The sequence below is a fragment of the Hypanus sabinus genome, unplaced genomic scaffold, assembly GCF_030144855.1.
Source record: "Hypanus sabinus isolate sHypSab1 unplaced genomic scaffold, sHypSab1.hap1 scaffold_99, whole genome shotgun sequence".
Taxonomy (NCBI): Eukaryota; Metazoa; Chordata; class Chondrichthyes; order Myliobatiformes; family Dasyatidae; genus Hypanus; species Hypanus sabinus.
Window position 1 is genome coordinate 1,038,165 of NW_026781846.1, and position 144,179 is coordinate 1,182,343.

Below are 144,179 nucleotides of genomic sequence, written 5' to 3' on the forward strand. Positions count from 1 at the left end.
TGAATCTAGTGCTGCCGCCCAGGTACGAAGAGTCTTGAAGGGGACGACAGGGTTGAGAGGAGATTAAAACAACGGAGAGCAGATTGGAGATTCTGCAGGCGCGATAGAGACTCCCGGATGGTCTGATGCCTCTCAGGTGCCCGGGTCAGAGATGTCTCAGATCTGGTCCATGGCGTTCTGAAGTGGAAACTTCGGCAGCCAGATGTCTCCGTACCTCTCAGTACGAATGACATCGATTTAAAAGATAAAGAGGTACTGAAGTGAGACTTTAGGTTGCTGGAAGAATTTGGGTTGCTAGAGATAGTCTGGATAGTCAGTCAGAGGTTTGTTTTTTGTTTTTTTTTTTTGTTCCCAGGGCTGAAGGTTGCCAGAAGAGGACAAAGATTTAAAGTCCTGGGGAGTAGGTACAGAGAAGATGTCAGGGGTAACTTTTTTACTCAGAGATTGGACAGTGCGTGGAATGGGCTGCTGGCGACGGTGGTGGAGGCAGATTCGATGTGGTCTTTTAAGAGACTTTTGGATAGGTAGATAGAGCTTAGGAATAATAGAGGGCTATGTTTAAACCTAGTAATTTCTAAGTTAGGAGCATGTTCGGCAGCACTTTGTGGGTCGAAGGGTCTGTATTGTGCTGTAGGTCTATGGTTCTATGTTTTATATATGTGTTTGTATGAAAGCGCTAGTCATCTTTGGAGCCCTTCCCGTGCCACACGGCAGACAGCAGAAGATAAGGATAATTTGGCAGATGAATGTGTGGCTGAGGAACCGCTGCAGGAGACAGGGTTTCAGATTTACAGGGCAGTGAGATCTCTTCCTGGGAAAATACAGCCGCAGAATAGAGTGATGGGCAGGAGAAGAATTTCATTTTAGCCAGAACTTGGTGAAATTGTGGAATTCATTATCATAATCAACGATGGGGGCCAGTTAATTGAGTATATTTAAGTCTGACTTTGATAGATTGTAGAACGTGAAGTGAAACGGGGGAAGGCATGAGACTGCGGCTGAGAGGGAAAATGAATTAGCCATGATGAAAAGGCGAAACAGACACGCTGGGTCAATTGGTTTAGTTATCCTTCTCTATCTTATGGACTTATCTGCGGAATCTTCTAAACCCTGAGCTACTGGAGGTGGTGGTAATCGGAGCGGTCTATGGGGAAGAGTTCAAGTGGAGACAGCTGAATATTTAAATGGTGGGGAAATGATGCCAGTGGGGTCCCGGAATACACAAGGAGCGTTGATCAGGTTTGATTATCCAGGGCAGCGTTCAGGGTTCGAGCGGTATCCTCTGCTGTGATCTACTGCAAGCCTTGGGAGAACCGTGCAGGGACTCAGTACCAGGGTACTGGCAATCACAAGATGCCGGTCTCCTCCACGTCCCTCGCTGCATTAATGGGCAGGATGAGCAATGAATCTCCCAAAACCGCAAACCCTCCCTGCACTTTGAATGATCACACCGCCGAATTTCCATCACTCCCTCGGGGAAGAAATAACAACTGCAGAAATCTCAGCCAACTCCATAACGGGAACCAGCATCTCCAGCAGAGAAGGCATCTGCCAACCGCGATGATCAGAAAGGCGGCATCCATCATGAAGGATTTCCTACTTTGGAAGCTGCAGTCCAAGAGGAGTAAACGGAGCCTGGAGTCCCACATTCGGGCTCAGATTATTTCCCGCCAACGTGAATCTTCTGCGTGGACAATGAACCCATATACATTACCTCACTATTTATCATCTTTATAAGTAAATATTTAATTGAAATTCTTATTTTATATTCAGACCTAACTATGTATTTTACTAAGTTGCTGTCGTAAAACAACAGATTGTCCAACATGAGCCGGTTATAGTAAACCTGGTTCTGATTCTGATCTTCCCACCGTCATCCACACTTCACTCCCTCCCTTGAACATCTCTGACCGATCTCTACGAACCACACCAAACCGCATAATCACCTTCATAATCCCCATCACACCCCCTACCCAACGTCAGCCACACCCACACCCCCCACCACCAGCAACCACCACCACCGTCAGCTCCAAGGTCTCCTTCCACCGGGAACCACATGCCGTCTCTTCCCTGGATCCCCGCAGATCGGACTTCTCAAACGCCGGTGACCCCAATCACCACCATAGTCACCTCCAAGCAGCCACCTCTCCTGTTACTGAACAAGCTTCCGAGCTTTCACCCTTAATTGACCCGTTCTCTCCCTGAACACTCATTTACCTCATTTATTTTTCGGAAGAGTGGTGAAGAGGACGGCAGTGTTGAAAGGGGATTAAAACGCCAGAGCAGCAGAGTCGAGATTCCGTGCGTGCTTAGAAACACCCGAATGGTGTGTTCCCTCCCTCGCAGGTTCAAGGGTCAAGTTTACTCAGGTAGGGTCTAGGCATTGACGTGGAAGTGTAGGCAGTCAGATATCTTGATACATGTCAACACCAATAATCAAAGTAAGGAGGTCAGAAGAGAGACTGAAGGATGCTAAGTGATAAAAAGGTAGAACAGGACATCAACGATTGTTACCTCCGGATACCTCCCTGATCCGTACGGAGGATGAGAAGAGAATAATTTGGCATGTTAATACGTGGCTGAGGAACTTCTGCGGGGCACACGGATTCAGATTACTGGTCAGTGGGACCACTTCTTGGGAGAACACAGCCTCAAATTAGAAGGAAGGAGACGAAAAGGAATTTATTCTGCCAGAGTATGATGAGACTGTGGAAGTTATTGCCAAAGTCAGCTGTGCAGACGAGGAGCTTTGCTCAGGTTTGAATACACATCTTCACAGAGAATGGTGGGGCTGCTTGGTGGGTTCGAGTGACATCCTCTGCTGAGACCTACTGTGAGTCTAGGAGCCCAGGCCGGACCGGGATATCGGTGGACTGAGGGTCACAGTCTATGTCTTACGTCCGCGCCCCTCACTGTGCTAAAGGGCGGTGAAACTCCCAAAACAAAAACTCCGCCGTGAACCTTCAATGATCACCCGGCCGAACTTCCATCACTTCCAAGAAAATAATAAAAACAGCTGCAGACTTCTCAGCCGAGTGCATCACGGGAAACAGCCTCTCTGGCATCGAACGCATCTTCGAAAATTGATGATTAGAAACGGGACATCTATCATTAAGGGTGTTCAATCCTGAACATACCCTCTTCTCATTGCCACCGTCAATGAGGAGTTGACAGAGTCTGAAGGACCACATCCCCAGATTCAGGGACAGTTTATTTCTCTCCAGCACCAGATTTCCTACTGGAGAATGAACCACTCTGCACTACTTCACTATTTACCCTCTGTTTAAGAACTACATATTTACCTTAAAACACTTATTTTAGGAAAACATTTCAGGAATTATTTTACTGAACTGCTGCCGGAAAACAATAAATTCCAGACATAGGACTGCGATACTAAGGCTAGTTCGGAATCTGATCTCCGCACATACAGCCACATGCCACTCTCCGCAATATCCACCTCTAACTCCCCTCCATTACCCATCGTCAACTCCATGCCGCTCTCCTCCTGACCCTTGGCTGATCGGTCTCTCCGAACGCCATCACCGCCATTCCCACCTCCATCCATCCCACCGACAACCTCACGCCTCTTCCTCCCTGGACGCTCGCCAAACTTCTCTCAAAAGCCCCCCATGGCTTCCAATCACTCCATAGTCACCACTATCACCCCCTCATCACACAACCTTTACTAATTACATTTCCGAGCATTCACCCTTAATTTTGACCCAACCATTTTCTCTTCCCGAGCAGTCATTTATTTCCACCTCCCGCCCTTACTCTCAGCCTTCTTCTCCTTGTCCCGCAGTGAATGTTCGTCTCTCCACAATTAACATTAATGTCCCTGAGTCCCACGCACCCACCGGCCCCGTCCTCCATCCCTGGTGTTACTGTCTCCAAGTGAGACTGGTTCGGTGAGTGACCCCGTGGTGATTTGCATCCGTGGGACTGGAAGGGAAGAATTGTGAGAAAGCCTTCTGCCCCGGAATGAGGGAGACCCTGTCTGTCAACCGAATAATATTCAGCGAAACTCTGCCCACCTCAGCCGTCGCTTCAGACCAGAATAATTCCACGGTAGGTGACATCATCATAGCAGGAATTTGTTTAGCCCATCGGCCCTTGAGAGAAATCCCGCTGGTGACATTCTCTGCGTCGGTGTGTCTATGCATTCCCACTCTCCCACACCCCAAACGGCTTCCCCAACAGCGGGCAGCTGCCTCAGAGTGACTAGGCATTGGGAGGGAAGCGGGATGGGCTGTTTCAGGCCACTGCATTGTCTGCTCTGGGAGCAGGCTACCCTATGCGCTCGGTAGAGCTTCACAGACCTTCCCAAATGCTCTCCGGTACCGAATACAGCGAGTTTCTGTCAAGAGACTGAGACCAGTTTAATGCAAACAGCGTCAGCTTTATTGAGTCATGCAGCTGGATGGAGTAACGGTTGTACTACGGCGGGGCAGCGATCAGCGGCATAGTGTATAGTCAGTACCGATATCAGAGAAAGTGAAAACCGGAAAACTTTAACCCTTTCCCGTAATCAGAGCACAGGAGAATCAGTGTAGTTACATAGAGACAGAGGCAGATCACATCGAACACCCGCTGCCCGTTCTGCCCAGTGTGTGCACCGCTCCAGCGCCGACACGCGGGCGGTGAGACAGAAGTGACCTGTGGCCCCCATCTTCCCCAGTGCGTTCCCCGAAGAAACCCAAACATCCCTTAAAACCCCAAGCGTAAACCTGCGTGACTCGATGTTTTTAATGTCTTCCGGATCTCACTCTTGCACCACGAATGCAAAAGACCCCAGGGCAGGACACATATGTCTGTTCCCGACATGGGCACAGTTTTCTCAGGACTGCTTCCCTTATCAACGCTGTGCGATGTTCCTGGGTCAGTGGAGGACCATGGTGGCCGGAAGTCCTCGAAATGGTCTCCTAATCCAGCCACATTGCGGTTATTGTGAGAGTGGGTTATGATCCGTCACGTGTTGTTTACAGGGTGCCGAGGCCAGGCTGGGTGAACAGGCCAGTGCTGTGATTACTGAACAGCGGTATGGGAACACGTTGTTAGCGGAGAGCGTGCCGAAAGCGGTGATTGATACGAAGCAAGGCGGGCGATCCAGGGCTCGTCCTCACATGAGTGGGCAATCCATTTCGCCAGTGGCAACGAACCAGACCTCGTTACTGAAAGGTGAAACAGAGAGAGGTGAGGGGAAAGTTCCTCAGTGCAACCGCTGTCCCTGATCAATTTATCTCATTATCCTGTACACACCTAACTCGCCATTTCTCATCTTCTTTCGCTGCAAGGAGAAAACGCCGAGTTCACTCAGTCGACCCTCATAAGCCATACCCCCAATGAAGGGAATATCCTCGTAAATCTCCTCAGTGCCCTTTCTATGGTTTCCACGTCCTTCCTGTAGTGAGGCGACTGGAATTGAGCACTATACTCCAAGTGGGGTCTGAACATGCTCCTACATAGTTGCAACATTACCTCTCAGCTCTTAAACTCAACGCTGCGGTTGATGACGGCCAATGCACTGCATGTCTTCTTAATCACAGTCAACCTGCGGAGCAGCGTTGAGTGACATATGGACTTGGACCCTAAGATCCTTCTAATCCTTCATCCTGACACGAGTCTTACCGTTAATGTTATATTCTGCCACTATATTTGACCTACCAACATTAAATTATCTGCGAAACCTCACACTTATCTGGGTTGAACTCCATCTCCCAATTCTCAGCCCAGAATTGCATCCTATCAATATACCGCTGTAAACTCTGAAAGCCCTGCACACTATCCACAACGCCCCAAACCTTCGTATCAACAGCAAATTTACTAACCCATTCCTCCACTTCCCCATCCACGTCATTTATACAAATCAGGAAGAGTAGGGGTCCCAGTACAGATCCCTCAAGCACACCACTGTTCACCGACCTCCATGCAGGATATGACCCCACTAAAACCACACTACGTCTTCTGTGGGAAGCCGGTCCTGGATCCCATGCCTGCTTATTTTCTCACTACATCCACTGCTCCAATGTGTTTAGTCACATCCTCAAAAAATTCAATCAGGCTCGTGAGACACAACCTCCCCTTGACAAAGCTATTCGGACTATTCCTAATGATATTACACCTCTCAAAATATTCATACATCCTGCCTGTCAGGATCTTCTCCATCAACCTACCAACCACTTAGGTAAGACTCACTTGTCTATAATTTCCTGGGCTTTCTCTACTCCCTTTCTTGAATAAAGGAACAACATCCGCAAACCTCCAATCGTCCGGAACGTCTCCCGTCTCCATTGATAATGCGAAGTTCATCCCAAGAGGCGCATCAATCTCTACTTTCGCTTATCACAGTAGCCTGGGGTTCAGAATTCTTCCGTACATTTCCCTGAGAACATGTGTCTCCAATTATGCTTCCATTTCCCTGCCTGATAGCCTCGTATTTCCCCTTAGTTCAATTAGTCGTTTTCCTAACTTGTCTGTTCCTGTTCTTCTACAATGCTATGGTAAAGGAGATAGAATTGTGAACACTATCTCCAAAAGTTATGAGGCATGGGATAAGTGGAACCTTGGCTGCTTGGATTAAAAAAATGGCTTAAAGGATGAAAGCAGAAGGTAGTTGTGGAAGGGAAGTATTCTGCCTGGAGGTCGGTGACTAGTGGAGTGCCTGAGCGATCAGCCCTGGGATCCCTACTATTTGTGATTTTTATAAATGAACTGGAAATAGAGGCGGAAGGATGGGTGAGTAAGTTTACGGATGACAAGAAGATTGGAAGGGTTGTGTTTGGAACGGTAGGTTGTAGAAGTTTACAAGAGGATATAGACAGGCTGCAGAGTTGGGCAGAAAAATGGCAGGTAGATGGTGATGAGCTAACGGACAAATCAGCCATTATCTTATTAAATGGTGGGGCAGCCTTGATGTGTCGGATGGCGTACACCTGTTCCTATTTCTTATGTTCTTAAGTTTAGTTCAAGAGGACTCGAATTAAACGTCACATAATGCATGCAGGCTGTTGGGAAGTTTCTTGATTGGTGAGGGAGCTAACGGTTTTTGTGCGAAGGAAAGAGATTAGGGTTCAGGAACGAAACACCTGAGAAAGAAAGCAGGAAGAGCTCGATGGAACGAATAGTCCAATTCCGCTCCTCTATCCTGTGGCTCAGTAGTCTTATTCCATGCATTTTGACCATCGGTCCTTCACCCAAAGCCTTACAAAAGTGCCTATCGAAGCTAACGACCGTGTTATGTTCATTTAAAATCTTTGGTACCTCGTTAAAAAATGAAAACCATCTAATGAAATGAGAATGAAAGGCCTCTTCCTCACAGATTCACCCAAGGCACCTTTCGAAATAAACTGCCTGCAGGCAAGATGGGCGTTGTAGAGAATTTCGCTATGCAGGTGAACACATCACAAAGTTGACACCAACTAACTGGACATAGATACACTGTATAGATACACAGATACGCAGTAGGCGCTGCCTACTCACTCCGAGAATGGACGAGGTCCGATCTGCTCTCCGGGCGCTCAGTGAGTATTCCACCCCGACCCCCGTGACTCTATGTGCTCCTTTCCGCTCTGTCACCGTGAAACAACGGCTTCGTAGGTCACGACCGAAGTGTGATTTCATTACCGAAAGGGGCGTGGTGATGACCAGAGCGGGAATATGGTGAAAAAATACAAAACTAGATTGGACGGGAGGTAGAGAAGGGGGGAGTGTCATTTCTGGTCAGGGATAGTATCACGGCTACAGAAAGGGAGGACACTGCAGAAGGATTGTCCCAGAGTCCGACTAGGTGGAAGTCAGAAATAGGAAGGGTGCTCTCTCGGCCTCTAAATAGCCCTCGGGACACCGAGGAGCAGATTAGCAGGCAGATTTTAGAATGGTGCAGGAAATGCAGGGTAGTAGTTATGATTTCAACTTCCCTCATATTGACTGGCACCTCCTGAATGCAAGGGAGATAAATGGGAATGAATTTGTCAGGTGTGTTCAAGAAGGATTCCTGACACAGTATGTGGACTGGCCGACGAGAGGCGAGGCTATACTGGATCTAGCTCTGGGTAATGAACCTTGTCAGGTGACAAGACTCTTGGTGTGGGAGCATTTTGGCGAGGGTGACCACAACTCCCTTAGCTTCAGCATAGCTACGAAAAGGAATAAAATCAAACGAAATGTAAAAGTGCTTAACGGGGGAAGGGCTAACTTTGAAGGGATGAGGCAGGAACTAGCGAGAGTAAGTTGGAAGTAGATTTTCGAATTGGAAAGCGCAGAAGTAATGTGGGAGAAGTATAGGGACAACATGAGCTGGGGTTAGGATAGATTTTTCCCACTGAGGCAAGGAAAAAATAATAGGAAAAGGGAGCCGTTGCTGACGAACCATGTGAGGCAACTCGTCAAGTGGGAAAAGGAAGCATATGTTAGATATAAGAATCCGGAAGTAGCAGGGGCTCATGGGAAACATAGGGTAGCCAGGATGGAGCTAAAGAAACGACTTAGGGGAGCTCGAAGGTGGCATGAGAAGGCCTAGGCATGTCGGATTAAGGAGAACCCAAGGCGCTCTATGCGTATCTGAAGGATAGAAGGATGACGAGAACGAAGGTGGGACCGCTAAAGAATAAAGAGGGCAACATGTGCCTTGAGGCGGAGGATGTTGGGGAGGTCCTAAATGAATACTTTGTTTCAGTATTCGCAAGTGAAAAGGATCTTGATAAGGATGAGGTCGAAGTAGAGCGGGCTTGTGTGTTCGACAGTGTGGAGATTAAGAAAGAGGTGCTGGATCTTCTTAAAAATCATTAATATTGATAAATCGCCAGGGCCGGATATGATTCACCCCAGCTTGTTGTGGGAATTGAGAGGAGAGATCGCAGGAACACTAGAGAAGATCTTTGAATCCTCTATGGCAGCAGGGGAAGTGCCGGAGGACTGGAGAATGGCAATTGTAGCTAACTTGTTTAAAAAAGGTAATAGGGAGAATCCTGGGAACTATTGACCTTTGATTCTTACGTCGGTTGTATGCAAACAACTGGAAAGGATTCGTAAGGTTAGGATCTACGAGCATTTGGAGAAGCACAGTCTACTCACATGGCTTTGTGAAGGGAAGATCGTACCGTACGAGCCTGATTGAGTTTTTTGAAGAGGTGACAAAATAAATTGGTAAGTGCAGGCAGTGGATGTGGTCTACATGGACTTTAGCAAAACATTTGACAAGGTCACTCATGAGAGACTATTCCAAAACGTCATGAGGCATGGGATACGTGGAACCTTGGCTGTTTGGATTAAGAAAGGCTTTAAGGAGGAAAACAGAAGATAGTTGTGGAAGGAAAGTATTCTGCCTGGAGGTCGGTGACTAGTGGAGTGCCGCAGGGATCTGTCCTGGGACTTCTGCTATTTGTGATTATTATAAACGACCTGGATGCAGAGACGGATGGATGGGTGAGTAAGTTTCGGATGACAGGAAGATTGGAGGAGTTGTGGACGGAGCTGTAGGTTGTCGAAGGTTACAAGAGGATATAAACAGGCTGCAGAGTTGGGCAGAAAAATGGCATATGGAGTTCAATCCGGATAACTGTGAGATGATGCATTTTGGAAGGACAAACCAGAAGACTGAGTACAGGATTAATGGTCAGTTACCCAAGAGCGTGGATCTACAAAGCGACTTTGGGATTCAAATCCATACATCCCTCAAGTTCGCTGCACAGGTTGATAGGGTAGTTTTGAAGGCCTATGGGATGCTAGGCTTCATTAACAAGGGGATTGTTCAAAAGTAGAGAAGTCATGTTGCAACTCTCAAATTTCTGTTGAGACCGCACTTAGAGTATTGTGTTCAATTCTTATCACCTCATTATAGGAAGGATGTGGAAGCTACGGAGAGAGTGCAGAGGAGATTTGTCAGGATTTTACCTGGTTTGGAGAACAAGTCATATGAAGCAACGTTATAAGAGATGGGACTTTTCACTTTGGAGCATAGAAGAATGACCGGGGACTTGATAGAAGTCTACAAGCTTTAGAGAGGCATAGATAGGGTGGATAGTCAGTACCTGTTTCCCAGGGGACCAATAGCAAACACTAGAGGGCATAGGTACAAAATTAAGGGAGGGTTGTTTCGGGGAGACATCGGGAGTAAGTTTTCTACACAGAGCGTTGTGAGTTCCTGCAATGACTCGCCAGGGATGGTGGTGGAGTCTAAAACATTAGAGGTATTTAAAGCCTTTTGGGCAGGCACATGGAATAAAGAAAAATAAAGAGTTATGGGGAAGTGTGTGGGGTTTAGTACTTTTTTAAAGGAATATTTCGTTCGGCACCATGAAGGGCTGAAGGGTCTGTACTGTGCTATAGTTTTCTATGGTTCTAAAGGTTATGTCATTGTGTCCAATCTGCTGCAGTAGATATGTACGCATTTGAAGTAATATAGTCTGAATAAAGATAGTCAGCATGGTCTTGCCAATTGCAGGTCCTGTCTCAAGAATGTGATTAAATTCGTTCGGGTGCTGCGAACCAGGTTGCAGGTTTATACGATGATGGTGTATGTTATCAAGAGGTTTGATAAGATTCCTCATTGTTGGCCCATTCAGAAAGTCATGTGACAGGGAATCCAGAGAATCTTGTCTGTGTAGGTAGGGAACTGCCTTGCCCGAGAAAGAGTGTGCTAGCAGTTGGAGATTATGCCACCTGGAGTTCAGTGAGATACTGTGTTCCGTAGAGATCTGATCAGAGACTCTTGGACTTTCTGAATTTTACAAAAGATTTTGATGAGGAAATGAATAGACATAGATATCAGGCAAAATATGGATGCTAATGGATAATGTGGTGGGTTGTCGCAGGTTACAATTGGGCATTGATGGGTGCAGAGCTGGGTTGAGAAATGGCAAGTCAAGTTGAGCATGGGGAAGAGAGAAGAATTGCACTTTGAAAGGTCGGATTAGAATGCAGAATGCATGGATTATGACAGGCTAGTTGAAAATATTGAGGAGAAGAAGATATTTTAGCCTTCATATAATCTTTAATGTTTTGCGCCATTTAATAGGGTAGTTAAGGATGTGTATGAGGTACACGAGGTACACGAGGTACTGTTGCAGCACTATAAAACACTGGTTAAACCATATTTTAAATTTTGTACTACACTGTAGAGTGGAAAAAAATGCCAAGGGGAGGAAATTTTAAAGCGATTTAGGGCTATGTATAGGGGCAGCCAGCGGTGCGTTATTACCCATAGTGGTGAGTGTGTGAAACGGAATAGCAATGGTGGTGGTCTAAACACACACATTTGGGTCATTTCAGAGACTGTCTTAGCACACGGATTACGGAGAAATAGACGGCTCTGTAGGAGAGCAAGTTTAGAGTCGGTAAAACATCAAGGACCAAAGAGCCATCAAAAAGCTGTCCTGTTGAATGTTTTCTTATCTATGTACGTGATAAACTAGGATGGTCAGCACAGTTTATAATAGGGAAGATCATGCCTGGGTAACGTATCAGGAGCTCAAGGTAGGGACAGGGGTCACTGACCACACCAGGTTCGTGGACTCATTAAAGATCGAAAGGAAGCTGTTCCCTTGAAGGAGCAGAATGAGGAGAAATTTGTTTCTCTTTCCCGCCGCCGTAGAGCTCCCCACCCCCCTCCCCCCGCCCCGACCGTGCATGAGCCCAAGCCTGGTACTTTAACGTCTCTGTTTCATCAACTAGCGCAATCACAGACACAACATTCCAATGCCCCTTACCCTGCCGGCATCGAGCTGAAGTCATACGATACCCTGATGGAGATGGTGAAAAAATAACAAAAAATCATTAATCGCCCGACATCGTGAAGTTAACAATCCACAATCCACATCTCACTCACACTCAACACTGATCCCTTCCTGATGTGCTCAGAGGCAGCACCGGGACACGTTGGATCTCCGGATTTAACATCAAGTTCAACCCTTCAACGGAACTCCTTTCCTTAATTTACCAGAGAACCCTGCTGCAGTTCACTCTGGGCGCTCGCCCAGCTTACCGCTTTTCTCACATACACACACGATGCAGCAGTTACATCGTTTCACGTTTCGCAGGAGCAACTTGAAGACAGATGCGTCTGGAATAAGTAGCGTGCGATCACACTGATTGGTTTGAACTACAGGGTCTCCAATAGCTGCTAGAACATTAATGAACAGACAGGTAATGAACGCAACAACCTGTGTGAAATTAAATTTTGATCTCATTGGAAATTTCAACTTCCCCAATACAAAAATGTACATTCTCAATGCAAGGCGATTAGATGGGGAGAATGTATTAATTGGATGATTTATTAAATGAATATGTGCACCGTCCAACGAGAGGAGGTGCCCGACTGAAAAGGCAAACATGAGTAAAGTTCCTTAAATTCGGATCAAACGGAGCAAATCAGGAGTATAACGAAGCCAGTAATGTACGGAAAAAAAGAATGAGGATAACCAAGAGGGGACGTGAGAGGTCCTTGGCAGGCAGGATCAGGATGAATTTAATTAAGCAACGTTCTATGCCAATGTCAGTATCAAATGAATAACTAGGGGCCGTGATTTTTTGGCAGTGCGCGAGGCTAGTTTTGCTTTAATGCGGAACATGTGAGTGACGTATTCGCTGAGTATTTTGTTTCCGTTTTTATCTAGGTAAAAGACATGGAGGAGCAGCAGATCGGTTGTCAGTGCATAAATATGCTAGGTGTTTAGAGCAAAATTAGGAAAAAGACCTCGGGACTCGGAATGAATTTTCAGGTGAATAAGTCCCCAGGTCATGATGGGAGTTCCATAGGTTTGTGACGGAAGCAAGAGACAGGTTTGCACGATCCTTGGAAAAATATCTTCTCTAGCCACATGCGAGATGCCAGAGGACAGGTGAATGGCTAAAGTTTTACATCTTCATGAAAAGCGAAAATAGGGAAATCCTGGAAACTATTTACCAGTGAGTCTCAGGTTAGTTCCATTCCAGTGAGATATTAATTATTTAATGGCCTTATTGAACCTGGAGTTTTAATTAGTGAAACACAGCAAGGATCTATACTGGGACCTCTTCTGTTTGTGGTGTGAATAAATAACCGGGATGTAGATGTAGACAGGTTGTTGATGATATCCAGAATTGATGGAGTTGTGGATCGTGTAGAAGGACTTGCAGAGCATCCAGCGCAACGTAGATCAGTTGCAGATATAGTCAGAAAAATGGTAGAAGCAGTTCAACCCAGATAAATGTGGGATGTTGCACCTTGGTAGGGAAAATGCAAGGAGAAAGTACACTCCAAGAGCAAAGACCCTTAACTGTGTTGAGTTCAGAGAGACATTGGTGTCCAAGTTTAGAGCTCGTTGGTAACAGGTACACAGGTCGATAAAGCGATTAAGGATGTTTAATCAATGTTCGCTTTTATTAGTTGAGGAATTAGTATAGTTGCGAGTAGGTTATATCGCAAGTTTATAAATATCCGGTTCGTCTGCATCTAGAGTATTGCATACAGTTTTAGTCTTACTACCATGGGAAGGATGTTGAGGCTTTGGGCAGGGTGCAGAAGAGGATTACCAGGATGCTGCCTGGTTCAGAGGCCATGTGCTAACTTGAGAGATACAACAACTTGTGTCGCTTTCTTTGGAGCGGAGGGGGCTGAGTAGAAATTATGAGAGGCATAGATGGAATTCACAGTATCTTTTTCCCAGGGCAGAAATATCTAATATCAGAGGTTGTAGGTTGAGAGGGGTTAGGTTCGAGGGTGATGTGAGGGGTAACTTTTTTAAACCAGAGATTGGTGAATCCTTGGACTGTACGGTCTGGTGAGGTGGTAGAGGCAAATAAATCAGAGGTTATAAGTGACGCTTAGATATGAAGCTCCATGATTGTGAGTAACGTGGAAGATTATGGACATTGTATAAGTTGGAGGGATTTGGTTTAGGAGAGGTTTTATTTACTCTTCAGTTCGGCACCATATTGTTGGCCGAGGGGCCTGTTGCAATACTGTACTCTTCTGTGTTCTATGTTCTATCTCTGCCACCCTTCCAGCAGCATGAAAGCACACCCGATGTTGCGACGCCTTTGGTTCATTTAACTCCTCCTTACAGACGCAGCTTTCGCATTCCACTTACCCGCCAATGGAGACTTCTGCTCCCCAGAAGGATCTCCTATTTGAAAGACGTGAAGAAGTTAACAAAAATGGTTCAGTGAAAAACGCTCAGAGATAAGGTGCAGTGTTCACTCAGCCTTCTCTCAGTGCACGGTGCGGGTTGAGGTGCTGCCTTTAAATGGGACGGTACAGAAGGTCCATATTTTATGGAGACTCAGCAATAAATAGAGGCTTAGGGAATGCGGGAATTGTCCGGCCGAGCGCATTGTAAATATTTTCGTACAACTGTACGTATATTACTATTACGCATTCTTTATTTACATAATTCATTAGGGGTCATATATAGGAGGTGCATAAATGGCATACGTGATATGTAAGTGCCTCACTAATAGAAAACTAAGTAGACAAGTTACCCGTACACCTCCGCATTTCATTTGATTATTTTCTAGAGTTAGTAAACATAACAGCACTGGATAGGAAGGCATCAATGTTGTGGGCAGAGAAGGGTAGTGTTACCCTGGGTAGATCTTCTGATTCTCATAAAAAAGGACAAAAGTGTGAGCTCAATTCCGTGTTGCATCTGCAGGGAGTGGAAGTGTTGGCTTGAATGATTAGGGGACACCACAGCTGCGCAATATGTGCAGTCCAGAGGGGCCACAACATATCCAAAAAGACCACAGTATTACGTAAGAAAACAATCGTTAGGCCCCAGGAATATTGGGTAAATTGAAAATTATGATGAAGAGGTTGGAATGGAGAACAGGGAAAATTATTATGGAGTGAAATGTGTACTCAGCAGCTGCTTTCATTCAACAAGACGCCAGTAATATGCTCGAAATGCACGGGATATCGGAATCAAAGCGAGTATTACGGCCATCACAAAAGAACAGTTGGTGGGAAGATTGAACAGTCTGGAAGTGAGGAAATTACCTGGGTCAGGCTTCAGGAAGGCACAGCGGAATACATCGTCGAGGCATTGTTAGGAAAAGTATCAGAAGATTATAAATGATGAATGTGACTCTGCGCTTTTGACCAGGGGAGCAGGGAAGACGGCAGCCGCTTCGTGGGCAGTTATCCGACCTTGGCTACGCTGAGCTGTTTGAGAGTACTTCAAGTCTCACTTGAGGAAGTGAGAGCGCTGCGCTGGTTCCGCCGGGATCTACTCCATGTGATATTTATAAAAGATTTAGATGAGTAGGTGGAACGGTGAGTTGGGACACTTGATAATGGTACAACGGTTGGTTCGTGGATAGTGCCCACGAAGACCCGGCAGGACATCTGAAAATTTTGACAAACTTCTATAGGTGTGTATTTAGAGTATCTCAACTGGCTGCATTACACCTTGCTGTGTATAGACTGATGCCCTTGAACGGAATATCATTGAAAACGTAGTGGACACCAGCCAGTTCATCACGAATATTACCCCACCTTCAACCGCGGAAAACTTCTGGATGGAGGCTGACGCAGAAATTCAGCATCCATCATCGAGGATCCCTGCAAGTCTGCTCATGCTGTATTCCCGCTGCTGTTCTCAGAATCTATGGACACTCCCAAAGACTCTGTATCCGATAATCTCCATATCCATATTTATTGCTTACTCAGCTGTTATTATACCGATTTCTTATTTTCCATTTTGGCTTTCCTCGTGTTGGTCATTCCGTTCAGTGGTCGCTTATCTGTCTGTTGGCTGTAACATTACGAGAAGATTAGAAGAGCACAGGTCCGTAAGGTACAGGCGTAGAATGCGCCCATTTGGTCCATTGAGTCTGTTGCATCATTTTATCACAGCTGATCCATTTTGTGTTCCCTTTCGGCCACTATCTCCTGTCTTCTCACGTATCCCTTCAGGTCCTGACTAATCAGCATTCAGTGTAGCTGTTTCTGAAATATACTAAATAACTCGGCACAACAGCTGCCTGTGGCAACTAAGTCCACAGATTTACTCTTTCTAAAGGACACCCCTCTATACTACTGTTTCTTCTTGTCTTAGATTCCGGCACAATTGGACGTAAACCTTCAAATGATCTCTATCGAAAAGCTTTCAACCTTCCATGGGTTTGAATTCGGACACCCTTCCTCTTCTGACCTCCAGTGAGTAGAGGACGAGAGCAATCAGATGTTTCCCAGTGGCCACAAATTTTAATTCCACGTCCCATTCTCATTCTGATATGTCTATCCATGGGCTCCTCTACTGTCAAGATGAAGCCACACTCAGGTTGGAGGAACAACTCCTTATATACCGGCTGAGTAACCTCCAACATGATGGCATGAACATTGACTACTCCAACTTCCGTTAATGCCCTCCTCCCCTTCTTACCCCATCCCTGGCATATTTAGTTGTTTCTTTTTCTCTCTCTTTCTGTCTCTGTCTGTCCATCAATTTGCTTGTTCTCCATCTCCCTCTGGTGCACCACTCCTCCTTTCTTTCTTTCTTCCGAGGCCTCCGTTCCATGATCGTTTTCCTTCTCCAGCTCTGTACCACTTTCGCCAATCACCTTTCCATCTCTCAGCTTTTCCCCACCCCCTCCGGTCTTTTCCTTTCATTTCGCATTTTCCCTTCCTCCCACCGCTTTCAAATCTCTTTGTAACTTTCCTTTCAGTTAGTCCTGACGAAGGGTCTCGGGCCGAAACGTCGACAGTGCTTCTCCTTTTAGATGCTGCCTGGCCTGCTGTGTTCCACCGGCATTTTGTGTGTGTCGTTTGAATTTCTAGCATCTGCAGATTTCCTCCTGTTTGCTTTTTACATGACAGTCCTTCCAATCCAGGACATATTTTCCTCAACCTCCTTTGAATTCTCGAAATTGTCAGCACATACATCCTTAGAAGAAAGGCCCGAAACTGAGTACAAACTCCAAGTGAGTCCTCTTCAATGTTTTATAAATCCTCAATATTACGTCCTTGCTTTCTTCTATGCTATTTCTCTTGAAATAGTTACTGACATTGTACTTTCCTTCCGCACCTGCGATTCGGCAAGGAAACTTGACTTTATATTATTGCTCAAGGACACCCGAAATCCTTTACACCTCAGATCTTTGATTTTGTTTCTGCTGTTGGAAAGTAACCTACCTATTTATTTCTTCTGCCAAGTTACATCACCATCAACTTCCTGACAAGTATTCTATCTGTCACTTGTTTATGCATTCGTTTCATCTGTCTAAGTCTTTACTTAGTCCATAAATCTCCTCTAAACTGTCTGAAAGTCTACATATTTCGTATCATCTGCAAACTTGGCCACAAAGGTATCAGTTTATTATCCAATTCATGACACGAAACTTTAAAAGAAGCTCTCCAAGCATTGATCCCTGAGGACCAACCATAGTCATCGGCAGACAAACAAAAAAGGATCCCTTTATTCGCACAATTTGCCTTCTGCCTATCCATGCTAGTATATTTTCTGTAATACCATCGGCACTTCAGTTGTTAAGCAGTCTCACGAGCGGTACCTGTTTTGAAGGCATTCTAAAAGTCCATGTATTTATCATCCCCCTCTGGCTATGTTGCTTCTTATTTTCTCAAAAAAAAACAAACACAATAAAACAACAGATTTTCAAACAGGAGGTTCCCTTGAGGATATCTTGCTGATCAGGGGCTATTTTATCATGGGCCTGCAAGTTCGCCGAACTACATCCTTACCAACCGCTGATGTCGGGTTAACCTGTCTATAATTTATTTAAATGTACGCCTCTCTCTTCTTGAGGAGTTACGTGTCATTTGCAATTTGCCATTCCACCGCAAGCATGTCTGAGGATTTATTTCGGAACCAGGACAATTAGTGCCTCCACAATCTCTTCAGTTCCTCTTCAGAAACCTAGAATGTATGCCATCCCGAACAGCTGACATCCGCATTACACCTTTCCAAGAAATTTCTTCTTTGAAATGGCAACTTCTCACACTTCTGCCCGCTGTGACTCTCTACCCCCGAAGCTTTACACAGTAACGTGTGATGCAAAATACTTGTTCAGTTAGTCCGCCTTTGCCCTGTCCCCCATTACTAAGTCTGCAGCTTTGTTTCCAAAAGTCCGATATCCACACCCGTCACTCTTGTACACAGTATGCATCTGAATAAACCTTTGACATCGTATTTAATATTATTGGGTAGTTCGTCTTCGCGTTCCAAATTTTCCTTTTCAATTAATATTTATTTCTCCTCTGCTGTTTTTTAAATGTTTCCCTGTCTTCTAATTTCCCATTAATGTTTGCTCTACGATAAGACCTCGTTTTGACTTTTGTGTTGCTTTTGACGCCTCTTGACAGACAGGGATGTGACTCATTTACTTTACAATGCTTCTCCCTCTGAAGGGTGTATATAACACGCGCTTTTTTTTTCGGAAAGTCGGAAATTCGGATTTTTTTTTTCGGAAATTCCAGCCATTGCAGCTCTGCCTTCAAAGCTGCCGGTGTAGTTTTCCATTTAATTTTAGCCAACTCCTCTCTCATGCCACTGCAATTTCATTTCCTCCATGGTAATGATGACACATATCACTCTAGCTTCCCCGTCTCAAATGTCAGTGTGAATACATCTTAACGTAACTGGGAAGAAAATAACTTTTGGTATCGTGCATTATATTCTTGGCTAGTATGCCACCCAAATTCATCTCTTCCCTTTTCATCACTTTTAGTTGCCTTTTGCTGGATATTTTAAAAACAGCGGAATCATCCAATGTACCGCTCACTTTTGCTACCTTGTATGTCCTTTCCTTTTTGTAATGCAATCCTTACCGCCATTTGTCAGCCACGGTTGATTAGCCGTGCGACTTGATAACATTTTCCTCTGCGGTCCACATCTATCCTGTGCCTTGGAAAATTAAAACCAGAAACATCATCTCTGATTTCCCGTCAAGTCAGCTAATATCTTCCTCCAATTCACCTCGGTAAGCTCCTTTCTCATGGGCCTTTATATCCCCTTAATTCATTGCGATACTGATTCATGTGAGTTACACTGGTCCCTCTCAAATTGTAGTATAAATTCAATTATATTATGAGCACTCTCTCCTGAAGTTTTTTTTTTCCCTACCTTAATCTCCCTCATAAGGCCTGGTTTATTACACAACAACTAATCTAATATTGCCTTTCCCCGAGTAACCTACAGCTGCTTAAAAAAGCCATATCTTAGGTGATCGACAAATACCCTTCGTTGCTATCCCACAACAACCTTTTCCACCAATCACCTTACATATTAAAGACCCTCATTTACACTTCTAATACTCATTTTCTAGCTCATTTTGCATTCTCAAAAACACGGCTACTATTTTGATTTCCGTAAGTGCATCCCAAACCGCTTTTGTTTATACACTTTCGGTTTCATAACTCCGCCTACAAAGATTAAACGGTCCAGGACTCTTTGCAACCTCTTTCTAAAGATGCATCACCAACCGATACAAACAGTTCCATAACACCGCCTAATACTCCCTGGTTGTCCTTTCAACACAGAGTATATCTTTTGATGTTCAGCTCCCAGCTATGGTGTGCTTTCAGCCACGACCAATCCCAAATTTCGGCACAAGTTCATCCACGTTATTCTGAATTGCACGCGCATTTAAATGCAGCACCTTCCGTCCTGCATTCTTCGCCCTTTGGAACTTTGCCTCAGTGCCTGAATTTAACTCTTTGTTCTGTCTGCATTTGTACGCAACCATTGACATATCCTTCCTCACGTTAATGCTACAAACAGCATCAACATATAAACCCGTGTGCGCATCCTCAGCAAGACATCCTGTTTCCCGTTCCACTGCCATCTTAGTTTACACAACTTCCAACGGCTCTGGTAAATGTGAGAAAGTCAATTGTTTTCTCTAGATTCTCAGAAATGCTTCAACAAGTTGCCGCCCATGAAGAAGCGCAGGGAGCAAAGTGCGCTTGGTGTTACTGAAGCGCACCCGACCTTATCCGTCAGTTTCTGCAGCCACCCGATACAGCGGAACTGTAGCTTGATTGATCGCCCCGCCCAGAGTCACAGAGTCCGATTTCAACTTACTCGCCACTGGTAAGGGCTCCCGCAGACGTGCGTATGCTACGTTTTCTGAGCCTGTGGGGAAACATAGAAATGATTATATCTCCGTGATCTGGAATCCGTAATCCGCTTCCCCTGTCATTAAACCATCCCCTTTTGGCCATTTCCCGGTCCTGCTATCCACGGCGGCCTGCATTTCTGATTCGCTGCCAAAATTTTCAAGCATGTCAGCCTGAAAAGGGATCCGTTTGAAGCATGCGAAGTAAACAGAGGACGAGAGGACCTGACAACCGGACGGGATGCTCAGCGAGGCACAACTGCGACGGACAGTGAGCAGAGGGGGGAGCCCAGAGTGGGGCCAGAGCTCGGGTAAGTTATTAAGCAGGGCGGCAGGCTGAGTACATGAGCTGGGTTGAAGGGCTGTCTGTGGATGACCATGCAAAACCTCAGGAGCGTTCTTTGTTCGCAGGAGATAGTAGCTGGGTGATTGTCAAGTAACGTAACGGGAATGCACAGCAAGGACAGAGTTCACCTGTGACAGTTTCCCCACAGTATCACCATATAACAATTACAGCACGAAAACAGGCCATCTCGGCCTTTCTCGTCCATGCCGACGCTTACACTCACCTAGACCTACTGGCCCGCACTCAGCCCTTAACCCTCCATTCCTTTCTTATCCATAAACCGATCCAATTTTACTTTAAATGACAATACCGAACCTGCCTCTACCACTTCTACTGGAAGCTCATCCCACACAGCTACCACTCTCTGAGTAAAGAAATTCCCCCTCGTGTTACCCGTAAACCTTTGCCCCCTAACTCTCACCTTATGTCCTCTTGTTTGTATCTCCCCTACTCTCAATGGAAAACGCCTATCTACGTCAACTCGATCTATCCCCCTCATTATTGTAAATACCTCTATCAAGCCCCTCTCAACATTCTACGCTCAGAAGAATAAATACGTAACTTTTTCAACCTTTCCCTGTAACTTAGGTGCTGAAACCCAGTAACATTCTAGAAAATCTTCTCTGTACTCTCTCTATTTTGTTGATATATTTCCTGTAATTCGGTGACCAGAACTGTAACACAATAATATGAAGAGGACAGCCAAACACGACAGACACACGGTCACCGTGTCTCTGGCACTGAGGGTTTTGCAGTGGCTCAGAAGAGCAGATTGGTGAAGCTGACTGCAGTGTGATAGAAGTCTCCACAGTCAGAGGAACAGAGACGAGATTCTGTGGGCACTATTGCGATATCCGGATGATAAGTTATCTGTCCATTCGAGGGTAAGTGATGTCTCAGTTGGGGTCCAAGAGAGAAACGATGTATTAAGAGTAGATAAGCACAAATGGCTTATTAAGACGAATAGACAGAGTGGAGAGGCAGCGCCTCTTCCCCAGGGCACCATTGCTCAATACAATAGGACATGGCTTCAAGGTAAGGGGAGGGAAGTTCAAGGGGGATATTAGAGGAAGTTATATTACTCAGAGAGTGGTTGGTGCGTGGAGTGAACAGCCTGAGTGAGTTGTGGAGGCAGATACACTAGTCAAATTTAAGAGACTACCAGACAGGTATATTGAGGAGTTTAAGATGGAGGGTTATAGAGGAGGCATGGTTTAAATTTCGGCACAACATTGTGGTCCGAAGAACCTGAACAGTGCTGTATCGTTCTATGTTTCTATGGCATAAAGAGACACAATAACGAAGTCCTGCAGAGAGAGTTTAGGGGGGCTCGATAGAAAGTTGACAAACTGGACCTACAGGACAGTATCCTCTCGATTGCTGTACCACATGGACAAGCCGAACCAGGGGTGCGTGAAAAGTGCTGGCTGATGAGCAGGATTTTCGAGATCTTGAATATAGAGATTCGCGGTAGATTTTCTGAATTTATGGAGCGATCGATCAATAAGCAAGTATACATAAACAGAAATAACTTTCAGACAGGAACGCAAGTAAGTTTAAAACAATATGCAGTCTTTTGAGCAAGTTTTCTTCGAATTGGCCATTCGATGTCGTAGTGCATTAAAAGAGCTGCTTTTTTATGCAACCCTCGCTTCGCCTAGCGGCGTAATATAATGGGTGATAAACCCCGGCCCGGGAAAACGTAAGGAATCACGTTTGGGTGGATGCTGTGCGATGGGTGCCCTGTTACAGAACAGTGCCCGAAATAACAAACAGTGCACAATATGCGATTAAACGATTGAGCTTTATAACTGTTAGTTTGACTATCTGGTTAGTAGAGAAACGAAATAAAGGGAAAATAAACAATCTTATTAGACTGTCAGTGCGCAAAGTTGGAGCTCAGTCACAGGCCGATCGTTTAACATTAACTCCTTCCGATCGTCGCTACCATTTGGACCCTTGCTCCCAGTCCACCCCGTCCGGCGGTCTACCAAATATCTCCATTCGTGCCTTCTCTCCTCATGTCCCTGCATCGCTGGCAAAAGCAGGGCGAAATAAACTCCTACCTGATTCACAACACAGGGCAACAAAATCCCGATTGGTTAACCAGCATACAAACGTCATAGAACCATAGAACATTACAGAACAGAAACAGATCACTTGCCAATTCTTGGCTGTGCCGAACCATTTTTCTCCCTAGTCCCAACTACCTGCACCTGGACCATTTCCCTCCCTGCACCTCTTATCCATGTACCTGTCCAAGTTTTTCTTCAATGTTAAAAGTGAGCCTGCATTCACCACTTCAACTGGCAGCTCATTCCACACTCCCACCACTCTCAGTTTGAAGAAGCCACCCCATGTTACCTTTAAACTTTTTCTCCCTTCACCCGTAACCCATTTCCTCTGTTTTCTTTCTCCCCTAGCCTGTGAAAAAAGCTTGTTTGCATTCACTCTATCTATACCCATTATAACTTCATATACCTCTATCAAATCTGCCCTCATTCTTCTGCGTTCCAGGGAATAAAGCCTTAACCCAGTCAAACTTTATCTGTAACTCAGTTTCGCAAGTCCTGGCAGCATCCCTGTAATCCTTCACCGCACTGCTTTATCCATATGGATATCCTTCCTGTAATTTGGTGACCAGAATTGCAAACTATACTCCCAATTCGGCCTCACCAATGCCTTAAGCAACCTCACCATAACATTCCAACTCCTATACTCAATACTTTGTTTTATAAAGGACAACGTACCAAAAACTCTTTTTACGACCCTATCTACCTGTGACGCCAATTTTAGGGATTTTTTACCTGTATTCCCTGATCGCTCTATCCTGCTTGTCCTCCTCACTGCCCTACCATTGTATGTTCTGCCTTGTTTGTCATTCCAAAGTGCAATACCTCAAACTTGTCTGTATTAAACTCAATCTGCTATTTTTTCAGCCCATTTTTACAGCTGGTTCAAATTCCTCTGCAAGCTTTGAAAACCTTCCTTACTGTCCACCGCATCTCAGAACTATGTATGCTCAGCAAATTGGAGGATCCAATTTGCCACATTATCATCCAGATCATTGATATAGATGACTAATAATAATGGACCCAGCACTGATCCCTGTGGCATATCACTAGTCACAGGCCTCCACTCATAGAAACAATCCTCCACTACCACTCTCTTGCTTCTCCCAATGAGCCAATATCTAATCCAATTCATTATCTCACCATGTGTACCTAGCGACAAGAAATATTGAAAACTAACCTCCTATGCGGGACCTAGTCAAAGGCCTTAATGAACATCTACTGCCTTCCCTTCATCCACTTTCCTGGTAACCTCCTCGAAAAATTCTAATAGATTTGTGAAACATGTCCCACCACGCACAAAGCCAATTAACCCCTCAATCACACTTAGAACCATAGAACATTACAAAACGGAAACAGGCCTTTAGGCCCTTCGTGGCTGTGCTGAACCATTTTCTGCCTAGTCACAATAACCTGCAGCGAGACCATATCCCTCCATACCCCTCTCATCCATGTACCTATCCAAGTTTTTCTTAAATGTTAAAAGTGAGCCTGCATTCACCACTTCAACTGGCAGCTCATTCCACCCCACTAATGTGTGTGAAGAAGCTTCCCATAATGTTCCCTTTAAACTTTTCCCTTTTCACCCTTAACTCATGTCCTCTGTTATTTTCTTCCTAGCCTCAGTGGGAAAAAGTCTGCTTGCATTCACTCTATCTGTACCCATCATATATTTAGTCTCCCCTCATTCTTCTACACTCCAGGGAATATAGACCTAACCTATTCAACCTTTCTCTTTAACTCATTTTCTCAAGTCCTGGCAACATCCGTGTAAACCTTCTCTGCACTCTTGCAACCTTATTAATATCCTTCCTCTAATTAGGTGACCAAAACAGCACAGAATACTCCAAATTCGACCTCACCAATGACTTATGCAACCTCACCATAACATTCCAAATATTATACTCAATTCTTTGATTTATTAAGGCTAATGTGCAGAAAGATCCCTTTATGACCCTGTCAACCTGCCAGGGAATTATGTATCTGTATTCCCAGATCCCTCTGTTCTACTGCACTCCTCAGTTACCTTGTATGTCCTATCTTGGTTTGTCCTTCCAAAGTGCAATACCTCACACTTAGTCTGCATTAACCTCCATCTGACATTTGTCAGCCCATTCCTCCAACTGGTCCAAATCCCCCTGCATGCTTTGAAAACCTTCCTCACTTTCCACTACACCTCCAATCGTTGTATGATCAGCAAATACACCTCCAATCCTTGTAATATCAGGAAATCTGCGGATCCAATTTGATCTGGATGACAAATAACAATGGACCCAGTACTGATCCCTGTGGCACACCAATAGTCACAGGCCTCCACTCAGAGAAGCAATCCTCCAATACCACTCTCTGGCTTCTCCCATTGAGTCAAAGTGTAATCCAATTTACTACCTCACCATGTATACCTATCGACTGAATCTTCCTAACTAACCAATACAACATCTTTTGCTTTCCCTTCATCCGCTTTCCTAGTAACCCCCTTGAAAAATTCTAATAGATTGGTTAAGCATGACCTACCACACACAAAGCCGTGTTGACTCTCCCTATTAAGTTCCTGTCTATCCAAATACTTGTACATCTATCTCTTTGTAACCCTTCCAATAATTTACCTACTACCAACAACAAACTTACTGGCCTAACATTTCCGGGAATAACTTTAGAGAATTTGGTAAACAGCAGAACAACATGAGCTATCCTCCAATCCACCGACAACTCACCCGTAGTACCGACATTTTAAATTTCTCTGCCAGGGCCCCTGCAATTCTAACACGAGTCACCTTTAGGGTCCGAGGGAAAACCCTGTCAGGTCCTGGGGATTTATGAACTCTGATTTCCCTCAGGACAGCAAGCACCTCCTCCTCTTCAATCTGTATAGGTTCCATGACCTCCCTACTTTTTTGCCTGGTTTACGTTGACTTCATGTCAGTTTGCTTAAGAAATACAGACGCGCAAATAAAAGAACATTTAAGATCTTCCCCATTTCTTTTGGTTCCACATATAGCAAACCACTCCCATCTTCAAGAGGACTAATTTTATCCCTTACTATCCTTTTGTTCTTCATAATACTGGTGAAGCTCTTTGGATTATCCTTCACTTTGACAACCAAAGCTACCTCATGTCTTCTTTTAACTCTCCTGATTTCTTTCTGAAGTGTTCTTTTTTCTGCACTATTTATATTCCTCAAGCGCCTGATTTGCTCTCTGTTTCCCATACATGTCATACCCTTCTCTTCTTCTTTATCTGAGATTCAATATCCCTAGAGAACAAAGGTTCTTGTTCCTTATTCAGTTTGCCTTTATCCCTCTCAGGAACATACAAGCTCTGCACTCTCAAAATTTCTCCTTTGAAGGCCTCCTTTTTACCAACGACATCTTTGCTATAAAATAACCTGTCACAATCCACGCTTGTTAGATCCTTTCCAATTTCTTCAAATTTGTTCTTTTTCCAGTTTAGGACATCAACCCGAGGACCAGATCTATCTTTACCAATGATCAAGTTAAACTAACGGTGTTATGATCACAAGTGTTATGCACTTATCCAGGTAATTTTGTATCCATTCAGCTTTCAGGCGGCCGAGAAACTTCAGTAGCCTCGCTTCATGTTCTGCCAATCTGAATCCAAATACTATGAGGTCATCGATATACAACAACACCTCAAACAAGTTCATATCCCCCGCAGTCTTCTCCATGAACCGCTGGAAGTTTGCAAAGGCTCCCAATATGCCCTGGGGCATCATTTCGAACTGGAATAATCCCAGGGGACATATAAATGACGGCATCAGTCATCGGGATCTGGTAATAACCACTACTCAAATCCAGCACACTAAACCACTTCGCACCTCTCAGACAGGCCGGCGCGTCTTCGACACTCGGGTCGGTATACTGGTCACGGATGGTGCGGTGTTCAGAGTCCTATAGTTCACACACATGCGTACCTTCCCGTTCTTCTTCTGGGCCACTGCTACTGGGGCGCCTTGGGGCTTCGGGAATCAGTGATGATCCCAGCTTCTTTCAGCTTACACAAATGCTGCCGCACGTCTTCCACGTCTGCAGGGGCCAGTCACCGCGACCTCTCTCTAAACGGCGTGTCCTCGGTCACCCGCAGAGTGTGTGCAGTGCTCTTGGAACAACCCACATCACACTCGCCACTGGAAAAGACACCTTTCATCTACAACATCTTCTCTACAAGACTCCTTTCCTTAACCCTGCGGCACCGGACATTCCCCCGAGTTGAATTTCAGCTCCGCCCACGCGTTTTCCCATAGACCCTCCCCGGCGGGCCTCACAGTGACACTCGACATTACCGTTATCGGGAATAAAATGAGCGAAGGAGATGCCCAGATTGAAGGTGACCTCCCTATTCGTGGTGTTCCTGAAAGTCACTGACATCCTGCTTGCCTGTACAAACGAGGGCTTCTGTAGTTCGGACCTCACCAATACCCCAGCAGGAAATCCGGACATTGCCTCATGATCTTCCGGAACATCCACAAAGAGGGTTCGCTCTCAGGCTTTCCGGGAAATTTGGGGGTCCCCTTCACCCTCGGTACTTCCGCGGGCGGTACCACTATTAGCTTCGACTGGCTGAACCACACAGTCCCTTGTTTAAGTTAGGTATCCAGCCCAATGCAACCACGCACTTTCTCAAAAGCAGCTCAAAACACAGGGTCCACCAGAGGACCATACAAGTATTGAAACGCCGCCCTGCTAAACAGGTTCCGGACAAAACAGCACCAATATATTAAGAACCTCAGACACTCCCACATCGGTCTCCGAGAACTCCAGTTTCACTGACAAATAACCGTCGTATCGATAATCACCGGCACTGAGACCTCAAATCTCCAGTGCATCCAATGGTGTCAAGGGTAAATGCGTCAGATACCGGTTGTAAAACGAACGGTATAGTAACGTGACCAGCGATCCGTTGTCGAGTATGGCTTTCTCGTAATTACCCTCTGTCCACAGTGACACAGTGGAACGTGGAACCACTAAGCCTTCAAGAATAGGAAATGTTGCTTTGGGGAATTCTTGCTACATTGCCGGGCAGGTGTTCCCCAGAGACACCATGCCGCACCCTTTCAGTGTCTCCTCTAAGTTTTCCCTACGAGTGTCCCTGCTGAGGTACCCGAGGGCTGACTCTCCTTCTGGCGTGACACCTGTATTGTGTACCCCTTGCGGAATCCGCCCTCGTCAGCTGCATCTAATGGGGGCGGGGTCACACCCGCTGATTACAGACCAAGTATCTCCGTTCTCAACTCTCCTACAATCTCCTCAGCGGCTCCCCGGTGTAGGGTATCTGTAGTCACGTCACCGCAGGGAACCACTACCGAGGATTGTACCCTGCTGACTGCGTCCTCCCGCGACTCCCCGCGTTCTCCTCTTCCCGTACCTCTCTGACCAGCTCAACAACAGATGCAGTGGGCGCGTATTTTGAGAATTTATGAGACCCCACGCAATCAGGTCATGGTGCTGGGTGCCCCCGGCTATCTGGACCATTCTTAACACATCCAACTCACCCTCCCGAATGACCCCTCTGCGCCGCAAGCAATTTAGCTGCCTCTCCAGAAGAAAAATAAAATCAGAACACTTCTCTCCCTTCTCCTGACGCATGTTTAGAAACCACACCATGAGCTCCAGTGGGCCTCCAGTCGGACCAAAAGCATGGTCCAGTGCTCGCGGATGATTGACAGCTGTTGTTACGGCATACCTTAAGCTGACGGCTCGCAGATCGTCAGCGTCCCTCCCATTCAATAATTCAACCATTCATCATCCTGCACCGTCACTCATCTAACAAATGAGAGTACCTTCCACCCTCATCTCATACTCCTCCTCCCCTTCAGGAGTGGGCGTTATTCCAATGCATAGGTGGAACGTGCCGTAGCTGGGTCTTTGAATTTGATTTCTTCATTTATTGTTCAGAGAATTACGGGCGGATATTATTACACTTCACGTGGGACATGGTCTATTTAAACATTCCGAATCCGACCACTCTTTCCTCGCACTCCTCAGAAAGGATAGAACCCACCCCCAGCTGCCTCAGCGCTGGTCTGCATTAAAAAGAGTCCTGCGCCCGCTTTTTCATCAAAACTCCACTCAGAATCGCAACCTTAAGGGTATTAACAGTGGATTGACAATTCATCCGGAGTATGAATATCTGCCCCACTCTTTAATTGCTCAGGGTAATCACATGCATCCAAACGGATTCAATCCAAGACGAGCCCCCACACTTGTAAATCTCACTTTGCCTAGCGGCTTAATAGAGGGGCTGATAACCCCCGGCCTGGCCAAACATAAGAACTCTCCTTTGGGTGGATGCTGCGGGATCTGTCCCCTGTTACCAATCAGTACCCCGCAATAACAAACAATACACAATATGCGTCCAAACAATTAAGCCTTATAACTCTTCCTTGGACTATCTGGTTAGTACAGAAACGAAATTTAAAATATATATATATATATATATATATATATATCGTAATAAACAGTCTGTGAGTCAAGTTGCAGCTCGCTCATAGGACAACCGTTCAAAATCGACCTCTACCAATCGTCGCTATCCTTCGGACCCTCGCTCCGAGTCGACCCCATACAGAAGCACACCGTATAATCATATAACCATATAACATTTACAGCAGGGAAACAGGCCATCTCGACCCTCCTAGTCGTTGCCGAACGCTTACTGGCACCTAGATATACTTACCTGCACTTAGCCCATAACACTCCAATCCTTTCCTGTCCAGAGACTAATCGATTTTTTTAATGACAAAATGGAACCTGCCTCTACCACTTCCACCAGGAGCTTGTTCCACACAGCTGCCACTCACTGAGTAAAGAAATTCCCCCTCGTGTTACGCCTAAACTTTTGTCCACTAACTTTCAACTCAATGCTTTCTTTGAATCTCCCCTACTCTCAATGGAAAAAAGAAACCTATACACGTCCCCCTCAACCTTCTACGCTCCAAATAATAAAGACCTAATTTGTTCAACCTTTCTCCGAAACTTCGTTGCGGAAACCCAGGTAACATTCTGGTAAATCTTCTCTGTCCTCTCTCTATTTTGTTGACATTTTTTCGATAATTTGGTGACCAGAATCGAGTACTCAATGCTCTGAAAGGCCTGTTTTATTCATAATCTCTGTTTCCAGCCTGTCACCCATTCCGTTATCATTTAATTGTAGCTTTCCTGTAACATTATAGGAGATTATTTAGTTAAGCAGCCTCATTTTTGGCACCTTAACAAATGCATTCAAAAAATCAGTGTAAAATCTCTGTCATGACTCCGGTATGTAGTACATTTGGCTAAAGTGAATTACACTACTTAAATCCCTGCAGTTTCCATGGCACCTGTTCCTTTCTGATAGCAACTCGACTCACGCATGCTCCCGATTATTCACAGATCTCTGGTACACTGCTGGTGTCTTCCACGATGCAGAAAGATGCAGTATACCTGTTGGACAACTGCTATTTCTTTGTCCCTATTACTTCCGCACCCGCATCATTTTCCAGTGTTCCAATATCAATTCTAAATTCCATTTTTTATATAACTTTTAAAAAATATATAAAAACGACTTTTACTATATCGTATTTGCTAGGTTACTCTTATATGTCAACATATCCCTTCACATAGTTTTTTTACATTTTTTAAAAAAACATATAAAAACATCCTAATCCTCCAACTGTCTTCTCACTTTTGCTACCCTAACTGCCCTTTCTTTAGCTTTCATGCAGTCCTAATCGTCCTATCCCTGCCATCCTGGCCACTTGTGCATCTCTCCTTCCGTGGTTCATATGTATCCTGCGTCTACTGAGATACTACTATATTTTTTTATTCATTTTAGGTCTGCCATTAAACGCTCCATTATTCCCCTCCAATCCACCTGGTCAAGCACCTCTCTCATGCCCCATTACAACCCTTTATTCCATTGCAATACTGCTACATGTAAGTTAAACTTCTTACTCTGAAATTGAAGTATACTACAAACATGATACAATCACTGTGTCCGCGGGGTTCAATTACCTTACGCTTCCGAGTAAAACCTGAGTTATTACAGAAAATACAGTCCAAGATAACTTTCCTTGAGTAAGCCCGAGCACAAATATATTTTTCTCTTACAGATTCATAACTCCACCTACAAAGTATCCACTTTCTCTCTCACTTCTTTCTAACGAATTAATGTCCTCAGATATCAACAGGGCCACACCACCGCATACGCCTTCCCGTCTGTCCTTTAAATACAAAGTATATCCATAGATGTTAAGCTCTCTACCGTGACCTTCTTTCAGCCGCTACTCAATGACGCCCACGACGTTATAGCGACCTGATTCTGTTTGCACGAGTTCCTCTTCTTCATTCTGAAGGCTGCCTGGATCTACATCGGGAAACTTCAATCCTGAATTCTTTGCCCATTGAACTTCGTCTGAGTGTTAGAATTTAACTCTGAGCTCTGTCGGCATTTATAATCAATCATTGATTTGTCCTCCCTTACAAGCATATTGCACACATCCTGCGGGCTCTACATCAATCGTATCATACTCAATCCCTGAGAACTGTCATATTCATTTAACCAAGCCCAACAGCTCCAGTAATTCTGACCAAAAACAAAAGTCAATTGTTCTTTTCTTCGGCTTTCGGAAACCTTTTAACAAGTTGACACTTATGAGATTGCTTAACCAGCTAAATTACATGATATTACGAGAGCGCTCCTGACACTACCGTCACTTTGAGCACCCGCGCAATACAGCAGCACTTTTAGTTCATTTTTCGTCCCGCGCATAGTCACTGTCTTCGATATCCATTTAACCGTCAAGGCGAGTAGGCACCGGAGGTGCAGTTGTGATTTGTTCGTCGGTCCTGTGGACAAAATAGAAATACTCATATCTCCGTAATCCGGAAATCACCTGATTGCCGTCTCTTTAAACCACAATTTGAACCATTTCCCGATCCGAAGAGAGCATCACATTGTTCTGACGTCAGAACGTTAGTGCCAAAGTGAATGACTTTGAACAATGTGAAAAAAAGGCAAAGAATCAGCGGACGTGCCAGCAAAGCGGGATGCTGAGCGACGCAGAACTGGGACGGGCACGGTGCAGGGAGGCGAGATCAGAGCGGGGGCCGATCTCGGGTGAGTTATGAAACAGGGCGAAAGGCTGAGCACATGAACTTGACGAAGAGCTGGATGTGGAGTTCACGTGAGATCTCAGCAGCGCACCTTGTGCGATTCAGGTGGACATCAAAAGAACAGAATTGAAAATACGGATACAAAAACCATGGGCTATTGGAAATTGTGCTGGAGAGCTTTGAATGGAATTCAGGGAAATGATGGATGGATGGATGAGCGGAATAGGTAGATTGCATCTGTCTTCACAGTAGAAGATACCAGTAATTTGACCAACATGCAGAGGCCTGCATGTCATGACGGGTCCAGTCAACGGAGAGGGATTCAAAAGAAACGGCAGAAATTTCAAGCAGCTTCGCGGTAGTGTCTTTTTGTGTGCTAAGTTTTAGAGTGCGCCTGTTTTAGATCCTCAGACTTAAGGGAGGTAACAACTTTATCATTGTGCTCGTACTTCTCCATTTCTCATCTGGCAGTGCCAATTGCTCCGGTGGCAGAGTTTTATACTGAGTTTGCGATGCGGGAGGTCTACATGGCGTCCACCTTTATGGATAATCAAATCTGCACCTGCTGCACCGTGCTACCGCCTCTGTGAGAACGTTTCAACGATCTGGAGAAGCAGTTGAATATCTTCAACTCATAAGGGTGATTAAGGAGATGATAGATAAGACCTGTAGGGAGCTAGTCATATCCTGGTTGCCTATAACTCCTGTCTGCTCCTCCTCACTTTTCTTGACAGGACGAAGGTAATCGAACTACCTGTCTAGTACCCTGATTCGGTCCCAAAGGAGCAGCAGCTCGACACACCTGATGAGCACGTAGTCGTTCGGCAGGCTGGGTGTCTCCCGGATTTCCCACAACTCACACCCAATAGAGAACACCGGCCTCGCAGACATATATCACTTTTCTATTCCTCAGATTTTACATACCTCACTTCGTCACGTTATCCACGAATCCCAAATGAACCAATGCCCTACCGTTCTGCCTAAGATCACTTCGGTCGATGAACGCTCCTTTGATGTTTGCTCCGCTTGGCAGCCTCCCTTTTCTGCCTGAATCTGTCCTCCTATTTAACTCACGATTTCCGTCCTACTTGCGCTTTCGGAACTCCCTTTGCAAAGTAATACACACATGTTTTCTATTATTCTGACTTCTATACATTATTCACATGTGTATATATTCGTATAATTTCCTAGCTCCACCTACAAAGATTCCACATTCTCTACCCTAACATCTTTTTACAGATGTTATATCATCTGTCACCAACAGGGCCATCCCAACGCATATGCCTTCCTGCATGTGCTGTTGACCAAAAAAGAAATCCTTAGATGTTAAGCTCCCACATTCGACGGTCTTTCAGCCGGTACTCAGTGACGCCCATGGCGTCAGTGTCTAATTGTTGGTCCATTACATTCTAAATGCTGCACGCATCTAAATGCGGCAGGGTCAGTCCAGCATTCCTCGCCATTTGAAATTCACCTCTGCCGTAGAACTAATCTCTTTGCTCTGTCTGTCCTTGTCCTTCGCTGCAGGCATCTTACTCACATCATCTACTTATAAACTTGCTGTCCGTTCAACATCTGTATCATACTGGATCTCTTATCTCTGACATTTTATCTTAACCACACCCAACTGCTTTAGTAAATAGGACGTAAAGAAAAATCAATTATTGTTTTATTGGATTTTCTGAAAGGTTTTCACAAAGTTCCACAGATGAGGAGGCTTAACGAGTTAAGATGACATAGTGTTAACGGAGCAAACCCGACCCTATCATTAGTTTGAACACCCACTCGATACAGCAAAACAGTTAGTCTTCAATTTCCACTTACCCCTCAAATGGTCCGAGGAAGGAAAACCTGTGAGCAAAATAGAAACAATTATATCTCTGTAATCTGGAACCTATCTGCTTCGCGGCTCGTTAACCCAACCTTTGAAATTGTTGCCGGTACACTCACTGTGCACTTTTTTTTTAATTTTAGCTAGAACGTTCCAACAGGTCATTTCGAAAAGGGATGAGTTTGAAGAATGTGATGAGAACAACGAATGACTGGGCCTGTCAGCAAAGTTGGATGTATAGCGACGCAGAACCGCGACCGCCCCGATGCAGAGAGGGACTTCAAGGCGGGACCACATCTTGGCTGAGGTACTAAAAAGGGTTAAAGTTTGAGGACATGAAGTGGGCTGAAGAGCTGGCAATAGATGATCACGTGAGATCTCAACAGCGCACTTTGTACAATTAATGTGGACAACAAAGGGGTCCTGGAAAAACACATTTGAAGATATGGAAAGAATAAGCGATGTTATAAGGCACAGTTACAAATTGAACGTGACGGTGGAGAGGTTTCAATGAGACTCAGGGAAATTATGGATAAGCGTAACAGGTTATTTGAATCTATCTTCATTGTGGAAGACACCAGTGATCTGATCAACATCTCAAGGGAAATCTGTTTGCCGACTCCCATCGGCAGAGAGGGATTCAATGGGAACGCGGAAAATTCACGCGCGTGCATCGGGGCAATGCACTTGTGTGTGTTAGGCTTTAGGCTGCGCCAGTCCAAGAACCTCAAACGTAGGCGGTGGAAAATATCGGCAAACTTATCACTTGATCTTATTTCTCCATTCCTTTTCGGTTACCGGGAATTGGTACAGCGGCGCTGTTTTTGCAATGCGGGATTGTCCACCCTCTCGGATAAACAAATCTGCACCAGGTGCACCGAGCTGCAGCTTATGAGGGAACTTATTAAGGATGACAACATGCCGCACGAAGCTGGTTAACGACCTAGTGTCGCATAGTGTTACTGAAGCTTTCCCGACCCGTCCGTCAGATGGAGAAGCCACCCGATACGTCAACATTTTATTCGCCCTGTACACAGACCTAGTTTTCGAGTTCTACTTACAAACGCCCTTTACAACGTCGCGCAGGTGGAGATGTGTTGCATCTGCGTTTGCTGTGGGGGAAAAATAGAAACATCTTTCTCAGTAACGCGTAATCACCTCCCGGCTTTTTAAACCACCCTTTAGTCCATTTCCCTGTCCTGTCAGAGCGTACCACATTTCTCATTCGCTGTCAAGTCATTCGAGCAAGTTAATTTGAAAAGTGAGTTAGTTTGAAGAATCTGAAATAAACAAGGGTTTAGAGGCCCTGCCAGCAAAGCGGAATGCTAAGCGATGCAGAACTGAGACGGTCAGTGAGCAGCGAGGGGAGCCGAGAGCTGGGCCAAAGCTCGGGTGAGTTATTAAACAGAGCAAAAGGCCGAGCACGTGAAATGTGTTGAAGATCTGGCCGTGGATAACGACGTGAAACCTCATGAGCGCACGTTGTATTATTAAGACGGACAACACAGGGATCATAGAAGAACAGATTTTTAGATAAGGAATCAAAAAGCAAGAGTCTAGAAGGAACAATTATAAATTGAACAACTATATGCAATAGTCTAGAAGGAATAAGTAGAAATTGAACCTGATGCTGAAGGCGTTTGAATAGGATTCAGGAACATGGTGGCTGAGCACCATTAGTATTTACATTGACCATCGCTGCGGAAGTCACCAGTAATCTGGCCAACATTCAAGGGCGATGAGGTGTGCGGCAACCAATCTACAGAGAGGGATTCGTCAGATAAGGCGGAAAATTCAATTGCATGTGTATAGGCCATGACATTGAGTATGCCAGGCTTGAGAGTGCGCCAGTCTAAGATCGTCCGGTTTAGGCGGGGGAGAATTGTCTGGCTATTTTAACATTGAGTTCTTATATCTCCGTTCCCTATGAGCTGGCGAGAACTGTTCCAGGGTCAATGTTCTGTAAACTGTTTGCGATGCGGGAGATCTAGAAGACTTCTCCCTCTTCGATGGACAAATCTGCAATTACTGCACCGAGTTGCATCTTCTGAAAGAAAGTCTGAAATAAATCGAAAAACAGCTGATGATCTTCCACGCATTCGGGACAATGAAGAGGAGACAGATAGGAGCAATAGGGAGCTAGTTTGCAGTAGACCGTTGCTGTGTGATTGTCAAGTAAAGCAAGGGAAATGCACAGCAAAGACGGATTACGCCTGTGGCAATTTCCCCACAATTATTAATACAACTTTAGAAGCTGTTGTGGAGGACGGTCAATTACGGGGAGACACAGACACCGAGCCTCTTGCACTGAGACTGGTGCTGTGGCTCAAAGGAGCAGAGTGGTGAAGCTGACCTCGATCTTGATAAGGGACTCCATAGACAGATGAGATTGCCTGCCTGTTGCCGGGATCAGGAGTGTCTCAGATCGGGTCCGAAAGATCACCAAGCAGCCATGCCTTGCAGTATATTTCTACCAATGGTGTCGATAGGTAAGATCAGGAAGCCCTGCGGAGTGATTTGACGAGCTCGATACAAATTGTACAAACTGGGCCTCCAGGGCAGTAATCACCGGATTGCTGTACCACGTGGGCAATCCACACCAGAGGTGCGTGAAAAGAGCCAGTCCATAAGCAGGACGATCGAGAGTACGATTTGGCTGCGGATCTTCTGAGTTCAAGGAGTAATCAATCAGCAAGCGACTATGCGTGAACAGAGATATTTTTCAGTCAGGAACGCGCAGAAGATTAAAAAAAGTGAACAGAGTTTCCAGCGAGTTATCTCTGAGTTGGCCATTCAACATCGGGGTGCAATAAAAGAGTTGTTTTTTTTCATTAGGTGGCGATCCAGATTTTGATGGAAAGTTTCTATTTTCTTTTGTCTGTTTTTTTTTTTTTTTCCTGAATTGAGGAGCGACCATTCTGAAAGTAGAATTCATTAGAAAGGGATGAACAAGACCTGTTTTGGGAGAGGGTTCGGCTCATCAGACTTACGCGAGGTCAGGCTTTGTTGAGGCATATAGTCTTATAAGTTGATCTCTCTGTACTTATTTGTCCATTCTTCATTCATTAGAGAATCGCTACAGAAACAGTGTTCTGTACACGGGTGAGAAGTGGGAGGTCGGCCAGACGTCCAGCATTGCAACTGAACACAAAGGAACAAGAGCTGCAGATCGACGACCTTCGGAGAATGAGGACAAGATCGATCGCAACTACTGGTCTGGAGCTCTAAAAGAGTCAAACGCTCCTGATATGTTAACTCCATCAGTCCCGGAATTACTCGCATGTACTTTCTCATTCCCATTAACTTTCTCCAATGACAACACGTCCTTTCTGAGAAAAGGGGCCCAAAGCTGTTGAAAAATCTGCAAGTGCGGCTTCCCAGTGCTTTAAACAGGGTCGGCCTTTTGTCTTGGCTTTTGTATTCTATTCCTATTAAAATAAATGGCATCACTTCATTTCCTTTCAATACCCCAGTCTTAAACTGTAAATTAACCTTTTGGGAATTTTTTACGAGGTCTCTTAACTCTCTCTGCATGAATGTTTATGTTCCTCATTTAGATAAGAGTCCACATTATTGATCCTTTAACCAGAATGCGTTATCGTTCATTACCCAACACTGTTTAACATCTGTCACATTTTTTCAAAGTCGTTCACTTTGTACATGTCATGCTGCAATCTCTAGACTTCGACAGAACTATTCATCCCTTTAGCCATCTTCGTATTATCCGCAAAGTATAACCACAAAGCCAACAGTTCCTATATCTATGTCATGGACAGACAACGTGAAAAGCAGATGTCCGAATACTGACCACCGAGTAACATCACTAGTTACGGGAAGACAATCAGAAAAGGCCTATTTTAATCCAATTCTCTGCGTCCAGCCTGTCAGCGATTGTATGTTTCCTGTAACGCTGTAGGATTTTATCTTGTTATGCAGCCTCGTTTGTGGCACGTTCTGCAGCGTCTTCTGAAAATCCAAGTAAATGAAATCCGTCACCTCTCCTATTCTCGTGCTGCTGTTTGCTTCCTCGAAGAAATTTACAGATTTTTCAGGCAAGTGTTCCTTTCACAGAAACCATGCTGATTTTATTTTTCCATTATTAAAGACATGTACATGTTACACATAGCATCTAATTGTAAACCAGCTGACTCGTATTCAGCTGTATCGTACTTGCTCACATTCCTCAGCCATATTACAGACAGACAGAGAGATAGACGGACAGACATACTTTATTGATCCCGACGGGAACTGGGTTTTGTTACAGCCGCACCAACCACGAATAGTGTAATATAAACCCATAAATAATTAAATAATAATGTTAATCATGCCAAGTGGAAATTAGACCAAGAGCAGCCTCTTGTCTCAGGGTGTTGGATACTCCGAGGGAGGAGTTGTTAAGTTCAGCGGCCACAGGAAGGAGTGACTTCCTATGACGCTCAGTGTTATATCTCAGTTGAATAAGTCTCTGGCTGAATGTACTCCTGTGCCTAACCAGTACATTATGGAGTGGATGGGAGACATTGCCCAACATAGCATGCGACTTGGACAATGCTTAAGCCACTGCTAACAACCCTGGTAAATCTGAGAAAGTCAATTGATAGTCATTCCTTAGTTTTTCAGAAAGACTTTAACAAGGTACTGCACATGCGGTTCTTTTTAAATTTTCAATGCTTTCTGTTAGCGACAGTCTCCCCACCGCATATGCCTTCCTATCTGTCCTTTTGATACAAAATACATCCGAAGATGCTAAGCTCTCAACTAAGACTTTCTTTCAGACACGACTGTGTGATGCCCACGACGTCATTGCGAGAAATCTCTGATTGCACGATAAATTCGTCCACTTAATTCTGAATGCTGTGCGGATCTAAATGCGAAAGCTTCAGTCCTACATTCTTCTCCCATTGAATTTTGTCTCGATGGTAGAATTTAATTCTTTGCTTTGTCTGCATTTGTGACCAATCTTGATTTCCCCTCACTTACAGCATGTGACACGCATCCTCTACTTGTAAATTTGCCGACTCATCATCAATTGTATCATACTCGTTCCATTATCTCTGCCAAACTATTCTAAACGCACCCAACAGCTCTAGGAAATCTGTACGCAAAGAAAAGCCAAATGTTGTTTTCTTAGACTGTCAGAAACGCTTTAACAAGGTGCCACGGTTGAACCAATTTAAGGAGCTAATTAGCATGTAATTACCAGAGTGATCTCGACCATACCGTCAGATTGAGCACCCACGCGATACTCCAACACTTTTGTTTCATCTCTCACCTCGGGCACAGTCACAGCCTTCCATTTCCACTCACCTGCCAGGGCGAGAAGCTCTTGGAGATGCAGTTGTCACGCGTCCGCCGGACCTGTAGGCAAAGTAGAAATGATTATATCTTCGTTATCCAGAACTCTTGAGCAGGTTAGTGCGAAAGCGAGTGAGTTTGCAGACTGTGACGAAAACAAGGCAACAGTGGACCTGCCAGCAAAGCGCGTGTCTCAGGGACGCAGAACTGCGGTGGGCACGGTGCAAAGAGACGATGTCAAAGATCTGTCCGATCTCGGGTGAGTGATTAATCAGGGCAGAAGGCTAAGTTCATAGCTGTCGAGATCACGTGAAAGTGATCAAGTGGAGAGCTTTGTGCGATTAAGTCGAACAGCAAAAGGACACAGAAACAACAGCTTTAAAGATATGGAAACAACAAACGGCAGGTGAGACGGCACAACTACATATTGTGCTGGAGACGTTTGAATGCGAATCAGGAAAATAATGGATGGATGAGCGCAATAGGTATTTTGCATCTGTCTTCACTGTGGAAGACACCAGTAACTTGACCAGCATCTGAAACTAATGGGCTATGCGGCGACCAATCAACAGAGAGCGACTCAACCGAAATAGTGGAAAATTCACGTTCCGTTTTCGCGGAAATCCCTTTGGAGTGCGCCTGTCTAAGATCTTGAAGCTTGGGCGAGCTAAAAATATTTGTCAACTTTATCATTGTAGTATGTGGGAAGTCAGGGCGAGCACAGCTGTCCCCGATGACTACACGTGCAAAAGGTGCATCCAGCTCCAGTTCCCTAACACGGTTTGTCAGGAGCTACAGGCAGAAATAGACAGGTGGTTCAGGGAGATAGTCAACCCTAGGCGTCAGGAAGCAGGTAGTTGGATGACTATCAGGAGAGGGACGGGGAATGGGCAGAATGAAGAGAGCACACCTGTGGCCGTTACCGTCAATAATAAGTATACCGCTTTGGATACTGTTGGTGGGGACGACCTATCAGGGACTAGTTGCAGAGGTTGTGTCTCTGGTACCGAGACTGGACCCTCAGCTCAGAAGGGAAGGGATGGGGTGAAGAGGACAGCAGGACTGATAGGAGATTAAATTGTTAGGGCGACAGATAGGAAGTTCTGTGGAAGAGATCGAGAATCCCGGATGGTCTGTTACATCTCTCGAGCCAGGGTCCGCGATGTCTCGGATCGAGTTCTCAGTATTCTCAAGAGGGAGGGTGAGTAGCCGGATGCTGTTGTCCATGTAGGGACCAATGCCGTGAGTTGGAAGAGTGAGGAGTTCCTGAAAGTTGAGTTTAAGGAGCTAGGTGCCAAGTTAAGGGACAGGACCTCCAGGATAGCAATCGCAGAATTGCTACCAGTGCCACGTGCAGGTGGGATTAGAGATAGTAAGATACTGCAGATCAACACGTGGCGGAAGACATGGTGCTGGAGGCGGGGCTTCAGAGTTGTTGATAATTGGGCAGTTTCCCAGTGAAGGTGGGACCCCTTTTATATCTGAACTGGAGGGGGACAAATATTCTTGCAGGCAGGTTTGCTGGATATGCTCCAGTGGATTTAAACTAGATCCCGGTGGTGGGGGGGGGGGGGGGTGAGGGGAACCAAAGATTAGGAACAGATGTATGGGTTAAGGAAGAAATAGAAGACGGTAAATTTCTTTCCACTGTTAGAGATAAACAAAGAAGAGGAGGCGGGAAATTTGTTAAATACATTTATTTTAGTGCCAGAAGTATTGTAAGAAAGGTGTATGACCTTAGAGCATGGATTAATGCCCGGAAATTTGAAGTTGTAGCTATTAGTGAAACATGGTTGCAGGCGAGGTATGATTGGTAACTAAATATTCCTGGATTTCGCTGCTTCGGGAGTGGTAGATACGGAGGGACAAGAGGGGGCGGTGTTGCGTTACGTCAGAGAAAATATTACAGGGGTGCTTTGGCAGGATAGATTAGAGGGCTCGACTAGGGAGGCTATTTGGTTGGAATTGAGGAATGGGAAAGGTGTAGTAACACTTATAGAGGTGTATTATAGAGCACCTAAAGGGAAGCGAGAATTGGATCAAATTTGCAAGGAGATAGCAGATATTTGTAATAAGCACAGGTCTGTGACTGTAGGAGATTTTAATTTTCCACACAAAGACTGCGAAGGCCATACTGTAAAAGGGCTGGATGGTTTGGAGTTTGTAAAATGTGTGCAGGATAGTTTTTTGCAGCAGTACACAGAGGTACCGAATAGAGAAGGGGCAGTGTTGGATCTTCCGTTAGGGAACAAAATAGGTCAGGTGATGGAAGTATGTATTGAGGATCACTTCGGGTCCTGTGAACTCAATGACATTTAGTTTCAATATAATTATCAGAAGGATAGGACTGGACCCAGGGCAGAGATTTTTGATTGCATAAAGGCTAATTTTGAGAAGATGAGAAAGGATTTAGATGGAATAGATTGGGACAATTCGTTTTATGGTAAGGATGTAATAGGGAAATAGAGGTCATTTAAAGGTGAAGTTATGAGGGTACAGAAGCTTTATGTTCTTGTTAGGTTGAAGGGAAAGGTTAAATGTTTGAGAAAGAAATGCTATTCAAGGGATATTGGAAACTTGGTTAGGGAAAAGAGAGATAACTACAATATATTTAGGCAGCATGGAGTAAAGGAGGAGCTTGGGGAATATAAAAAAAATTAAGAAGAAGCTTAAGAAAGAAATTAGAAATTGCTTTGGCCAGTAAGGTGAAAATAAACCCGAAGGGTTTCTACATTTATATTAGTAGCAAAAGGATAGGGAAGGATAACATTGGTGCTTCAAAGAATCAGAGTGGACAGCTATGTGTACAGGCAAAAGAGATGAGGGAGATTTTGAACAACTTATTTTCTTCAGTATTGACTAAGCAGAAGGATATTGAATTGTGTAAGGTAAGAGAAACAAGTAGGGAAGTTATGGAAAATATGACGATTAAAGAGAAGGAGGTACTTGCGCTTTTATGGAATACTAAAGATGAAAAATCTCCGGATACTGACAGGATCTTCCCTCGGAACTTGAGGGAAGTTACTGTAGAATAGCGGGGGCTCTGACAGAAATATAAAAAATATCATTCGAAAGCTGGATGGTGCCCGTGGAATGGCGTATTGCTCCTGTGGTTCCATTGTTTAAAGAAGGTTCTAAGAGTAAACATAGCAATTATGGGCCTGTCAGTTTGAAGAAAGGGTAACTTTGAGGAGATGCGAAGGGATTTAGAGAGAGTGGATTGGGTTAAGTTGTTTTATGGGAAGGATGGAATAGAGAAAATGAGGTCATTTAAGGGTGAAATTATGAGGGTACAGAATCTTTATGTTCCTGTTAGGTTGAAAGGAACTTGAGGGATTTCAAACCTGTTAAAGGTTTGAAATCACCATGGTTTTCAAGGGATATTAGAAACTTGGTTCGGAAAAAGAGGGATGTCAACAATAGATATAGGCAGCATGGAGTAAATGAGTTGCTCGAGGATTATAAAGTATGTAAACGGAATCTTAAGACAGAGATTAGAAAAGCTAAAAGTAGATACGAGGTTGGTTTGGCAAATAGGGTGAAGGTGAATCCCAAAGGTTTCTACAGTTATTCTAAAAGCAAGAGGATAGTGAGAGATAAAATTGGCCCCATAGAGAATCTCAGTGGTCAGCTAGTGGAGCCGAGGGAGGTGGGAGAGATTTTGAACGATTTCTTCTCTTCGGTATTCACTAAGGAGAAGGATATTGAACTGTGTAAGGTGTGGGAAACAAGTAAGGAGGTTATGTAACCTATGGCAATTAAAGAGATGGAAGTACTGGCGCTTTTAAGAAATTTAAAAGTAGATAAATCTTCTGGTCCTGACAGGATATTCCCTAGGACCTTGAGGGAAGTTTGTGTACAGATAGCAGGAGCTCTGACGGAGATCTTTAAGATGTCATTAGAAACGGGGCTTGTGCCGGAAGATTGGCCTATTGCTCATGTGGTTCCGTTGTTTAAAAAGGGTTCTAGAAGTAAGCCTAGCAATTATAGACCTGTCAGTTTCACATCAGTGGTGGGTAAATTAATGTAAAGTATTCTTAGAGATAGTATTAATAATTATCTGGATAGGCAAGATCTGATTAGGAGTAGCCAGCATGGATTTATGCGTGGAAGGTCATGTTTGACAAACCTTATTGAATTTTTTGAGGAAGTTACGAGGAATGTTGACGAGGGTAAGGCAGTAGACTTCAGCAAGGCCTTTGACAAAGTTCCACATGGAAGATTAGTTAAGAAGGTTCAGTCGTTAGGTATTAATGCTGGAGTAATAAAATGGATTCAACAGTGGCTAGATGGGAGATGTCAGAAAGTAGTGGTGGATAACTGCTTATCGGGGTGGAGGCCGGTGACTAGCGGGGTGCGTCAGGGATCTGTTTTGGGCCCAATGTTGTTTGTAATATACATAAATGATCTGGATGATGGGGTGGTGAATTGGATTAGTAAGTATGCCGATGATACTAAGGTAGGAGGTGTTGTGGATAATGAAGTGTGTTTTCAAAGCTTTCAGGGAGGTTTATGCCGGTTAGAAGAATGGGCTGAACGTTGGCAGATGGACTTTAATGCTGAGAAGTATGAGATTCTACATTTTGGCAGGAATAATCCAAATAGAACATACAAGGTAAATGGGAGGGCATTGAGGAATGCAGTGTAACAGAGAGATCTAGGAATAACAATGCATAGTTCCCTGACGGTGGAGCCTCATGTAGATAGGGTGATGAAGAAGGCTTTTGGAACGCTGGCCTATATATCTCAGAGCGTACATAAATGAGAAGTTGTGATGTAACGTTGTAATTGTACAAGGAATTGGTAAGGCCAAATTTAGAATATTGTGTACAGTTCTGGTCACGGAATTATAGGAAACATATCAATAAATTAAAGAGAGTGCAGAGACGATTTACTAGGAAGTTACCTGGGTTTCAGCACTTAATTTACGTAGGACGGTTGAACAAGTTGGGTCTCTTTTCATTGGAGCGTAGGTTGAGGGGGGATTTAATCGAGGTATTTAAGATTTTGAGAGGGAGAGATAGAGTTGAAGTGAATAGACAGTTTCCATTGAGAGTAGGGGAGATTCAAACGAGAGGACATGATTTCAGAGTTAGGGGGCAAAGGTTTAAGGGAAACACGAGGGGGTATTCCTTTACTCAGAGAGTGATAGCTGTGTGGAATGAGCTTCCTGTAGAAGTAGAACAGGCCAGTTCAGTTGTGTCATTTAAGGTTAAATTCGATAGGTATATGGACTGGAAAGGAGTGGAGGGTTATGGGCTGAGTGCGGGTAGGTGTGACTAGGTGTGATTAAGTGTTCGGCACGGACTAGGAGGGCCGAGATAGCCTGTTTCCGTGCTGTGATTGTGATATGGTTATATGGTTTTTATCCTTCACTTAGACAGCCAAAGATACCTCATGTCTTCTTTTAACTCTCCTGATTTCTTTCTTAAGGGTTCTTTTTACTGCACTGTTTTAATTCCTCAAGCTCCTGATTTACTCTCTGTTTCCCATACATGTCATACATCTATCTTCTTCTTTATCTGAGATTCAATATCCCTAGAGAACAAAGGTTCCTGTTCCTTATTCAGTTTGTCTTTATCCCTCTCAGGAACATACAAACTCTGCATTCTAAAATTTCTCCTTTGAAGGCCTCCTTTTTACCACCGACATCTTTGCCAGAAAACAAACTGTCACAATACAGGCTTTTTAGATCCTTTCTCATTTCTTCAAATTTGTCCTTTTTCCAGATTAGAACATCAATCCGAGGACCTGATCTATCTTTACAAACGATCAAGTTAAACTAATGTTGTTGTGATCACTGGAACAATACTGTTCCCCTACACACACTTCCGTCACCTGCCCTAACTCATTTCCTAATAGGAGATTTGATATTCTATCCACTCTAGTTGGTACCTCTATATATTATTTTAGAAAACTTCCCTGAACACATTTTACCAACACTAACCCGTCTAACCCGTTAACAGTATGGGAGTCCCAATCAATATGCGGAAAATTAAAATCCACTACTATCACAACTTTATGTTTCCTGCAGTTACCAATGTTACCAATCAGTACCCCGAAATAAGAAACATTACACAATATGCGTCCAAACAATTAAGACTTATAACTCTTCCTTTGACTATCTGGTTAGTACAGAAACGAAATTTAAATATATATATATATCGTATTAAACAGTCTGTGCGTCAAGTTGCAGCTCGCTCAAAGGACGACCGTTCAAAATCGCCCTCCACCAATCGTCGCTATCCTTCGGACCCTTGCTCCGAGTCTACCCCATCCGGAAGCCCACCAAATAACATATAACAATCACAGCACGGATACAGGCCATCTCGGTCCTCCTATTCCGTGCCGAACGCTTCCTGTCACCTATTCCCACTTACCTGCACTCAGCCCATAACCCTCCAATCCTTTCCTGTCCATATACTAATCGATTTTTAATGACAAAATGGAACCTGCCTCTGCCACTTCCACAAGGAGCTTGTTCCACACAGCTGCCACTCACTGAGTAAAGAAATTCCCCCTCGTGTTACCCCTAAACCTTTGTCCCCTAACTCTCAACTCAATGCTTTCTTTGAATCTTCTCAATGGAAAAAAGAAACCGATCCACGTCCCCCTCAAACTTCTACGCTCCAAATAATAAAGACCTAACTTGTTCAACCTTTCTCTGTCACTTAGTTGCAGAAACCCAGGTAACATTCTGGTAAATCTTCTCTGTACTCTCTCTATTTTGTTGATCTTTTCGATAATTTGGTGACCAGAATTGTACACAATACTCCAAATTCGTCCTTACCAATGCCTTGTATAGGAGTTATACATCCCAACTCGTGTACTCAATGCTCTGAAAGGCCTGCTTTATTCATAATCTCTGTTTCCAGCCTGTCAGCCATTCCGTTATTATTTAATTGTATCTTTCCTGTAACATTATAGGATATTATCTAGTTAAGCAGCCTCCTGTTTGGCACCTTAACAATCGCATTCGGAAAATCGGTGTAAAATCTCTGTCATGACTCTGGTATGTAGTACATCTGGCTAAAGTGAATTACGCTGCTTAAATCCCTGCAGTTTCGATGGCACCTGTACCTTTCTGATAGCAACTCGACGCACGTATGCTCCCGATTATTCACAGATCTCTGGTGCACTGCTGTTGTCTTCCACGATGAAGAAAGATGCAGTATACCTGAATGGAATTTAGAGTTGATATTGGAACACTGGAAAATGATGCCGGTGCAGAAGTAATAGGGGCAAAGAAATCGCCCGTGTCCAATAGGTATACTGCATCTTTCTACATCAATCGTATCATAATCAATCCCTGAGAACAGCCATATTCATTTAACGACGCCCAACAGCTCCAGTAATCCTGACCGAAAATAAAAAGTCAATTGTTGTTTTCTTCGGATTTCGGAAACCCTATAACAAGGTGACGCATATGAGATTGCTTAACGAGCTAAATTACATGGTATTACGACAGCGCTCCTGACATTACCGTCAGTTTGAGCACCCGCGCGATACAGCAGCACTTTTGGTTCATTTTTCTTCCCGCGCATAGTCACTGTCTTCGATATCCATTTACCTGTCAAGGCGAGTAGGCACCGAAGGTGCAGTTGTGGTATGTTCGTCGGCCCTGTGGACAAAATAGAAATACTTATATCTCCGTAATCCGGAAATCATCGGATTCCCGTCTCGTCAAACCACAACTTGAACCGTTTCCCGGTCCTAACAGAGTGACACATTAGGGTCACCTCAGAAGATTATTACCACCACACACAACGCTTCTATCTGTGACTTTGCATGAACTTTTAACATCATGTAATTTCACCCCGCTCCAATATCTGGTCTGGCACTCTGTTTCCCATCCCCCTGCAATTCTAGTTTAAACCCTCCCCAATAGCACTAACAAAGCTCCCTGCAAGGATATTCGTCCCCCTGTGCTTCAGGTGTAACCCGTCTCTCTTCTACAGCTCCCTCCTGCCCCAGAAGAGGTCCCAAATGATCCTGAAATCTGAAACACAGCCCCCTACACCAGTTTCTCAGCTATGTGTTCATCCACCAGATTATCCTGTTCTTACCCTCACTGGCACGAGGCACAGGTAGCAATCTTCAGGGCCCCCTCAATCTTGCTTCCGACGTGAGCGGTACCGATGTGTACCATGACATCTGGCTGATCACCCTCCCATTTCAGAACGCAGTGCACGCGATCAGTGATACCCCAGACCCTGGCACCCGCGAGGCAGCAAACCAGCCTTCTCGGGGGTGGAGGCCGTTCTTACCTCTCCCGCTGGAGGCCCTGGATTCGTCCTGCCTTTTGGCAAAGTCCTCTTACTGGGTGTAAGCTCAAAGTCGGGCTCTAGGTCAACCTGCACCTCCTGTCCCAAGGGCAATAGCCATGTCCGATGGACAATCTTGACAGGCCCATTCCCCTCCTTTGGATTCAATCGGAAAACTTGTAGGTTTGGCATCAGACTCTCCACCACATAGGGTGTGGCCGCCCAGCGGTCAGCCAACTTGTGCTTTCCAGGCAGTCCCAAATTTCTCGGCAGGAGTTTGGAGAACCTCACTTTTTGATCATGCCGCCTCTTCTTCCCTCGATTCTGCTTGGCGGCCGCGACCCCAGACAATTCATAAACCCTTTTCAGATCTCATAGCACACACATAATTCAAATAACTCTTCGGTGGTAAATCACCCTCGTCAGTCTCAAAACAAAAGTCAATGGGCTATCTCGCCTCGGGCCCAAACATCAGATACTATAGCGAGTACCCAGTAGCTTCACTTTGTGTACAATTATAACTGTGAACCAGATGCCCAGTATGTTGACTCCACCCTCTCTTCTCGCTGATCTCCAGGGTCCCGAGCATGTCTAGCAATGTCCGATTAAACCGTTCAGGCTGACGATCGCTGTGAGGGTGATACGTCGTGGTCCTAAACTTCTCGACTCCAAGCATTGCCAGTAACTCATAGATGAGTCTGCTCTCTAAGTCCCGTCCCTGGTCACTATGTATCCTCCTGGGAAAGACACAATCAAAGAAATACTTCTCCCATTTGATCCACCGCACGATCCTGCCTTTCTTTTCCCTCCGCCTTCACGGTGACGGCAAACTGACATGTGGCCTTCACCCCAGGTTCAGGAAAGTTATCCCACTCTTCGTCCCTGTCCAGTCCCTCATGCACCTTAAAAAAACTTTTGACCATCATATGTCTGCGATACATACGGCAATCGGGGGTCCGCAAAATCCAGCACCGGCGCCTGTGTCAGCAGCTCCTTCAGCGACTGAAAGGGCTCCTCGCAGTTTACATCCAACCTCTGTGCAGAGGTCCCCTTTCAATGATTCGCTCTCCCTTTCTTCCCCAAGGGAGGGTAACCACACAGAAGCTGATTCAATGAGTGACTCACTTTGGCGTCGCCCTTCACAAATCTCCGATAATAACCAGAGAACCCGAGGAACGAGCGCAGAGCGTTCACAGTCGGAGCCCTTGCCCAAATGGTCACCGGTTCCATCTTCGCCGGGTCTGTAGCTGCTCCATTCTCTGAGGTTGTGTCAGACACAGCTACTAGACGTTTATCAGAACTGCAACTTGTCCAGGCAATGTTTTAACCATTCAGATTTCAGGCGGCCAAGAACATTCAGTAGTCTCGCTTCATGTTCTTCAAATCTGAATCGAAATGCTATGAGGTCATCGATATACAACAACACCTCAAGCATGTTCATATCCCCCGCAGTCTTCTCCATGAACCGCTGGAAGTTTACAAGGGCTCCAAATATGCCCTGGCGCATCATTTCGAACTGGAATAATCCCAGGGGACATATAAATGACGGCATCAGTCATCGGGATCTGGTAATATCCACTACTCAAATCCAGCAGACTAAACCACTTCGCACCTCTCAGACAGGCCGGCGCGTCTGCGACACTCGGGACGGTATACTGGTCACGGATGGTGCGGTGTTCAGAGTCCTATAGTTCAGACACATGCGTACCTTCCCGTTCTTCTTCAGGGCCACTGCTACTGAGGCGCCTTGGGGCTTCGGGAATCAGTGATGATCCCAGCTTCTTTCAGCTTACAGAAATGCTGCCGCATGTCTTCCATGACTGCAGGGGCCAGTCGCCGCGACCTCTCTCTAAACGGCGTGTCCTCGGTCACCCGCAGATTCTGTGCAGTGCTCTTGGAACAACCGACATCACACTCGCCAATGGAAAAGACACCTTTCAGCTTCAACATCTTCTCTACCAGACTCCTTTCCTTAACACGGCGGCACCGGACATCCCCCGAGTTGAATCACTCAGCGATCAACTGCCCCAAACCATTTTCCAATAGTCCCTCCCCGGCGTGCCTCACAGTGACACTCGACATTACCGTCACCGGGAATAAAATGCACCAGGGAGATCCCCAGCTTGAAGGTTTTCCTGAAAATCACTGCTTGCCTGGACAAACGGGGGCTTCTGTAGTTCGGACCTCACCAGTCCCCAAGCAGGAAATCCGGACATTCCCTCATGATCTTCCGGAACATCCACAAAGAGGGATTCGCTCTCAGGCGCTCTGGGAAATTTGGGAGTCCCCATCACCCTCGGTACTTCCCCGGGCGGTACTACTGTTAGCTTCGACTGGATGAACCACACAGTCCCTTGTTTAAATTAGGTATCCAGCCCAATGCTACCACGCACTTTCTCAAAAGCAGCTCGGAACCCTGGGTCTACTAGAGGTGTGTTGGTCTGTACCAGTATTGAAACACCGCTCTTCTCAACAGGTTCCGGACAAAGCCGAACCACTGTATCAAGAACCTCAGACACTACCACATCAGCCTACGAGAACTCCAGTTTCACTGACAAGTAACCGTCGGATGGATGATCAACAACACTGAATCCTCAAATCTCCAGTGGGTCCAATGGTGTCAAGTGTAAGTGCGTCAGATACCGGTTGTAAAACGAACAGTACAGTAACGTGACCTGAGACCCGGTGTCGAGTATGGCTTTAGCGTAATTACCCTCAGCCAATGTGACACGCTGGAGCGTGGACCCACTAAGCCTTCAAGAATAAGATCTTTTGCTTTGGGGAATTCTTGTTACATTGCTGGGAATGTGTTCTGCAGAGACAGCAGGCCGCCCCCTCTCGGTGTCTCCTCTAGGTTTTCCGTACGGCTGTCCCTGCTGAGGTACCCGGGGGCTCACTCTCCTTCTGGCGTGACACCTGCATTGTTCGACCCCTTGTGGAATCCGCCCTCGTCAGCTGCATCTAATGGGGGCGGGGTCACCCGCTGATTACAGACGACGTATCTCCGATCTCAACTCTCCCACAATCTCCTCAACGGCTCCCCGGTGTAGGCTATCTGTGATCACTTCACCGCAGGGGACTACTACCGGGGATTGTACCCGGCTGACTGAGTCCTCCCGCGCTTCTGCCGCGTTCACCCCTTTCCGTACCTCTCTGATCAGCTCAACAACAGATGCAGGGCGCGTCTTTTGAGTCTTTCGGAGACGCCACGCAATCAGGTCATAGGACTGGGTGCCCCTGGCTATCTGGTCCGTTCTTAACTCGTCCAACTCACCCTCCCGAATGACCCTTCTGCGCCGCAAGCAATTTAGCTGCCTCTGTAGAAGTAAAATAAAATCAGAACGCTTCTATCCCTTCTCCTGACGCATGTTTTGAAACCACGCCTTGAGTTCCAGTGGGCCTCCAGTCGGACCAAAAGCATGGTACAGTGCTTGCTTGCAGATAATTGACAGCTGTCGTTACGGCATAATTTAACCTGATGGGTCTCACAACGTCAGCGTCCCTCCCATTCAATCATTCAACCATTCATCATCCTTCACTGCCACTCATTAATAACTGAGAGTCCCTTCCGCCCTCATATCAGGAGTGGGCTTTAATTTATTGCATAGGCGGAACCTGCCACAGCTGGGTCTTTGGATTTGATTTCTCCATTTATTCTTCAGAGAATTAAGGGCGGATATTCTTACACGGGACGTGGTCTATTTAAACATTCCGAATTCGACCACTCTTTCCTCGCACTCCTCAGAAAGAATAGAACCCGCCCCCAGCCACCTCAGCGCTGGTCTGCATTGAAACGCCCACTTTTTCATCAAACCTCCACTGAGAATCGCAATCCTAAGCGTATTAACAGTGGAATTAACAATTCATCCGGAGTACGAATATCTAGCCACTCGTTCATTGCTCAGGGTAATCACCCGCATCCAACGGATTCAATCCAAGACGACCCCCCACACCTGTAAATCTCGCTTCGCCTGCCGTCAGTTTGATCACCCGCGCGATACAGCAGCACTTTTGGTGCATTTTCCGTTCCGCGCATAGTCACTGCCTTCGATATCCATTTACCTGTCAAGGCGAGTAGGCACCGGAGGTGCAGTTGTGGTATGTTCGTCGGCCATGTGGGCAAAAGAGAAATACTTATATCTCCGTAATCCGGAACTCATCTGCTTCCCGTCTCGTTAAACCACAACGTGAACCATTTCCCGATCCCAAGAGAGCGCACATTGTTCTGACGTCAGAACGTTAGTGTCAAAGTGAATGACTTTTAACAATGTGAAAAAAAGCCAAAGAATCAGCGGACGTGCCTGCAAAGCGGGATGCTGAGCGATGCAGAACTGGGACGGGCACGGCGCAGGGAGGGGAGATCAGAGCGGGGGCCGATCTCGGGTGAGTTACGAAACGGGGCGAAAGGCTGAGCACATGAACTGGGTTGAAGAGCTGGATGTGGACGTCACGTGAGATATCAGCAGCGCACTTTGTGCGATTCAGGCGGACATCAAGAGAACAGAAATGAAAATACGCATACAAAAACCATGGGCTATTGCAAATTGTGCTGGAGAGCTTTGAATGGAGTTCAGGGAAATGATGGATGGATGGATGAGCGGAATAGGTAGTTTGCATCTGTCTTCACTGTGGAAGATACCAGTAATTTGACCAACATGCAGAGGCATGCGTGTTGTGACGGGTCCAGTCAACGGAGAGGGATTCAACAGAAACGGCGGAAAGTTCAAGTGCAGCTTCGCGGCAGTGGCTTTTAGTGTGCTAAGTTTTAGAGTGCGCCTGCCTGAGATCCTCAGATCCTGAGGGAGGTTAGAACTTTATCATCGTGCTCGTACTTCTCCATTTCTCATCAGTTGAGTATCTTCAACTCATAAGGGAGAATAAAGAGGTGATAGATAAGAGCTGTAGGGAGGTAGTCATATCCTGGTTGCCTATAACTACTGTCTGCTCCTCCTCACATTTATTGACAGGACGAAGGTAATCGAACTACCGGTCTGGTACCCTGATTCGGTCCCAAAGGAGCAGCAGCTCGACGCACCTGATGTGCACGTAGTCGTCCGGCAGGGTGGGTGTCTCCCGTGTTTCCCAAATGTCACACCTAGTACAGATCACCGGCCTCACAGACATATATCCTGCTTCTATTCCTCAGATTTTACATGCCTCACTTCGACCCGTTATCCCCGAATCCCGAATGAACCAATGCCCTACCGTTCTGCCTGTGATCACTTCGGTCGATGAACGCTCCTTTGATGACTGCTCCGCTTGGCAGCCTCCCTTTACTGCCTGAATCTGTCCTCCTATTTAGCTCACGATTTCCTTCCTACATGCGCTTTCCGAGCTCCCTTTACAAAGTAATACACACATGTTCTCTATTATTCTGACTTCTATATATTATTCACATGTGTATTTATTCGTAGAGTTTCCTAACTCCACCTACAAAGATTCCACATTCTCTGACCCTAACATCTTTCTACAGATGTTATATCACCTGTTACCAACAGAGCCATCCCAACGCATATGCCTTCCTGCATGTGCTGTTAACAAAAAAGGATATCCTTAGAATTTAAGCTCCCACATTCGACCGTCTTTCAGCCGGTACTCAGTGACGCCATGGCGTCAGTATCTAATCGTTGGTCCATTCCTTTCTAATTGCTGCACGCATCTAAATGCGGCAGGGTCAGTCCAGCATTCCTCGCCATTTGAAATTCACCTCTGCCGTTGAACTGATCTCTTTGCTCTGTCCGCCCTGGTCCTTCTCTACAGGCATCTTACTCACATCATCTACTTATAAACTTGCTGGCCCTTCATCAACTGTATCATACTGGATCTCTTATCTCTGCCATTTTATCTTAACCACACCCAACTGCTTTAGTAAATCGGACGTAAAGAAAAATCAATTACTGTTTTATTAGAGATTCAGAAAGGTTTTCACTAAATTCCACAGATGAGGCGGCTTAACGAGATAAGATGACATAGTGTTCACGGAACACACCCGACCCTACCATTAGTTTGAGCACCCACTCGATACAGGAAAACAGTTAGTCTTTGATTTCCACTTACCCCTCAAGTTGAAAAACAGCCGTCCCTGCAAGGGGACTGTATTGGCCAAACCTGTGAACAAAATAGAAACAATTATATCTCTGTAATCTGGAACCTATCTGCTTCGCGGCTCGTTAACCCAACCTTTGAAATTGTTGCCGGTACACTCACTGTGCACTTTTTTTTTAATTTTAACTAGAACGTTCCAACAGGTCATTTCGAAAAGGGATGAGTTTGAAGAATGTGATGAAAACAACGAATGACTGGGCCTGTCAGCAAAGTTGGATATATAGCGACGCAGAACCGCGACCGCCCCGACACAGAGAGGGAGTTCAAGGCGGGACCACATCTTTGCTGAGTTACTAAACAGGGGTAAAGGCTGAGCACATGAAGTGGGCTGAAGAGCTGGCAATAGATGATCTCGTGAGATCTCAACAGCGCACTTTGTACAATTAACGTGTTCAACAAAGGGGCCCTAGAAAAACACATTTGAAGAAATGGAAAGAATAAGCGATGTTATAAGGCACAGTTACAAATAGAACGTAACGGTGGAGAGGTTTCAATGAGACTCAGGGAAATGATGGATAAGCATAACAGGTTATTTGAGTCTATATTCACTGTGGAAGACACCAGTGAGCTGATCAACATCTCAAGGGAAATCTGTTGTGCGGACATCAGCAGAGAGGGATTCAATGGGAAAGCGGAAAATTCAAGCGCGTGAGTCGCGGCAATGCACTTGTGTGTGTTAGGTTTTAGAGTGCCACTGTCCAAGATCTTCAAGCGTAGGCGGTGGGGAATTATCGGCAAATTTATCACGTGATCTTATTTCTCCATTCCTCGTCGGTTAGCGAGAATTGGTACAGCGGCGGTGTTTTTGCAATGCGGGAGGTCTAGACGTCTCGGAAGCTGGTTAACGAGCTAGGAAAGCATAGTGTTACCGATGCGTTCCCGACCCGTCCGTCAGGAGGAGTAGCCACCCGATACGGCAACATTTTACTCGCCCCGTGCACAGACCTAGTCTTCGAGTTCCACTTACTTGTTATAACGTCGCGGACGTGGAGATGTTTTGCATCTGCTTCTCCTGTGGAGAAAAATAGAAACATCTTTCTCAGTAACGCGTAATCACGCCCCGGCTTCTTAAACCACCCTTTGGTCCATTTCCAAGTCCTGTCAAAGCGTACCACATTTCTCATTCGCTGTCAATTCATTCGAGCAGGTTAATTTGAAAAGTGAGTTAGTTTGAAGTTAGTTTGAAGAATGTGAAATAAACAAAGGTTTAGAGGACGTGCCAGCAAAGCGGAATGCTCAGCGATGTAGAACCGAGACGGGCAGTGAGCAGCGAGGGGAGTCGAGAGCTGGGCCAAAGCTCGGGTGAGTTATTAAACAGGGCAAAAGGCCGAGCACGTGAAATGAGTTGAATGTCTGGCCGTGGATAATGACGTGAAACCTCATGAACGCACTTTGTCCAATTAAGACGGACAACACAGGGATCGTAGAAGAACAAATTTTTAGATAAGGAAACAATATGCAAGAGTCCAGAAGGAACAATTATAAATTGAACAACCATTAGCAATAGTCTAGAAGGAATAATTTGAAATTGAACATGATGCTGGAGCGGTTTGAATAGGATTCAGGGATATGGTGGATGAGCGCCATTAGTATTTACATTGACCATCACTGCGGAAGACACCAGTAATTTGGCCAACATTCAAGAACGATGAGGTGTGCGGCAACCAGTCTACAGAGAGGGATTCGTTAGATAAAGCGGAAAATTCAATTGCATGTGTACAGGCAATAACTTTGAGTATGCCAGGCTAAAGTGGAGATTGAATCAGCTCATGATGAAATGGCGGAGCAGACTCGATGGGCCGAATGACCGTCTTCTGCTCCTTTGTCTTATGGTCTTATGGTAGTAGAAATGGCCAACGTGATTTATACACCTGAAGTCTTTGAAGTTTCCCTGGCACTTGTTCATTTCTGATAGCAACGGCACTCATATCTGCTTCCTGATATTCACGACCGTCTGGTGCAACGCTAGTGTGTTCAACAGTGAAGACAGATGTAACGTAACTGTTGTTCATTGGCGATTTCTTGCCCCCAGTACCACTGCACCAGCATCATTTTACAATGTTTCAATATCAACTCTAAATTCCTTATTTCGCTTTATATAACTTAAAATAAAACAACTTCTTGTGTCCTGGGTTTATCGTATTCACTAGACTGCTCTCATGTGTCATCGTTTCTACACTTATACCTTTTTGGATGCCCGTTTTTCGAATTGAAAAGCTCCCTACTCACTTTTGCTGAATTAAAATCCATTTCCGTGGTTTTTATGCAGTATTTATCGTCCATGAGCTGCCACGGTTGCCTACCCCATTCACTTGTCAAACTCTTCTGCTCTGTTACATATGTATCCTAATCCTTCTGAGTTATTCCAAGAATTTTCCGTCATCTCTGGTCTGCCATCATCCTCCCCGATATTCCTCACCGATCCACATGGGCAAGCACATCACCCAAGCCCTTGTAATTCCCTTTATTCCATTGCAATAGTATTAGATGTGAATTATACTTCTTCTTCCGATCAAAGTGCAGTATTAATTGAATCAGATTATGATCACCGACTCCTAAGAGCTCATATGCGTCACACTTCCTGAATTATTACGGAAAAAACCTAAAATGTCTAAAATGTTTTTCCACGAATGGGTTCGAGAACAAGCTGCTCTAAAAAGCCATCTTACAGCGATTCATCAAATTCCTCACTTGCAATGCGTTGGCAAACAGATTTTCCCAATGGCCTTGAGATTTAACTTCCCGTTAAGATTGTGTCATTTTCCTTCCTATATGCCTCTTCTAGCTCCCTTTGCAATCTAAGCCACACATCTTGTCTACTATTTTGAGGCCTACATATGGTTCGCACAATGTGTATTTTTCTCTTACAATTTCCTATCTACCCCAACAAAGATTCCACCTTTGTTGTCGCCTCTTTCTGAAGATCTCGTCCCATCTGTTGCCAACAGAGCCACACTACTGTTATATAAAAAAACAACTGGGTATAAAAAGTAAGTGGTACAGCGCAAAAGTATAAAAGTACTGAGATAGTACAATATGGATGCAAAACTGTTTAGCGCTGTGATGTGAGGTTCAGCAGTGTCACAGCCTCAGTGAAAAAGCTCTTCCTGAACCTGCTGGTTGGAGAGTGGAGGCTCCTGCAACGCCTACTGGATGGGAGGAAAGTAAAAATTCCATGGTTATGGTGAGATGCATCCTTAATAAATCTTTATGCGCTGACCAGGCAGCGTTGAATGTAAATGTTCTCAATGGTGGGCAATTTCGTGCCGTTAATCAAGTGGGCTGTTTTAACCACACGCTGCAGTGCTTTGTAGTCCGATACGGGACAACTGCCATACCACACTGAGATGCAGTTAGTGCTCTCAATAGTAGAGCGATAAAAGTTAGTCCGTATCCTGAGACACAGGTGAAAAAAAGGCTCCTCGGGAAAAAAAGGAGCTGTTGCGCATTTTTGATCAGGATGGAGGAGTTCAGGGACCAGGTAAGATCGTCAGAAATGTGGACAGCAAGGAATTTGAAATTTTATATACACTCCACTACAGCTCCGTTAATGTAGATGGGGACATGAGTGTGGCTCTTAGTATGCCTGAAGACCACAAGGATCTACTTGGTCTCTGTGCTAAGGGCCAGGTTGCTGTCGGCACAGCACGTATCCAGGTTTTGGACCTCGTCCGTATTGGTCTTCTCTTCATCCCCTGTGATCAGGACAACCACTGTGGTGACGTCTGCGAACTTGATTATAGATTCATAACAACGTACAGGAACGCAGTCATAGGTGAATAGGGATTACAGAAGATTGCTCAGCACACAGACTAAAGGAACGCACGTATTCAGGATGAGAATGGAGGAGGAGAGTTAGTCGAACATAGCAGATTGGGGTCTGTTGGTCAGAAAGTCCATGGTCGAAATGCAGAGGGATGAGGTGATATCAAGCTGACGAACTTTGGCGATCAGCTTGGAAGGGGTCACAGTATTGAATGCCGAACTAAAGACAATGAACAGCATTCTGTCGTAACTGCCAATGACGTCATAACAACACAGTCGTTCACCTTATTCAGAATACTGCGTGCATTAAATACAACTTCTTTACTATTGTATTCTTAGCCACTTTGAATTTTGCAGCAGAATTTACCTTTATGCTCTGTCTGTGTTTGTTCTCAATCATTGATCTATCATCCCTGAGAGGCATTTTTCACACACATCATCTACTTGTGAAAACGTTGGCTCATCCTCAGCTAAAGGAAAGTAAAGTCAATTGTTGCTGAGTTCTTTGATTTTCACAAGGCGCCTCACATGAGGCAGTTTAACGAGCTACGGTCGCAGGTGTTACCTGAGCACATCCGAACGTTTCGTCAGTTTCAGCACCCAACGCGTGCAGCAACACTTTTGGTTAACTTATCACCCCGCGCACAGACTCACTTACCCCTTTCCAAGTGCACGTATGCTGCGTCTGACCTTCATGTGGGGGAAAGTATAAATAATTATGTCTGCGTTATCTGGAACACACCTGCTGCCCGGCCCATTATTCTATCCTTTGAACCAGTTCTCAATTCTGACACAGCGTCCCTCTGTTCTGACTCGTTGTCAGAACATTAAATCAGTTCATCTCAAAAAAGGATGAGTTTGAAGAATAGGAAGGTAACAAAGAAGTAGAGGAGCTGCCAGCACAGCGGGATGCTGAGCGACGCAGAACTGCGATCGGGGGGGGGGGGGGGTCTGAGAGGGGAGTTCAGAGACGGACCAGATCTCGGGTGAGCGATGAAACATGGAAAATGCTGAGCACATGGACTGGATTAAAGACCGAGCGGTTGACGATCACGTGAGATCTCAGCAATGCACTTTGTGCGATTAAACCGGGCAAGAAATGGACATTGGAAGACAAGTTTTAAGAATCGGTGACAATAAGAGATTGTCTTCCTCTGCCACTTGAGAACATCTTCCTCTGTGGAACTTGACTATCCTGTGCTTTATACATTATTCCAAAAAACTTCAGCTATCTCTGCTCTCCCGTCATCACCTCCCGTATGCCCCTCCAATCCACCTGAGAAAGCTCGTGCATCATCCCTCCGTAACTCGCTTTATTCCATTGCGATACTGATACATGTGAGTTATGCTTCTCCCTTTCAAATTTCAGTCCCCACTCAATCATGTTCTGATCACATAAGGCTTACTATACGTTAAGCGCTCGAATAAGATGTTCGTTAAATCACAACATCCAATCTAAGATAGCCTTCGCCTAATTGGTTAGAAAACAGACTGCCATAAGAAGCCGTCTACTAGGCATTCAACAAATGTCATCACTGGCGATCCGACACCAACTAATTTCGCCAAACCCTTGCATAATAAATTCCCACATTACAATCAAGCCATTACCATTATTGTACGCCTTTTTTTCAGCTCCATTGCAACCTTATCCGCACTCCTTTGCTAGTATTACTAGCACTATTAACTAATATTTTACGCTAATATTTCGTTAACTCCACCCACAAAGATTCAAAATCTTCTGTCGTTATTCTCTTCTTAGAGATGTAATTCCATCTCTTACCAATAGAGCCACACCACCGCCGATGCCTTCCTGTTTGTCATTCTGAGGCAAAGATGCTTCGATACTGATCTGTGAACTACGGCCTTCTGCTAACCATGCCTCACCGGCGCCCCCTATATCATACTGATTAATTCTAATTGCGCCATGAGTTCGTCTACATTGTTCAAAACACTGTGCCTGTTTAATGACATCACGTCTAGTCCGGCATTATTTGCCGTTTTGAATTATCCCTGTGAGGTACAATTTAGCTGCTTACTTTGTCTCCATTTGTGCGGAACCATTGGCATGTCTTTTCTTATAGTCATGTTACACACATCATTTACTTCAAAACCTGCTGACTCGTCCTCAGCGCTATTATACTGGTTCCCATTTTCCTGTGATGTTAGCTTCAAACACTCGCAGAAGTTCCAGCAAATCCTCCGACTACAGCTCCGGAGCATTCTGAGCCGAGTGGACAGAATTGTGGGAGAGGTACTCCGCTTTCGCTTTCCCCTTGTAGCACCCCCTCACCCAAGAATTCTCCAATTGAGAATAATTTTGTTTGTTAACATGAGTACTCATCAATAATGTTTCTTGGAGTTCACATTAGCGATGGCCTCACCTGGTGACTTAATAACCCCTGAACAGGGAAGCACAGCTGCAACTTCAATCCGACATAGACTGGGGCAAGCCAAGCTCCCAAACCCATCTGAGCTGCAAATTAGAGGAAGTACGACTGCTAACATCTTGACAATTGTTTCTCCATCTGGCATAGGAACAGAGGAGAATCGGCCCTGGAGTCACTACAACTGACAGTGAGAACGGCTGAGAGGTTCATACGGAAATCCCTGACAGTAATCTGGGGAACTTATCAGGAGTGATGCATTTGCAGGGCGCTTTGTATTACTAAGGATCCCACCCATCCATCCAGCACCTTGGGATCCGAGCCCACAGGACAATCAAAGCTCAGGTTGACTCTGTGGTTAACAAGGTTCACCTTCGTAACCGGTGGGATTGATTTCAAGAGTCAAAAGGCAATGTTGCAGCTATATTGGACCCTGGTCAGACCCCACGTCGAGTACTGTGCTCAGCTCTGATCACCTCACTAATGGAATGATGTGGAGGGTGCGGAGGAGATTTCGAAGGATGCCTGGATTTGCATGCATGCCTTATGAGAATAGACTGAGTGAACTCGGCCCTTTCTCTTTGAAGAGACGGTGGATGCGATGTGACCTGATAGGGGAGTACAAGATGACGAGTTTCATTGATCATGTGCTTTGCCGGAGTTTCTTTTTCCCGAGGGCAGATATGACTAAACCGAGAAGGCACAGCTTTAAGGCGCTTGGAAGTATGTGCCGAAAGATGCCGGGGTTACGTTTTTTTTAATGCAGAAAGCGGTGAGTGCGTGGAATGGGCTGCTGACGGTGGTAGTGGAGGCGAAAACGATAGGGTTTTTTTTTTATGAGACGCCTGGATGGGTACAAGCTTATAAAAATAGACGGCTGTGGGGTAGCCTAGATATTTCTAAGATATGGACATGTTCGGCAGAGCACTGTGGGCCGAAGGGCTGGTGTCGTGCTGCGAGTTTTCAATGTTTCTAAGGGCAATGATTAGCAGCCAGAAGTCTTGCTGCATATTGGCACCAATGACATAGGTAGACGTAGTGATGAGGTCAGAAGGAGTGGTTTTAGGGAATTAGGTAGAAAGCATGTGAAGAGGACTTCAAGGATGATAATCGCCGGATTGCTCCCTATTCCTCGTACAAATGAAGGTAAAAATAGAAGGAATTTGCAGACCGATGCATTACTGACTATCTGGTGCAGGGGGCAGTGGCAGGAGTTATGGATCATTGGGATACCTTCAGGGGAAAGACATGTTCTGTACAGCAGGGACAGTTACACCCGGAGACCGGAGAAATCCAAAGAACTTGCGGATACATGTATGTTTAAATCAATTCAGCAGGTTGATGAGAAGCGTTTGATAGCGATAAACTTGTGGTAGTTGGTTTTAAAACAGTGCCAGTGTGTAGTTAGGCGGCTAGCAAGGAGAGTCTGATAATAGAATAGATTTGCAGTCAACAGGATTCGCAGCAATGTTGAATTGAAAAGGGTGACTACGGGACTGAGGGCGTTTTTTTTAATACCCAAGTTGTACTCTGTAAGTTCGATGAATTTGAAACACAGTTCCAGAATAGCGAGTATGTTTTTGCAGGCTTCACTCAGCCATGGCAAAAAGAATATTGACTGTAGCTGGTAACCTAATGTCCAAAGGATGCATATTGTATCGAAAGTGTAGGAAGGAAGGAAAAGGGGATGGTAATGCTCTGCTGGCAAAAGGTGAAATCAAATCATCAGGAAGATATGAGTAATGTAGATCCGGAAGCAAAGGTGTAATCATAGTTCGGGAGGTTAAATCGTCTGAAGTTACATCGGGAAGCTAAAAGGTCTAAAGGCAGATCCGGAAGCTGAACAGACTGGAGGTGGATCAGGAGGCTGACATACCTGAAGGTACATATGCCCTGGACCGTGCTTTAAAGTATATTTGCAGGTCAACAATGTCTCCTACATGAGACCGGTGCAGGTGTTCCTTAGGAATCGGTGTTGTCATTGGGACTTTTCACGTAATATGTAAATGACTTGGAATACGGAATGTCTGGCTTTGTGTCCACTTTCTTCAAACGATACCAAGGTTAGTGAGAAGGATGGTTGGGGTTGGTGGGGGGGGGGGGGTGCTGCTGCCGAAGTTTGAGGAAGTCGGAGAAATTCACAAGTACCAAAATGGATTTGGAAATGAGGCAAGGATTTGTCAGATGGTATACTGTTTTAGGAAATTGATGGCCATGCACTTTTGAAGAATGAATAAAGGCGCAAACAACTTCCTCAACGGTATGAACATCCATTAATAAGATGTGCAAATGGGTGTTGGTATCTTCTTGCAGGATTCCCTAATGATGAAACATGCAACGTCTGTTAACAACAAGGATGGCAAATGCAGTCATCATTCAATTCGAGAGGATTGAAATGCAAACGCAAAGAGGTAATGCTGAGGATTTATGAAACACTGATCACTATACATTCAGTGTACTGCTAGCAGTTGTGGACTCCTTATATAGCATAGTGTGCGTTGGCGTTGTCGATGTTCAAGAGGACAATCACAAGAATGCTATCGGAAATGCCAGCGTTATCGTCACAGGAGAGTTGGATGGGTCTGTCCATGTACTCGCAGGAGGTTAGAACAATGAGCAGGGATCTGCTGAACTGCCGAGATAGAGTGGACCAGAGTGCAAAATTAAGAATAGAGGGACTTCCCATTAGTATCGAGATGCCGAAGCATTTCTTCAGCCAGAGGATGGTGAATCCAAGGAATTCACTGCTACACATGGACGTGGATTCCATGTTCTTGTGGATATTTAAAGTGAAGGTTGATAGGATCTCGATTAGCAAAGGTATCAAATTTTACAGGGAGAATACAGTGGAATAGGGTTGAAGGAGATAATGAATCAGACATTATTAACTGTCGACAGACCAATGGGCCACTTGGCCCAACACCTCCTTCATCATCTAGTTTTATGAACAATATTTCAGAGTCATTTCGTCCAACTTAGTTGCTGGCAAAATTTTTCTGAGGATGACATTTAGAATTATTTTGAAGTATCGAATAAAAATGATTCAAGTCAGCACGCTTTTATTTTCAGAAGTCTGCCAGGAAAAATTGAGAAGCACAAGGATGGAATACAATTCTCCATGACCATAACAAATCCACAAGGATTCGCCATCGGAGTCGTGGGCTCCGAACAGAATGCAGTTACTCTCCCTCCTGGCAAACGGCGAGGAGAGACATTTCTATGCCCCGCTAGGCACTGGCTGCACAGCAGACTCAACTACACGCCTCGGTGTGTTACCTACCCTTTGCAGAAAGACACGAAGAAGAAGGAGTTGTTGAATTTGGCATTCTGCTCCGTGAGCGTGCGATTGAAGTCATTTGCCTGGGTCATGGCATTCCAACGAATCCTCCTGGAGAGCACGTCCATCGTCGGGAAACGAGTTATAAACGCCTGCAGGATACAAACACCGTAGAAATTGAAACAGGAAAAGTACGATACACGCCCATTTATCGGTCCTGTCCGACTATTCACTCAGGTAGAAGATCATATCTGAGATGACCTCCCGGTTTTGCTTCAACTCACCCTACTCTCCTGATGGGCGACACGTTCCCTTGCAGTCCCTTCCTGATCCTGAGACCTCCCAAATGAAACTTGCTTTCACCTTTACCCCGCACATCCGCCAGTGCCTCCAACTTCCCGATTTGCCACATCCACTGACCCTAGTGCGGCCTCAGGTTCTGATTCAGATACATTTATTTATCAGCGACTGACTCGCCTTTGTCAAACCTGTCTGTTGTGTCCTCGAGGAATCCCAACTAATTTGCAGGGTGTAATTTCCCCTTGAGGAAACTGTGCTGAATTCTTCGTAATTTATTGTTTGCACTTAAGTAGATCAAAACACTGTCCCTTAATAACGAACATCAAAAGCATCACGAGGAGCAGTGTCTCGCGCGACCTGAAAAACATCGACATACTCTGGTCCTAAATATCCCTCACATTGGCCGACACCAGCATTCCTCCCTCCGAAGCATGTCTCCAGCTTCAATAGCTGAAAGACTGACAAAAATGTAACCATCACCCCATTGAGCAGGCCTCCCCATCCACTTCCCGACCGCATTTCGCCCTCGGCCTTCGGGTCAGTCAAAATATAATGACCGCTCAGGTTCCAGCTGGTACTCACTTGTGGGCTTGTTGGTGTTGGAGGGTTTTCCCAAAGTTCTTCGGGAACCAACAAATACATTGTAATCTCTCCATCTCCGGTGAATGAAATGAGAAATTGTCCATTGCTTTGGATCCACAATTCTGGGGGTGATGAAGAAAGTTGAAAAGATTTATATTTCTCACTGGAAACAGAAACAGGAATTTCAATAGAAAGCGAAGGAGGACCTCCATCCTACCATGTTCTGATGAAATTATAACTACTTTAAGATCAACCTAACTATCTACTCCCACAGAGACCACCGCATTATCTGCCATTCTTGATTTTTTTCCAATAATTTCACAAAGAAATCCTGTTGTTCCTGCGACGACGCCAGACAATGAAGACCAACACACCACAGACATTCTTAGCAAACCTGGTGAGTTCTGCGAAAGGTTCGATGAACCTATAGCCACATTCAAATGAAGTGCCCTTACACTCATTGTGCTTTTAAAATATTGCAAACTTTTACACTTCTATGCTTGACTTTTCCTCACTTAACTCTTAAATTTCTGTTTTTTATCATTTACATGTCATTATTTTTATCCACTCTTTTTCACTTTATTCAAACTAAATAAACCATTCTCCTACAATTTAGTTTTTAAACTCATGTCTACAGCCCTATTTATGTGATTCCCTAGGATTCAGGGGCGATCACGTTTCAGGTACAACTCCCTCCTTCCCAAGAACTGTTGCCAAATTCCCACGAATACATCCCCACTACACCCACACTGAAAATTGAACTACGCATTTAACTCTCCAATGTACTTAACGGTATGCCAGTTTGCATAAGTATTTAAAAAGTTATTAAGCAGGATAGACAAAGGAGAATCTCGCCTATGTAACACCTATGTCTCCTGACTGTGCTTTCTCTGAGTTAACTCATCCTCTATCCATACTAATATATCACACCCAACTATCTGTATCCCTCTCACATGTATATTTTTTACGATGCACCTTATCAAACGCCTTCTGTAACGCATGGAAAACAACGCCCATCTGTTCTCCTCTCTAGACAGGGCTCGATATAGGTTTACTGAAGTGAAAGTTACACTATCGTCGACCTGAAAAGTACAGAACGGTACTGACCCTCCGGCGCAAGATGGTGTGCCGACATTTTACTGACACTGAGATCAATTTAACCCTTTCATGCTACACAGCCGTACTTTTAATTTATCATCAGTGTGCCAGATTCCCTCTCCGCTCCTAAACTCAATCCCACGATTGATGAATGCCAATGCACCGTATGCTTTATTAACCAGAGTTAATCTGCATAGCAGCTTTGAATTTCCTATGGGTAGAATCTGACACTTTTCAGCCAAGTTTTGCATCCTATCAGTGTCCCGCTATAACCTCTGACAACCCTCCACAGTATCCCACACTATTAGCGTCTGTGTCATCAGCAGGTTGTCTAAGTTATCCCTCCCCTTCCTCTTCCAACTCATTTATAAAAATAACGAAGAGTAGGGGTCGCAGAACAGAGCCCTGAGACACATCACTAGTCACCGATCTCTAAGTAGAATATGGACAGTCTACAACCACACTTTGCTTTCTATGTTCAAGTCAGTTCTGGATACACAAGGCAATGTCCCCTTGGATCCCATGCCTGCTTATTTTCTCAATAGACTTTGCATGGGGTAACTTGTCAAATGCCTTGCTGAAATCCGTATACACTACATCTACTGCTCTAACTTCATCAATGTGTTTTGTCACGAAGGTCCTTTTTCTTTGTACTTTATCCACATTTCTCGAATCACTTCTCTACAAATTAATGTAAGGTCCTGTCCACATCCCTCGTTATGTGATTCACTCCGGTCCTGTTTCAGCCCCTCCCACTGCTATGGCTACTTCCATTCCCAATTGTTGTGCTAATTTCCCATGATTTCAAACCACTTCTCCCACTCTAATCCTTGAGCTACGAATTTAACCATCTATTTTTCTTGACACTATGTTAATTTTCATAAAAAATTAATAAGATAATAACCTGGATAGAAAAAAAAGTGAATACGATGATCCTGTGTACCTGAATTTTCGGAAGCTCTTCAGCAAGTTGCCACTCACTAGGCTGGTTTTCAAGCTTTGATCCCGTAGTATTGCAGGAATGATTCTAGCATGGATAAAATAGTGACTGCTTGCTAAGACGAAATGAAAGGGAATAAATGGAGCCATTTCTTGTTGGCTGCTGATACCTGGTGGTGTTCCAATTGGAACTATGTTAGGGTCGTTTCTTTTTGCATTATACTCCAAGGAATTAGATTATTGAATTTATGGCGCATTTCTCTTCTGATCCCTATTAATTTTGAGTTAAATTGACGCATCGCACCTTATGGGGGATTACCTCCCAGGGACATGCCCGGACATGTGGTTACTGGCACTAAGCATATGTCCGTGTGCAGAAGGGAAAGAGGGAGAAAAGGCTGTGGATCAGGATTCAATAGTCGGAGGGACAGTCAGGAGATTCGCTGGACGTGAACTTTGCATCTCGGGTACAACGGTAAGAGAAATATGGGGTCGCTTCGGTGTTATTTTGGAGAAGGAAGGAGAGCAGCGAACTACCTTGGCACTTATATGTGCCAATGACGTAGAAGGCAACGCAAAGAGGTGCTGCAGAGAGAATTTAGAGAGCTGGGCAGATTGCTGAGACGAAGGATAGTAATTCCTGTATTGAAAACTGTCCCACGCGCCATTGCGAATCGATGAAAGATGATTTGGCAGATATTTGAGTGGCTGAGAAGCTGGTGCAGGGGCTTCAGGTTCTTGGATCACTGATTATTTTTCTGGGTGAAGAATGACTTCGGGAGAAAATAATTGAGTACAGTTGCTATTGCAAGAAGCTACTGAAAAAGCTGAACGACCGGAGGACTGATGCAGTTTGGGAGAATGAGTAAACAAGTGACAGATGGAAAGTTGCATACGGAATGCGTTTACATGCACTTTAGAAGAAAGAATAAATCCGAAGTATATTTACAAAAAACGGTGCAATTTCAAAATTCAGAGGGGGAGAACGTCTCCAATAGGTAGTGTCCTAGAGCATTCATTTTGAAGGGACGAGAAACAGTGTTCCAGGCAGGAGGAGACATTGGTCCCACCTCACCTGGGGTACTGTGAGCAGGTCGGAGCTCCGTACCTCAGGAATGGTGTGCTGGTATTGAAGTCGGTACAGGAGAGCTTAACAATAATTATTCAGGGTATGAAGGGCTTCAGAATTGACCAGAATCGAGTACGCCTGTACTCGTTGGAGTTCAGAAGAATAAGGGGTTACCTCATTGAACTATATAAAATAGTGAAAGCACTTGATAGAGTGGACGAGACGATGATGTTTCCCGGACTAGGAATCCGAGTCATTGAGTATATTGAAAGCGGAGGTTGGCAGATTTTTGAATAGTCAGTGTGGTAAAAGCAGGAGAATGGGTTAGGGTTGTAAAATAAATCATCCCTCTCATCGGGAGAGTCTGAATGTCTAGTCAAGGGTAAAGAACCCTCCGAGCTCCTGTCAGTTGCCGGTGTCCCAGTATGGGACAGTGGGCTCAAGAAGAAGAAAGATGCTTGGACCTTTACCCATCATAGGAAGGACTAACACAAGGAAGCAGAACTGGAGTGAGATTGGAGGAACACATACGGTGGATGCAGAGTTACATACAGAGGGTGGTGAGTACGTGGAACGCGCTTCCTATGGCGTAGAAAGTGTCGGATACTTTAGGGACATTGAACAAACTCCGGGATGGGCACAGGGAAGACAGCTTAAACGAAGTGCTGTGTCGGAGGAAAGGATTAAATTGATCTCAGTGTAGTTAAAATTTCGGCACAACATCGTGCGCCGGAGGGTCTGTAGCCTTCTGTAATTTTTCAGATTGATGATAGTGTAACTTGCTGTTCATTAAACTGACAGCTAATCTCGGCTGTGTTTTAGATCCAGTCTAATTATCTGATTCCCATATGCTTTCCACATTCACAAACCCTACCTTGGAATGTGATGCAACTACTAAACCTGAATTCACCAGGGTTTGTGGATCAGCCATGTGGACTGCCGCTGTTTTCAACTGATTGATCAACTGTCTGTAACCAGTGTGTTCATCCTGATAAAGATTTCGACAGGACTGGCCGGGCTCTTCGCGAGGGGAAGACGCATGCAGAGACACAGACTGAGTTGCTTTGAAATGTTGAAGTCGCAAAACGGGCAGCGCCCCTACAATAGGGCCGTGACACTCACCGCTTCTTTCTTGTTATCCAACCCTACCCCCGCGCCCCACCTACCTTCAGAGTTTCCCCCTCTTGTATAGCTCAATAGGCGCTGCATGGAAGTGTCAACCTTGGGGCTGATGCTGACATCCACGTGTGTTCCAACCCAGACCGATTCTTTGTAACGCCGGAGCTGTTGATAGACGATGGTGTTGTTATTCTGCTGAGTTGGAAGAGGGGGACGGTGGTGTGAGGCTCAGAGCCGGGCGGAGAGGGTGGAATAAGGTTTATTCGTTAGTAATTGGCTAAGTAAATTAAAATAAATCCAACTCACTAAACTATGTGCATATCCTCCTATTCTCATGTTATCCAGTGAATATCATGCTATAGCTCTAAAGAATGGACAAACGACAGATACTTTTTACTTTGCTCTTCACACCTTCCCTCCCAGGCTAATGTTGCAGGTAATTGCCTGTAGTCCTCCTGTTGCTGCTGAAATCCCAGAATGAGGGGTAAGTTGTATTCGGGTTCAGACCCAGTGGCAAAGGATCCGATGCTATTCACCCTAGTTCCTGATACGGCCTGACGAGAAAGAAGCTGCTCACGGCTGTTGCTGAAGAATGTGATTTGTGCCAGGCACTGACTGGTAATTGGAGGCACAAATGAAGACGCTGAGTTCTGATACACGACTGAAAGGTTGCATGGAAACGGGTTATGGTATAAATGGACTGATGCGATTGAAGGAGAGAGGGTGGCTCTGTCTGTAGAAGGGGGGGGGGGGAGGAGGAGTGATATTCGTGATCTCATTACCTGATAGTCCGCAGTGGTACACAGGACATCAGACAGCAGACAAGGACTGAAAGCAGAAACACATTGAGAGAAATAAACAGCTGAATCAGTTCCAACACCTGAACAGACATCCCTCACACTCCAGAGTACCGTGGATCATCAGGAGTGAGTCAGCGCAGGTCATGGTCTCGGTCAACAACAAAATAAAACACAAGTGTAACAGGGATACAGTGGGGTGAACCGGGTAAATGGGAAGGGGGGCAGTTTGTTTGCAAGGAGGCTGGGTTGATGACCGATGCCGTCCCGGAGAGAAAAGCAGGGCAAGGATAAGATGCGGGTCTAGGTACAGCTGCGATAGGAAGTGGAGCTGGGCAAGTTATTGGGACAGAGTGACGGATGTAGGGTTGCGGATTAAATGTACTTCGCTCAGTCCTTACCTTTCAGTCAAGTCAGCCCCAGTGACAAGCGAGGCAATCAGCAAGTAGACAGGCAGCATCTTCACCCTGCAGGAAACAGGAGCAGTCACTATTTAGCACTTGTCAGTGGCTTAGGACCATTTACAGAGTTGTACAGCCGTCAGCCCTTCGTCCAGCAACACAACTGGTTGAAGATGAACACTCCACAATTCTGCTGAAACTCTCACTCCCCACCTCAAATCTATAGTGTGTTCTATTGAAAAATCTGATACATCGGATACGATTCCTAATGTCTTCATCATGTCTTCCTGATCCTCTCCATCAGGTAGAATACCTTATTAAATCTCCTCCGTTCTAGGAAAATAAATCCAAACTGTTCAGTGGGGAAAGCGAAGGAAGAACGGCGAGAGAGAAGGCCTAGAAGAAGAGGAAAAGGATGGGCGAGAAACGGAAGGGGAGAAAATTGCGGGAGGGAGAGAGTCTTTGTGTGTTGTTCAAAACATGCTCTTCACAGAATCTCTGTGTATGAGATAAAACAATGCGATAATCGACTTTTACTTGAAAAGAGAAATTCAGTATCTTCCTACAATGGTGTCCTACATTCTGCAATGCCCAAACTACATATTTTTTCATCTCGCCTCAGGATCAGTGAAGGTTTCTGGAATGAATTTGTCACCACTTCCTCTTTCCACATCTGGAGTCTGGCCGAAATATTTATTTATTTCAATTTACAGAGTTCCTGTCTTAACACGATACCGTTTCAACAAAGCACACCGCGTTGCTTGAAATGTCAGTGGTACTATAGTTGACCCGGAGTCGGCTGGACAACATCACCTCCAGATGACAGAGCAAAAGCATGATCCGAAACAATGTGTTCCAGCCTGCTGTGTCCCTGGCAATTGGAGAAATTTCCATCTTTCTATCTATCCATTCATCTATCAATGTATGCACCTTTCTATACACCTATCCATCTATCTATCAATCAGTCTACCCACCCATCCAACACACACAAAATGCTTGTGGAACACAGCAGGCCAGGCAGCATTTATAAGGAGAAGCTGCCTGGCCTGCTGTGTTCCACCAGCATTTTGTGTGTGTTGTTTGAATTTCCAGCATCTGCAGATTTCCTCGAGTATCCACCCACCCATCTCGTTTTATTCATTGCGATTCTTCTGTCTTTGTTCTGAACTGCTGCCACAAAAACACACACTACACCACATAATGTATATAAAGTTCCGATTGTATCGGCAAAAAAACGCAGAGCAAAATTGAAACGAACCTTTCTCACTTCAGTAATCAGGCTGCCTGGGAATAATATATAAACAATCATTTTGGCAGTGAGTTCGTGATTTGTCACCCCAGGATGGTCTGGTGTGGTGGCACAGCTCCGGAATCTGGCCATCACCATCAGCAGATCTCTCTTCAGTTAGTAATGATTCTGCATTCTGCACCAAAGCAGACATGCTTACAGTTATCCATCTTTCATGTTTTCAACCACTCACTCACAGCTACACCTTGTTATTAGTGTGTGCAGAAATCTCGAAAATTTTACCTGTGACCACATTACCATGATCCTCTGCGACCTGAACACAACTGAGAGTGACTTACGACGTCACGTAGTCTGCCAACCCGCCAGCGATTAACTTAGCCGCACTGTTTGTTGTGTGATCGTCAACCGAGTCTCAGCGTTTAACCTCATCAAGATGTTCAACACAGTACTCTGCCTGATCCTGTCGTCGTTTGGGTGGGATAAAGACGATATGGTTTTGTTCTTCTGTTTTCCCCAATGACAAAGTCTGCATCCCCATCGCCCAGCCACATTTAGAGAAGAATGTCACCGGGAGGCACTGCTCCGCTCATCAGTGATGGTAAGGCATCTCCTTCATTTCACTCTGCACATAGCCGGTTTCAGGACACTGCCGGTTTAGGGATCTGTTCAAAATGACATCTCGGGCTTTTGGAAGCATACTTGCTCCTACTGCTCGAAAAGGACACTTGAATTGCAGACGCTGCTGCAAATCATCCTGATTGTTGATCTAGGTTACAAGCAAAAATTGACCCTGCACTGATCCCGCTCTGAGACGCTGCTCATGTCCCGGAGACATGGGCTTCTGAGCTCAGTCAATGGCCACTGGCCAACAACACAACTCCACGATTTCCTTCCCCATTTCATAGCTTTCATGGTCAGTATCAGCCTACAACAGTGCAAATAAAATCCTTTCTTGGTTGTCTATACATTTGTGTTCAAATAATTTTGCATATAATTTCAGATGTTGCAACCTTCCCACAGATTTATGTTCTGACAGACGGAAAACGTCCATAGATGACCTTCACTGCAACGTCTAAGAATAACCGGGAAAAACAAGGGTGAACATCTAACCCATATTACCCCTTCCCCCCGTCCCCGGAAATCGTTGACCCACCGTCAATTCCCAGCATCTGGCTAGTGCTTCTGAACCCCGTAGTCCCCACTCGAGAGGGGTGAGGACAAATGGGTCTTAAGTGTTCGTTTCATGATGGACTCTTCCTCTTCTGTGTCCATGCATCCTGTCATTTTGCATTCTCCCTTTCGTAAAATCTATTCGGGAAGACTCAAATATGTTTCATCCGGAATCAAGGAAAGAAAATTGAAGCTTCCAGATGAGAGCTGGAAGAACTTGTACAAATTGCTGCAAAACATCCAGCTGATACTCAGATTTTGTGAACAGCCAGTGGGGGAAACGAAGATAAAACGTAAATTAGGAACATACAGACAGCAGTGTGTGCATGGGGGTGGACAAGGAGAGCAGAGCGGTGTCCGTGTGAGGTCCATTGTTGCTTATAACCTATATCAACAATCAGGACGATTTGCTTAGTACAATATTTTTTGTCATCGACAGGTTACTTGCAAATGCTTTGATCCATACTCATTAAATTGGTTTATAGGTGCACTGTAGTCAAAATCTTTCGTGTTCATATATTGCAAAGAAAGTGGATTCGCTCTGCAATGCCGCCTACCACTTTATGTAACTGGTCAGTCCCAGCATCGCTGTTTGTTATGTATTGAGATCCTGAACAGAATCCAAGTATTCTGCAAGACATAGAGGAGATCAGATCGAAACACCCGCAAGAAACACTGGCACAAAGAGAAAACAACATGCATTCCAGGGCTATGACAAGTTTTGGAGACGGGACACATGTTGGCTGGACAACTAATCGCACGATGGCTTTAAAACGTAACCAGTGGTTGGAAGTTTGTTTTTAATCTTGACATACATTGTGGAAACTATTGACAGTGCAGGTAGGAAGCTACAGTAAAGCAACGGCCAGCACCGCCTGAAGTGAGTAACAGGAGAGCAATGACTTCTTGATTACTGACCCGAAACACATACCATGGGGTTATCGGAAATTAAGACCCGAAATGCTATATATACCAGACCTATTATCGCCTTAATTCACCAAGAATGTTTTACCAACATGTAGATATACTTTCAAGCGTTTATACTAAATTCCTTCCATACAAACAGGTGAGGGATATTTAATAGATATGAGGGAGCGGGCAGTTTCGCTGTTTTGTCAGACTCATAGAACACTTTCTCTGTGCAAGCTGCTGCCTGTCGGCAGGGCGGATTCCGACATGCAGACATTCCTCAGAGCAGCGAGCAGCTTCTCTGCTGAAAGGAAATCCAAACGGTTCGGGATTCCGCACTCACCTTCAACCGTGAACAAAGCTAGTTTAGTATTGTATTTAAATCTCTCTGTTACATACAAAAAACATGATATGTACAATCTGAATCTCTCTGTCTATATATTGGGGTTTAGTTAAAAAAAAAACCTCCCTCGTCGGCACTTTCAACTGCGAAGTTCCAACAGTAAAATATCATAGTCGCTGTTATTCTGTGGTCAGTTTGTAGTCAGTTTGAATTCAATTCATGTGACTGTGTGTGAGCGAGAATGAGTGATTGAGAGAAGAGAGAGAGATGGAATGAGAGGGAGAGAGAGGGAGAGAGAGAGAGAGAGAGAGAGAGAGAGAGAGAGAGAGAGAGAGAGAGAGAGAGAGAGAGAGAGGGAGAGAGAGAGAGAGAGAGAGAGAGAGAGAGAGAGAGAGAGAGAGAGAGAGAGAGAGAGAGAGAGAGAGAGAGAGAGAAATGGCAACGCAAGCTGATCGACAGAGCGAGAGAAATGCGAGACAGGACCATAAAACATGGGACATTTCGAATATCACTATCGTTTACGGAAGTTCTTCTTCACTGACTCTGTAGAAACCAACTGGAGAGTGCGAGTGAAGGCAAAGACGTCGTTTCTTTTAATCTATTTGATCAATAATAGATTTGTTAATGAACAGTTCAGAGCTCCCTTCTCTATTGAATTCCCTCGTTCGTGGAATAAGCTGTAAACGGTCATCTGATTAGGGAGAATCGGAGACAAAACTTACCACGCTTGTTGAACCAGGTCGGAGTGCACTGCGGACCCGGGTCAATTCAGTCCCAACACACCCTCACCGGCAGCGGAAGGAGAGGGGAGTGGAGTAAATGGAGGAATCACAGACAGGAATATCAGAAGCTGCGTTCACCTTCCGCCGAGTTCGCGTAGGGTCTGTCTGGATTTCCGTGTCGATATCACACTTTTCCTCCTTGCTGATCAAACAGAACCAACAGGGCGGGGACACTTGCTCAGCGGATCCCAGGTTGCTGATTTGATCTGGTTCTGGAGGTTCTAGGCTCCACCCGGTGTGGGAACGGGACTTCCCGGCGCTGGAAGAGACCCACCTCAAATATTGCACAACTCTCCCGGTTCCGGGAGCCGTCTTTCTTCTGAAATCAAAACAAACACTTTCCACAATTTACCCCCACAGCACATGTGAAAAACTTTGTTCAAAGATTTTCCAAGAGCTTCACGATTCAGGACAATTTATTTGTATTTTTAAAGCGGGAGAAACAGTTCAATGCGGGAGTTGAAGGAAATGTTTGCACCCAAAGGCTGCTACGTTCAATCAAGGAAAAATACTCGTGTGCCTTCGCGAGCGTTCATCGGATCGATTTACATTAATTCAATTGTCAGGGACATTTCTGAACATGCTTATGCGCAGTAAGCCACTCGGCCCCTCATACCTGCTACTCCATACAATAAGCTGATTTAAACTTAGCTTGAAATACGTGCGCTTTCATCCCGCATTCGGCACGTCTATCTCCTTACAGCTCTTCACCCCAACTCCAGTCAGCAACTGGTCCTTGAACGTAATGGAAAATTTGCTTCAGTTGGCCATTGTGAGAAATTGTATGTCCACATATTTCACGACGCAACAGAGTTTAACACCATAAATCGGCGAGTTGTTTTGCTACGTCTTCCCTCCCGCTGCGAAACAGAGAGACCGTTCCTTCCTTTATTATGGAGGGAGACCAAGCCTGTGTTATATAGGAAAACTGTGAACGAGTAGTTTTCGGGATACTGCAAGTATGTAGCTTTTTTGATAATTTGCTAAACGCTTGAATGCTCGGGAGAAGATGCAGATGCATTTTTGCTCGTGAGGATGACTGCTGCTTATGCGTAGGAGGGGGGAGCTGGTTTCTAACATTTTACTGTCATTCCTTGAGACAGTAATCGGTGTTGGTGAATGTTTGCGAAGAAAAAAAACATACATTCAGGAGTTATATTGTAAACAAATCTCTGGCAGTAAATGTACCCATTGAAACCTATTTGTTGACAACTTATTGATCACTGAGAAGAAACACTGATATTGGGTGCTTTGAAACAAAGACATGAAATAAATATCAGTATGCTCATCTCAATCCCCCACAAATATTCTGGCATTGTCGATGTGGTCAAGTCGTTTCTTTGCCCACTCACTGCCTCATACGCGCCTTCTCGAACATTTCGTAGACATGAAAATACACAAAAGGCTGCAAGAATTCATTAGATCAGGCTGCATTCGTGCATGGAAAATGAACAGCCGATGTTGGAGGCCGATAGCTTTCATGGGCTGGAAATGAAGGGCGAAGCTGCCAGATGGTTGACTGATTTCGATGCTGCGGGTTGTTTTTTTTTGTGATAGTCGGAGCTCAGCGTTTGTGTGTAACTGGCTGCCTGCCCCGGCAAATTCCACAGAACAGGGAGCGGCCGTCCTGTAAAAAGTCAAGTCAAATCGGTTCGAGAAAACACTGACGTTCAGATGTGAACATAGTCGCTTTAATCTTGCATTTAACCATTTCTGCTGCAGCAATGACCACTTGTACCTTGAATGAAGAACATAACCAAAGGTCAATTTATATTTGAGTTAGACTCGAAACATCTGGAGGTGCTTTGAAGAGAATTCTCCTGACTCTTCTAAATAAACCAGCTCATTGCATTCTCAGCAAAGACACTTCTCAAAATAAATAAGTTTGCTCATAGTATTCAAGCTCCAACATTTCCCAGATACAATTGCCAATTACCTTTAAAATGTTGTTGATATAAGGGAGGGATGATGGGGAGAATGAGGGTGAGAGAAATTCTGAAGTTGAGGTTTAGGGAAAGTGGAGAGCGAGGTTGATGGCGAGGAGAAGTGAAAGGGAAGGGTGAGGGGAAGAGGGCGCGCGAGGATTTGGAGGTCGAATATAAAACGAGTCTGAGGGCATGGAAGTGGCTGGGAGGGAGAGGCAGGCCGACACGGTGAGACTGCGCTGTAGTGCAATGCAGAACAGCCAATATGATTGAGAGTCCGTGTGAACAGGTGAAGGGATGATGGGTATACGGACGCAGGAAGATGCATGTGAGTTTGAGTGCCAGGGTGTGATCGAGTTGGAAAGTGATAGTGATGGCGAGGGTCCAGGGTAGCGGTGGGTAGGGAGTGCGTTGAGGTGCTGTGGATGAGAAGAAGTTGAACATTGAGGGTGGAGGGTGAGGAATAGAGAGCGAGACGGTAAGAGTATGGAGAGGAAGAGGGAGGGAGAGTGTGTAAGGGATGGAGGACAGTGAGAGAGGTGTAGACATAGGCGAAGTCGACGAGGCAGAGCGAAGAGATAATAGAAGAGAGAATGAGACAAAAGTTCGCAGACGGGGCGACAGCCGGGGAGAAAGGGGGAAAGAGCTGGGAGCGAAGGAGCTGGGGTGGAGATAGAGAGAGGAGGGATAGAAATGAGATAGGTGGGAGAGGCTGTATAGAGAAGTCCATGAGGTTTAGATGGAACGCATTTGAAGAAAATTCGCAGCATGTTGTGAGACACATGAGGTTATAGTTGCTAATTTAATCTCTATATATTGACTGGGACTCGTAGACCACAAAAGGCATACAGTTCGTCGAATGCGTTCATAAAGATTTCCTTCATCAGTGCAGAGAAGTCCCATCCAGAGACTGTGTTATACTAGATCGCCTATTCGGGAGTAAGTCAGGTTTGGTGAAATAAATGTCTTTACGGCGACACTTTGGATCCACTGTACATAATTCATTTTAATTTCACAGTATCTACGGGAAAAGACATTGCGGTCCCTAGGATGATATTCTGAACTGCAGAAAAGGCAATTTGTATGATGAACCGGCAGGTGTGGATTTGATCAGATTGTTTTCTGGCAAAGGTATACTTGGACAGTGGGAGGTCTTCCAAAGAGAAATATAGAGAGTGCAAAGCCAATATGACACTGTCAGAGTAAAAAGAAATTGTATGAAGTTTAGAGAGCCTTCATCCTCAAGAAATATTGGGGCAATGTTTAAGAAACAAAAGTTGTATGGGAAGGAAGGGAGGGAGGAAGGAAGAGTTGAGGTACTTATGTAGTTTAAGTTAATCAAGAGTAACGTATCTGGACAGAAAAAAAATAAATATATTCTTTTCCTAGCAGATAGTATAAAGAATATCCCATGGGGATTCTATAAATATGATGAGGGTAAAAGAGTTTCAAGGTACAAAATTGGTCCTGTGGAAGTTCCGAATAGTAATCTATATGTGGACACAAAAGAAATGAGGAAGATCACGGGAGGCGGTCACAAAATCTAAAGTGGGAGAATGCAAAAGTGAAGCCATAAGTCCTATCTAGTTTACAGAGAAGTAGGCCATTTCTGAGGGTGGATAAATCCCCAGTTCCTGGCAAGATATCCCATGGACTTTGTGGAAGGCAAATGCAGGATTTTTGTGGGCCTTAGAAGAGAAAATTAAGTGCTTTGCGATAGATGATTCATCTGAAGATTGGAGGATAGCAAATAGATTCACAGAGTCAGAGATATAGAAAAGTGCAACACAGGAAGTGCCGAACCATTTACAATGCCTTCTCCACCTAACTGGAACGGCGCCATTGCTCTCCATATCCCAACCATCCATTAGGCCATACAACATCCTCTTAAAGGTTGAAATCGCTTCCATGCATCAGCTATGCTAGCAACACGTATCACACGCTCACAACCCTCTAAGTAAAGATATTTACCTTCGTCATTCACTTAAGCTACTTACCTTTCAGCCTTAACCCATGACCGTTTTTTGTAGTCCCACCTACATTCCTGGAAAACTGCTTGCATTTGAGCTAATAATTTGGTATAGCACGATCAGAACCCCTCAGTGCTCGCCCTTTCAAGGAATAAAGTCTTAATCTGTTCCAAATTCCTTCATAACTCTGATCCTTCAGGCCCGGCAACATCCTTGCAAATGTTATCTTTAATCGTTCAATGTTATTTTCATCTATCCTAGGTAGGTAGGTGAAGAAAATTGTACACGAAACTCCAAATTATGCCTCACCAATATCGTACCAATATCTACAAACTTAAACATAACATTCCATTTTTTTATTCACTAGCATGTCTTATGAAGGACAATGTGCCAAATGCATTCTCATCTTCTTGTGCTGGCACCCTACCATGAATTCAGGAACTCTATTCCCAGGTCCAATGTTCCAATACACTCCCAATAGTTCATTGTTTAAGATTTAGCTTGGTTGGTCCTACCTATGTGCACCACCTCGCACATATCTGCATTAAATTTCATCTACCTTTTTTAGCCGCTTGTTCTACTCGATCCATCCCGTTGCAAGCCATGATAGCCTTCCTCATTATCTACTACACCCCCATTTTGGAGTTACCCGCAACACTGCTGATCCAGTTGACCACATTGTGATCCAGGTTGGTCATATAGGTGACAAATAACTGCAGCCACAGGACTGATCAATTGGACTTGTCCTACTGCTCAGTGGACCATGCCTCTGATCCGTAATCTGTCTATGACTAATGAAATAGTTACATGTCGGATCGCTCACAATACACTCAAAGATTCGCACTGCTGATATCAGGCTCAGTGGCCTATAATATCCTGGGGTATTTTTAGAGCCTTGTTTGAACACACGAGCAACATTGGCTGTCCTCCAATCCTCTCTTACCTGATCTGTCACTAAGGATGATGTAAATATCGCTGCTGGGTCGCCGAAATGTTTGCATTCGCTTCCTTCAGTTCCATAGTAACACGCTTTCAACCATAATGCACACTATTTTGCTTCAGGCTGCGTACATCTCCTCCTCTGTAATCTTTACACAGTCCACGAAGTTGATGTCGCTTTGCATGACTTTAATAATCCGTGCCTGTCTCCTGAGTAGTTACCGCATCAAAATGTATTTAGTTCTTCCTCATTCCATTCAGTTTCCCACAGGTAATGCCATCTGATATTCCAAAGAACCAATTTTGTCCCGGGCTAACCTTTTGCTTTTATTATATCTGTAGAATACCTTTGGATTGTTTTTTTAACCACGTTTTCTAAGGTAACTCATGAATTCTTTTAGAAGCCTGATGTATTTTTTAAGTATTCTCTTGAATTCCCATGATCCATAAACACCTCATTTGGGTTTATCTGTCTGGATCTGTTAACCATCTCCTTTTGCTTCTTCGCAGAGGTCTCAATATCATTAAAAACAAAGTGCCCTACACCTGTTAACATTACGTCATATTCTGGCAGGCACCTATGATCTTTGTACTCTCAAAATTTTACTTTTGAAGGCCTGCCAGCTGCCAAATAGACTTTTGCCAGAACACAGGCTGTCACAATTCCTACTTGCATGTTCCTTTCTGATACCATCGGCATCAGGCTTCCTCCAATGTAGAATTCAAAACAGCGGAGCAGACCTACCGTTATGTATACGTATTTCTTTTAAAACTAAAGGCATTGTTACCACAGTTTTCCTTGCAAAAGTTTCTGTTACCTGCTCTATCTCTTTCCCTAATGGCCGAACAAGTACTGCACATTCTCTCGTTAGAATATCTAGGTACTAATTTAGATAACTTTACAGAAAACCTTCAACAAACCATATCCCATCAGACAATTTGAAATATGTTGGTCTGCTGTTTACGATGGTCTCTCAAAATAAACCAGGATGTGGTAGGTCAGCGAACCTGATATTAACAAAAATAATTGCAATGAACTTCATTGAAAGGCATTCTGAGAGGCCGGATATATAGCGTTTGTATAGTGAAAGATTGATCAGGAATATTCGCAAAGCTTTGAGCGGGGCAGGTCGTGTTTAACCATTCTTATAGAATATTTCGACACTGTCAATCAGAACGTTTGATCGCAAGGCTGTGGACAATCCACAAGATTCTGGATGAGATCTTGACCCATGGGAAGTCGGTCAAGGAAGTTCAGTCGCTTAGCATTTAAAGTGAGACAGTGAATTGTATACGAGACCAGGTTGTCTGGATCGCCACTCTTGCGGATTACACGAACTTAAAGCGTGTAGAGGAAAGAGAAGAGGACTTTCAGAGATTGCAGTGGGGCCTGGACCAGCTGGAAAGATGGGCTGAGAATAAGTGGTAGAATTTAATATCAGACAGGTCGAGCTGTTGCTCTTCGATAGGTCTTACACAGTGAACTATAGGACCATGAGGAGTCCGAAAGATCAAAACGTTCTGGAAATAAAGGATAATCATTCATATTAGTGAGTACATCATTTCATACCGGCTCTCCATTTTCAGAAAGGTGGCACTGGCCCCCCGATAACAATTTTCAATCAATTTGTTACTCCCTCCTTGGTGATCAATTTGAGACGGGAAATTAATCCGTACCTGGCCCCCATTTTTAGATCAGCATCCCACTGACGCCCTACTGATCAATATGAAACGGAACGTCAGTACCGCTCTGTCGGTGAATTTCATTTCAGTGACGATTTTCAGTCAGTTCATCTGTATTTCATTTTGAGCCTCTCTAAACATGTTAAGTATTTGTGTCTGTGCATCGATGATGCTGATTTTCAACCAGGCCGTTAAACCTTCCCTCGTGAAAACCTCTGGCAAAATGGAATAGACGACTGTTTCCGGTGGGTTGTACATCAAGAAAAGCTGTTTATGGCATGAAGCCCACTGTTAACCACAGCCGACCGGGGTTTCTTGTGTCAACAGCTGCCCAGAGGGAATTTCCGTAGCCTCTTACTGTTGCTGTGGGGATAAATTATAAACGTGTTTGCTTAGATTTCAGCAGAAAAGGGACTCCCTGGACTGGGACAAGGGCGTGATGCTTCAGCTGAATATCGTCATGGGCCGGAGGACCCCGTTCCGACACAGTGTGGAGCCCAGAAACGTCCAGAACTCAAGCTGGATCAAATCAGCAGACGGAGATTCGCTGAATTAAGAGGAGAACATCCACCCCGTTGGTTGTGATGGAAGAGTAAGGAGGGAAATTGTGAGGTCTACACGGAAATCCACACAGAACCTACTTGACACCTCGAGGGAAGGTTAACGCAGAGTTGATGTTCCTGTTTGTGTTTGCTTCATTTACTTACCCTAGTCGACCCTCCTTTTGCTGCCAGACATGTTCCACTGAGAGTTTATTTGTCATGAACTGAGGCCATCTGCATTTACAAGGCTCATTCGGACAAATGTATCTCGAATGAGTGACGGAGAGTTTATCACCGAATAGCCGCGACAGCCAGCAGATTAGACAGTTATCTCTGAGTGGAAGGAGCACACTGGTCATCCATGACGTCACTGAGTTTGGTCCGGTTCAACATCCGAGTCAGGTGTTGTCTCTAATTCTCCAGAATAGTAAACGTATACAGCGGGGTTCGGCTCTTATTCGGTGGGGGTTGGGGCAATTGGGAGAAGAGTTCATGGGTTAAAAGAGCTCTGAACTGTTCGAGTTAACATATTAATTATTGACAAATAGATTTTCATCAACACGAATTCGTTAACTTCAATCACAAACAATCTGTTGTTTGTATCTACTAAATCCGTGCTGAAGAACCTTGTACAAAAATAGTGATATCGGAATGTCAGAAGGGGAAGGGCCCGTCTCCGATCTTCCGATCTCTCTCTCTCTCTCTCTCTCTCTCTCTCTCTCTCTCTCTCTCTCTCTCTCTCTCTCTCTCTCTCCCACACACACACAATAAAACACCACTCAAAAGACAGAATGACTGTGATATTTTATTCATAACGTAGCAGTTGAGAATTTCGCTGTCCGAATTTTTTAATTAAATCCCATATAAATATATATTAAAATTTCAAATGAGATTGCTCGATGCAAAATAAAATACTGGACACTCGCAGAGTCTGATAACAACTGTCAGACGTGGACACTGGGATTGCAGTCGCAGACAACTTTATATTTATATCTTCGTGATATCTGTGTGTCAATTTTTTCTGTAAAGGAATTATTTAGATGCATTATTAAGCCAGCTTCTTTCACGGGTGAAGTTGAGCACGGAATGTCGAGCTGTTTGGATCTGTCTTCAGCAGAAAAGCTGCTCGCTGCTCTGAGAAATGTCTGCCTGTCGGAATCGGCCCTCCCGACAGGCAGCAGCTTGCTCACAGATAGCGTTCTGTGAGTCTCACGAACAGCGAAATTGCCCCTCCCTCATATCTACTGAATATCCCACGCTGCCGTTTGGAATTAATAAACGCTTGAAAATAGATCCACACGGAGATAAAACATTCCTGGTGAATTAATGTGATAACAGTTCAGCATCTGATGCTTACAGTTTTTCGTGTCTGTATTTCCAATCAATTCAAGGTATGTGTTTCGGGTCAGTGATCAAGATGTCCTTTACTCTTTTGTAACTCACTTATGGTGGTGGAGGCGTTTGTGTTTCCATTGTTTCCTACCTGCACGGTTGAAATTCTCCACAATTTATGTCAAGTTTAATAAATTATTTCTCACCCGTGGTTACGGTTTCAAAGCAACGGTGCTACAAGCTGTTGAGCCAACATGTGTTCTGTCTCCAAAACCTGTCATTGCCCAGGAATGCAAGTTGTTTTCTCTTTCTGACAGGGTTCATTGTGGGTGTTTCGACCTGATCTCCTAAATGTCGTCCAGAAACACATACTGTGAGTTTTGATACACAACGAACAGCGGGAGGCAGAGGTGTGACTAGTTACAGAAAGCGGCAGGGGGCATTGCAGAGCGAGAGCCATGAATCCATGAAGGTCGATTGGCTGAGTGGCCAGGTTTGCGCCATGTGTTCAGCCGAAAGCCTGTGACTACAGAGTTAGTAACGCAATTTAATGACTACAGACCAAAGCATTTGTAAAGAACTTGTTGATGAAACAAAACAAATTAATAACTATTTGACTAACTATAAACCAAATATTGATATTGGTAATAGGCAACAATGCACCCCGCACCAAACCCTGCACCCCGCTAGTCACTGATCTCCAGTCAGAGGGTTAAACCATCTTATACAACTTGCTGGTTTATCCCGCGAAGCCGATATCGATGGTAATTTGCCACCTCATCCAAAATGCCAAGCCCCGGAACTTTTCCTATTGACCATCCATGTGGGAATCCGATAACTGCCTTGCTAATTTCATCTAAATTATTCTGGATGTTTTTTTTTTAAATTTCTGTAAATTAACTGTTCTTACTCCCATTGCAGGAAGTGTCACGTTTTTCCTGCCTCGTACCTGAACAACAAAAATCTTTCAGATTCCCGACTCCCATACTTAGAATATGTTTACAGAATACACGATTATATAGTCGTCTACTAAACTTCCATTGGCATGAGAATTATGATGCTTTGGATCTACTCTCCGTACAATCACCCGTCAGGCCCCGTTTTCTGTGTTCTCCTAATTTAGATCTTCCCTGCATTTCAGTCATCGGTTTTTCACAAAATCAAAATCCTACTAAAGGTTATATTCTTCTTCTTCGAGTCAACTCAATGATTTTATGCTTAGAAAATTTTCAGAAAGCATTTGATAAAGTATCTTTACATGAGGATGCTAAACCAGATAAAATCCCATGGAGTTACAGGAAAGATATTGGCATGGATCAAGGATAGCTGAATGGCTGACAGGCAGGAGGCATCGAGTGGAAATAAAAGGGACCTTTTCTTGTTGGCTATCGGTGACCAGTGGTGATCCTCAGGGGACATTGTTTGTCAATAATTTAGATAATGGAATTGATTGTTTTGTGAAAAATTTGCTGATGTTACGAAAATAGGTGGAGGGGTGGGTAGTGCTGAGGAAGCAATGCGATTGTAGCAGGACTTAGACAAATTGGAAGAATGGACAGAAATGTGGCAGATGGAATACAATATTGGGAAGTGTAGGCTAATGCATTTTGTCAAAAGGATAAATAGTGCAGACAATTATCTAAATGGGGAGAAGGTTCATACATCAGAGGTGCAGAGAATCCTCGTACAACACACCTAAAAGGTTACTTTACAGATTGAGTCTGTGGTAAAGAAGGTAAATACAATGATGACATTTATTTCAAGGGTAATGGAATAGAAAAGCGAGGAGATAATGCTGAGACTTCAATAAGACACTAGCCAGGCCACACCTGGAGTATTGTCAACAGTTCTGGGCCCCATATCACAGTAACAATGTTTGGTCATTGGAGAGATTGCATAGAATTTCAGAGCTGGGATGTTATATTGCAATGTTGCATATCATTGGTTATGTCACACTTAGGTTATTGATTGCTGTTCTGGTTGCCACGGTACAGGACGAAAACTGTGTGCTGAAAATCCGAAGTTGCTGGTTTGGATCCAACACCGGATTAGTAGAGAGAAGGTGATGGATTTTTTGACTGTGTCTAGTGTGCCAGAGGGACTAGCGTCAGTCCCGTTGTTATTTGTTATCTATAACAGTGATTGGTTGTCAATGTAGACGGCTGGATCAGAAAAATATATCCGGACGGCTTCAAAATTGGGGTCGTCCTATACAGCCAGAAAGGTTATTGCTTGGGCAACGCGTTGAGCAATGGCTGATTGAATTGAACACAGAGAAATGTGAGGATGTATGCTTTTGGATAAAGGCATACAGCAGAGGAAGTCTCAGATTATCGAACAATGTACGAGCGACTGACCAAAACAGCAGTGGAAGAGTGACAAATGGAACCTCGGCTATTATTGATGATTTCATACTGATGACATAAGTCACCCGCTGGTTAAGGAGAAATATAAACCCATCTTTTATCATCACATTGGGTGGTGTTTATATTTCGAGGCAACGGCACGTTGTTATTTTCGTACATCTAAATGAAATTCTGCGATACTTATATGCTTGTGTTTATACATTCTTTTATTTAGCCATTCACACGAAAATAAATCCAGGCATTGTTCAGTGGATCCGGATAAGAACCTCAATGACGAAAATAGATGCAGCTTGTATTCCCTCGGTTCAGGTAATGGAACCCATCGGGGAACATTAGAATGGAGATCCATCTTAACTTACAGCTTTACAGAACTGTCATGTTTTTTTTTTCTCTCTGATATCTCATGCCAGGTATAAAATAATGGATATAACTGTTAAAATACACTGTGCTGAATGCTGCGAATAAATGTGTATGCGTGTTTTTTTTTTTTTCATTTGGTATGTGTGATAACAACAAGGGATAATTATTGCACTTCACTGATCAGATTAATTACTGTCAAAATGAGATGCAGTTAACCCGTTATCTTTCGGCACTTTCAGAACTACGGAATAATTCCAATCATAAATTTGTGCAAAGTAATTTGAGGAGCTTGGGTTCCCAAAAATAATATTTGATATAATGTCTGCATTTTGCTAGAATGAGACAAAACATTGCAAGGAACAGAATAAAGAGGTCTTTATACAAACTTAGATGGGCAGTAATGTGAAACACTGCCAATTGACTGTGCACGAATGTTCCATTCCGCGCACTCACGGTCATCTGGCTGAGTTACAGGAGAGGCAATGCCTAGAATTGGATTGGACGACAGCAGACACATTGACTTTAATCCTGAAACCTCAGAACGATTACACACCTGTTGTTTAGTTCGTAGAGACACTTCCGTTCTATAAGCAGAGTTGTCAGTGCTTTACTAAAATGTCACTGACCATGTTGATGTTTTCACTACTTCCCTTAAACTATCACTGAGCTAAATGATCTCACCGTTACCCAGTCGAATACAACATTACTACTCCTACTGACTATCGTTAACCATAGAGATAATATTCTTCCTTCTACAGCTTCAATCGATCAAAGTGATGACGTCCCGGATAGCTTCGCCATTCATTGAAATATATTCCTAAGACATCCTAATTTTGAAATTCCCTTTTATGAACAAAATTCAGCTGTGGACATTCATACCTGTTCCCCAGTTTTCAGTAGTCTGGCTGGGCTCCGAAGAGGGCTGGCATAGTGGCAGTAGGTGCGGTTGGAAGTCCGGACAATCCACCATGCCCTCGTCCGGCAGTTGGAGCAGCAGGGCTTTGACCGGAAACTTCCACCGGAAACACCTTCGCAGAGAATGCCGGGAGTGCTAACCATGAAGATAGCAAAAGTTCACATACCCGTTGCAGAGGAACTATGTACACCGTGAGCTATCCCGGGTCAGAGAAAGTACAACTTCCATGTTGGTTAGTCGACAAAACAGCGCACAAACTTGTTCAAGTGCTGATTTGTTCTTAATGACCGGCCGTTTGTTTGCAGATTATAAACAAACTAGAAACTACCTTTGTCGAGGGGCATCTCGTTCATGGAGGTTTGGAAAACAGCTGGACTGTAGGGAAGTCGGAAGGTCATCTCCAGGCATTCGTAGTGACCACTGGCGGTATGGCCACCCTCTTCCACTCATCACCTGGCAGATGCAGATTCATTGTCCACACTCTGTAGATCCGGTCTGGTGAAGGGAGGACCATTCTGAGAGGGATGGGCGAATAAAGCTGTGATACAGATCCATTGTACACACTCCGTAGATCCGGTCTAGTGAAGGGAGGACCATTCTGAGAGGGATGTTTTCACTACTTCCCTTAAACTATTACTGAGCTAAATGATCTCACCGCTGCCCAGTCGAATAGCAACATTACTACTCCTACTGACTATCGTTAACCATAGAGATAATATTCTTGCTTCTACAGCTTCAATCGATCAAAGTGATGACGTCCCGGATAGCTTCGCCATTCATTGAAATATATTCCTAAGACATCCATATTTTGAAATTCCCATGTATGAACAACATTCAGCTGTGGACATTCATACATGTTCCCCAGTTTTCAGTAGTCTGGCTGGGCGCCGAAGAGGGTTGGCATGGTGGCAGTAGGTGCGTTTGGAAAGTAGATCCGGCAGTGTGAGCAGCAGGGCTTTGATCGCCGGATCTTCCACCGGAAACACCTTCGCAGGGAATGCCGGGATTGGTAACCATGAAGATAGCAAAAGGTCACATAACCGTTACAGAGGAGCTGTGTACACCGTGAGCTAGCCCGGGTCAGTGAAAGTACATCTTCCATGTTGGTTAGTCGACAAAACAGCGCACAATTTTTTATGCGCTGATTTGTTCTTAATGACCGACCGTTGGTTTGCAGATTATAACCAAAAGAGAAACTACCTGTGGCGAGGGGCATCACGTTCATGGATGTTTTTAAAACAGCTGGGCTGTTGGGAAGTCGGAAGTTCCTCTCCAGGCATTCGTCGTGACCACTGGAGTTATGGTCACCCTCTTCCACTCATCACCTGGCGTATGCAGACCCATTGTACACTCTCTGTAGATCGGGTCTAGTGAAGGGAGCACCATTCTGAATGTTTTACACCCGCTCCGGTGCCTGCTGCGCAGTGGTATTGGCAAATAAAGCTGTGATACCGATCTATTGTACACACTCTGTAGATCCGGTCTAGTGAAGGGAGGACCATTCTGAGAGGGATGGGCGAATAAAGCTGTGATACAGATCCATTGTACACACTCCGTAGATCCGGTCTAGTGAAGGGAGGACCGTTCTGAGAGGGATGGGCGAATAAAGCTGTGATACAGATCCATTGTACACACTCTGTAGATCCGGTCTAGTGAAGGGAGGACCATTCTGAGAGGGATGGGCGAATAAAGCTGTGATACAGATCCATTGTACACACTCTGTAGATCCGGTCTAGTGAAGGGAGGACCGTTCTGAGAGGGATGGGCGAATAAAGCTGTGCAGTAGCGCGTTGACTGAGCAGTCCATCGCGCAGCGTATTGTCAGGGAGGAGACAAGGTGCTGGATTTCCATTTACTGAAGGGATTGGTTAAGTCCTGGTTTTCCTCTGGGAACTGGCTGAGCTCCAGGTTTTAATTCGTTTCTAAGGTTTTATCAGATTAACTCAGCTGAGATTGTGTGCCCGGTGGTCTGGCAAGTCGGACAATAACTCAACAGTGATGCTGATCACCAGGTGACGGGACAGACGGGGGTGGAGAGCCCGGAGTAACTGCAAATCGCAGGGCTATTGCGTGAGCCTATCATATGCAAAAGGATGGATTCGCGGTATTCAATGATGCTCATGTGCACAGAGGTCGTATGTGGGCCTTACCGAACCATACTCCCAGGGAAATCTGGCAAGAGCCTTGATGTTGAAGCGTGAGAGAGAGGCTCAGTTTGGAGCACAAGTTGCACCCTGGAGTCCACACAGACAAGCTGCCGCTGTGTTGTAATTCACCAGAGCTGCTCAGGACTAGTCTTCGCAGTCTACCGTTCAACGAGGGCGGATCGGTGGGCGTGTTCGATACATGAGGAGATCTTTCATAGGGTAAGTTTTTCTCAATAGTTAGCTGGCATGCAAATTGGCTGAATTGATATATAATTGGCTTCAAATTACAAGGGAAAGGGTGATGGAAGGATGTTTATTTTTCGGACTAAAGGGACTACTAATGAAATGCCTCAGGTATTTATACTTGGTTTATTGTTTTCTGTCTTCTGAATCGGTGGTCGGAAAACAAAATACAAGACATTGTTCGACATTTTACAGGTATGGCTGTTACCAGTACAGTTTATATAGTGTTAACGAATTCCTCTGAAATTATGATCGTCTCTGTAAATGGGCCGAGGAGTGTGGAATGCGGCTCAATTCCGATGAGGTGGAGATTCAGTTGGGAGAGACAATCAATGAGGAATATCCACTATAAACGGTTTGTCCCTGGCGATTGCAGTAGAACAGAGGAAGTAAAAGTCTATAGTTCCCTAAAAGCGGCAGTGCAACACCAAGTAAGACTGTACTTGGACTGGTGTGTTCAGTAATACCCGGTCAGCCATATAATAAAATGGCATTACGCTGAATGCAGTGCAGGAGTGATTTATTAACATGTTACCAGGGGATAAGTAATTCCAGTGTGAGAGAAGTTGGACAGCAAGAATATTATTGTTTGAAGTGGAGCTGAATGAACGGTCAACATAAGCATCTGGCTAAGATAACGCGGAGTATCGACAGGATGAATACACTCAGTTTTTACCCTAAATTTATATAACATTCAATAAAAATGGCATTCCTAGGGAATGGACAGTCAGGAAAGGTGTAGTCATGTACAATAACATTATTTAAAGCAGTTGAAGGAATGCATTCTTTGGGAAGCGTTGGAAGGTAACGCGCCGGACGATGACAGTAAGCGGGTGTAAGGGCAACTGGATTGGCAGTAATGTGAAATAAATGAGGACAGAGCGTCAAACTGAAATAAATCTTGTTTCTTCATAGACAGATTATTTGTATTTTCATCCATTTATCGATTCTATAGGCACAGGTTATTCCAACGGTTTACATACGTCCCGTCAACATAACGCCTTCCGGGTGAGCTCACATTCTCTGCAGAAGCGGCACACATGGGAAGAACTTCGCAGAGAGCGGGCGCAGGAAACGGAACAGACTAGCCCAAGTGCAGCCTCACTGCGCACCCTACCAGCTATGCTGGTAACAACTGCAAAATGTAGAACCATAAACAGACATGACGTCTGCCACTGAATTTATTTCAGTAAAGCAGAGGAGAGGAATTCAATGACCAGCAGCAAGCTCGGTAGTCAGATGTCTGTAACCGTGTCAGATGTAGATGTAATATAATGCAATTCGCAGTACTGATAAATCTGAAGCAGCACGTGGCTCTGCAGCAACTTCATTGTGCTGTCCATCAATGGGTTCACATTTAGTCACAACATACACTTACATTGAAAATCCACAAATTTCATGATACAATATGGAACTGCTCACATTTGCTAAATTGTTACAACCAATCGATGGTTTCTTTGTTACACCCAACTCGGAGAACCGCTCACATACAAACGCAGAAAATACAATTGATATAACAGAATATTCATGAATACAGTGCAGCTGCTACAGGACCAAAAGCTCGGAGCCCCGAACATCCCATGATTGATCACAAATATCTGGAGGAACTCTGCCTAATCCACTGAATTCCACAGACGTCAGCCGAATAGCTAAATTCCTGCAGCAGTTCGTTTCCAATACAGATCCCATAATCCACTTTGATTCGTGTTTCCACTCCATTCCTGAAATGCAGAATACTGGGAATGACCAGGTGACAGTGGATAGCAGCGGCAATAGTAATCACAGCATTGGAATTAAATTTCAATTCCCATCAGGGGCAGCTGACACCGTGGCTTACCAGGAATTATAAAGCCTGAAATAAAAGGATAGTAAACTTGTTGTATCCGCTAAATGACTGGATACTTCATTTCAGTGAGAATCTGTAACCTCTGTGACCCCTAAATTCACAGTTCCGGCAGACAATCTGAGCTGATGCGTTCAAAACGACCCTGAGTTATACAGAGGATTAGGCTCCAGAGACGTGATTATACGCCTAACAAATCCACAGTTAGTTGAAAAAGCGCTTTAGTTCAACACCATTGCCGCCAATGTACATATTGGGCCGATTGAAGACAAATGCATCAAAATTCTTGGACATTACCTCAGCAGTAACTCATATGTTACAAACAATGCCGGTGCTCTAATGACAGCGAATGAGCTTTCTCGCGGAGCAGCATTATTTACAGATTCCAGATTTTTTTTAACTAATTATTCATCTCTAAATCAAAATCACCGACACCAACTTATCTGAAATTCCACACCTGCGGTTTCCCATTTTGAAGGAGAGTTCCGGTGTTTCCATTCCATTACTGAAGCACGGAACACCGGGGCTGGACAGGTGACAGCGGAAATCAGCAACAGAAACGATCACAACATTGGATATAACATAAATTCCCACCAAGGGCAGCTGACACTGTGGTTTAACAGAGAATTCCAAAGACTGAAATAAAATGATAGTAAACTTCCTGTAGCAGCAAGATGACCGGATACACCATTCCAATGAGAATATATGAATTCTATTACACCTGAATTCACTGATCCAGGAGACGCTCTCAGCTGATGCAATCAATCCTCCTTGATTTATACAAAATTTCGGTCTCCAGAGATATGGTTGCAAATCTGAATAATTTTCTTGGTTACAGTTACTTGACCAAGCCCTTTAGTTCAACACTATTGGCTCCGATGTAAATATTGGGCCGATTAAAGACAAATGCATCACAATTCTTGGGCACGACAGCAGCAGTGATTCATCAGCTGGAAACAACCGCAGTGCTCCAAACACAAAGACAAAGCTTTGTTAAGGAGCGGCCGCATTTACACATTTCAGTTTGTTTGTTCACTAATTATACATCTGTAAACGGTGTTCACCAACACCGACAGACCTATCACACTTATCTGCCCCGCGGTTTCGCATTTTAACTTTCCTTCTGTACTTCAACTCCCTCCTGGCCACACACGAGCGCGCGCGTGCGCGCCTACACAAACACACACTCACACACAAAACTCTGCAGATACTGGAAATCCAAGCTACACACATCGTGCTGGAAAATCTCTACTGAGATCCTCCAGTATTTTCAGCATTTCCAATCTGCCAGAGGTCACAGTAAAATAGAGAAGAAATGTTTCAGTCTGCGATGGAATTGGCAGACCGGAAAATAATAAAAACAGTGCTATAAGTTGTAATGTGAATACATGTAGAATGTCTGGAAATGAATGACAAGCTTTATTGGCAGATAGGTGACTCTCGATATGTGACTCTATGTGTGTGTGTGTGTGTGTGTGTGTGTGTGTGTGTGTGTGTGTGTGTGTGTGTGTGTGTGTGTGTGTGTGTGTGTGTGTGTGTGTGTGTGTGTGTGTGTGTGTGTGTGTGTGTGTGCGTGTGTGCGCGCGAGCGTGTGTGCGTGTGTGCGCGCGAGCGTGCGCGCACCAGCCGTCTGGCTTTTACCTCTCCCTCATCGACCCAGTTTTATTCACCTACCCGCTGAGAAAGAGTTCATTCAAATCCGATTTCCCCTCCTGTCAAGGGACAAGGTTGAGAGCAGCCGCTCCTCTCTCACATACAAGTTGTGTCACAGAGCAGAGAGTGACCGGCAGCTGATCAGTTGCATTATCCCAGACAGCAGAGTCATTCAGTCTCACACTGAGCCCAAGATGCAGACGCACATTTTCAGTACACTGAAACATAGACAGTCAATCGTTCATTGTTTTCTCTACACAGTGTGTTACAGGCAGACACACAGATCCAGACCCCACATCCCCACCCACGGTGCTGGTTGAAAATCAACAACAGCGTTGGCTGATTAAGGGTAGGTTCAGTAAAGGAGAAACAGATGGAAAATTGGGAACATGAATGTGGAGTGGGTTGACTGTAAGATTTTTTCTGATAAGCTCATGGGATTGCGGGTAATGCACTTCTGTGGACAAAACTAATCAGCTGGTTAAAGGCTGAGAGACGGAATTAATGGGCCCTTTTCAATGTCAGAAGGCGTGACCAGTGGGGTTACTGTAGGATTGGACCGAGTCCCCAGCAGTTTTCCCTACTGGGAAAAACACTCTTGACTGGCCAGACATAACTTGCGCTCCCAATTTCCAACTGTCCGTGGGCTTCTCCGCTTCGGTGATGTTTGGTCTCTCGTTGCTGAAGGGTTATCGTCCAGGAGTATTTGGAGTTCCTGGCTCTTATCGTGTTTCTCATCATGTGGATCTCCATCCCATTGCCTCCTGGTCACCTGGGCTATTTAGATCAGCTTCTCACTGGTCATTGTACAGGGCTAAAGCCAACCTGTGTCATGGCTCTGCCCACACCTGCCTTTCTAACTTATGTTTGCTTGAACTCTGACTGGTCTAAACCAGCTAAATCGGGACACTAGATAGAGTCTAACGAGATTACAGGTTGCCTCTGTTGTATGTCTGGGAGCTTGCATGGTAAGCAGCTATTCCTGCAAGAACGGCCTCAGATTTAGCTGTCATTAACTTAAATTCCTTGTAAACACACGCAGTTGGTTTGATTAAATGACTACTTGTCTGGGAGTGGTCTTGGGATTAGCAGGTCATTATACGAAGCTTCTTGCGTCCACGGTAAATTGCCCAATTTGTATTATCCCAGAACAAGAATCAATTCAGAGATAAACAAATCTTTGGAAAGCAAAGACAACCTGTTTGTTTGTTTCCTCTGTCCTTGACTGCACTGTAGTTTCTTCTGGCCAACATCTGTCTCCTCTTCAACCAAAGATATTTATCTTGGAATCACTATCCCCCATTCATTCGGTTGGATGCCCAGAGGACTCCTGCGGAACCCCAGTAGGTGTGGAACGGTTACATTCTGTATGAAATATTAACGTTTACGAAATAAATTCACCGAATTTATACTGACTACATTCTCTGCATTTCCTGAAAGAATTATCCACTTTTATTTTCCATTAGTTCTGCCTTCCATCTACTCGTTTGATATACATTCAGCAATCATTTATGAGGGGACGTAAAATAGTATTACTACAGCATGTGTTACTATTCTTATCGACGGATTTTTTGAGCATCTGTCCCACAATTCCTAAACGTACTCCAAAACCCTGTGCAGCTGAGCACTTCATTTGCCTTATCAGAATGTGTATTAATTACTTTAGTGCGTTCGGTCCAGTGATGGATTATTTCTGTGGCCGCCTCCACAACATGTGTCCAGTCTGCAGTCAAGTGAGGGATCGGTAGCAACATGTTCTCACAGGTATTCATCTGTATGAGAGCATTGGGTGTGGAAGTTCTCCTTCATACATTGTATAAAGCAAATTTCAATCGTCTGTTTCTCTTCTGTTAATTCGTATCGCCCGGGTCCGTTGTGAGGATTTCCTTTGGATTAACTGAGTGTTTTACAAACAATGTTATCACTGTTGACACAAATGTCCGCCATACTATTTCTGGAACAAACTGACTCGAGCCCCATCATGGTTAAGGACATCACAACAAAATACAACATTCTCATCATATTGATGAAACCAGTAAAATACAAGGGTGATATCTGCTCTTATTTTCAGTGAAAATCTTAAATTAGTTCCATTTCTCTTTCTAGACCATCGAATGCGGACTCTCTTTGGACTCAAGGCATCCATTTTTACTCACCCAATTCTGTTTCGGAAAAGGGGGAAGAGCCTCTCGGATGTTTTCCTTTCCCTTTGATTTTTTTTGACGAAGGGCCCTGCTCTCAGGGTGAGGGAACTGACTATTACCCCATTGATAGGGCTTGTCCAAATCATCCTTGAACACTTGTTCCATACTCACCTCACCCAAATCAGTGCTATCATGTACATTTGACACTGATGGTAATAACATACCTGTTTCTCCACCAGAAATTTCAGCTCATTGATATGGTACCACCCACGGTTTGTACTTTGTCCACTGATGACCTTGTTTGCTTATAATTTCATAGACCCCGGGAAAGATTCGATTTAAAGATAGAGAAGGTTGCTGTATTCTAATCATCACGCTTTGTCCTGAAGAATTTAGAATCCATACTGACCTGTGACTCAAAGTAGGCTCTGTTAATTCATCTCCCCTTTTGGTGGATTGCCACATAATTGGCCTCTTTCACAATTTCTCTCATTTTTGGACCCACTTTCCTGGCAAAATCCCATCGATTTCCTGTATGACAAATTTAATCCACAAACTTTTTATGTCCCTTTCAGTCATAAGTTTAAAAGGTGAGTAAACTGTTGAATAGGCCAATGTATTCCATATCAGCATCAAGGAAAAAGACAAAGCGACAAGCCACGTTGTTCCATGATGTTCCATCACTTTTGCAATCATAATTTTTTAGTGTTTGATTCATCCTTCCACACTTTCTCTTGACTGTGGTTAACAGTGTTTATGAAACCTCTGTTAGATCCCTAAAAGAGCCAAGGCATCCTCCATTATGTGAGCTTCCAAATATGTGACTGAATCCGTTTCGTTGCTTCGGTCTAGTCCCCAGCAAGTGGAATTGATACTCCGGCATATGCCCCAGCAAGAGAAATTCCTTTACAAAATGTATTTGCTGTGTTTGTAGTAACTGGGAAACCTTTGAAACTTCGTAAAAGTATCCATTAGTACCAGCGTATATCTGTAGCCTCCTTGAGTGGGAGGTAAGTGACTAAAATAATATATCTGAAAAGTAGTCCGAAGCCATTCAAACTGTCTGATGTGTCGAAGGGCTCCTGTATTAGTAGTTCTGCAGGACCACATTAAGCTCAAATCAAATATATCCCAATTTGCAGCTATTAATTCTAAGCGTTTGCATGTCCCACTGCAACTGCCCTTTTTTGCTGTATCCACATTCATCAATGTTGCACTCACTGGGAAATATACTACCCTTGTGGAAGGTTTTATTAAATGTGGAATAGCTGTGCTCTATCATTCTGAAATACTGACCTGCGGAGAGATCTGTCAACGGATACATTTCACTTTCCAGTACCAGTTCCAGGATGGATTGTTCGCTCGACCGCCAGCCCGTTTATTCTGCGAGGATTCCTTCCTGGACACAACTGAGATACTCTGTCACGTCTAAACCTTTTAACCAGAGGAAGTTCCCATGAAGTTGCCTGTGACAACAGCCGTGTTAATATGGCAGCTGTGCAAAATCTATCTCCCGATCTGTCACTGTCTCTATGTGCTGTTTCCGTTTTGTGATGGGAGCTCTGTACAGAATACTCTCAAACGAGTGTTTGTTCACTTCCTTTTTCTGAGTTCTGCTCACAGTCTATTAACCTACATTCCCTTCACAGTGTCCTCCCTTTCTGCAGTTGTGATACTATCGCACTGTCTTTGTATTTAAAACGTTTCCCCTTTATTCTCGTTTACCCGACTATGAGCATTTTGAAACATCTGAACCCCGAGATGAGCGGAAGTAATTCCGGCCCTTGTGATTGAATTGACAATATCCTACATCCTTCGCATACATGAGGAATAAAAACCGTCTAAATGTGCAATTTGATCAGTATACTGATCACAAACATTTTTAATATAATCTCGAAATTACTATCCGAAAAGGAACGTAACACTGAAGATCAAATGAAGTGTCTGCAGCCTACAGGAACGTTGCTGGGCCAACATCCCAATTTACAGAGAAATAATTAACAGGGGCCGGATTTGAATCAGGAGATGGGTGAAGGACGTAGCGATGCAGCTTCGCGTGGTTTAACGATGAAATTCAGACTATTTACAAACATCTCCAACAACCAAGGAAACCAGTACTCTTGTCACTACTCCGACTCCCTTCCACATTTGCGCCCAGAGAGAAAGTCGCAATGGAAGGAAACAGGAATTGAATCTGAATGAAGTATATAACATGTACTACATCTTTTTTTTTACCTCAGAATCTGAGAAATGTTGATATAATATTGGGACATTACTGCCCGCGGATTATCACAGTGAGCCGTTACAGGCAACTGATCATCACAGGGCAGCGTACAGTCCAGGTATGGCAGAAGAAAGGAAAATGATTGGACTGTGTTTCCTATACGAACATATCAGAAGATCACAAGACAGAGCAGTTTTATAAAGCCTCAGAGTTACATTTGTAACTTTCGACTTTTCCGAAAATACAAGGATGAAGGACTAGGTGAAGAATCAACGTTTAGCTACTTTTGGGTATTAGCAGAGGATACCGCTAGAAGTGGTAACAAACTCTAAGCGTATCAGCAGCATAATGAAAAACAGAAGAAATTAAGAAATAGGAACAGGTGTGGGACATTTCGCCAACCGAGACTGTTCCGCCATTTAATAAGGTCATGGCCAATCTGACTATGGACTCATCTCAACCTACCTGTCTTTTCCACTTAACCCTTAATTCCCCTACTTTGTAAAAATCTATCCGACCTAGCCTTAAATATATTCCCTGGGGTAGCCTGTTTCATTGAGCAGACAATTCTGTAGATTCACCACTCTCTGGGAAAACATTCCCTCCTTATCTCCGTCCCAAATCTACATTGTCGTATCTTGACTCTGTCCTCCTCGTTCTGGTTTCATATTCAAGGGGCTACAACTTTCCTGCCTCCATCTTATTCATCCTCTTCATAGTTTTATATGTTTCTATATCGTGTAACTCCAGGCCACAGCCTTCAAACGAACACAGAAAATTAAGAAAAATAGTTATGAAAGTTAGAAATGGAGCTGAATCAGAAGATGCAAGCAAACGAGTATCCGTTTGGCGCCATTATCCTTAGCTCCTCCATCCGATTATAGGGGAGGAATTACACTAAAGTAATATACCTTCACTCCATCATTTAGGCGATAAACACCATAGTTCCGGATTGGGGAGGAGGGCCTGTAACAAATACGTCAGTGCGGTGTACAAATCTGTTACTTTAACAGTAGTGATGGGGATTATTGAACATGATAATTTCCAACAATTCGTTCATTTTAGCGCAATCCTATCTTTGGTCAGTGATTGGAGCTGAGAAACCGTTTAAGTCGTTGGAGATTTAGTGACGTCGTGTTGTCACCATTTAGATATGTTGAATAATAGGTTGCGAACGATACATAAGTTCAGCGTCTATTTGCTTTAGACTCTAAAGTATTTCTTAAATGTTGTATGATTCTGATTATAGATATTTTTTAATTGTTCAGCACTAAAATTCATGCGATAATTTAAAGTGCGAATGGATTGAGAAGGTAAAACATTGCACAAGGACTGGACCTTAGTGACTTCAGTTGAGAGAGAAACAGAGGTAATGCGTGCGCGAATGAACGGAAGTCTGTCGTTAGTATTGTATTCCAATTATGTTTAAATTAATATTCTTTAACAAGAGGATCTCACTGTCTGCAAACGTCTGCTTCATTGGTTGAAACAATTTTTCGGAACATGTGAACATCAGGGACCGCTTCTTTTTCCGAAGTTGTATAAAGTCTTAATGTATGAGTGCCGTAATCATCCACACCTGATTTACTATTTTTCTTCGGAATATTAGATAATTACTTTCATTCTAGGTGCTAACTCTTTATTCTATATACGCCGGTTATCGGCGTCAGTTGTGAAGGAAGAAACGTTGAAGATTAGATTTTTGTTTTCCCTTACCTGCGTATTTCGATTGCGTTCTTGTGTTTGTTTGCTGTGGTATTGATTTCAGAGGGAAATACGGAGTCTACACTGCCCATGTGAAATCAAGGTTAAATTGATCGAGATACGAGTGTACCTATTCCGGTACGATAAACCCGCTGGTGAAAGATAAATTGATATATGACAAACTGGTGTGTACTTGAATCGGGAAATTGAAATTTGCTTTCTGGGAGGCTGGTTCATTCGGAGAGCAACAGAGGATGCTGCTGAATATATTTTTTTAATGCTGATCTTGAGTTGCAGAGTTCCAGTCGGAAAAAAATGTTTTGATTTAATCGTAGCATTTGTCCTTAATACGTAAACGTGATTTCAGTTTTGATAGCGTGCAGTTTCAGTCCTGTAATAAGTATACGTGATTTTAGTTTAGATAGCGTGCATTCAGATCGACTTCAGTAGTACGCTTTCAAAATCAACTCTAACTCAGTAAGTTATCCAACTCTTGATGTATGGGCTATTTAAAGCCTATCTCTCCGAACAGGATAATAGCAGAGTCTGTATATATTTGTAAAGTGTACTAAAGATATCACCATCCTTGCGGAGCATCACTAGCCACTGTGCCTCTGGCAAAATAGACTCCATCCACGGCGTCATCGGCCTTCCCTTGGTTAGTCGGTTCTGAACATGCGCAGTCATGCTTCATTAGATCCCAGGTCACCTGACTTTCTGAAAGTGTGCACCTCAGGGAACACTGTCCAATACAAAATTAATTTACACCATATCGACTCTGCTGCTTTATCTGCCCATTTTTCAGTTTTTCATGGAATTTATTCTGGCTCCTAAGGGACACAAAACCATGCTGACTATCACCAACAAGAGTACGTTTCTCCTTAAATTCCGTCTCTAAGAAGCCTCTCCAATACCTTGCCCTCTACTGACCGAAGACTCACTGGCCTGTATTTCTCAAGATTATCTGTATTATATTTTTTGAACAAAGAAATAACATTTGCTATTCTCCAATCCTCCCGTACTGTTTCAGTAGTCAGTGATGACTCAAAAGCTATGTCCAAAAGCCCAGCAATATCTTCGCTCGCTTTCCATAATTACCTGGACTGCATACCTTCTATCACCGGGAAATGGTTTATATTCTTGTATTCCCAGTTTCCAGCTCGTAATTATAAGAATCTACATGGCTCAGCACACCTGCCTTTTTACGCTATATCCATATTCATCAAGGTCTCACTCACTGGTGAATACCGAAGGAAAGTATCATGAAGGACTTTCACACATCCTGCACCCCAGACACATGTTTCCTCTTTTATCACTTATCTCTCCCTCTCGTTATCCTATTGTTTTTCAGTTAGCTTAATATGGCTCTCCCATGCCTTCTCATGTCCTTAATCTAAGTCCATTGATAAGTCCCTCCTGGCTATTTTGTGACTTTCTATTGCCCTGCCAGATTGTTTATTCCAAAACTTCAAGTATATGTATGTATTTTTCTTCAGTATGTGTTCCTTATCTCTTATCAATCAGGGTTACTTTAACCCTCCTTTACTCGCCTCAATGAAACGCGCAAATTCCGAACCCGATCAAGTGCTCCATTAACAATATCAATATTTCTTTTACGTATTTGAAGGAACAAATCGCTCCCCTATTCCGGCTCCCACGTTCCTACCGAATAGTATCAATTAAGTGCATTCCATATTGTCTGCTGCTATCCCAGTATACGGTATGTCGAATAGCTGTGCTCTATCGTTCTGAAATGCTGACACGCGGAAAGATCAGTTATCTGATCCAATTTACTTTCGAGTATTAGCACAAGATGGTCTGCTCACATTACCGCCTGCCCACTCCTTGTGCCAGGTCTCCTTCCTGGAGACATCTGAGAAATTCTGTCACATCTAAACATTTTAAACAGAAGAATTATCGATGAATATTACTTTTGGCAACAGCTGTGTTAAAATGGCACCTGCCCAAAATCTATCCCCTGGTCTGTCAGTGTGTCTGTGTTATTTTTGTTTTGCTGATGGGAGCTGTACAGAATTCTCTGAAACAAGTGTACGTTCCCTTCTACTTCTGAGTTCTAGCACAGTCAGGTAAAATATAATCATAATACAGCGCCCTCCCGCATTTCGTAGCTGTGATAAGATCACACTCTCCATGTGTTTAAAATGCTTTCCCTTTAGTCTATTTTACCCGACTATGACCATTTTAAAACATCCAAAAGTCAAGTCAAGTCGCTTTTAATTGTCATTTCGACCAGAGACTGCTGCTAAAGTACACAGTAAAAACGAAATAACGTTCCTCCAGGACCATGGTGTTACATGAAACTACAGAAAACTGCACCAGACAGTGCGAGACAACTCAAGGCTACACAAGACTACGGAAAATAACACAAAAACTACACTAGGCTATAGAGATACATACGACTACATAAGTTGCTCAATCAGTGCAGGGCAGTACAATATTTAATTAATTAAGGAAGACAATAGGCACAGTGGAGAACAAATTCCAATACAATAATAAATTGTGTAGATGTTAGTCCCCACTCTGGGTATTGAGGAGTATGTTGGCTTGGGAGAAGAAACAGTAGCACAGTCTGGTTGTGAGATCCCAAATGCTTTGGTACCTTTTGCAAGATGCAGGAGGGTGAAGAGTCTGTAAGAGAGGTGCCTGGGGTCCGAAAAGTCCGGAAATCATTCCTCAACCTGTGAATGAATTGATTTTATTTCTTACATTCTTCACATACATGAGGAAATTTTTTTTTTAGGTTAAGTCACCATCTGAATGTGCAATCTGCAATCCTAGTAATTGATAATAAATTATAATAAATGAAACAGGTAATGTTACATAGAAAAACACATAAATCAGTGTGAGTTAATCAGTTTGATGACCTGGTGGATGAAGCTTACCCGGAGACGTTTGGTCCTAGATTAAATGCTGAGGTACCTTTTCCCGAATTTTGACAAATCTCTGTGATAGTTTGGAAGTTATTCATTTCAGGATGATCGGGCACAGGATTGTTTGAATTTATCACATTTTTACCAAACCTGCTGATTTTTTTAAACTGTATATTCAAAAACTCCTCTGAATTACAGTTGGACATGGTCGTTATCTACACAGATGACCATTTAAAGTAAACACATACATCATTCCATCCTTCAACTCTTGTCTGAATTTCCTCTGTGTCAGTGTATAGATACATGTATTGGTGCACACACTGAGGAATTGAAACATGAACCCAATTTGCTGTAGTATATATACCGGGGAACTGAAATATCTGTCCTGGTAATAGTAATTTTCCACTTGCCATTTCAGGGAATGCGCTACATACGGCATCCAAAATAGTATGAAATTAGCTGAAATTGCGAACAGTAAAAACATCGATTTTCTGCGGTTTTCCACCTCGATATCCTTCTGTTTATCGCTGCTCTGCCGGAGACCTCTGCGGACTCTATTTGCCGCAATTATGTGTCTTACTGTTAACCCATTGAACACTAGAATTAAGCCGATTGGTAGCAACGGTGTTACAATGCTATCCAGTAATTCAATTCCTTTCCACACGGGTGAAGTAGTGTATTCATATGTGTGGACGCAACGCCACGGCACGTTGTCAATGATGACGTAAGGTTCAAGAGCAAAGTAAAATGGGACACTTCTCGCGCAGCTCACTATAACTACGGTCACCATAACCACCGTTGCTGTTCTTTCAGTGCAGTATCGTTCCCCGAGCTTTCGACAACATATTGCGATGAAACGATCGAAGGTAAAACTGACCGTAAACCAAACAGAAAGGTCCCTCGTCACAATATGAAATACCATTGTCAGAGCGCATACAGGAGTGATGAGCAGGTATCTCGAATAAATGTAGATATTGTTGGTCTGATCCAGTAAAGCGAATATTATAACCGCCAGCAGATCCGCTGTTGCCATTCCAACCAGGTAACGGGTGATGCATTTGGAGAGTCCGCATTTTCCACGAGACAGGATTACAATCGCTGTTAAATTAACTACAAGAAATTTGGAGAGAAAGAAAAATCAACACAGAATTATTGTTAGATGCAAATGACTGAATGAACACCATTTTTACATAGCAATGCAGAATATGTTTCTTTTTATTTTCAAGTGACAAGCAGAAAATGAATTTGTGCGGACTCTCTCCGTGCACTCCGCTTGGACAACAACGGACAGAATTAGTAGCGTGTGGGCGTCTTACTGATAAGTTAGAGCCGGGCATCTGATTTCCACGACTCACGAACCGGTGAAGGACGATCTGCCCATAAACAATACAATTTCCATTATTTGAGGTGAAATAGATGAAGGGGTTATTTATAGTGAAGTAATGAGATTTAATGCATGTTATAATTTAGTGGTTTATGGAACAACAGACCTGTGTCAATAATCGACTGGCAGGGCTGCTGAAAAAGTTTCTGATCTGGAAAAGCGACCACTGTCGGTTTAGAAAGCCGAACAAAGTTAAACTATTGAAATAACGTCATTGACAAAATAAATTAAAAATATATCACTTAGAAAAGACATGGAATCAGAATAAAGAAACTATGAGATGCTTGAATCCTCAATTCTGGAAACACATTTCAGACGAAGGTAGCATCTGTGCAAGTACAAGCAGCGCAGCGGATCAAAAGCAAGATGACTGACAACGGCACTATCCATATAGTGAAGAGTTCCAATATCTTACCAGGGATACCGATCGCTACAATTGCAGGATAGAAAACGCCTGCGATGTAGTAAATCGCCGGATATCCCATATTCCGTTAGAGGCAGCGTTTTGTTGTACAGAAGGATCCAACTACTCATATGGTCTGGTGACTGGTTTTACAAAGTTATATACAAGTGAGAGCAATTCTCCTGAGGCAATTAGTGTGGTTATTAATTTTCGCATTAGGGAACAGCCAGCTACAAAAAAACATTTGTATTCAAGTGTTTTTCTCACTCTGTCACCATGCCATGAATTCGTATCCACAAGAGATGTTACAAATTATTCACCTTTAAACAAGAGATATTATGAACGTTGCCAATGTACTCTACAAGACATTTGACGTTAGCTGCCAAAATGGGACATTTTCTGATCAGTGTTGTTTCTAACGTAGACAATCATTCTGAGCAATGAGCATGGACAATCAACTTTAAACAGATTTATTTTGTCACATTCAGCGGATCACTTTCGCCTCTGACATTGAGGGCGGGTAATTAGCTTGGCAGGTGAAATTAAGTACACTCTATTCAGAAGGAAGTGATGGTCATTTTTTTCCATCGCCGTTTCTAGTCATTTCGAGTCATCTGAATGACGAACGTCACAGTATTATCTGATAATATTTATCACAATAAAATATGTTGTACGTATGTTCTTCTGAACATATAAAAGAGATCGAGAGCAATGTTCCAGCGACCTTTCATAATAAAAACTTATGCACCAACACGAATTTAGAAGTGGTTTGTGGCCGGATTGATGAACGTCTTTTTTCTGGATTAGCAGAAAGTGGAAGGTTGATTCTTTGACTCTGAGATGCCTACAGCTGGGATTGGTATTATCGGAAGAATTGCGGATGACTCTATGTTGGGGACGTTCTCTAGCCAGAAACTTTAACCAGACTTGGAGCTTGATGTTGACTGGCTGGGTAATGTGTTGAAAAATGGCAGATGGAATGTAATACAGACAAACACGTGGTGTTCTGCGTTGAGTGGAAAAATACGACACGCTAAAGCGCACTTATTGATAAGGTGTGTGCATGGAAATCACTGCCGGCACCGGTGTTGAAACCGGATACAACAGTGTTTCATAAGAGCCGATTAGACAGGTGCATGGAGTTTACAACAATAGAGGGCTATTCGCTCAGGAAAGCCCAGTGAGTTTCTAGAGCAGGTTAGATATTCGGCACAGATTTCTGGAAAGAAAAGCTTATAATATGCTATGGATTTCTATGCTCTATCCTTTGATTGAACTTACAACTAGAGCTCTTACTTTTGGAGAGTAAGTTAAAACGTGCAAGAAGTGTTTGTAGCGGAAGCTATTCACTCAGAGGGTCGAGCGAGTACGAAAGGAAATGCAAGCGTAACTGGCAGATGCGGATTCAAAGTTATCATTTCAGAGAAGGTCAAGTAGGTACGTGGATGAGAGAGGGCCGAAGCCAATTCGTCAAGTTACTTTTTATTGTCATTTCAGCGGAGAATGCAGATAAATGGGGCAAGGCAGAAGTTCACAAAGGGATGACCGACATATACCGAAGAGTCTATTTTCTGTAATAATAATCCGTGCCTTCATGACTAACTCTGTCACATATTCACATTCAGCGTTTTCTCATTTTCCACCTCGTCACCATGTTCAGAACAGAGGTGTGCTCATGCTCACTTTTCAATCTCATTTCCTTCTGCTTTTGTAGTACAAACATATTCATGCCTATAGCGGAACTCATACTGATGGCCGGCCTTCGGCTTATTGGAAAAGCAAAATATCACCATTCTTCATTGGAATGTACCACTGTGTAGCCCTCGGATGCCTAAAGAAAACCTCACTTGCATCATAGAACTATCGTGGAACTGGATCGATGTGCGATTTGCCGGACTGTTATCCTCACCGTGGTCTGACGCACCACTCAGTATTCACCTTTTCTTGTAAATTGTTTTATATCAGTAACAAAGAAACAGTTGCCATTTCTTGTGAAAGCAATTCTAACTCCGCCATTTAATTGTCAACTGCGCCAGAAATCAATACATCCGGTTCATTGACCAGATCAATACAGCAAAATTCGTACAGGTTCTCCTTCAAATTTTACGCCGTCGACGGAAACGACAGGCAATCAACAGCGCAAAACAATAATTAAGCATGAATTAGAAATACATGTAAAACAACAAACGAATTAGCTAGGACATAACGTATTGATATTCTTTCAGGATTTTGGACGATTTTCACATTCATTTCAAGTATACATCTTTTTTTTCTAGTCATGATTACGAATATTCCATAACAAATTGTCATCACGCCTATTTCAAAGAAAGAGGTTTACAGTTTATTACCAATGTCGCATATAAATAGACAGATAGCTGCGTAAATGGACAGATATACACATTAACTGATTGAGAAGGATTACATTTATGAGAACTTTATTACCTTTCTGGCCTGTGAGGAGCGAAGTTGTGTTACTTCCATCCTTGCAATTAACTGGACTGTCACAGCTCTACAGGCACATCACTGACAACGCTAGTGTTATCAGTGCTTAGTCTGACAAGCACCGACTACACAGATATTGTCTCTGCTTGTCACGTACCATCAACACCGGAATGTTATTGTCAAAGCTCATTCGGTGCCACGATCTCTCACATAGAGAATATCATTGCTAATTCAAACCATCTTCAAGTAAACTAGCAATTTCATTGTTTGTCCAACCTCATGACGAACACAACGAAAACAATATGTATGACAAGGAAACCATATCAATATTCTGCTTTATCAAAAATGCACTTCAGCACAATCACACTGTTAGTGCAGATGCCCTGCAATCAGTGATCACTCTGTCGCTGGATATAAGAACATATTCCTATATGGCAATCCCCGCTTCCTTGCAGCAAATACAATGTTAATATCGGACAAATTACAAACTGCAGAATCAATATCTCAAATGTACAAATATCAATGACATTTATAGTACTCTGTGCAACCGGAGATGGCTATACGATGTGGACAGAATCTCCATGCAACTTTTTGTTCAGAGGAGAGAGTTGTTGTTGGGATCCGGTCCAGGGTTTGCTCCTATCCGCGGACTCAGGACTCCGGACCTTCCTGCCAGCCCTCCTGTCACCCGGAGCCAATGGATCATCTTGGCGTAAGGAGGTACACCTGTTGCCTATTAGGGGGCTGGTGTTTATAAGGGGCTCGGGGACTGTGCCTCATTGAGGGGTCGTCCTGCTCCGAAGCCGGTTTAACCCTCTCTGTACCTGATTCGTTTGCTCCAAATACTGCTCCGTATCCTGCTCTGTATCCTGCTCCGCTACCGGCTCAGCATTCCGCTTTGCAACGTGCACTGTACCTGTTCGGACCAGTTCGTCTTGGTCTTGCTTTTTCTGCTTCTCTCGCGTGCGCTGGTCCCGCTGTTCCGTCGTATTCGCCTTGACCACGCTGTCGTGCTGTTTGCTTGCTTCTCCCTATTTACCGGTGTATCCCGGTTTCACTGCTGCTCACATTGGACTCAGCTCCCCTCTGTTCGCTTGTCTCCGTCGGATAAGTCAGGCCGTGGCCGTTACCCGTTGTTCTGCCCCTTGCTGTCCCTCGGCTCCGTCGGGGAAGCCAGGCCGTCTGCCGTCGCCCGGCGGAGGGACTCCGTTCACTTCCTTACCTCTTACCTCTGTTGGGTTGTGCCCCGCAGCTGCCCAAGTGTCCGCACCTTTCCCAGGTCTCCGTGTTTCCGCCTGGAAGGAGGCCCTGACCGGGATCCATGCGGCTGCCCCAGGGGGCTATCCTGCCCTGCCTTATCTCTGGGATCCTCCTGCCTCGCCTGAACTCCGGGATCCTCCTGCATCGCCTGCCTGAACTCCGGGATACAGCTCCGCCTGCATTACCCCTTGCATGTCATGGCAACCCCATCCTGTCCTATCCCTAGTACGTCAGGGCCTGCGCCCTGCGTTTGGGTCCATTCCATGTCTGCTCGTGACAGTTGTGCGGTCAATGCACGAACGAATGACTGAATCAAGAGTGGACATTTATCCTCGGATTTTGCTGATACTTTCGCACTGATATCAGGTGTGACCCAATGGATAAGGAGAAATATTCATTATTTATTTTCGATCATCACATTGGGCCGTGTTTATATTACGAGACACAGGCACATTTTTATTTTAGTAAGTCGAAATGAAATTCCGTGTTGTTTGCATTCAAATCCTGTTCCACCATAAATTTAATCAGTCTGCACGGATAAATCCGAATATTGACCATTTATATAGAACCGCAATGACGAAAATTAGTGCAGTTTGTGTTCAACAGTTTCAGTTAATGGAAACCACCAGGGAACAGGAGAATGACAAGCGTTCTTCACCTTTAGACAACCGGTATGATTTCCTCTGATGTCTCCTACCATGAATGAAATAGTGAATATAATTGTTAAAATACCCTGCATACGTGTAGACATACGTTAGGTATTCTTAACCATTGATAAAAGTGTGCTGATGCTGCAAACAAATGTGTCAGTTCTTTTTTGTTGTTTCAAACACATGATGCAGAATAACAGGAGAAAATTATTGCACATCATTAGTCAGATTAATTACAGCTAAGGTGAGATGTGGTTAACCCGTTATAGTTTGTCAGTTGCAGAATTACGAGATATGCTCAGTTATACGTTTGTGTACAATAACATTGATATAGTTTTTTAAAAAGTTTTTGAAATAATTCGTAAGTATTACTCGAATGAGACAAGACATTGCAAGGAAAAGAATGAAGTGGTCTCTGCAGGATGAGCAGTGACCTGAAACTCAACCGGATGAATATGCACGAACTCTAGAAGGTGAGAGATGGAAACTGGTGGAGGAGATCCCCTTCTTGTTCAACTCTTTGCCTTTTCATTCTGCCATTTCCCAGCTTCGGACACATATTTTTATTTGTAAGACTAAACAAAATTTGGTAGACACAATGAAGTACTCTCAAAAATATTGTTGTGACCTATCCGTTCAAATTTAGGTCTGGACTCGTATGCAGATCGGCGGAAATAGAATCGGGAGCTGCATAAGCATGTTCCACTTGTATTCAGTCGCCAGAAATAATGGACTGCGAATTTTTTCACTGAATCACACAATAAGATGTAGAGCTTTATATCATAAAACCGAACTTCACTGCGATTTCCTGTCATGAAGAACATTTTAATTGCTGCTTTTTCATAGGAATTGCTGCACACACACTGACAATGTCATTGCTGACCATGATGATAGACTACATTGGTAATGCAGACCCAACACTGATCAGAATAACAATACTGCTGTCTCTGCAGACTTACCAGTGACAAACAGTTTAGATCATCATTAACAAATAGACATTTATTTAGAGTGTCGTGAGAAAATTAAAAAGAAGTAGAGGAACCACTTTGACCAATAAGATGTAAATATATGGAAAGAGATACCGTGGATTGGTTTGACATATGCACTTTCACAACATTCAAAACATACTTGGACAGTCCATGGATATGAATGCTTTAACGGCATAAGATCAAAAACGGAGCAAATGAGAATAGCTTAAATGATCGCTGGAGCAGTCATTAACTATGTCATCCGTTAACTAAGTCTGTTTACTTTAAGAACTGGATCATTAACACCTTCTGGTTTCTGTGCCCGAGTTGGCCTTCCTTTCCGATTTCGGGCACTGGTGGAAGTTGGATTTTAGGGATCGTTCATGGAGGGCAAATTGTGCAAAATCACAACGTTTCCTACTGAGGTTCTGTTGCTTGTCAATATACACAGGGCCAGTTGGAAGAACGGGACTGACGGATCCACCTAAATCCTGTCCTCACGCCCTGCTTCTTTGCATCCAGTGGAGCAAAATCAGGTGCCATACTCCGGAGATTTCTGTACAGATGTCGTTGTGGGATCATTTACGGGGTCTGTTGTAAATAAAATATTTTTAAATCCATTTCGTTTTTTTTTTCTTTCTGATTCGACAGTTTCATGCATTTACAATAAAATAACGCGCCGTAGATGTATTGATATCCTGAGAAGAACAGATTAATCAGGATGACATGCAATCTACTCATCTGCCTCTTGAAGTAATTTAGGGAATGATAGATTGTAAAGACTACCTATCGGCCATTCGGTGATCTGACGCGTTGAATACTGGAGGGAATCCACTGTCCGACAGCTGACCCCATCAAAGCGTTTTTATCCGCTTTTTCGCCAGGTATTCCGGCCCGGAACATTCTTCCCCCGCAGATATCATTGTAAAAATCGGAAAGCTGCTCACGCACACCTGTTCCTGTGCAAACACCGGCATTTCAGAATTTATCCACACTAACTTCAGAGAAGAGCCATCGACTCTGATAATGTCTCCCTGCAAGATTATTCTGAGAGTGACCAACAAAAATAAAAGGCAAACTAGGACGTTGTGCCTACGGAAGTGTTCAGTTCCATTTCATGCCCGCTGTTACAAGTTGCACCATTTATGAGGAAACCCGATTGCTGCTGAGAAAAAAAAGTGACATCGAATCAAGGCGATTAATTGCACAAGCTCCATACTGTATCGAGTGATTATAATTGGTTTAATGTAAGGAAATGAACGTTTCACTGAGCAGAATCGAGTGAAATGAATCCTCAGGCAAGGCTTTCATCGGCGCCACCTTGGATCATAGTCAGAGACTGAAGTCAGATATAAGAAGGGTCTGGGTACATGTGTGTAGTACCTTATCTTCCTGCGAAAGAACAAAACATCGTTTCAGTATTTCAATTATTCCATTTATTATCAGAGGTGCTACAGAACATACAACATCAAATTCTTGTTATTTGCAGACATCCAGGGAAAGAGAATCGTACGCCACAGGATGACAGACAGTAACAAACTAAATTAGAATCCGAAAGTGTCCCCGTATTCGCCCCTCACACGCACAAGCAACAGCATAGCATTGACAGCCCCCCTCCACCACTTGTTGCAGCAAAACGCACCAGAACCCTCCACTACCAACCAAGCAAAACCAAAGCCCTAGAAAAATAAACATGATCTGCAGTAAAAGAAAAAAAAAACTAATCGTTAAAAAGGATAATTAAACACGGCACTCTCTCTCTCTCTCTCTCTCTCTCTCTCTCTCTCTCTCTCTCTCTCTCTCTCTCTCTGTCTCTCTCTCTCTCTCTGACTCTCTTTCGCTCTCTTTCCTCCTCCCTTCCTTCCCCACCTGTGTAATAAAAGATAAAGGAGCCGAGAAGTGTCGCAAGTTCAGAGAGGAAACTAACACAGGAACAAAAATATACTCACTGATGTACGGTTAAATTTGCGTCACTTTTCCCTGATTTCTCTGATTTTAGAATGGTCAACACAAACGAGAAACAATGGAGAATGTACTCAATTATATTACTGTTATTTATGAAGAAACGTCATGAATAAATTTATGTAACCTCTCCGTATATTGCATTTTATTTTAATCTCGGTAGGTTTATGGGATTAGTTAATTGACGCTGAGTTGGCCCTGATTCAATGTTGAAGCTGTCACTTTATTCCTGACGCAACCGACGGCGCATGGTACACTTCAGGCGTTGAATAGTGTTTGGCTTCATACCAATAAAAGCAATAGCAGCGTGAACCGTCGCTCAGAAATGTCCAGAATTCAGTACGGCCGCAACAGACATTTAACACACTGACTCAGGTTGCATAGCTCGCCGGTTAACGGATCAAGTGCCTGGAACATACCTCTTTACACATGGTCACCTGTGATTCTCGACACAACATCGACGTTATTAATCCCAGCCCGACAACACGAGGTTTGAGCTCACAAGCATGGGTGAAGTTTCGGAGGACGATGGCACCTAACAGCGAATCATTTTCAGTAACAGATTTATTTCAATATTTTACATTTCTTCTTTTTCCCTTTTGAAGGCTGTTTTGAAGATCCTGAGCTGGGAATCGTTCAGTGTCCTAGCTGGCCACTTCTGCGTCGGGTGCACCGAGGTGAAGCTCCTGAGAGACCGTGCTAGGCATGTAGAGCTGCGGGTCGATGACCTACAGCTTATTAGGGAGAGTAAACAGGAGACAGAGAGGAGATACATGGGGTTAGACACCATGAAGTGGCAGAAGTTAGATAAGTGGGTGACGATCAGCGAAGAGAGGAAAACGAGGGAAAGAGCTCAGATAGGTGAAAGCAGCCCTGTGGCCATTCCCCTCAGTAATCGTTATCTCCTTTCGGAACAGTTGAGGGAACCTAACAGAGGACGGCCACGGCGATCCGGTCTCTGGCACTGAGACTGGTTCGGTGGTGCAGAAGGGAGAGAGGAAGATGAGGAATGCCGTAGACATAGGAAATTCCATAGTGAGGGGTACAGACAGGAGATTCTGTCAGCCTGAGAGAGATTGCCTCTTGGGCTGCTGCCTCCGGGTGCCAGGGTGCTGGATGCCTCGGATCGGGAGCAGAGCATTCTAACGAGAGAGGGCCACCATCCAGCAGTCTTGGTAACGTCAGTGCCAATGAGAAATGTAGAAAAAGGGACGAGGATAAGAAATAATTCAGTCAGTTAGGCAAGGAGCTGAAAAGCAGTAACTCGTGGGTAGTAATCTCAGGATTGCTGCTTGTGAAACGTGCAGCAACAAGTGAATAGCATGATCAGCCGAATTAATGTGTGGCTGAGAGTCTGGTGTCGGGAGCAGAGCTTCATATTCCTCGATCATTGGGGCCTCTTCTGGGGGAGACACGACCTGTGCAAAAAGGGCCGGTTCCCACTGAACTCAAAGCTGTCAATACCTTAGCAAGCACATTAAATTGATCTGTTAGAGTTTAAACGAATTTCAGATGGAATGGGGACCGAAGTGATAGGGCTAAGGAAGAAGGAAACTGAAATAAAGCAAATAGATTATAGAAAGAGCACGCAGGCTTAATCACAACCAGTGACATTAGTTACAGGGCAATAGAGGCGTGGTGCAGTTAAAAATTAAAACGACAAATACTGGTGTGAAGCTGTTATATCTGAATGCACTCAGCATAAAGAATAAAATGGGTTATCTTAAAATTCAGCTACAGATTGGCAACTATGACGTTATGGCCATCACTGAAATTTCGCTAACGGATGGCTGTCATTGCGAGCTGAACGTCCAATAAAATGCGGGGAAAGTGGATCGGGAAAGCCGTGGACCTCAAGAGAGAGAATTTGTAGAATGTCTATGGGGCAGCTTTAATGAATTTTGAGACTGATCTGACAGCATAGACTCCATCAACAGTTTTACGAGGAATATTCCTTCATACAAGCAAATACACAACGACAATCACATCAACGTGGAGCAAAAATAATTAAAAATTAATCACATGTTAAAACAGATAAAATAAGAAGTTGCAGAAGAACTAGTAAGAAACCAACCCAAAGTCCACAACAATACTATTCAAGAAAATAATGAAGTTGCAACCTACCGAAGAACTGAGGAAAGTACAATTATTCCAACAGCAACAGTACATAGAAAGAACCTTCGCTGTGTGCAGATGAAGCTTACAGGAAAGACAGTTATCTTAGTATTTACATTACACGAGACCCAACACAAGATCTTGCATACATAAACAAAATACGTCATTGTAACTTGCAAAAATTATTAAGCACTTTCAATAATATTATATTACTACAACCAACAGGAAAACTCGTCACATTTGAAGATTAACACACAGTTGTGTAATGCGCAGCATTAACGACGGTACAGTACAATGACACCAAAACAGAGACACTCATTTAGGAACTCAATAAGAAGTAATAACATGAGGACACCCAAATGGCAGAAGAGAGGAAGCAACAGAATTGAAAAGTTAAGGAAAGAAGTACACCGCCTAATGGAGTATAAAATGCGCAGCACGATAATGAATTTTAAGGAGATGGCTAAGGAAATACCAAGCAAAGAGAAGATTAGCATACGAAAAGCATTTTGGCAATTGTAATGCATTAAAACCGAAACATGGTGCATACAAAACGAGACTAAATAGAGCATGAAATGCACCAGATGAAGAAAACAGATTTATCAGTTCAAAAACAGTGTCAATTATTTAGGGAAAATATTGAAACTAAACACGATGAACCAAAACCTTACGAATCCTAGCACAGAAATTGAATAAACACAGAGATAACAAATTCTCTTCTAATATCGGGTCAAACAGCATGACGCAAACTCAAGAAGTAAGGAGGATTAGGGAGAGACAGAACGCACACACAGGTTTGAAGAAATGCGCATACCTGGTTACAATGGGTATGTTGAAATAAGTTATAGAATATATATATAGAAGAGAAAATGTACTGGAAGTGATAGTGTCCTTAAATATTGATATAAAACATATTTGCGTTCAACTGTACCTGTTAACGCATGTCAAAAATTTTGTTAATTATCCTGAAAAAATGACTATATTTCAACAGATGGTAAAGCATATCTCTTACTCAAAGGGGAAATCAGATAGTGCATCAAAATATGCTCATATAACTTGTTTGCAATATACTTAATATTTAAAATTGAAACATCATGTATTTCGTAATTAAAGAACAACTGGTAATAGATTCCATAATTGTAAATTAAGCCGGCGGTAATGCAGAAATGTTCCGTGTTTTTACATTCTCTACAAAGAATACCTTGACTCTGTCCCACACTCACTGTTAATAGAAGTTTGTAATATATATATATAAACTATACCAAATATTTATGAAATACCTTCGACATGTTGAAGCATTGATGTATCTGGACACTGAAAGTAGGAACAACCAAAACATAAAAATAGGACTATCAGAATGAACCGAGACGTTTTTCCAGGACGATTTCCTAAGGCCACTATGGTTTTGCCGAGTGTCACACCTGCTTCTAGCAGTTGAGAAATGCGCGTGCTTGGATTTCTCCGTACGTCGGAGTTTATCAGCCTGAGCTGAGAAAACAATAAAATAAAATTAATAATAACAAATTTCTGCACCGATATACACGTCGGACAGATATGTTCCAGGAAAATGTTTTCATATTCAAATGTAGATGGGGCGCAGTGTATATCCTGTGCTTGGGAGAATCGTGAACGTGATGCAGATTGTCGGAGAATGGAGACAGCGAGTGTGCGTATGTGTGAAAGAGGGACGGAACGCCTGAGCTATGTTGAATTATCCTTTTTAACAATATGTGTTTTTCTTTTACCGCAGGTAATGTGTTTTTTTCTCCTGGGACTTTGCTATTGGATGGTTGGTAGGGGGAGTGTGTCGGTTCAATTAATGGTGGAGGGGGCGGTCAACGCTTTGCTGCTGCTTATGCTTGTGAGGGGAGAGCAGGAGGACGCTTTTGGGTTCCAAATGTCATACCGTCTCTCGTCCTTTGGCGTAAGCTTCTGTTTACCTTGATGTCTGAAGAACAGAAATTCGATGTTGTATATTGTTTAGAATCTGTGAGATTAAATGTGGAACACTTGAACTGCTGACTGTAAAATTTTGTTGTTCTCCAAGAAACTAAGGTAAAACACGTCGACTTAGTCCCTTTTGAATTCTGACTTCAGTTTCTGACAATGATCCACGGTGCCGCCGATGAAAGATTTTCCTTAGGATTCAGTTCCCTTCGATTCTGCTCATTGAAACGCTTTTCCTCATTCATTAAACTAAGTACAATCACTCGATACAGACAACGGATTATGCAATAGGCCAGGAGGACATTAATCACCTTTTTAGATGCAACTCTTCTTTTCTCAAAATAGTGTGGATTCTTAATAGAATGTTGCAAGTTGTAACAGCGAACATGAAATAAAACCGAACACTTCCAATGACACGGCGACATAGATTGAAATGTATTATTCTTGGTCAATGTGAGAATAATCCTGCAAGGAGACGTTATCAACGTTTGGCTCTTCTCTGAATTTAGTGTGGGTAAATGCTTACATGCCGATGTTTGCACAGGAAGTGGTGTGCGTGAGCAGGTTTCCGATTTATCCAATGACACATGTACAGCAGGTGATGTCGCCACCTGAATACATGGCGAAAAGGGGGATAAAATGGTCCCCATATGCTGTCAAACTGCGTCACATGAAGTTGCCCGATAGCGTGAAGAGCAATATAATGGATTGTCTTCTGCTTATAATGTCCAGGTTACGAGAATTCACATTGCTGTAATTTCGGAATCATTTTTTTTGCGATTTTCAGAGCACAAACAGATGCCAACATTTCATCTTATGTACAAACATATTAGAACAAATGGGCAAAATGACCAAAGATAACTTTTAGTCGTTTGAACCCGGTAAATGCTGCAAAACACATGACATACAGATTAAATTCAAAATCCTATTTGAAATTGGCAGATTATTAGCGGAGGTTGAAATACAAACAGATAAAGGACTTTCTCCAAGGAAATCAGTTTCTATCTTTCTGCTGCAGGGATTGTAAGAGTTCTTGCTGTTGGTAAGTAAACGATTCATGAGCTTTTCGTAATCAGTGTCTTCCATCGCACTTGCCAAACCCGTGACCTCCTCACTCATAGCGGCATTTTTGATAAATCGCTCATCATTGTGTTCTACTGGACCATTCCAGATTGGCTAATGCCGTCGGGGATGGGCCATGGAGGGTGATAGTGGTGGTTTTCTATCAGGAATACCTTGTCTCCACCTCATCTACCACTCGCTCCATACACATTACCTGCAGCCTACTTAAACCCTGTACCCAACCACCATTCTTGTTCACTCATCGAACCAGTCGGCCTCAACCAGTAGTTTCTGGCTTTAGCTCGATCTACATAATATTTACCTTGTTGCAAATGGCGTTTAATTCCCCTTGCCCCTTGCTTTGTGGCTTTGGTGTTACTCTCTTTTATTGTTTTCAGATCTGTTATGGAAATTATCGCTCCAAGCTCAATCCACACCACTGCCCTGGTTTTAGCTCAAGCTTCCTCTGCATTTCCTAACAGATTGAACGGCAAGCCTGCTAGGTACAGAAGACGTCTCTCCGGTGATATTCCAGCCACCCTTGAAATGACGTTAATTATATTCCATGAAATGACATGAAATGTTTACCCTTGATTTGAACAGTAGTTGAGCAATATCTGTGAGGATATATGCTCCTGTTATGAGATAATTTTGAATTACACGCAAAACGTATCAGAACATATATGAAAGCGTACCATGGAGGATAGAATCACAGTTAGCAGAGAAGGAAGAAAGCAAAATGTCATTTTTTTCTGTTAAGAGCTTTAAATGAAATAGGATATTTGTCAAAAATCTGATTTTTTTGTTCGCCTGCTATGTCTAAAAGTTGCAAACAAAAACTGGTGGCGGGAAGACAAAGTGGCGTTAGCAGAAATGTGCTTTGACTTGCTTAGCTTTCTTCAAGTGGTTTCCCTCCAGGATTTAATGGGTTAGATCACTGAATGACCGATTGGTATTCTTTACAATCTACCTTCTCCTGATCTTTTACCCCGTGTTTGATAACTAGATTGCATATCAACCTGATAAATTTGTACTTTTACGGAAGTGAACACATCCACGGTGCGTATTTAATTGTAAGTACATAAAGCTATTGAATCAGAAACGAAACTAAATGGAGTTTAAAATATTTTCTTAACAACAGAACCCGTACATGATCCCACACCACAGTGGTAACAAAATACTTCCAGAGTATGGCACCTGATGCTACTCACTTGAATGCAAAGAAGTAACGTGAGAGGACACGATTTATCCAGATGCATCAGTCCCGCTCTTCAAACTGACTCTGTATATATTGACAAGCAAAATTACCTCATCTGTAAACGTTGTGATTTTGTATAATTTGCCCTCTATGAAAGACTACAGAAATCCACCTGCCACATGTGACTGAAATCGGAAACAAAGCTCAACTCGTGCACAGAATCGCTGAAGCTATTAGTGTTCCAGTTCTTAAAGTAAATAGTCTTAGTAACCGGATGTAGAAACGGCGGCCCAAGCGGTTCGTATCTTAATGTGCTCCCTTTTTGTCCGAATTCCCTTAGAGCATTCCTATCCCTGAACTGTACAATTACATTTTGAATGTTCTGAAAGTGTGTACCTCAAACACATCTTCGGGCAGCTCGCCCCATACACTTATTCACTTTATTGGTCAAAAGTGGTGTCTCCACTTTCTATCAATTCTCTCACGTTACCTGAAATCAATGTCTATTAGTAAATGATTCTCACTGGTAAGTCTGCAGAGGCAACTGTATTATTAGTCTGGTCAGTGATGGGACTGGATTATCAATGTTGGTCATCATCATGGTACGAAATGACATTGTCAGTGTGTGTGTAGTAATTTTTGTCTGGAAAAGCAGCAGTTAAGATATTATTCATGACACGAAACCGCAATAAAGTTCGGTTGTACAATATAAAGCTCTACACACCATTGCACAGTAAGTGATACAGTGAAAACACTTTTCAATTCCCAGATCGGGACCATTACCTCTAGCCATTGAATACAAGTGGCGAATGTTTATGCAACTGCCGTTTCTGTTTCCACTGATACGCAGCCGAGTCCTGATATAAAATAAAACAGAGAGGTCACAATAATGAATATGAGAGGACTTCAATGTAAATGTACCACATTGCCTTTAATCATATAAATGAAAATATGTGTCCGAAGCTGGGAAATGACGGGAGGGAAAAGCAAAGAGTTGAACAAGAAGGATATCTCTCCTATCTGTTTTCATCTCTCATCTTCTAGAGCTTGTACGTATTCATCCGGTTGTTTTTCAGGTTACTGGTCTTCCTGCAGAGAACTTTTTAGTGTGTTCCTTGTAAGTATTGTCTCATTCCAGCAATATTTACAAATTATTTGAATGTCTTTCAAATACTGTCTCGATTTTATGGTACACAAACACATAACTAAGCGTTTCTCGCAAATCTGCCAGTGCCAAGCTATAACGGGTTAACTACATCTCACCTTGACTGAAATTGATATGGTTAGTCGTATGCAAATATTTTCTCTTGTTGTTCTACACAGCCTTATAGAAACAACAAAAACATACAATTTATCCACAGCGTACATTACATTGTTTCCAAAGTTAATACACCTAACATATGTTTCCATGTATACAGGGCATTTTAACAATTATATTCACTATTTTATTCCTGATATGAGACACCAGAGGAAATGATACCAGTTGTGTAAAGGTGCAAGTGATGAAGACTCGACATTCACTGGTGGTTCCCATTATCTAAAGCTACTGAATACAAGTTCCACCTATTTTCGTCATTTCGGTTCATTGCGCAGGAACCCACTGAACAAACGCTAGATGTCCCCCCCCCCACCCCCACACCCGTGTGGACTGACTATATATAAGAGTGTATCAGGACTTGCAAATAAATAAATCTGAATTTCATTTAGACATACTAAAATAAAAACGCGCAGGTGCTTCCAAATATAAACATGGTCCAATGTGATGACAGAAAAAAAGAGTGAATATTTCTCCTTATCCGCTGGGTCACGGCAGATATGAGTACGGAAAAAGCAACAAAAGCAGAGGTTAAGTGTCTTTACGTATTGATTCTACAGTTTGTAATTTCTGTGTTAATAACTTTTTATTTCCTGCAAGAGAGCGGGCATTCACAAATAAATGCATAACCAATATGTTCTGATATCCAGTTACAGTGCGACCATTGATTGCAGGGCATCGTCACTGGTAGTGATATTTTGCTGAAGAGCATTTTTTTATAAAGAGGGATATTGATATGGTTTTATGGTCATGCATCTTGTTTTCGCTGTGTCCGTCATGAGGTTGGACAAGCAATAAATTTACCAGTATATTTGAAGATGGTTCTGAATAAGCAGTAACTTTCTTTGTGTGAGTGTTCGTGGGGCAGAAACTGATGAGATAATAACATTGCAGTATTGGTGGAACTGGGCAGGCAGTGATATTACCCATGTTGTTGGTGCCGAGTCAGATTAAGCACTGCCAACATCATGTGGACTCTGATGTTCCTGTAGTCTGACAGTCCTATTCGTTGCAGTAATTGATCGCTTGTAAGGAGGAAACATAACCCCAGTGGCCCCCACACAGCACAGAAATGGAATCAAATTATCTGTCTCATAAAAATAATCCTTCTCAATCTATCTATCTGTATATCTATCTACTTATGTACGAAGCTATTTAAATGCGCACATTGGCGATAAACAACAAATCTCTTGCTTTGGAAGAGATATAGTCGCGATTTCTATGGAGTCTTCCTCGGCTGCAGCGGTAGCTGTGACGTCTTTTGCGCCTTGTTTTGACTTCGCTCTCCATGAACCATTGCTGCAGCGCCTTCTTGGGTGTTGTATCTTGTAGTAGATCTCATCCCCCGAGTCCAGAAACTGGATTCACATGCTGTGGTAGGCAAATTCCTAACTGACGGACCTTCATGTTTGGCGGCTACCCTCACTTGGTTAGCCCGACTGTCGAAGCGCCGTACCGGGGTTGCTGCTATCGGATGCGAACAGTTAATCGGAGCCACCGGTAAGAACTGGGTGTCAGGAGGGAAAGAAAAGCGGTCGAGCTGCCTCTGGGTAGAGTACGACAAGCCCAGTACTAGAGCTGCAAAGAAGATACTGTTTACAACATTTTAAAATGAAGGGTCTTGGAGATTTTATTTAGGCACGAAACTTGAGCTGTTGGAGAAATATTAATAATTAGTTATTTTCATAGCGTATACAACATGCACTAAATAAGTATGAAGTTTGATCGTTGGCAGAGCACAATGGCTCTTTGATAACGACAGGGAGTTTTTAAGCGGGTAAAATGAAGTAAATGTATACGTGTTCCTGAAGGTGGAAGACCCACGTTTCACTGAGTCGTTAATAATTCAATGCTGGTTCTCGTTTATCATATTTAGCATAATAAATGTCTACGATATTTATATGACCAGTACAAAACCCACATTTTCAGGATGGCAATGACCGTAATTGTTTTCACCGGAGAGACATTATCTGCAATTTTGTTAAAGAGTTGACAAAACAACACATTCTACCACGTAAATATTACGTCGGAGTGCGTCATTAGATACTTCTCATTGAAGATCCAGATTAAAACATCCTCACGCACTTGTAATTTGGTGCAGTTTCCTGCATTCTCATTTAATTCAACTAACAATCATCAATATTTTACAGGGTTCATAGCTTGTTTTTACGCAATATTTGCCTGCCTTCGACTGACTGAACGACTTTATCACCCTGAAACGGGTGAGTATTTCTTGATATCTCGGTCTCCCCTTCTGGAGGAATAACCCTTACCTTCCTCCAGCGTCATAGAAAAACAGAAAATACGGGCCCTTCGATCCACAATTCTGTGCCGAACATGTCATTCCCTGAGAAATTACCTGGCGTTACGCAGAGCCCTCTAATTTTCTAAGTTCCATGGACCAGTCCAGGCTTCTCTTAAAAGACGCTATCGTTTCCGCCTCTACCACCATCGCCGACAGCCCAATCAATGCACTCACCGCCCTCTGCGTAAAAGATTTACCCCTGACATCTCCTCTCAACATACCTCCAAGCCGATTATAACTGTGCCGACTCGTGCTAGCCATTTCCGCCCTGGGGAAAAATGATGCTTCTCATCATTATACACCTTTATCAGGTCACCTCTCATCCTCCGCCGCTCAGGTAAAAGAAGTCGTGTTCACTCAACCTATTCTCATAAGGCATGATCCCTAATCCACGCAATTCTGTGTAGATCTCCTCTGCATCCTTTCTGTAATTTCCACATCCTTCCTCTCGCTGGAGAGAGAGAGAGAATGAGAGAAAAACAGATCTTTATGTTGTTACCTAACACACATCCAGCATTCCTCCGCCGTAACTTCCTCCCTCATCAATGGGAATACGACGACGATTCAATTCCCGACACGACCCCCAGCCCCTTCTGCGGTGTCTGCAGGTATCAATTTCCCTTCTCACTAATCTCCTTCCTGGCACTTATCAGTGCAAGCGTTACAAGTGAACTAGCTGCATCTACGGGTCCTCCCTCATTCCAAATTGGTGAGACCCACTACAGATTCCGGCACCGCATTATGGAACACTACCGCTCCACATTCACCCTCTAAACATTAGCCGCTTTTTACATTAGCGAATGAACGTGTGGCCACCCACTTCCCAGCGCACTCGAACTTGCTCACAAAGTGGCGCGTGCCGGCATTGAGGCCAGCCCCAAAAAAGGCGCCAAGTCTGCTTCACCAGCAAGGGGAAAAGCCCGCGCCCGGGACGGGACTGTGAATACCCGCCCCCTACAGCATTCCCGCCAGGGGAGGGCGGGAACAGGAAGGCTTTAACGCGAGGCCGCGAAGTTTGAATAGATCTCTTTTGTAACTGCAGTTCATTGACTGCATGTCGTTATTTCAGCGCTACGTGTAGCACACCGCTACAATTGGTAACCCCGATGACCCAAATGATATTTGGGCCGAAGATGACTGACGCCGCATCTGTTCATGCAGTTTCGTTAAAACTGCCAAGCTTCTGGTCGCTGCGACCTCACCTTTGGTTCCAGCAAGAAGAAGCCCAATTCCACATTCGGCAGAAAACCTCGGAGGACACACGTTACTACTACGTGGTGAGCTCCCTCGACCAGGGCACAGCGGCTCAGGTTGAGAGTTCATACAGTCTCCCCCAGCGGAAGACAAATACACGGAATTCAAAGCCCTGCTCGTAAGGACTTTCGGACTCTCACGGCGCGAGCGAGCTGCCCGCTTACTGCAACTGGATAGTTTGGGAGACAGACTGCCATAGGCTTTGAGGAACGAGATGCTGTCCCTAGCCGGAGGACACAAGCCCTGCCTCATGTTTGAGCAGGCATTCCTGGAGCAGCTGCCCGAGGACATACGCCTGCTGTCCAACGCGGATTTCAGCGACCCCCGGAAAATGGCGGCCCGGGCGGACTTGCTATGGAAAGCCAAAAAGGAGAATGGGGCATCCGTCGCACAGATCACCAGGCCACCCTCCCAGCAGCAAACCAGAGCAGCAAACCAGACCAGGCACTACAGCAAAGCCCGCTAACCCCAGAGACAGGGGCAAGGAGTCCAACAAACAATAGTGCTTCTACCACCAGCAGAGGGGCGCCGAAGCTCGCCGCTGTAGCCCTCCCAGCAAGTTCCCGGGAAACGCAAGTGCCAGCCGCCGCTGTTGGCTACGGCGACTGGCCATCGGGATAGCCTCCTATATGTGTGGGACAAGCAGTCGGGACGCTGTTTTTCAGTCGACACCAGAGTCTAGATCAGCGTCTTATCGCCGCCGAGTTACGACACCCGCAAGAGTGCACCGGGTCCCACCCTGAGGGCCGCGAACGGCAGCACAGTAAGCACCTACGGCACCCGTACGGTGTGGCTACAGTTCGGCTCCAGCGGGTTCACTTGGGACATCACACTGGCCGCCGTAGCCCAACCACTCCTGGGGGTGGGTCGACCTGCAAGGGAGGAGACTGGTCCACGCCGAGACCTTTCAAATGTTCACCCTGGGTGAAGCCCATTTGCCGGTCCCACACCTGGACTCGATCACGCTGTCCGACAACGACTTCACCAGGGTCCTGGCGCATTTGCCATCGTTTCTGGCACAGCAGTTCACGGCAGCCATGCCCAGACACGGCGTATAGCACCACATCCCGACACAAAGACCACCCCTCCATGCCCGTGCTCGAAGGTGTCTCCCGGACAGCTCCGACTGGCGAAGGAGAAGTTTAGAAGGAGGGAGGATTTGGGGATCTTACGACGGTCCGACAGCTCATGGGCATGAACGAGGCTACAAAACCGGACCTCTACTCTGTGCCGCACATTCAAGACTTTGCAGCAAACCTCCAAGGTGGACCTCGTCCGGGGATACCATCAAATCCCGATGCATCTGGACGACGTCTCCAAAACGGCACTCATCACCCCTTTCTACCTCCGCATGCCGTTCAGCCTAAAGAATACTGCACAGAAGTTTCAGCGGTTAATGGACGCGGTGGAACGCGACCTGGACTTCGATTTCACCTATTTGGACGACATCCTCATAGCCAGCAACAGTCGTCAGGAAGATCTGTACCACCTCCGTCAACTCTACGCCCGACTGAGTGAATACGGCCTGACAATCAACCCGGACAAATATCAGTTCGGGCTCGAAATCATCGACTTCCTGGGCCACAGGATCACTACAGACGGGGCAACCCCTCTGCACGCTAAGGTAGACGCAGTCTGCCATTTTCCGCGACCCACCACAGTCAAAGGCCTTCAGAAATTAGTGGGTATGGTGAATTTCTACCAACGCTTCCTCCCTTCAGCTGCCCGAATCATGCGCCCCCTGTTCGCCCTGATGTGGGTTCCGGGCAAGGACATTACCTGGGACGGGGAGTCCGCCGCCGCTTTCATTAAAACGGAAGAAGACTTGGCAAACGCCGCGATGCTAGTACACGCCAGAATGGACATCCCTACCGCCCTCACAGTGGACGCATCTAACACGGCAGTCGGTGGGGTGCTGGAACAACTCATCGCGGGTCGCTGGCAACCCCTGGCGTTTTTCAGCAAACACCTGCGACCACCCGAGCTCAAATACAATGCTTTCGACAGGGAACTGTTGGCGCTATACCTGGCAATCCGGCATTTCAGGTACTTCTAAAAAGGTAGGCCGTTCTCAGCGTTCACGGACCACAAACCTCCTAGCTTTGTGTTCACGAAGGTGAACCAGTGGTCGTCCCGCCAGCAGCGACATCTGTCCTACATCTCTGAACACACGACGGATGTCCGGCATTTCTCGGGAAAAGAAAATGTCGTGGCGGACGCTCTCACCAGCCCTAACTTCCTAGCCCTGTCCCAGGGAGTTGACTAAGAAGCACTGGCGGAGGCGCAGCAGGCAGACTAGGAGATCCCTAGTTACAGAACCTTAGTCTCCGGATGCAGCTCCAGGACCTCCCGGTAGGCCCAGGTGAGAGGACCCTACTCTGTGACGTCACCGCCGGCCAACCCCGCCCCGTCTTTCCGGCAGAATAGGTCTTGAAATGAATTGCTTTCGCAACAAGTGACAACTGTTTCCGAGTTACTGATAGAATTTACATGGAAAGGCGGATCACACGGTGAGACTAGCGCAGTCGGCCTCACAAATCGTATTCAAAGTGTGACAGGGAAAAGTGTGTTATCAGCGCTGAGATATTCTCAAAGAAGCCGAGGGCCACGGGTTAGTACGAGTTCCACAATGCATACAGAGTGGTGAGTCAGCCCATAGTGATGGTACCAGTCCCGCACATCGCGCATCGATACCAGCTCCAGCACCAGTTCCACGATAGATACAGACATGAGACTCTCTCTAGTCAACAGAGTGCTGCACATTGATACAGGTTTCACACTGGATGTAGAATGGTGAGTCTTTGTATTTCCAGTATCCCGAGGGCTGTTTAGCGGTAAGATTTCCACAATAGGCACAGAGTAGTCTGTATACAAAAGAGAAGGGAATGAGCTTGACTGGTGAACTTGGACACATCCACTGTTCTGCGCATATTTAGATTGGTGAGGAATATGAGAAAACACTGAATGGGGAAATCAGAGGGCCATGCGGCAGGGAAATTCTAGGCAGCTTCAGATTAGGTAATGTGGTCAGTACAGCATTGTGGGACGAAAGAGCCACAGGATACAGTGAAGTCACCGGTTACTTCCACAGAGAAATAGGCACTTTCGTTCATCTTAGTCATCTCTCTGTAACCCTCCGCCCAGCTCCATTTATCTGCACCTTCTGTCCCACTCTCACCCACATACCTACACAACCTTCACTGAAATAATAAAATTGAATCCGATCTACCAGTTACGATTGCAGTTCCTTCCACACTCGCTCAACCCTCTGAGAGAATAAGTTCTGCTACGTATACTTCTTGCATAATTCAACTTCCCCCCCCGGCCTATGAACTCCAGTTGTAGATTCAGTCAAAGGATAGAACACAGAACATAGAAATCTACAGTATAATACAGACCATTCGGTCCACAATGTTGTGCCAAATATGTAACCTACTCCAGAAACTCTTCAGACTTCCCCGAGCGAACAGCCCTCTACCTTAATAATCTCCATGTGCCTGTCGAAAAGACTCTTAAAAAACCCTATTTTATCCGCTACCACCACAGCCGCCGGCTCTGCATTTCATGCACACAGCGCTCTCTGTGCTAAAAACACCCCTAGTTTCACCTCTGTACCTATTTCCAAGAACGTTTAAACTCTTGTCGTAGCCATTTCTCCCCTGGGGGAATTTCTATCCAGGCGATTAATGACTCTCTTCATCTTATACACCTCTTTCAGGTCACCTCTCATCCCCTATCACTACAAGGCGAAAAGACCAAGTGCACTGTTCTTAACTGTTCACAGGAGAAGCTGTTCTCCTAAGGTACGACCTCTATTCCCCCCAACAACCTTGAAAATCGCCTCTGCATCACTCTCTCGTAGACACGCACCCTCCCTACAGTGTCTATAGTACAGACCCTGGATAGGGAAAATCGGCATGCATTCACTTTGTTCATTTCGCGAATTATTCATTTTAAATATCTCTGGACATTTTGAAGCTTGTTGATATTTCTAAACTGTGAGTATGTGGCCAGTACAGCCCACGATCTTCTATCTACAGCCTCTCCAAAGTGTTGTACATCTTCAACACAACGACGCAACTCGTAAACTCCGTGAGCTGATTGTGAAGGCCAATGTGATCAGAGTTCAATACGAGCTCATCTGCCCGTGACGTTGCTTTCCAGGAATTAGCATTCTGTATCTCCAGGTCTCTTTTTAAATACTGCACACTGAAGTCCACATATTAAATATGTGCGTTAAAAACCTGTTGTATCTTTCCTCACAACGCAGAACATCTTACACTTGCCTGTATTAAATGCCATCCGCCATTTTTCAGCCTATTTCCTAGCCAGTCAACATCAAGCTACAAGCTTGGATACAGTTCCTGACTAGAGCAACGCCCCCAACTGACGAGTCGTCCGCAATACTTCTGATTCAGTTTCCTGCATTAACATCTCAGCCATTAGCATACACGGTAATAAAAAAAAAGTCAATGGGCCTGACACTAATCCGTGTACTGCACTTGTCAGAGTCAAATAATCGACCATCCACTCTCGGCTAATCGAGAAACGAACGTTCATCAATCCGAGCACAAGGCGCATCTAAATTCGTATGGGCGCATGACATTTTATTATCAAAGGTCACTGGAATAATACTCCCTATCTCTTTTATATGCTCAAAAGAATATATGTGCGACGTGTTTTATTGTGATATATGTTATCAGTTGTTACTGTGCCTTTTGTCATTCAAGTGATTCGAAATGACTAAAACAAGCGACAGCACAAATGATCCTATCTTCCCCCTCAATAAATTCTGCCCTATTTCATCTGCCGAACTGAAAACCCGCCCTAAATATCAGCAGTGAATGTGTTCGTTGAATGGGACAAAATAAATCTGTTTGAAGTTGATTATTCATGTTGATTGCTCCGGATGATTGTCTACGTTAAAAACAACACTGAGCAGAAAATGTGCCATTTTAGCAGCTGACGTTAAATGTCTTTGATAGTACATTGGTAACGTTCTTATTATCCTTTGTTTAAAAGTTAATAACTTGTAACATCCCTTGGGGATACAAATCCACGGCCAGGTTACAGAGTTAGAAAACATTTTAATGTAACTGTTTCTGTAGCTGGTTGTCCCTCATGCGACAGTTGTCATAACCACACTAATTGCCTCTGTGGAATTATTTTGAATTGCATTTAACTCTGTAAAACCTGCCAACAGTCCATATGAACATTTGGATCGTTCGCTGCAAAGGAACCTTGCTTCTGACAGACCATGGGATATCCAGCGATTTACTACATCGCGGCCGTTTTCTATCCGACAATCGTAGCGATTGGTGTCCCTGGTAAGGTAATGGAGTTGGTCACTCTGTGTATGGTGCCGGCATCATCTTGCTTTCGTTCACTTGCACTGTTTGGGCTTTTACTGAGCATAGAAGCTACTATCGTCTGAACTGTGTTTCCAGAATTGAGGATTCAAGCATCTGATCTTTTTTGTTATTTAGCTTCCATATTGCTTCTACGTGATGCTTTTTATTTCTTTTGTCAATTACTTTGGTGACGATATTGCCATACTGCCACAGTTTCACTTTGCCTAGCTTCCTGAATCGATCGAGGTCGTTTTTCCAGATCAGAAGATTTTTCAACTAACACTCAATATCGACACTTAGGTCTGTTCTTCCATAAAACGTTAAATTATGCACTAATTCTCCTGATTTGACTACACATAAAACATACAGCTACTTCAGCTCAAATAATGCAAATTCTGTTGTTTATGGACCGATCGACCATCACGGGTACGTGACGTGGAAAGCAGATGCCGGGCTCTAATCTGTCAGAAAGTCACCAACCCACTGCTAATTCTGTCCATTATTGTCCAGCCGGAGTGCAAGGACAGATTCCACAAACATTGATGTTCTGCTTTTCATTTCCAAAACAAAATAAAAAAATCTTACCCTGCGTAGCATTTGAAAAACGGTGTCAGACATTTGCAGCTAAGGATAAGTCTGGGATGATCTTTTTTTTCTCTCTCCAAATTTCTTGTAGTTAACTTAACGGCGATTGTGATCCTGTCTCGGGGAAAATGTGGACTCTCCAAATGCATCACCCGTTACCTGGTTGGTATGGCAACAGCGGATTTGATGGCGGTTATAGTTGTTGCTTTAGTGGAACAGACGAACAATATCTACATTTATTCCAGATTCCTGCTCATCACTCCTGTATGCGCAGTGACAGGTGTATTATTTGCTGTGACATTGGACTCTTCTGTTTGGTTTACAGTCACTTTTACCTTTGATCGTTTCATCGCAATATGTTGTCGAAAACTCGGGGAGCGATACTGCACTGAGAGAACAGCAACGGTGGTTATGGTAACCGTGGTTATAGTGAGCTGCGGGAAATGTGTCCCGTATTACTTTAGTGTTGAATCTTACGACATTATTGACAACATACCGTGGCGTTGTGCCCTTACACATGAATACGCTACATTACCCGTGTGGAAAGGATACGAATTAATGGATAGCATTTTAACACCGTTGCTACCAATCTGCTTAATTGTTATTTTCAATGGATTAACAGTCAGACATATAATTGCGACTAATAGAGTCCGCAGAGGGCTTCGGAAGAGCAGCGATAAACGGAAAGATACCGAGGTGGAAAACCGCAGAAAATCGATGATTTTATTGTTTGCAATTTCAGCTAATTTCATATTACTTTGGCTGCCCTATACAGTTCGTTCCCTGAAATGGCAAGCGGAAAATTACTATTACCTGGACAGATATTTGACTTCCCCGGTCTATATACTACAACAATTTGGGTACATGTTGCAAACGCTCAGTGTGTGCACCAATACTTGTATCTATACACTAACACAGAGGAAATTCAGGCAAGAGCTGAAGGAAGGAATGAAGTATGTGTTTACGTTAAATGGCCGTCTGTGTACATAACGCCCACTCAAATTGCAACTCAGCTGAGTTTTAGAATAAAACTGTTGGAATAATTCATTAGGTTTTAGCAAATATTTCATAACTTCAAACAGTCTTGTGCCTCGTCATCCTGAAATGAATAAATTCCAAACTATCACAGAGACTTGGCAATCATCCTGGAACCGTTACCACAGCATAAAGCCAAGATCAACAGGTTCCGGGATGGCGTCATCCACCAGGCCATCAAAATGATGAACTCACGCTGATTTGAGTGTTTTCTATGTTATATTGAATGTTCTGTTCATTATAAATTATTATTGTTGCAGATTCAAGCAACAAGAAATATATGAGTGAGACGGTTTTTTATAAAAAAAAAACACGTTTATTAAACACTGAAAACAAACCCTCAAAAGTAACAAACCACTCACGTAACAGGAAATCAGCTGCTGTGCGGCAGCTTAAAGAGTTCTTAAAGCAAGGAAGCTTAAACAGTTATTAAAGCGATGTTGCAAAAACAGTTCTTCAAAGTAGTATTGCAAAAGTTCAAAATGCTTACAGTCCATTTAAGGGAGAGACTTTTTAAACGATTTAAATTCTCTTTCATGTCGTCCTGCTTCAGTACCAAGTCGAACTTTTCCCAAGAAGAATGTAGGAAGAATGAAACGGTTTAAAGGCACTGATCTTTCCTTTACAGAACTGTTCCCAATCATATCTGTCATTTCACAGGGATTAACCCGAGAACAGTTAACGAAATTTCTTCCGAATGAGGATCAAACCAGGTCGAACCTGTTTCACCGTCGAAATCGACTTCCCTCGATCTGTTAACTTCTGAACTCCGATCTTCACTCTCCACCGATTTTCAACTAGCAGTATTATAAAGAAACTGCTGGCAATGACATTTTAAAATGTAAGCATTAAATAAAACTTTATCTTTCAACTAAACTGCGTCATAACATTAAATCACGCAGTGGCATGAAGTCAACATGTCAAATCCAGCCACGAACTACCCCTCCTCACAGGGAGGGGTCCTCCTGTTAAACCCAGTAAAACAAACGTCACATGACCTCTACTGGCTGGAAAATGACGTCACTCCACCATCACAAGACCATTACCTCAAGTCCAGTGTAGTTTCAACACCAGGCACGTGACAAGTACACCACCGTCACGTGTCACAGGTACGTAACATTATAAATTACTAGGATTGCACTTTGCTCATTTATAGGGAGACATAACCTGAAGATTTTTATTCCTCATATATGTGAAGGATGTAAGAAATAAACTTAATTCAATCAAGGGGAGGAATGACGTTCGGACCTTCTGCGGTTCAGATGTTTCAAAATGCTCATAGTCGTGTAAAAATGAGTAAAGGGAAAGTCTTTTAAACACAGGGAGAGATTGACAGCCTCTCAATTGCGGAAAAGTAGGACACCGTGGTGGGATTGTATGTTAATAGTTAATAGATAGACTGTGAGAGGAAGTCAGAAGTAGGAAGGGAATAGCACTCGTTTAAGATTACTCTGTACAGAGCTCGCATCACCAAGACGGAAACAACACAGAGACAGTGACAGATTGGGACATATATTTTGCACAAGTGCTTATATTAACACAGCTGATGTCACAGGCAACTTAAACTTAATTGATATTCATTGGCAATTCCTCTGTTTAAAAGGTTTAGATGTGACAGATTTTCTCAGTTGTGTACGGGAAATAGACCTGGTACAAGTAGTGGGCAGGCGGACAAGTGAACAGTCTATCTTGCGCTAATACTAGGAACTGAAATGGGTCAGGTGAAAGATCACTCCGCCTGTCAGCATTTCAGAACGATAGAGCACAGCTGTTCCACATACCTTACACTGGGATAGGAGCAGACAATATGGAATGTGCATAATTGATACTATCGGGTATCAACGTGGGAGCCGAATTAGGGAAGCGATTTGTTCCTTCAAATGCACAAGAGAAATATGAAGATTGTTAATGGAGCACTTGTTTGGGGTTCAGCGTTGGCTTCTTTCTTTGAGGCGGGGAACGGAACCCTGGTTGACAAGAGATATGAAACACCTCTTCAAGAAGAGGAAGGAAATATACTTAAGCTTTGGAAAGGGAGGTTCAGACAGGGCTGTGGAGAGTCAAAATTAACCAGGAATGTTTTAACAATGGACTTAAAAGAATTATAATGAGAAGGCATGGAAGAGACGAGCTACGAAGAAGAGAAAAATAGGCAGATGAAGCAGAAGAGTCGATGGTCGGGTATACTAATTCTGTAAGTATAAGACTTTTTTCCCGATGGTGAAAACCTTCAGAAAGTCAGGTGGCTTGGGATCTAGTGAAACCTGGCTGCTTAGATTTAGAGTTGGCTGACCAACGGACTGCCGATGAATTAGTGGATGCAGTGTATTCTGTCCGGAGGACAGTGGCTAGTGTTGTTCTACAAGGAAGGTATAATTTTAGTACACTTTACAAATATGTCTTGGCTCTGCTGTTATAGTGTCCTGAGAAACAGACTTTAATATGACCATCCTGCAGGACTTGGATCATTTATTGAATTTGTGCTGATTTTGAAAGCAAACTACTGAATTCGGACTGAAACTGCACGCTATCTAAAATGAAATCACGTTTACCTGTTACAGGGTAGGTGCTAAGATTACATCACAACATTTTTCTTTTCCCCAGTGGAACCCTGCAACTCAAGATCAGCATTTCAAAATATTCAGCAACATCCTTTGTTGCTTTCCAAATGAGCCAGTCTCCCAGAAAGCGAATTTAACAGGCATCCCCTTCCCATCAGAGTGTTTAGTTGGTCCTTGTATCTCATTTCCTCGGGCTGCTCTCATTTTCCTCAGTACTCATGACCCAGTCTGTATTGGTTCAGAAGGATCAAACATTTCCAGTGTCATCGGTTCAGTAAGACACCAGTGTCCTCAACAATCTATTCGAGGCCTCTAGTCGTAAAAGGTCCTGCTCGGCTGCTGTTACAGACACTCCTGGGAACGCAGTCCATAAATGTGATGCAAATGCAGTGAAATATTCACCTCTGGTCTTGTAAATTTTGACTATCGTGTCGACCGGGCCGCCTCTGTAAACACCTGTAACAGCTATTACTGTGTTTTCTTTTTTCAGTACTTCGCTTTTTCCACATCATGTCGTGTATATCTGGCAAGGACAAGTGCATATTTGGATGTAAACACATGTAACCGTCGGTTATGTTAACAGCTGAATCAACATGAAGAAGAACTCCGCCCCCAGCCTCCTCCGGCCAAACAGAAGAAATATTATTTAGGTGGATGCTGCGTAATGTGTTACCCTGTTGCAAATAAATACCACGAAATAATAAAGAATACACAATAAACGGTTAGATGACTTATAATTCTTAATTTTATTGATTGCTCGATGGTTAGTAAATAAGAAAAAACCCGTTCACATGAATCAGTCTATTGCGAACAATGGAGCTCACGTATCGGTCAATTCGTTTCATGTCGACCTCTTCCGAGCGGAGCCGGCCCTCGATTGAAATCCAGTCCTTCTGGCGGTCTGCCAGCCCTCTCCAGTCGCGTCTTCTCTCTTCTTCTCTCTCCAACAAAAGGCCACGAAATCCTTGCTCCCAGACCCAGACGAAAGAACAACATGCCTCTCATTGGATATCCCACATAGAAAGCACCTGTCCGCCTTAGTCATAACCAAAATATTGCATCTACAAAGACAGCATTACCTTAGGTGTGAAGCATTACAGAGAGGACATTACATTAGCAGTGAAACCTTACAGCGCATTACACTCCCCACCCCCCCCCCCCCACCAAATTTAGACGTCCTCATTACATTGAGATAATTCGCCAACCCTTACTGCAATACACAAGGTCCATTCCTGGTGTAAGAATGCACTGACAAAGCCTTCACAAAACGATAGGAGTCTACTCTCCACCCCGCTACTTCAGCCCGGCTATCCAGTGGTCTCTTTATTCTCTAGAAGTCTGGACCCCTCACCCAATTCTTCAGGTTCAGACACAACTGGGGGTACTTCTGGTCTACTTGTCCAGGTCTCCACCGGTATTGCACGTGCCCACGAACGACTCAGAGCCCTCCGTCCAGTGGCCAACACCCGCCTCAACCCCTGGTGGATCCCCCTGCAGCACAGAATATACATAGATAGGACCCCACCCCCAATTTCACCTGACTCAGCGGGAGATGGGCTGGGAGTTTCTTCCTCACTCACTGGGGAGTTAGCAAAAGACAGCATATACTACGCATTCAGGTCCTCATACTCCGAATCAGTATCCATCTCAGGAGTGGAGGACTTCCTAACCTCTCCGGCTGTGGGTCCTACAGTCACTCCACGTTTCCGCCGAGTGCAAGTGGAGATGTAGGCTCCAGGTTGGGCTCTGGGTCTAACTGCACCTATTGTCCAAGCGGTAGCAATTGTTTTTCCAATGGAGAATACTGGCAGGCCCATTCCCATCCTCTGGTTTCAGGTTTGGCTTTTGCCTCTCCACCACATAGGATTCAGCCGCCCAAGAATCTCCAATTTCCTTATGAGGGCCCGATCTCCCGCAGGAGCTGGGAAAACTTCATCTTTGATCGTGCTTCTTCTTTTTTTTTCCCTCGATTACGTTTTGAAGCCGGGATCGCAGCTAATTCATATGCCCCTTTCAGCTCTCTGCTCATGTCAGATTGTATGCATTTTCATAAATTAAATTGTACCTTTGATCATTTGAATATTGTTGGTGAGAGGGACACCTGCAGGAAGAAACAGTGGTCGTGCTTCTGGCACTGAGTGTGGCCCTGTGGCTGACAAGAGTGGGGAAATGAAGAGAGTGACATCAGTAGGCGACCCTAGTCACAGAGCTAGATGGAAAGTGAAGCTTGGTGGTAGTTTGCTTCAAGGTGCTTGGGTCGTGCATATATTGCTACAAAAGTCAAAGGAAGAAGGAGAGAGGAGGACCTGAAAAACAGAATATAAAAAGTTGGGAAAAATCTGTGATGCGGTACCTCGAAGACTAGTAATGTCGTGATTGCTGTTTGTGCTACGCGACAGCGGGGATAAGGATAGAATGAGGTGGCAGATAAATGGGGGATTCTCGGATAATTCGGTCGGCTTTCGTGGCAGGTGGGACCTGTACAAAGTCGGGGAATTGCACTTGAATCCGTGGCCTCGGCAATATTCTTGGAGGCGGCTATACACGAGCTGTTTGGTGTGGTTTAAACTAATATGACAGGGGGGATACTACCAGAATAATAGAGCTGAAGACAAACCAGAAGGTTTACAATTAGATGATGTGCCGGACCTGAATGTGAGTTAGTACGAGCCAATGTTTGGCTATAAAAGCAGACAGAGCAGAGAGTTAAATTATACCACAGAGGCACAATTCAAAAGACCGAATAATGCAGGACTGAACGTGCTGTATTTAAATACGCGAAGCATTCGGTATAATGTGAACGAATTAGAGATTAATTGGCATGACATTTTGAGCATGACTGAGTCATGACTGAAAGAAGGCCATACTTGGGAGATCAAAAGTTAACGTCAAAAGATAAACTTCAATCTTCAGCAAGTCAATAGGAAAGTTGATGCCATCAGCAAAGGAACCCCGCTTCACCACATTTCATTCTGCAGTGTGTAGTGTTTACGGTGCTCATTCAGGCAACTGGATCAACCACAGCTGTAGAGGAGCGAACCATCTCAGAGTGTTCGTGTGAGTCTGAAACCTGCTTTGCCGAGAAATATATCTCCGTCCGTCACTGTTATTCTCTACCTCTTCCCATTCGCCACTGGAAAGGATGCAATCCTGTAAAAGACAAGTTAATCATTGCCATCGGAGGAGCAATTGGAGACAGATAATAAATGATGCCTTGGAAACAACACAAATGTCGCCGAAATCAACAAAACTAGCATGAGCGCTGATGTATTGATCAGTGAAACCGATGCATTGATTAATGGCGCAGTGGACAATTAAATGGCAGAATAGGTTTTGAAATGAATTGCTTTCGCAACAAATGACAACAGTTTCCGAGTTACTGATAGAATTTTCAAGAAAAGGCAGATCACACGGTGAGACTAGACCAGTCGGCCTCACAAATCGTATTCAAAATGTGACAGGGAAAAGCGTGTTATCAACGCTGAGATATTCTCAAAGAAGCCGAGGGCCACGGGTTAGTACGAGTTCCACAATGCATAGAGAGTGGTGAGTAAGCCCATAGAGATGGTACCAGTTCCGCACATTGCGCATCGATACCAACTCCACGATGGATACAGAAAGGCGAGCCATCCTCCAGTGATTCCAGTTCCACGTTAGAGACGACCGTGAGACTCTGCCCAGTCAACCGAGGGCTGCACATTGGTACAGGTTCCACACTGGATATAGAGTTGTGAGTCTTTGTATTTCCAATATCCCGAGGGTCGTTCATCGGAACGAGTTCCACGATAGGCACAGAGTAGTTTGTACTACAAAACAGACGGAACCTGAGCTTGAAAGGTGAGCTTGAACGTTTCATTTGTTCTGCACATATTTAGATTGGTGACGAAAATGAGAAGACACTGAATGGGAAAATGGGACAGAGATAGTCGTGAAGTCACAGGTTACCACTGCAGAGAAATATACACTTCCGGTCATCTGAGTCATTTCTCTGTGATCCTCCGCCCCGCCCCATTTATCTGCACCTTCTGTCCCACCCTCATCCACGGACCTACACAACCTTCACTGAAATGATGCAATTGAATCCGATCTACCATACGCTTGCAGTTTCTTCCACACTCTCTGGACTCTGAGAGAATAAGTTCGGCTACATATATTTCAACTTTCTCCCCAAGCCGATGAGCTCTAGTTGTAGATTCACTCATAGAAATCTCAGTATATTACACGCCCTTCGGTTCACAATGTTGTGCCAAATATGTAACCTTCTCTAGAAACACTTTAGTCTTTCCCGAGCGCATAGCTCTCTACTTTTATAAACTGCATGTGCCTGTCGAAAAGATTCTTAAAATACCCTATTTTATCCGCTGCCAGCGCCGCCGCCCGCATTGCATTCCATGCACACAGCGCTGTCTGTGGGTAAAACTTACTCCCTGTTTCCTCTCTGTGCCAATTTCCAAGCACTTTAAAAACTATGCCCTCTTGTGTGAGCCATTTTGGCTCTGGGGGAAAAAAATCTATGACCATCCACGCGATCAATGACTGTCTTCCTCCTTCTGGTGACCTCTACAAGGAGAAAAGATCAAGTGTACTCAAGCTGTTCTCCTAAGGTACGATCTCTATTCCAGGCAACACCCTTGTAAATCGCCTCTGCACTCCCTCCTTAGTATCCACGCACCCTCTCTATAGTGTCTATAGTATAGACACTGGATGGGAAAAACCTGCGTGCATTCACCTTGTTCATTTCCCCAACTCTTCCTTTCAAATTAGCTCTGGATATTTTGAAGCTTATTGATTTTTCAAAACTGTAAGTAGTTGGCCAGAACAGCCCGTGATATTCTATCTACGGTCTCATCAAAGTTGATTGCTCAGGATGATTGTCCACTTTAGAAACAACACTGATCAGAAAATGTCGCATTTTAGCAGCTGAAGTCAGATGTCTTGGAAGTACATTGGAGATGTTCATATAATCTTTTGTTTGAAAAGTTAATATCCTGTGATATCCCTTGGGACGACAAATTCATAGCAATGTTACAGAGTGACAAAAACATTTTAATGTAACTGTTTGTGTAGCTGGTTGTCCCTCACGCGACAGATGTCATAACAACACTAACTGCTTGAGTGGAATTACCCTGAATTGCATATAACTTTGTAAAACCTGCCTTCAATCTATATAAGCATTTGGATCTTTCCCTGCCACTGAGCACTGCTCCTGACGGAATATGGGATATCCAGCGATTTACTGCAGGCCGGCGTTTTCTATCCTGCAATCGTAGCGTCCCTGGTAAGATACTGGAGCTGGTCACTCTATGTATGGTGCCGTAGTCATCTTGCTTTTGTTCAATTGCACTGTTTGGACTTTTACTGAGCACAGAAGCTACCTCCATCAAAAAGGTGTTCTAGAATGCAGGATTCAACCATCTGATAGTTTTGTTATTCAGTTTCCATATTGTTTCTACGTGATGTTTTCTTTTTTTTTGTCAATTACGTGAGTGCCGATATTGACATATTTCCATAGTTTCACATTGCTTGGCTTTCTGAACCGACAGTGGTTGTTTTTCCAGATCAGCAGCTTTTTCAACTGACCGGCCAGTCGAAAATCGACACTCAGGTCTGTTCTTCCATAAAACGTTAAATTATAACTTATGCATTAAATATCATGATCTCACCACAGATAAAGCCTTCAGCTATTTCACCTCAATCATTGGAAATTGAGCGATCGATATTCACGGGTAGGTGACGTAGACATCAGATGCCGGGCTTTAATCTGTTGGAAGGTCACCAACCCACTGCTAATTTTGTCAATCATTGTCCAGCCGGTATGCACAGATTGCACAACATTGAATTTTAGCTTTTCATTTCGGAAACAAAAATTCATACCCTGTGTAACATTGGAAAAATAATGGGCATTCAGACATTTGCAGCTAACGATAATTCTGTGTTGATTCCTTTTTTCTCTCTAAATTTCTTGGTTAATTTAACGGCCATTGTGATCCTATCTCGAGGAAAATGCGGAGAGTACAAATGCATCATCCGTTACCTGGTTAGTATGGCAACGGCGGATCTGATGGCGGTTATAGTTGTCGCTGTAGTGGAATAGACCAACAACATCTACATTCATTCCAAATTTCTGCTTATCACCTCTGTATGCGCTCTGGCACTTGTTTTTATGGTTGTGACGAAGGACTGTTCTGTTTGGTTTACGTTCAGTTTTACCTTCGATCGTTTCATCGCAAAATGTTGCCGAAAGCTCGGGGAACGATACTGCACTGAGAGAACAGTGACGGTGGTTATGGTAACGGCGAACTGCGGGAAAAGTGTCCCGTTTTACTTTACTGTTGAACCTTAACTCATCATCGACAACATGCCGTGGCGTTGCGCCCTCACACATGAATACGCTATTTTACGAGTCTGGAAAGGAATGGAGTTACTAGATAGCATTTTTGCACCGTTACTACAAATCGGCTTAATTCTTATCTTCAATGGGTTAACAGTAAGACATATAATTGCGGCAAATAGAGTCCGCAAAGGGTTTACGAAGAGCAGCGATAAACAGAAAGATACCGAGGTGGAAATGCGCAGAAAATCGATTATTTTACTGATAGCAATTTCAGCTGATTTCATATTACTGTGGATGCCCGCTACAGCTCGGTCATGAAATGGCAAACGGAAAATTACTATTACCTCGACAGATATTTCAATTCCCCGATATATATAAGACAGCAATGTGGGTTGATGTTGGAAACTCTCAGTGTGTGCACCAATACTTGCATCTATACACTGACACAGAGGAAGTTCAGACCAGAGCTGAAGGATGGACTGATGTATGTTTTTACGTTAAAAGCTCATCTGTGTAGATAACATCCACTCCAATTGCGATTCAGGGGAGATTTAGAATAAAACAGTTGGAATAAATAATTAGGTTTGACAAATATGTCATAAATTCAAACAATCTTGTGCCCGGTCATCCTGAAAGGAATAAATTCCAAACTATAACAAAGACTTGACAATCATCCTAGAAACGGTAACACAGCATAGAAGCCAGGACCAACAGGCTCCGGGATAGCACCATCCACTAAGCCATCAAACTGATTAACTCACGCTCATTTGAGTTTTTTTTTCTATGTTATATTGACTGTTCTATTTATGATAAATTATTATAAATTACTAGGATTGTACATAGCACATTTAGACGGAGACGTAACCTAAAGATTTTTATTCCTCATGTATGAGAAGGATGTAAGAATTAAAGTCAAGTCAGTCTCAAGTGGAGGAATGATATCCGGACTTCTCGGCGTTCAGATGTTTCAAAATGTTCATAGTCGAGTAAAGGAGAGTAAACAAAAAGTCTTTGAAACACAGGGAGAGCTTGACAGCCTCATAGCTGGGGTAAAGAAGGACACCATGGTGTGATTGCATTTTAATCGACTGTGACCGGAACCCAAAAGTAGGAAGGGAACAAACACTCGTTTCAGAGTACTCTGTACAAATCTCGCATCACCAAAACTGAAACAACACCCAGAGACAATGACAGATCGGGAGATAGATATGGCACAAGTGCTTATATTAACACAGCCGTTGTCACAGGCAACTTAATCTTCACTGACGTTCATCGGCCAATTCCTCGGTTTAAAAGGTTTAGATGTGAGAGAACTTGTCTGTTGTGTACATGAAGGAGACAAGGTACAAATAGCGGGTAGGCGGAATCGTGAACATTCTATCTTGTGTTAATAAAATAAAGTTAAATGGGTCAGGTAACTGATCTCTCCACGTGTCAGCATTTCCGAGCGATAGAGCACAGCTATTCGACATACATTACACTGGGATAGCAGCAGACCATATGGAATGTACTTAATTGGTACTGTTGGGTAGGAACGTGGGAGCCGAATTAGGGAAGCGATTTGTTCCTTCAAATGCACAAGAGAATTATGGAGACTGTTAATGGAGCACTTGACTGGGGTTCAGCATTGGTTTGTTTCATTGAGGCGGGGAACGGATGGCCCAGTAAAGAAACCCTGGTTGACAGAATGTATGGAACACCTCTTCAAGAAGCAGACAGAAATATACTTCAGGTTTTGGACGGAAGAATCAGGGAGGGATATGGAAAGCCACAATGTAGCCAGGAGGGATTTTCTAGTGGACTTAGAAGAATTAAAATGAGAAGGCATGGGAGAGTCGCTAAAGTAGGTGAAAAACAGGAGGAAAACGGAAGAGAGTGTTGGACAGGTCAGAGATAAAAGAGGAAGTATGTGTCTGGAGTGCAAGGAGGCAGTTAAGGTTCTTACTGATATCTTGCTTCGGTATTCACCAGTGAGTGAGACCTTGATGAATGTGGATACAGGTGTGCTGCGAAATGCAGACGCTACCAATTACGATCTGGAAACTGGGAAAACATGAAAACTATCCATTTCCCGGTGCAAGAAGAGATGTAATCCGGGTAATTATAGAAAACCAGTGAAGATATTGCTGCGCTTTTGGATATAACATTTGTGTCATCACTGGCTACAGAAGTAGTACGGGAGGATTGGAAAATGGCAAATGTTATTTCTTTATTCAAGAAATGTAATAGGGATAGTCTTGAGAATTACTGTCCAATGAGTCTTCGGTCACCAGTGGAAAGGTATTGGAGAGACTTCTTAGAGACTGGAATTGAGGAAAAACGTATTCTGATTAGGGATAGTCAGCATGGTTTTGCGACTCTTATGCACCAGAATAAATTGCATGAAAACGTGAAAAATAGGCAGATTCTGCAGAAGAGTCGATGTGGGGTATATTAATTGTGGACCCGATTAGACTGGGTTCCCTGTGGTACACACTTTCAGGAAGTCAGGTGGCCTGAATCTAGTGAATCCTGGCTGCACAGACTCAGAGCTGGCTAACCAAAGGAAGGCCGATGAGGTAGTGGACGGAGGGCACACTGCCTGGAGTATAGTGGCTAGTGATTTTCCGTAATTATGGTATAATCTTTAGTACACATTACACCTATATCTAGACTCTGCACTTATATTGTTCTGAGAAACATACTTCAACTGGACCGTCCTGCCGGACTTGGATAATTTATTGAATTAGGGCTGATGTTGAAAGCAAAACACTGCATTCGTAGTGAAACTCACGCTATCTGAACTGACATCACGTTTTCTTATCACAGGGCAGATCCTACGATTACATCAAAACATTTTTCCCCCATTGGAACCCTTGAAATTAAGATCAGCGTTTCCAAATATTCAGCAGCATCCTTTGTTGCTTTCCAAATTAAACAGCCTCCCAGAAAACGAATTTCAAATTCCCAATTCAAGTACACACGAATTTGTCTTATGTCAAACTAACCTTTGAACAGCGGGTTTATCGTACCCGGAATAGATACTCTCATATTTCGATCTATTTAATGTTGATTTAACATGACGAGTGTGGAATTCGTGTCTCCCTCTGAAATCAATACCACAGAAAACAAACACAAGAACGCAATCGAAATACGCAGGTAAGGCAAAACAAAAATCTAAACTCCAACGCTTTTTCTTTCAAAACTGTCGCTGGTAACTGGCTTATACACAATAAACAGATAATTCCTATAGTGAAAATCCTTATCAAATATAATAAAGAACAACGGGAAACCAGATGTGGATGATTGCGGCCTTCATACACTAACACTTTATACAATTTTAGAAAAAGAAACAGTCTTTGATATTAACAGGTTTCTGCAAATGTATTTCAACTAATGAAGCTGACATTCTCAGACAGTGAGATCCGCTTTTTGAAGAACATATTAATTCAAAATTCCTTTCTATATAATGCTAACACTCACCCGATTGAATTCCGTTAATTCACGCACGCAATCCCTCTCTTTCTCTTTCAACTGAACTCAGTCCGTGTGCAATATATTACATTCTCAATGTATTCACAATTTAAACTATCGTAGAACTTTTCAGTGTTCAAAAGTTTAAAAATAATGTATAATTAGAATCATATAACATTTAAGAATTCCTTTCGAGTCTAAAACAAATAGACGCTTATTGCTATACAACATGTCTAAAATATAACGTCACGACTTCACCAAATCTCCAAGGACGTAAATGTTTTCCCGCCTCCAATCACTGACCAAAGATAAGATTGAGAGTAAATGAACGATTTGTTATATACTATCAGGTTCAATAATCATAATCATAATCATAATCAGATTTGAAAACTGTACTTGCGCCTGTGCCATACGCCCCAGTCCCCAAACCGGAACTATGGTCTTGACTACTTTAATGATGGAATGAGAGTATATTCCTTTCGTGTTTTTCCTCCCTTATGGTCATTGGGAGGAGCTTACAATGATGTAGATGATCTCATTACTTCCTTTTCTGAGTTTTTTGAAGGTTGTGGCCTGGAGTTATATGATATAGAAGCATATAAAACTATGAAGTGGATGGATAAGATAGAGGCAGCAAAGTTATTTCCACTGGTTGAAAAGGCGTGCCAGAACGGCAATGTCATGATAATCTTTGGGTATTTTAACACAACAGTGGATAGGGATATCTAGGTATGTAATGGACCTGAAGAGAGTATTTGTAGGAAGTCTATGGGACAGCTTTAATGGCATGTGAGACTGATATGACAGCTTAGACTCCATCAACAGTTTAACGTCATATATTCATTCAAACAAGCAAATACACAACGAATATCACGTCAACGTAGAACATTTTTTTTAAGTTGCTTAATCACTACAGACATGTTCAGCCAGATGAAATATAGAGAAGGAGTCGGAGTTCTTTGTTTGTATGCAGGCAGGAGATGTTTGCAAATAGACTGACTTTCATCATCATAACCTTACGGATCTGAGTCGCTATGTCCAACTCAAACCTCCTGTTCCAAATGCAGCCCCTAATTATTATTTCTCTGTGAATGGGGATGTTAAACCAGTAACTTTTCTGTGGGTTGCAGACACCTCATTTCATTTCCAATGTTACATAGAAACACAATAGAGGATCTTCGGCCCACAAAATGTTGACGAACATGACGCTACCTTAGTAATTACTAGGCTTACATATAGCCATCTATCTTAGTTGGCTGCATGTACTCTTACAATACCCTATCCACCACCATTGCTGATTGCCCATTCCACGCACTAACCACTCTCTGATTAAAAACAAAAATACCCCAGATATCTCCTCTGCATCTACTCCACGATACCGTAAACCTGAGTCCTCCTGTGGCAACCATTTCCACCCTGGGAAAAAAAAAGCCTCTGTCTATCCACATGATCAGTGCCTTTCATCATTTTATACACCTCTATCAGGTCACCTCATCCTCCGTTACTCCAAGGACAAAAGGCCGAATTCACACAACCTATTCTCATAACGCAGGCTCCCCGATACAGGCAACATCCTTGTAAATCTCCACTGCACCTTTTCTATGGCTTCCACATCTTCCCTGTAGTAAGGCGAACAGAACTGAGCACCATACTAGAAGTGGGGTCTGACCAGGGTCCTATATATCTGCAACATTACCTCCCAGCTTCTAACCTCCATTCCACGAGAGGATTAAATTACTAAATGGGTCGGGCAGAGATATTGCATCGAGACTAGAAAGCAACGGAGAAGAAGACTTAATATGAGCATGGGGCAATGGAATGAGTACAGGGTTGCAGCAGATAGGTAAACCAAAGTGTAAGGGAAGTTATTTGAGTGAGGGTTGAAAAATTAAGATGATTGAAACATCTGACGGACGAGGAAAGCCACGCATGAGAAAACTGGTGAGAGAACGGGCCCCAGTTAGATGTGTTGGGGAGGTGAGAACAGAAGTGGTATGAGCGGCAGAGTTTGAAGGGGACGCTGATAGTGTTTATAGAATGATGAAGAATATTGATACAGTAGACGGCTTGTGTCATGTTTCGAGGGTTGTAATGTCTCTTACCAAAGGGCTTACAATTAAGTTGTAAGGAAGTAGTTCAAAAGGAGAATCAAGCCAGTGATGGTTGTCTGGAATGTATCGCCCATGATGATAGTGAAGGCAAACACAATAGCAACTTTAAAAACGTTCTTAGATCGACCTTTGCAAGAGCAAAAAATCGCAGGAAAAGGACGTTGAGTACACAGTGAACCAAAGGAGATGATTTCACTTGTCTATCACTGATACGTTCCCGGAACCAATGGGTTAACTTTCCTGGACTCTTTATCTCTTGCTCGCGATATCTATTACTTGTGCATCGTGTTACGTGCACAGTCGGTTGTTCTCTGCACATTGTTTGACCGCCATGTTGGTGCGCTGTTCCATTGATCTTGTTATGGATATAATTCCATAAATTAATTTAGTATGCCCGCAAGAAATAAATCAGTGCTGTATTTAGCAACATATACTGTTTGTAATTTCATAATAATTTCGTTGAAGTCTGAGGAGGTACTGATTTAGCTGGGCATTCTATTGCTTATTTGTTCAACTCAGCACAATAGTGAAAGACAAAACACCAGTTGTTTATTGTTTCAAGTGTATCTGCCTCATACATTTGTCTGACATTGGCCTGCCGGTCACCCTTTCGGTAATGACGTTATCCCATGATATGTTTTAAACTTTCCACTATCACCTTAAATGCAAATGTTATGGTTTTGATGGCCTAATGCAGGAAATGATCTTGCTCCATGCACCATATCAATGCTCCACATGAGTTTTCACACTTTTCCGACTCATCCCGTAAGGGGACAAAGTCGCAGCCTTCCCAATGTCTCTTGATAACTCGGGCTGTTGAGGCCATGCAACATTCTCTAAATCACCCGCAGTTTAATGATGTCCTTCCTCTACCAGTATGAACAAGTAAGATTTCATCAACATCTTGTGATTCTGCAATGCAATACCCCTAACTGATGAAGGCCCTGGGCCAGGCATCACCTGATCCACTAATTTAAGTGGCAGAGATAAGGTGGATGGTAACAGTGATTCCCCCAGGGCCGGGGAGTTGAAAACTGGAGGAAATAGGTTTAAGCTCAGTGGCGAAAGTTTTAAAGAGGTCACAAGGAGCACGTTTTCACATATGAAGTGTTTAATGTAGGTACAGTAACAATGTTGAAGTCGCATGCATCGAAAAGTTTTAAAAGAACATAAGCTGGCAAATAGCTCTGGAAATCCTGGGCAGCATGGACCTGGCAGTGTTGAAATTGTTCACAGCCCTGTGAATACATGGGCAGGAGCGAGTGAAGAGACTGTCTTCTCACTAAAAGCTCCATCCTCACACCTTGCTTTATGGTGCATGTGTCTGGAGGGAATGCTTCTTTTGGTGGGAATATCTAATGCTGGAAGGCACAGCCTCAGAAAAGAGAGGCGTGTATTTAGAATTGTGTTAAGGATGATTGTTTTTGACCGAAGGATTAGTGAATGATTGGAATTCATTGCCACAGGCAGCTGCGGAGGCCAAAGCTTTAATTATGTCTAAAACAGAGGTGGATGCTTGTATAATATTTCAATATAATTATGGAGAAGAATAGCTCTGGAACCAGTTTGAGATTTTTGATTGGAGAAAGGCTGACTTTGAGGAGATGCGAAAGGATTTGGAACGAGTGGATCCGGACAATTTGTTTTATGGGAAGGATGTAATAGAGAAATGGGGATCATTTAAAGGTGAAAATTTTAAGGTACAGAAACTTTATGTTCCTGGTAGGTTGAAAGGAAAGGTTAAAAGTTTGAGAGAGCCATGGGTTTCAAGGGATTTTGGAAATTGTTTCTGAAAACAAAAGGGATATCTACAATAATTATAGGCATCATGCAGTAAATGGAGTGTTCAGGGAACATAAAAAATGTAAAAAGAATCTCAAGAAAGAAATTAGAAAAGCCAAAAGAAGAAATGAGGTTGCATTGGCAAGTAAGGTAAAAATAAATCCAAAGGGCTTCTGCAGTTATATTAATAGCAAGCGGATAGTGAGGGATAAAATTGGCCCATGAAGGGAATTAGAGTGGACAGCTATGTGTGCCGCCAAAAGAAATGGGGGAGAGTTTGAACAATTTTATTTCTTCGGTATTCACTCAGGAGAATGATATTGAATTGCGTGAGGTAAGGAAAACACGTAGGGTAGTTATGAAAACTATGACGATTAAAGAAGAGGAATTAATGACCCATTTAAACAATGTAAAAACGGATACGCATCCGAGGCCTGACAGGATATTCCCTAGGAACTTGAGGGAAGTTTGTGTAGAACTAGCAGGGGCTCTGACAGAAATATTTCAAATATCTTTAGAAACGGGAATGGGGCCGGAGGATTACGTTTTTCTCGTGCTTCATTG

General features: G+C 43.9%; 1 protein-coding gene across 1 annotated transcript; it reads right to left on the bottom strand.

The window, feature by feature from the left end:
- Positions 1 to 4,849: 4,849 nt before the first annotated feature.
- On the bottom strand, positions 4,850 to 73,343 carry LOC132390618 (uncharacterized). The gene is made up of 15 exons (XM_059963216.1): positions 73,197 to 73,343; positions 68,804 to 68,869; positions 68,388 to 68,433; positions 67,653 to 67,770; positions 63,381 to 63,502; positions 62,502 to 62,650; positions 53,025 to 53,075; positions 46,274 to 46,324; positions 38,716 to 38,766; positions 34,470 to 34,520; positions 33,402 to 33,428; positions 20,019 to 20,069; positions 14,067 to 14,102; positions 11,706 to 11,738; positions 4,850 to 5,171 (listed from the first exon to the last, which is right to left on the bottom strand). Exons 2-15 carry the CDS (start codon positions 68,860 to 68,862, stop codon positions 5,120 to 5,122), a joined length of 897 nt encoding a protein of 298 aa, XP_059819199.1. The 5' UTR covers positions 68,863 to 68,869; positions 73,197 to 73,343; the 3' UTR covers positions 4,850 to 5,119.
- Positions 73,344 to 144,179: the final 70,836 nt, after the last annotated feature.

Coding starts and splice junctions, on each gene's coding strand:
- LOC132390618 (XM_059963216.1), bottom strand. CDS start 68,862: ATGCTGCCTGTCTACTTGCTGATTGCCTCGCTTGTCACTGGGGCTGAC. Junction 38,767..46,273: donor GTGCCTACTCGCCTTGACAG/GTAAATGGATAT, acceptor CTTTGCCTACAG/GTCCGGCGGACGCGTGACAA. Junction 33,429..34,469: donor CGACGTTGTAAAGGGCGTTT/GTAAGTAGAACT, acceptor TTTTGCTCACAG/GTTTTCCTTCCTCGGACCAT.